At 41.1% G+C, this 120099-nt stretch overlaps 3 protein-coding genes across 4 annotated transcripts; 1 reads left to right on the top strand and 2 right to left on the bottom strand.

Annotated features, from left to right (window-relative positions):
* Positions 1-7574: 7574 nt before the first annotated feature.
* LLPH (LLP homolog, long-term synaptic facilitation factor) lies at positions 7575-15709 on the bottom strand. Of its 2 annotated transcripts, none has more exons than XM_060627860.3 (3): positions 15581-15709; positions 13273-13492; positions 7575-8199 (listed from the first exon to the last, which is right to left on the bottom strand). In XM_060627860.3, the coding sequence occupies exons 2-3, from the start codon at positions 13475-13477 to the stop codon at positions 8021-8023; spliced, it is 384 nt and encodes a 127-aa protein (XP_060483843.1). In that variant the 5' UTR covers positions 13478-13492; positions 15581-15709; the 3' UTR covers positions 7575-8020. The 2 variants fall into 2 exon arrangements, with proteins under 2 accessions (XP_060483843.1, XP_078305842.1); XM_078449716.2 differs by lacking the exon at positions 15581-15709 and adding an exon at positions 14565-14731.
* A 5504-nt stretch (positions 15710-21213) lies between these two features.
* On the bottom strand, positions 21214-40557 carry TMBIM4 (transmembrane BAX inhibitor motif containing 4). Its single transcript, XM_060657045.3, has 7 exons — positions 40382-40557; positions 36850-36958; positions 35346-35451; positions 31172-31205; positions 28133-28250; positions 22035-22080; positions 21214-21475 (listed from the first exon to the last, which is right to left on the bottom strand). The coding sequence occupies exons 1-7, from the start codon at positions 40476-40478 to the stop codon at positions 21269-21271; spliced, it is 717 nt and encodes a 238-aa protein (XP_060513028.2). The 5' UTR covers positions 40479-40557; the 3' UTR covers positions 21214-21268.
* A 13054-nt stretch (positions 40558-53611) lies between these two features.
* IRAK3 (interleukin 1 receptor associated kinase 3) lies at positions 53612-105512 on the top strand. Its single transcript, XM_078449715.1, has 12 exons — positions 53612-53854; positions 69975-70157; positions 75268-75326; positions 75951-76005; positions 77270-77421; positions 81517-81581; positions 88349-88463; positions 89277-89395; positions 102462-102660; positions 102929-102991; positions 103086-103250; positions 104784-105512. Exons 1-12 carry the CDS (start codon positions 53707-53709, stop codon positions 105297-105299), a joined length of 1839 nt encoding a protein of 612 aa, XP_078305841.1. The 5' UTR covers positions 53612-53706; the 3' UTR covers positions 105300-105512.
* The last annotated feature ends 14587 nt before the right edge of the window (positions 105513-120099 follow it).

Here is a 120099-nt window from a genome sequence, read left to right on the forward strand (position 1 = left end):
AAAGAAATGGCCAGCCTGTTTGCCCCTGTTGTAGAGCCTATTTTCTATTCATGCATCCAGTTAAGGTTAAGAGATGTGGGTGAAAAGGAAGAGGAGGAAAAACATAACGAGCAGGAAGATTGAGATAAAGGGGAAGAACCAAGTGTGGAGGGAGAAAGAGGATGCAAGAAGGGGGTGATTTGAGCCTGAAAAGGAAATTAAAATAATATCCACACAGAAGAAGAGGGCAGAATAGAAATAGGGAAAAAAATGTGGGGGGGCATACAGACGGAGAGAGAAAGACCAAGCGATGGAAAGAAACAGCACAGAAATAGGAAAATTTCTACTATCGTTACAGGGTCACAGAGAAAAACACCAGGGGTCATTTATAAACAAAGAGCACTTATAACTAAGCTTAGTAGCATTTTTTCCCCTAAAAGTTAAATAAAAACTGTTTGACTCACAGCTTTAAGCTTTTATTTAATAAAACAATTTAAAAAAAAAAAAGTAACACGCAAGAAAAACAGACTGAAGGAGAAAGACTAAAAGCAAAGGTATGTAAAGAAAAGGGAGGTGCAAAAGGGAACACCAAGTGGGGACACGGGTAGGGTGGTGACAGCCAGCAGGTAAGAAAAAAAAGGTCAATTTTCCCTGACCTTCGTCTCTTCTCTCCGGAATTCTAAGTGCCAAGTTAGATCTGAAACCCTCTGGTCTTGCTGGAGACTTCCCGGTAAAAACATCCACCTGGCATATGCCCTGCCGTGACGTGGTAGGCGTACCCACTCCCCAGGCGTCCAACCCATCCCAAGGTCAGTGGTCTCAGCCTATCACGCACTTGTCTTTCCGGAAATCGCTCAGTGTCAAATTCCTCCCCGGCACACCGTGAACTCAGTGTGTACACCAGTCTTTAATGACAAGGGTGGAAAATCAGCCATGGGTCACCTTCCTCATCCATTGGTCACACCTTAGCGTTTCTTTCTAATCAAGAATTGTACCAAAAGGACCTCCAGACCTAGGAATCCTCTGGCATTTTAGTTCTAATGACTAAAGTCTACCTTTCAGGTCTAACTTCAAACCTCATAACCTGAGATGTGAGTGAGAAGAGAATAAAGCCTTCATACCTACTGGGCAGAATTACATTTAAACCATCTCGATTAAGTGGGGATCTCCCACTCTCGGCCCCCTTCCATTTCTTTCTCTAGCATGTTCTCTCCTCCAGAGACAATTCAACAGCCTGTTTTCAAGCCATACTTGGCTTTAAATAACACTCACATTCAGGAAGTTCTTCTTTACATTTAACCCAAATCCCTTCTGCTACAGTTAAAACCCGTTTCGTCAGTGGAGATTTGGAACAGCTGGTTCCCATTCTCTTTATGGCAACTCTTCTTAAAGATTCATAGGCTTACACAGGACGTCCCTACCAACTTCACCTACGGCATACAGCTTCCTTTTCTCTAGCATTTTCCTAGAATATTTTCCTAAGCAGTTACTAATAATTGCCTAGTCTGTGGAGGGCTGACTCGTTGAGCAAATTTCTACAAAGAAAGACAATAGCGCCTATCTGATTACTCAAGGGATTACCTGAATTATTAAATACCTCTGCTTTTGCGAAGACACTGTTAGGTTGAAATTTGGGACAGAACAAAGACAAAAAGTAGGGCAGAATGCTTACGTCTGAGTAGGGAAGCATGTGGAACGACCAGTCTTTGGCCAACTGCCTACCGCTCTGCTCAAGAGTATCACTGCTTCAAGGCACTTCAGAATTTTGACAAATAGCACCCAACGTTGGTCTCTCACTTAAATTTGTAACTCTGCCCCCACCCCTGCCATCACATATCTCAAACTGTTTCTTCTCTAAAGCATTAAAAAAAAAAAGAAAAAAGAAAAGAAAACCTGGAGCAATACAAAAGATCTTCAGCTGACTCTTAGGAGCAAACAACATATGTTCTTGAACATCTGTGCTTTTCCCAAGCTATTTTTTTCCATTATTGTCAAGAGAAAAGAAGTTTAGTGGAATGTTTTTCCACAGAGGCACAAGTCTATAATACTCCCTGTTGATTACATATAAAAGACACAAAATATTAGTTTATTAAAAGCAGCTTCGACCATTGCTGTACAAAGCAGTTCTCCGATGGAACAGATTTATGAAGTAACAGCTGAAAGGTATGCAGATCACAGATACATGACAAATGTACTTTATTACACGGATCAGAAATACCATATGTACTAGCAGTTACTGTACAATGATACACAACGCCCAAGTCAGACCATGTAAAGGTTTTGCTGATATTGAAAACTATAAAGACACAATGTGAGAGTGAGAGAGTGTTTCATAAGATAGCATAATGCCAAGACAAGTCATTGCTTTAGGAAATTAAATCCACTCTGCATATTATAAACTTAGTGTATTAGAAAACTGTGCCATTCTTTAAATTAAAATGCGAAGAACTGTACCCCATTCATTGTTTAAAGCAGATGTTTGTAACCTTCGTCCATACTTTAAAGTGGAACTTACTGGAATAAATACCAGACTTAACGTACATTAACAAATTTAAGATTTTGGATTTTGTTATTTCCACCAAAAAGGATACTTAAGTCTGTAATTGTGCAGCACCAAAAGACTATCAAGGGTGAAATAAGCATACCACATTTCAGACAGGGCAACTTCCCACAAGGCATTTCTTAGCTAAAACGATGATAGCAGCTTTCAACCCAATTTCTAAGTACAGTGTTTGAATCCATTCTGCTGTGTTCCAACCAAGTGCCTGTCTACCCCTAGCGTGACAGAACAGTACTCCCAAGCCTGCCTGTTCCAACTTCCAACACTTTGGTCAGAAGGTTCTTCCTTGGATTGACTCAAAGTCCGTCTCTCTGAAGCGTCCCATCAGAGGCATTCATTCTACAGCCTGGGGCAGCCTTGCTCGCAACTGATTAGGTGCCTAACTGTGCGCAAATACACTGGCCTCTTCCAAGCTGTTCCCTCATCTGAAAACTGGGGTAAGAGTAGTGATCCCACAGCATCGTTTTAAGGATTAAATAATATAGGTAAAACACTTAACTCGGCATTCCCTAAACGTGGGTTGTTATCATGACTATTATTCTGCCAAAAGAGTCGTATGTGATATCACATTTTTCTCCTGCTCTAAAAATAGGTGAAGACCTCTGGCATTCAACGCTATCAAATTTAAGGTTTTGGGTAGGTAGGCACAAATCTCGCCCTGGCCCCCCTGCTGCCTGAGGGCTCTGGGAGCAGCAGAGGGGCCTTTGACCTGACATGAGTGCTTAACAGCTCTCCATCCACCTCCCTCCACACCCAACATTTCCTTGTAATATTCGTACATGTCTGCTACCATGGCATTTGCAGGGAAAAAGAATTCCATCTTGTGGCTAGCATGAATTTCAACTGCTCTGCCAGGTGGCATCAGAAGTTAGTCACTTAGCTAGTAAGCTTAGTCAACAGCCCAACATCTGCTTCTCAATTGCAGTATTTATAAATTTGGGAATTCCTTCATGTCTTTGGATTCCTCCCATTTACTTTGTGGCTAGCGTTCACTGATCTAAACTACACACCCCTAACCCTCAAGGTCACAAATAATCCATTTCAGATATTTAAACCAAGGCACTTATAGCCAGTTATTTTTCATTCTCCACCTCTCAAAACTCATATCCCAGATACGTAAATCTAAATTTTGAAAACACCCAAATTCCCTCATAAGCAAATATATTCTGCTGCATATTTATTCTCGGCAGTATGTGGACTAGTGGAGGAAAAAACTGTACCTACAATGAATGTGACACTAGAAAAAACAAAAACAAAAAAAAGATGTGCTGAAAACCACTACTTGAGCCTGCCTGTGAGCTTCAGCTACAGTTCACTTGACTGCCCTGAGAGCCTTGGTACCACAGACTGTGGGCCACACCTTTAGAACTGGGTCAGCCCATTCCACAGAAGCACTACCTAGAGAATTCCAGTCTGGGTTAGGCTGAGATTTGAGAAGGGGTCTATAAACCCTGAGCCTGCAAAATGGACTGAACCCAACATAGGTATTGCTAGGAGGATTAACTGAGTTAATACTTAGACTGGAGAGTTTAGGATTAAGTCATTTCGCCCAAGGTCTATTTGACCAATAACAAATAGATGAAAACAACTTTGATTCTCCTTATTTTAATTTCTTAGAAAACAAAAATAAAAGAGGCACCTGGGTGGCTCAGTTGGTTGGGCGTCTGACTTCAGCTCAGGTCATGATCTCATGGTTCGTGAGTTCGAGCCCCACGTCGGGCTGTGCCGACAGCTCAGAGCCGGGAGCCTGCTTTGGATTCTGTGCCTCCCTCTTGCTCTGCCTCTTCGCTACTTGCACTGTCTGTCTCTCTCTCTCTCTCTCAAAAATAAAACATTTTTAAGCATTAAAAAAACAACAAAAATAAAATGTTACATTCCGTTCCTACTGTGACTTAGCCCACGCTAATTCCAAAAATGACTTGATGTTTACCTTGAGCTCCATCTGGTGGTTTTACAGCAATTCTCTGGAAAACACGAGTTAAATAAATAACAGATTCTAAAAAAGATTAGCTAATCATCTAAAAGATTAAGGGACCGTGCTATACTTAACTGATGCTCTTTATGAATAAAGCAAGAAGTGACTGTACTCCTGCACTCGTTTTGGAACCTCGGTCTAAATTTCCCGCCACACTTTAGAGGTGGGAACAATGTTGCTGGAGGTGCAGCTCAGGATGCCTTAGAAGCCCCAGTCACACCTGAGTGCCAAACCCTTTCTAACAGCCACCTTTCACCGGTGGTGTTTTGGTTTCTTATCGTTAACTTTTAAGCTAAATTCTGAAGAGACAAATTTCATTGACTGGACAAACTGAAGTGAACATCCTGACATCGAGAGGCCCTGGATGAGAGCTCTAAGCTCCTACCACTGGAGTCAAATTAGAAGTCATCAGCTGCAGGGGCGCCTGGGTGGCTCAGTCGGTTAAGCGTCCGACTTCAGCTCAGGTCATGATCTCACGGTCTGTGGGTTCGAGCCCCGCATCGGGCTCTGGGCTGGTGGCTCAGAGCCTGGAGCCTGCTTCCGATTCTGTGTCTCCCTCTCTCTCTGCCCCTCCCCCGTTCATGCTCTGTCTCTCTCTGTCTCAAAAATAAATAAAACGTTAAAAAAAATTTTTTTTAAATAAATAAAAAAGAAGTCATCAGCCGCAGAAAACATGAACATATCCCTGACATTGGCCTCTGACCTCAACTTAAAGAAAACCCAGCTCTAAAATACTTGACCATGGTGTTAAATTTTATATAAGCACTAAGTGTGCAACATCAGTGATGCAGTCAATTGCTATGATGGAATGAAAGGTAAACAACTTGGGGCACCTGGCTGGCTCAGTCGCTGGAGTACACGGCTCTTGATCTTGGTGCTGTAAACTCAAGCCCCAAGTTGGGTGTAGAGATTACTTACAAAAAAAAAAAAAAAAAAAGGTAAATAGCTAGTGTATTTAGGCTGATATTGTCAGCGGCTTAATTGGAAAACATTAGCAACTTTTTATTTCAAGGATAAACATTTACGTATTTACTTATTCCTCGTAAACCATTTGTTGTTCCTAACTATACCAAAAGGCAAAAAGGAAGAGATTTGAATCTTTAAAATTTAATGACAGGAAAATCTTAAGGTGGTTTTATATACTAGACTTTTCTCAATTTACTCAGTGATTAATGGATAATTAACTGAAAGGTTAATGGATAATATTTAAATACTTAGAATACATTTTCTCAAAAGAAGCTAATAGAAAATAGTTGGAAAATAAAGTGTGCTCTTGGTTTTGGGGGTAGATTCCCGCAGTTCATTGCTTACTTGCAACACGCAATGCTCATCCCAACATAATAGATTTCAGTTTTTTTTTTTTATTTAAAAAAAAATTTTTTTTAACGTTTTATTTATTTTTGAGACAGAGAGAGACAGAGCATGAACGGGGGAGGGGCAGAGAGAGAGGGAGACACAGAATCGGAAGCAGGCTCCAGGCTCTGAGCTGTCAGCCCAGAGCCCGACGTGGGGCTCGAACTCACGAACCGCGAGACTGTGAACTGAGCCGAAGTCGGACGTTTAACCGACTGAGCCACCCAGGCGCCCCAATAGATTTCACTTTTAACTTGGGTGTTCCTCGGAAGCTAACAGCCTCTTTGGAGTAGAGGCTCATAAGGTCAAAACTTCCTAAGTCTCCCTCCCCGTGTCCCCAGCACCTGGAAAAGTTCCCAGCACATAGTAGGCACTCAAAAAATATTTGTTGTTCCAGTCAACATGTAAGGATGGTCAAGAGGGCTACTGTAAAATTCCAGAGGGAATACAAAGTTTAAATCGCTTAACTAGGGGCACCTGGGTGGCTCAGTCAGTTAAGCATCTGACTTCGGCTCAGGTCATATCTCACGATTCATGGGTTTGAGCCCCAAATTGAGCTCTGTGGTGACAGCTCAGAGCCTACAGCCTGCTTTGGATTCTGTTGTCTCCCTCTCCCTCTGCCCCTCCCCTGCTTGCACTCTCTCTCTCAAAAAATATATATAAACATTAAAAACAGTAAAAAATATAAACATTAAAAACAGTAATTAAAAAATGGCATCAATTGTCAGAGCAACCATCAATATAATGCAGTTTTTTTTTTTAAACTCAATATAGGGGCACCTGGGTGGCTCAGTCAGCTGAGTGTCCAACTTTGGCTCAGGTCACGATCTCACAGTTCCGTGGGTTCAAGCCTTCCACTGGGCTCTGTGCTGACAGCTCAGAGCCTGGAGCCTGCTTCGGATTCTGTCTTCCTCTCCCTCTGCCCCTCCCCTGCTTGTATTCTGTCTCTCTCAAAAATAAACATTAAAAAAAATAAATAAACTGCTTAACTAAAAGTAAACTTAAAAGAAGAGTGAAATTAGTAAACTGTATCAAAACAGACTTCACAAAAATGATTTCATTTACCAGGATTTCCAACAGTAGAGCCTTCAGAACAATAGTTTGAAAGAGTCAAAGTTAAATAGGTTTCTTTGTTAGATCTCTGCAAGACCATACTAAGCTAAACACTTTTTGTGAATGTCCAGGTATGTGGTAGTTCCCAAACTGATGTGACTATGAAATATATTTTTCACCACACATGTAGAAAAACTGATTTTTTTAAAAAATGTGTTAATGTTTATTTATTTTTGAGAGGGAGAAATGGAGTATGAGTGGGGGAGGGGCAGAGAGAGGGGGAGACACAGCCTCTGAAACAGGCTCCAGGGTCTGAGCTGTCAGCACAGAGTCCAACGCAGGGCTCAAACTCACAAACCGTGAGATCATGACCTGAGCCGAAGTCGGACACTTAACCGGCTGAGCCACCCAGGCACCCCCAGAAAAACTGATTCTAAGAAACATTGTGTGAGGAATGTTGTGTTGTATTAGGCTACATAATATAAAAACTGACATTAACTAGTTCCCAGGTTGTTCTATCTCCTAAAAAGATGGAGGCTATTAATTTGTAGATGTTAATATTCTACCTAAAAACCTAGAGATTTTTTAACAATTTAATTGAAGATGTTCTTCTCTCCTACTAGAAAACCTTAAGGACACATGAAAGAAAAGCACTTCAAGATCTAGACAAAATATCTTTTATTCTGAATTAAACAAAATCAAAACTCTAAACAAGTAGTGCTTATAAGATCCACTGACATATTTTTAGTTGTGTAAGTTTTCTTTAAACCTGAATTAGCTGAAATGTGTCAGTATAATATCTTCTTTTATCTTTATGGAGACCAAACAATTACAACCACAGTAACACTTAATAGAATTTTGAAGTCTGAGAACCCCTGCACATTGGACAGCATCCAATTAAAATACCAGTGTCGCTTTCATTTATCAAAGAAAATATTTTATCAAGCTCCCAAAACAAATTTGAGGAGTTAAGTTGGGTTTGAAGAGAAAGGCCAAGTTAAATCTGGAAACACAGTTTTCATTTGGTGAAAGCTGAAATCCACGTATACATTCTAATCGAAGACCTGTCCCATGTAGGATTTTTCAAATTTTTAAAGAGTCTACCAGGCCAAACCCTTTGCTGCCTTTACTGCTTTTGCTTTGCTTTTCCCCTTCCCTTTTTCTCGCTTTGCCTTCAGCCTTTTCCTTTGTCTCTGGTTCATCCATATGGGGTACTGTCCATGCTGGTCTAGAAGACTCTTTTTGTTTCTCTTAATATCAGTCTCCATCTTCATGTCATCTGAGTAAAAAACGAAAACTATTAACGCTCATGAATAAAGAAACAATCCTGTGAAAAAGCATGTTAATGCAATGAGAACATCAGAACTGAAAGTGGTCTGAGACTACAAAAGAAAAAAAAAATCCCTTTTTCTATGGAATGCTCTTTGACTAACACTGAAAACTCCTCACAGCGCATTCAATGGACTCAGACATGCTCTCATGGGTTCCTACAACCATGAAAGACATAAAAAGTACTGGTGAGGAATGAGACATGTCTTCTATTTAGTCACTAAGAGACTTTCTGAAGAATGTTGTCATGACTGTCCTTTGCATTAGTAAAAGTTAAACAGCAGTCATTTAGGATGTATGGGTTTGAGTTACTGCAAGAAGGGTAAGTATATGGCTGGGAGCAGAAGTGGGTTACAAGAACATTTCTCAGATTAAGTGCTTTCTTGAGCTAACTACGACAGTTGAGCCTATTAAGTGTACCCACACTTTTAATGGACAGGCCTTAAAAGTAAATGAGCTATGAAGAATGGCTGGCCACTTCTAATGAAGTGTACTCAGAAGAGGTGGAGTAGTAAGCAACAAGCTTGTGACGGGCAGATGACAAAGGAAAATCAGGATGGGGGCACCTGCCTGGCTCAGTCAGTAGAGCATGCAACTCTCAATCTCAGGCTCGTGTGAGTTCAAGCCCCGCGTTGGGTGTAGAGGTTACTTAAAGAAAGAAAGGGAAAAAAAAAAAAAAGAAAAGAAAAGAAAAACTTGGATATAAGGTTGCCTGGCTGGCTCAGTTGGTAATGCACACAGTTCTTGACCTTGGGGTCCTGAGTTTGAGCCCCACGTTGGGGGTAGAGTTTACTTAAGGAAAAAAAAGTGTATTAAAAGAAAAAAAAAAAAAGAAAGAAAAATGAAAGAAAGAAAAGCCTGGATGTACACTGGGGCTGACACTCTTATCCAGATAACACCCAGAGACCAGCAATCTCCCTGACACGAAGCTCAGTGCAACCATGCTGTGGTACATCTATCACCAACCTTATCTACTGTGAAGGACAGGCCCAGAATGTCCTCCCATGGGAACTTACCAGGGTATACAAGGTCGTGCATGATCACTACCACCTGACACTGTATTAATTCGTTTATCTGGCTTACTTTCAGTCTCCTCCAATACAATGTAAATCCCATCCGGATGGAAGCAATTTCTGGTATGCATCATTATTTCCTCAGTACCTAGAATAGTGCCTTCTGTATACCAGCCATTCAATAACTAGTTTTTGAATGATTGTTTTAGGTGCCGTTCTAGGTTCTGGGGATATGGCGGTCCAAATACACTCCTTGCTGTCATGGAGTTTACAATATTCTGTTGAAGGGAGAATAACAAAGCAAACCGCAGCCTGTGTTAAGTGGCTTTTTTAAGAGAAGCACCAGAACCACACTAAGTAAGACCCAGCAGGCTCTGATGAGCACACGGAAAGACAATGAGATGTTTTAACGATGTGAATGACAATAATTTGCCTTATTTATTCTAAAAAGATCATACTGGGGCGCCTGAGTGGCCCAGTCAGTTGAGCGTCTGACTTCGGCTCAGATCATGATCTCGCGGTTTGTGAGTTCAAGCCCCGTGTCGGGCTCTGTGCTGATGGCTCAGAGCCTGGAGCCTGCTTCAGATTCTGTGTCTCCCTCTCTCTCTGGCCTTCCCCCACTTGCACTCTGTGTGTGTGTCTCTCTTTCCATCTCAAAAAAAATAAACATTTAATCAATCAATCAATCATACTGTTTGATATGTCAGAAATGAATCAAAAGGGAGTGTCTGGGTGGCTCAGTCAGTTGAGCATCTGGCTCTTAATTTTGGCTCAGATCCTGATCCCAGGGTCCTGGGATCCAGTGCCACATCGGTATCCACAATGAACGTGGATCCTCCTTAAGATTCTCTCTCTCCCTCTGCCTGTCCTCCCTTGCATGTGCTCTCCTCTCTCAAATTGGAAAGAAAAAAAAAATCAAAAGGGAGCAAATGCTGAAGAGAGAAGTAAAACAGGCTACCATCTTGGTTCAGGCAAGAAACAATAGTCATTTTAAAGTGATAACATGAAAGGAGGAGGAAAATGGATAGATTCCTGCTATATTTTGGAGATATTCAAGATGCGCTAATGTTTTAGAGGTGAGAAATAAAGGAAAAAGGGATCAAGATGACTACTAGGTTTGTGGCTTAAGTTGAAGGAAACAAAGGGGAAACACAAACCTGAGGGCAGAGATGAGCAACCACACTGAAACCAGGCAGATTACTAAATGGAAAGACTCCCCCACTCTCAGTTCTATCCCCATTTAGTTCCTGAAATATTCCAAGGAGGATAGCTGGACACTGCTGCAAGCAGATGAGAGGATCCCTCTCTAAGAATGATGCGAGAAAAGACCTAGGTTCTGACATACATCCTCCACAACAGAACCTTCTAGGTTCAACCCAATCATACTCCAAGTCTAACAGCTGATAAGTCCTCCCCCACACCTTGTCCCCACCTCCCCTGCCAGCGTCCATTCATCATTTTAGTGCTTTACTTTTAAATATAAACAACCATTCATTACTAGGCTTTGGAGAAAGCCTTCATTGTGAAAGAGAAAGACGAAAAATAAAGGAATGCAGGGGGTGGAGGGAAAAAAGAATTCAAGAAAATAGACAATGCAGAGTAGATCAAAAATTTTCAAACTATAATGAAAATCCGCAATGAGATTAGAGAACATATATCCATTAAGAACCTCAGGCTATAACAAAGAAAGAGTAAAAGAGAAAAAAGAACTCAGAAATTAAAAATATAATAGCAAAACTAAACAACTCAAAATAAGAAATAAACAATAAAGTTATGAAAGTATAAGAGAAAAACAGAAAACAGGAGAGAAAACTACAGAATACATTAAACAGACTCAAAAGCAAACACTCAAAAAGCAAATAGGCATCTACCATCCAAAACATATAAGGAACACTTACAATTCAACAAAAGGACAATCCAATTTGAAAGAGTCCTGACTCTTGATTTCAGCTCAGGTCATGATCTCAGGGTCATGAGACATCAGCCCCAGCATGAAGCCTGCTTAAGATTCTCCTCCCTCTCCCTGTCCCTTACCGGCTTGCCAGGGTGAAAACAAAAATGAGCAAAGGACTTGAAAAGATCCTTCTGCAAAGATGATATGCAAATGGCCAACAAGCATATGAAAACATGTTCAACAGCATTAAATGACTGAAGAAATGCAAATCAAAACCACAATGCGACACCACTTCACACCCAGTAGGATGAGGCAATTCTAAAAAGAGAACGAAAAAGGGGAAAATGGCTGCCTGATACAGAAAACAGTAAACAGAATTATCAACCGACCCAGCCAATTCCATCCATAAGTACAAATCCAAAAGAAATGAAAACATGTATTCAAACAAAGATGTGTACACGAACGTTCACAGCAGCACTATTCACAACAGCCAGAAGGTGAAAGAAAGCAACCCAAAATGCCCATCAACCAACGAATGGATAAACAATGTGTGGTATGTACATAAAACGGTATATTCTTCAGCCTTGAAAAGGAAGTACTGATACATGCTACAACATGGATGGACCTTAAAAACATTAAGCTCAGTGAAAGAAGTCAGACACAAAAGGTCATATGTTACAGGATTTCAATTATATGAAATATCCAGAAGAGGTAATCCATAGATACAGAAAACACATCAGTGGTTGCCAGAGACTCGTGAAGGGAGGAAGAGGGAGACTGTTTTATGTGTATAAGGTTTCCTTTTACGGTGATGAAAACGTTTTGGAAAAAGAGGTGATGTTGGACAACGTACTAAATGATACTGAATTCCACACTTTAAGGTAGTTAATTTTATGTTATGTGAATTGTACCTTAAAGACAAAAAAAGAGCAAATGGGCAGAGGCAGTACATACGAGGAAAAAGAGACAGCAAGTGTTAAGAATTCTTGTTTCAAGGAGAGCTGAAATAAAACAGCGGATTGAGAGAAACGGGACATCGAGGGAAGGATTTTTCTTTGTTTCCTAGAACATATTTATGCTGTTGGAATGACCCGGTGAAGAAGACAGACTGATAAGCAGGATGCAGGCGTATAGCCCTTGAGAACGGAGAGGATTCAGAACACAAGCGGAGATACGGGCCTTTGAGAGAGTAATATTAGCAAGAGGGAAAACTTCTAGGACTGGAAGGCTGAGGATCACTGCTCTCTTCCTTGACCACTGGACACCACATAAATTCACTTCTATTTTAAGAGCCTGAGTATTACGAGTGCTTATTTCAGTTTGCTGCCAAACTGTTATATGAGGATGTGAAAACCAAGGAGTCCTTTCCTGTGCTGAAGCTAGTAATATACACAGCCTCTAACTTTAGACTGTGATTAAAACAGGTACCTAGAATCTGTCAAAATCAAATACAGGAAACTTTGATTTGTTTTAGGAAAATAATATAACGGCATATAACGATTCTTTGAACGGGAATAGATCTTACAAAGGATAAAATGGAAAACGATCTGCTATCTTGCCTAGTCCCTGACTGAATGATATACTCTTCCAACAAGGATGCGTCTACGTTGTTCGTCAACTCCTGTTATACTGTATTTCTGACACACTTAGGCTACTGTATAAGCCTAAATACCCTGAATAATCCAAAACATGCCTATTCACATGAAGCGCCTTTAAAATAGTTTAGCATAGAATCTCTAGCAGCACTATAAGCCTTCAAAGAATCAAATGGGCATGGCAGGAGGTTTGTAGGGAAGCATGTGCAGGAAAGAGTGGAGGACAGTCAAAAAGAGAAAAAGAGTCACAAGAGGAAACTGATAGAATTATTATTAATTTTTTTGTTTATTTATTTTGAGAGAGAGAGCGGAGGAGGGGCAGAGAGAGAGAAACAGAGAGACACAGAGAGACAGAGAGAGAGACAATCCCAAGCAGGCTCTGCCATGTCAGTGCAGAGCCCGATGCAGGGCTCGAACTCACAAACTGTAAGATCATGACCTGAGCCGAAGTCAGACGCTTAACCTAGTGAGCCACCCATGCGTCCCTATTATTATTTTTTAAACAAAGCACTTAAACTCACCTTTTTCATCTTGTACCACACATTCAGTTTTCTCTGGACAATGTTTAGGCACCACCACAGTTGCTATCTCTTGAACATCTTTCATTAAAACATCACTATCTATTTTAAGAATACTTTTAAGTCTGCTGAGTTCCTTTGGGGCATTCTTTTTTCTCTTTTCGGCACGCATCTTCCTTTTCCACTTACTCCGTAAGCTTTTAGCCATATTTTACCTGGAAAGCTGACAGAAATACATACACAAGCAAAAATTTATACTTTCAAAAAAAGAATGGCAAATCCTTGCAAAACCAGGTCAAAAGGTATCTCTACAAAACATGAACAAACGAAAGGTAACACACTTCACTCTGTTCATGATTTATGATGGCATAATGCACAAATTATGGGAGAATCAACATTGCATATACAGCCATTAAATAACAAGAGCACCAAATCAAACTCCCTGTGGTCACTGGCAAACTGTAAGTCAAGCCAATTCTGAAAGCTCCTGGAGTTTCCATACAAGATGCAGAAACTGAATTTCCCCCAAAATGCAAAGAGCATCATCACCTTACATTTATGTAACAACTTACAAATTACAAAATGTTTTTATAGGTATCTTTTAACTTGACTGCCTCTGAGCTTATAGGACACCTTACCCCAGTCTTCCTCATTATGCTCCCCTCAATTCAATCTACCTAATTTTTTTTTAACTGTTTGTTTATTTTTGAGAGAGAGTAAGCATGTGCATGGGAGGGGCAGAGAGAGGGAGACAGAGGATCCCTAATAGGCTCTGTGCTGACAGCAGAGAGCCTGATGCGGGGCTCAAACCCACAAACCGAGACTTCGTGACAGGAGCCAAAGGTGGATGCTTAACCGACTGAGCCACCCAAGTGCCCTTCAATTTAGCTATTTTAAACTTGTCCATATCCACTCTTGCTGTTCATCTGTTAGCCCCAGCCCTAAATCCTCCAAAAGGCAGTTAGTGTGAGCTTTTAAAAACTTAGAGCTTTCCATAGTCTTTCATGGAATTCTTTAATGATATCCCACCTCATATTCAAGATCTACAAGACTATTTGTGACTTTCAACTCTATTTCATCTCAGGCTCCAAGCTCCACCCCATCCCCAAGTACCAATTACATCGGAGAAAAAGCTCAATCAGTGACAACCCAGGCACAGTATGGGGAGGTGAGAGGGAATGGGAAGGAAGGAATTCTAGGTATTATAAAGGGTTTGGAGGAAGGCTTTTGAGAGTGATTTATAACACAATCTTGATTGCACTGATGGATGTTTGTATACATATATCAAAACTTACACTGGGATGCCTGGGTGGCTCAGTCAGTTGAACATCGACTCTTGATTTCGGTTCAGGTAATGACCTCATGGTTGGTGAGTTCCAGTCCCCCTCAACCTCCATGGGCTCTGGGCTAACAGCGAAAGCTTGCCTGGGATTCTGTCTCCCTCTCTCTCTGTCCTCCCCCTGCTCTCTCTCTTTCCCTCTCTCAAATAAATAGCCATTAAAAAAAAAAAACTTATATTACACACTATGAACATGTGCAATTTAACAGATTATACATCAATCAAGCAGTTAAATAAAACGTTAAGACATGATTTTGAAAAAAAAAAAAGAAAAAAGAAAAATTTTTCAAAGTCCAAACTATCTCCACTTTAGCACCTTTACAATTTGCTGCTTCCATGCCTGGGAATGACCTTCCCAAAGCTCGCTCCTTCATTTAAGTACCACAGAAAGGGTTTCTCTGACGACCTCTCCCCACCCCCCCCCCCCAACCCCGCCTCGTAAGCTTACCTCCTACTCTCCATCACACCATCCTTTTCTTTCCTTTTAAATACGTATTACATTCTGAAATTTAGTTTATTTTCTGTCATCCCGGGAGACTTCGGGGACCCCGAAGGCAGGCGCTAACTAAATGGGTCTCGTTCACCGCACGGCGCATTTGTTGAATGGATAACTAACAGTTTAACAGTTTGGGGACCACAACCAGCAACCACCAACTCACGGTCCCCCTGCCTACAACAATCCAAGCCTGCGAGGGGCAAGAACAGAGGAGTTGCGGTAAACAACTTTGAAAGCCCAGGTTAACCCGAGCGAGACTACCGACAAAGGAGGGCTCCACCTCGCACAGAGCACGGGGAAGCCCGAGGGCCACCACCACCACCACAGGAGACTCTCGTTCCTGACGGAGGGCTGCGTCTCGGGCCGGGCTCAACCTTGCCCAGAGAGGGACCGGGCTTGAGATGAGACTCTCTACGGGCGGCAGGTTAGACTCCCAAGTCCCAGGCCCCACTGGACCCGGAAAGCAGAGAACTCACCAGGCAAGTCAGAAACCCGCAGATGGCACGCAGACCACGCTGACCGGAAGCCTCCACACTTCCGCCTTCCTGCCGGCGCCTTCCACGCACTCCCAGGAGCTCCGGACAGGCGCGCTGCACGCCGGGAGCCACGATGCCCCCGGAAGGCCTCGAGGGGCGGGGCCTTCTGGAGTCTGGCGCTGACGCACTTCCTCCCTCTGATGGGAGTGTGGTTTTAGGAGCTTGGCTCCTCCCCTGTGGGTTCCCAAGAGGGATTTGGACAGTGCGGAAAATCCGGATGGCTGTTGGGGCGCCAGCTAGACCAGTTTCCCGATCGTGACCGGGTTATCTCCGACACGCTAACACAGTGATCCTGGCCCGGTGACCCTGCCTGCCCAGTAGTGAGCCCAGAGTCTCCCTTTACATCTCAGGTCCCACATCACCATTCACACGATACTCTTGGATTTCCTTAGACTGAATCGTTCAGACACGTGTTCTTCTAGAAGGGAAACTGAAATCTTTATTTGCAGCCCTTACGTTTTCCCATCACGGGTGATGATCTCACGTTTGTACACATTTGTCAAAACTTCCCTATTGTACACGTTAAATGTGTGATTTATTGTATGTCCGTTATACCTCAATTTTTTTTTAACCAAAAACCCTTTCCCATCCCAAAGACAAATTCAAAAGGTAAAATGATCAAACTGATTCAGTTCAACCAATTTTTACCTGGCTAACAATAATTTAATGTAAACCAGACATAAGTCTTAGGTGATGGTCACAAACACCAGTTTTTATTATTGTTATTATTATTATTATTATTATTATTATTATTATTATTATTTTACATATGCTACTAATAGCATAGGCTTTGGAACCAGACATGTCTTGTGTTGCATTTTTGGTTCCAACACTTCCTCGTGAGTAATAAAAGTAAGTATCTCAGAGCCCGGAATGCCTTATCCATAGACTCCAGCTAATACATACAACCCAGTTGATCCTAGGTAGGTGATATAGAGCTCAACAAATGGTAGCTTTTATAATTTTTACATAATCTCAAACATGCACAGTACCGTTTCTTGTTTATTTATTCTGAGAGCGAGCGAGTGAGAGGGGCAGAGAGGGAGGAGAATCCCAAGCAGGGTCCGGGCTTTCAGCACAGAGCCAGAAGCAGGGCTCAATCTCACAAACTGAAATCATGACCTGAGCCGAAATCAAGAATTGGTTGCTCAACCAACAGAGCCACCCAGGGGTCCCACAGTAGTTTCTAAACTGTTATTTTCCAGAGATTTATAACATATGCCAAAAAAAAAAAAAAAAAAAAAAAAAAACCCAGGAAATTGTCTTTAATGATGTCTAGTAAATTCCTATCTGGTTGCTAGAAAAGGAAAGTTCTGAGAAAATTTGTGTGTACCTTCTTTCTTTAAATTTGTGTCCCCGAAGAAACCCTGCAACATATGGAAAGTAGTACACTCAGAATACAGTAGGCTTTTTTAAGTGGCTGACAAACTCTTAACATGTGATATATAAAAAGGCAGCACACATTAGAAACCTGCTTTCTGGGGCGCCTGGGTGACTCAGTCGCTTCTGATTCTGTGTCTCCCTCTCTCTTTCTGCCCTTCCCCCACTCACACTGTCTCTCTCTCTCAAAAATAAATAAACATTAAAAAAGTTAAAAAAAAAAAAAACCAACCTGCTTTCTTTAAATAAGAGTAAGCCTTTACAAAGCAAGTGAATTTCTATTTTACAAGTTAACCATAGATCTTAGCTGCCTCTCCCAAAAATACACGTTCACATTGCATTTTAGAGAAAGCTCATGGACAGTCCTAATTAACTGCATCTCTCTTAATAAACCAGGCCCAAGGAGTGCCTGTGTGGCTCAGTAGGTTAAGCGTCTCCAACTTCAGCTCAGGTCATGATCTCGCAGTTTGTGAGTTTGAGCCCCCTGTCGGGCTCTGTGCTGACAGCTCAGAGCCTGGAGCCTGCATCAGATTCAGTGTCCCCCTAGCTCTGCGCCCCTCCCCCACTCATGCTGTGTCTCTTTCAAAAATGTGTAAATATACAAAAAAAAAAAAAGTTTTTAAATAACAAACCAGGCCAAGACTTGAAGACGCCTGGCACCAGAAGAGAGAAAAATTTACCTATTGTGAAAATGTCATGGGTGTTAAGTATGTGCCAAAATTCTGCAGTACTAATACTTTAAAAAAGCTGACTCGTGAACTGCGTTACTGGAAAAAAGAAAAAAACTTGTAAATTTATGTTCCTCACTGGTTTGTATGAAAGCAGTTCTAACAATAAATAAGTGGCCTTAGTATATTTAAAAATCTATAATTAATTCCCTCATTCATACATTTGAGTATGCACTCCGTGACAGGCTCTATGTTGGGTATATGAAGATGACTGAAACTAAACTACCAGCTTCAGGAAACTTTAGGCTCTGATGGAGGGACAAGGCTTACAGGTCGAACTGAACATTGCTTCAGCTCCCTCCCAGAGCCGGAAGGAGGCCCCTGGAATGGAGGTATGTGTGTAGCACTGAATACAGGCTAGGAAGTGGACCAGTTCTCCTTCTTAAAGGCATGCCAAACAAGCACCAGCCAGTAGGCCCTCTGCAGCCAGGCCTCTCCCATGGAACTCCCAGTCTGACCAATCACTCGGTGAGGACTGCAAAGCCTTCTGGGATTCAGACAGTGACGCCATGTTGCCCAGACCCCAGGTGATGGGGACTTCAAGGCAAAGCTCTACAAAGATGAACAGGCAAAAAGAGCCCGAGTTCCCAGCTGTTCCAAAAAGGCCCACAGCTGGCTGCTGATACCACTAGTCCCCAGAAGTGCATCAAGTGGATCAAAGCCTGGGGTGAGACCTGCAGAAAAAAAAAAATGTGGGCAGGCAGACAGGGCCCACCGCACCTTTCCCAAGAATACATTCAATAGAAACGGCTCTCAGATACTGCTCTCTCCCCATTTTCCTCCTGCCTCTGGCTGTACTTTGCACCTTGCGTGTGGAGTTGCTGGTCACTCTGTCCAAGTCCTGCTAATTCCATTTTTTAAAGTATTTCTGGAGTCTGCATATTTTCACCTTTGTTTGTTATGAAAAATTGGAAGTTGCATGCACCCTTTTATCCAGCAATTCCGCTTCTAAGTATATTTCCCTATCTTGGCAAACTCCTATCTATGCACCCTGGGAGATATACAGGGACACACGTAGCAGCACTGATTGTGCCAGTAAAAAAGAAGGAACCATATAAAAATGTTTGACAGAAGAATGTATGAATAACTATAGTTCATTTATGAAATATAGCCTACATCAGTGTTTTTCAAACTTCTTGGTCTTGTGATCTCTTCACACTCTTAGAAATTCAACATTTGTCATATCAGAAATTAAAACAATTTCTTACACTTATTTGTCATTTTTTTTTTAAATTTTTTTTTTTTTTTTTCAACGTTTATTTATTTTTGGGACAGAGAGAGACAGAGCATGAACGGGGGAGGGACAGAGAGAGAGGGAGACACAGAATCGGAAACAGGCTCCAGGCTCTGAGCCATCAGCCCAGAGCCTGACGCGGGGCTCGAACTCACGGACCGTGAGATCGTGACCTGGCTGAAGTCGGACGCTTAACCGACTGCGCCACCCAGGCGCCCCTCACTTATTTGTCATTTAAAAAAGATATATGAATTACATGTCTACATCATGTTTATTTAAAATAAACTACTGAAAAGAACAGCATTGTTTTCCATTTTTTTAAATGTCAAATCTGTTTTTGGTTATTTAGTATCTTTAGTTACAATTCAGTACATTCTGCCTTTGGATGGCCAATAATAATTAACAATAGTAGCTGACATTAACTAACACTTATATGATATATCCATCTCATTTAAACCTTGTAACAGCCCAATAAGGTAGATATTACTCCCATTAGAAAGATGAGACAAAGACCTAGATAAGAAAGGATAACTAACTTGTCAAAAATCACATAATCAGTTGGTTGCATAGCAAGGATTCCAATTTCAGTGCTCTTACCCCCTATACTATGTTAAACTTGAGTAGAGCACCATACAATTGGGTATTCAACAACTAACTGATAATGATGGAGTCAAATTTACACCGAAAACTCACCCGAAGCTAAATCTATATTGCTAATTTATTTCAACTTTAATAGCTGGGAAATGATGCTTCGTGAAGGTTATGGGCCAAGTTGTGTCCCCCAAAATTCGTATCTCCCTTAGTCTACCTGAGCTGCCATAACAAAATACTAGAGACTGGGTAGTTATAAACAACAGAAATTTATTTTTCACAGTCTGGAGGCTGGGAAGTCCCAGATCAAGGTGCTGGCAGATTCAGTATCTAGTTAAAGGCCCTCTCCCTGGTTCATTGATTGTGAAAACTGCTACCTCATGTGACAGAAAGGGTGAGGAATCTGTGTGGGATCACTTTTGTAAGAGTACTAATCCCCTTCATGAAAGCACCATTCTCATGACCTAAGCATGTCCCAGAAGCCCTACCTCCTCATATCATCACACTGGGCATTAAGTTTCAAACTGTGAATGGAGGGTGGGGAGGGCACAAACATTCTAAATTACTACAAGGTACTCACCCCTAGTACCTCAGAATGGGACCACATTTGGAGACAGGGTCTTTAAAGAGGTATTAAGGTAAAATGAGGTCAGTAGGGTGGGCCCTAATCCAATATTAACTGTGTCCTTGTAAGAAGAAGAAATTTGGACACAGACAAGTAGAGAGAGAGAAAACCATGTAAAAACACAAGGAGACGATGGCCATCTACCAGCCAAGAGAGAGACCCCAGAAGAAACCAATCCATGATCTCAGACTTCTAGCTTCCAGAACTGGGAGAAAATTATTTTCTTTTTAAGCCACCCAGTCTGTGGTACTTTGTTATGACACCCTAGCAAACTAGTACAGTGAAGGAACCTGCCAGAGTTTGCTTGGCCACTGGTACACTGCTGTAATTTTTAAATGAAACCTGTACTTAATGTCAAATTTTATGTCAAAAGTCTGACTTTCAAGAAGACATCTAACTTTTAGTATACTTTATAAATGAAATGTCATTAACACTTTAATATAATGTGGAATAATTCTGCAGAATTTATCTTTTTTGCTTTTTCCTTTCTAAGTCAGATTAAAATTTCCTAGTGAAAGGAAACTTATACTTTATAATGGTGAGGACACAAGTACTTTAAAATCAAAATCAATCCTAATGTTAATTAAGGAAAAATTCAGATAAAGTCACTAGAAGATCAATTGATACTCTTATCTACTCATGAAATTATTTTTGAATTGCAGATAAACAATCTATATATGGCAAGTTTAGGATTGAAAAAACTGAAAAAGAGAATTTTGGTATCTCTTTCCTAAGATTCTAAATCAAGGATTTAGAAATGAGATATCATAAAGAATAGTTAAGATTTATATTACTAGTAATTATATATTTATCATATATATGCATATAATTATAATTACTATTATAATTACTACTATATAACAGTAATACAGATTGCTATTATACTATAGTATAATACTGTACTATAATATTCTATACATATTATACTCTACTATAGTATAATATTATACTATATTATAGCAATGGCTCAGAAGTCCATAGCATATACATCAAGTCACAAAAGTCTTTACTAGTCAATTATATCTCAAACTTTATTACTTAATGAATCAGTTTCCAAACACTGCTCTCAATCACTTTTTATTAACTGCTTCCAAAAACCGCAACAGATGCAGGAATAGATTGATGACATCCAAGTAGAGGCTGATGGCAGCTAATACATACTCTTCAGGTGACAGCCTATGCATCAGGGAGTGTGTGTCATAGATGATGAATCCGCAGAAAAGAAGGGCTCCCACAGCAGCCAAGACCAACTCCACTGTTTCGTTATAGAAAAATAACTACAGGCAAGATATTAATAAGTTTGTATTTAAGAACGATATTAAGAATACTTGAGTTACTTGCTGTGAAGTTACACATGATATGTACATATTTAATAATGCTTTACAACTTTAAATACAAATGTTAAACATAGAAAAAGGCCAGGCAAGTCCATCGTCATCTCTGTTGGATGAAAGGATGAATGGATGAATCGATGGATATCCTCCCTTCTATTAAATTACCCACCTGACTTTGAACAGTAGCATTCCAAATATAAATCATTTAAAAGTAGATTTCTTTTTCAGAATTATACGTGTCACTTGGAGGTGAGCAATTACAAGTGAGGGCCTCTTTCTATGTAATTTAACTGATATGTTCATCTTTCTTTCAATCCATAATACTGATTAACATAAGACCCTAGTTTTTTAAAAGGTAATTTTTAAGTCATTCTACATACAAGTGTTCCAAAAAATTATAACCAAGTATCCTATCACAAGAGTACCTCTTACAGCTTTTCAAGATTATTTACATTGACATGGCCAGAAGTAAATTTCAAGTTACCATTTTAAAACAACTTACCTTCAAGATTCCAGACAAGCACAAAATCCACAAAACAGCAAACAGTCTATAAAAACAAAATATTAGTGATTTAGAATATTGTTCCCTACCAAAAAACTATGTAAATTGATGCAACATTTTCTGAAAAAAAAAAATACACCCATCCTGACATTTGCCAAAGAATAAGTGAACTATAAGAGTTCATAAACAGGGGCACCTGAGTGGCTCAGTTGGTTAAGCGTCCAACTCTTGATTTCAGCTCAGATCATGATCTCACAGTTTGTGCGATCGAGCCCCTCATCGGGTTCTGCACTAACAGCACAGATTCTGCTTGGGATTCTGTCTCTCTCTCCCCCCTAACTTGTGCCCTGGTGCACTCTCTCTCTCCCAAAATAAATAAACTTAAAAAAGAGTTCATAAACATACAATGAATACTGTAGAATACTCAGAAATCGAAAAACCAGCTATTGATTCAACATTTGTTTTTATGGTGAACAAAACTAGATTAAAGTACATTTTTAAGGTTTTCAACTGGAACACCAAAAAAACACTGATACAAGCAGAAATATCATTAGAAGCATTTTAAGCCAGAAATCGATAAAACTTTTAGAACAATGAACAAATGAAACATAACTATTTTTAAACCAAATAACAGTGTCAAATTAGTCTGTGAATATGCATATCTATCAAAGTTCCCAATGTACTATTTTATTCTAATGTATTATAGAACTTACTTTATGCACATAAATTTACCACTGCTATAATTTCATGAGTTACCACTCATACATATTATATATGATGTATACCACTCATACATATTATATATGATGTATCATATTATATATGATGCATAATCCTATTATATATGATTATAAAGTATAAACATACGACACAGGACATCTAAGCAGTCAGTCCATTGTTATCAGATATGCGATGTGAATACACATCTGCTGCTTTAGGTCACAAGGAAGTACTGGGGTCAAATGTACCCTTCTTCCTTAAGTAAAAAACACACAAAACATGAAATAACCGTTTTCAGTCCCTGAACAGCAAACAGCATGGCACAGTAGTTCCTGAGATAAGGGAAACAGAAGAGGTAAGCTCTATAAGTGACCCAGCTGGAAAAGAGTTTCCGGACCACAGTGTAGGGACAAGAACCCATATGAAGCCCTCTGGTCTCCCTGAATTGAGGAGGTAAGAATTCAGAAGTCAGAGAGGCCCACATGGCTAGAATTCGCAGAGCAAAGTTCCAGAAAGGAGAGAGCTATACAGAGAGCTAGATGGCTCTGGTGATATGCAGAGAGTCCCCTTTAAGTCTTTAGCTGAGCACAGATCAATGCATACTCGTGAGGAAGTGACAAAGGCTCGGGAAAGAGAAGCAGGCAGAACAATCCTCAGAGCCCAAACGGGAACAGGAATAAGTTCGCCCTAACCAAAGTGGAAAGACCTCCTAAGACGTGGGGTTTGAATAATTCTTAGAAAGATACTGTCTCAACAATGGGACCAAATTGGCCCTAACCTAAACACTGTTCTGGACCCACCTAACAGTGCTTAAAAACAAGCATCAAAAGGTTCAGGCAGTTTCCAAGGAACTTAACAGCTTAAGAGAAGAATAAAACCAAAGTATTTAAAGGAAAGAAAAAAATCAACACCCAACAATATAAAATTTACAATGACAAGCATCTAATAAAAAATTAAAAGGCATGCAAAAGAACCAGGAAATATGACCTATAACAATGAGAAAAATCAATCAATATAAATAAATTCAGAAAAGACACAATGACAGAATTAGTAAATGACATTAAAAAATATATTCCATATGTTCAAGGAGTTAGAGGAAAGCATCACCATGAGAAGATAAGGGGAAGATATATATTTTTAAGACACAAACTCAACTGAATTTCCATAAATGAAAAATATGTCAAAAGAAAAATATTCTGGTTGGAATTAACAGCAGATTAGACACTAAAGAAGAACACATTACCAAATTAAAAGTAGCAACAGAAATGAACCAAAATGAATCACAGAGAGAAAACCGAGGAGAAAAAATAAATAAATAAACCGAGTATCCATGAACTGTTGGACAACATCAAGAAGCCTAACGTATATGCTGATCTCAACAGAGAAGGCAAAACCTAAAAATGTTTCAAGTAACAGTTCCTGAAAATGTTCCAAACATGATGGAAATTTTAAACTGACAATCCAAGCAGAAGAAACATGAGAAAACTACACCAAGGAGTATCATAATCAAATTACTAAAAATGTTAATCAAATTACTGAGAAAATATTAAAGGTAGATGGAGGATAAAAGACATTATGTACAGAGGAACAAAGATAAGAAAGACAGAAGACTTCTTGTCAAGAACTACCTGAACCAAAATACTATGGAATGATATCTTATAAAATATGGAAAACAGGAAAAAAAAAAAAAAGTCACCCAAACCTAGAATCCTACACTCCATAAAAATAACATTTAAAAACAAAGGCGAAAAAATATTTTTTCAGACATGCAAAAGTTGAGATCAAGAGACCAGCACTGTAAGAAATATTAAAAAGAAAGCCCGCAGGCAGAAGGAAAATATAAGATGGAAATTTGGATCCACACAAAGAAATGAAGAACAGAAATGACAAATATGTGGGTGAACATAAAAGATTTCATATATTTTTAAGTCTCCTTAAAGGATAATTTAATGTTTTGAACAAAGATAATAGTATTTTACGAGGTGTGTAACATATGTGGAATTAAAAGTTACAGTAACAATAGCACGAAGGCAGGGGAGAGGACATGTAAGTTTGCTATACAGGAAATGGTATATGACTTAGAGGTAGATGAGGATGATTTAAAGATGTGTACTGTAGGGGGCTCTGACTGGCTCAGGGGGTAAAGCATGAGACTCTTGATCTTGGGGTTGTGAGTTCAAATCCCATGCTGGGTGTAGAGATTACTTAAATAAATTTTAAAAATGTGGAGTAAGAAGAAAACAAACAAATAAATAAACAGTAAAACCTAGAGCAAACCCTACTTAAAAGAGCTATAGCTAATAACTAATAAAGGAGATAAACAATCCGAAGGAAGGAAAAGAGGGAAAAAGGTACAAAGAACAGACAGGACAAACAGCAAGAAAACAAATGCTGAGATAGTAGGCTTAAATTCAATCAGATCAATAATCACATTAAATGTTAGTAGTCTACTCCAATTAATAGCAGAGATGGTCATATTGAATTTAGGAAAAAAAAAAAAGCAAGAGCCAACCATATGCTGCCTGTAAGAAAACTATTTTAACTATAAAGCCACAAATCAGCTAACAATTAAAGGATGGAAAATGGTTTACCATGCTAACATAATTAAAAGAAAGCTGAGGTATGGGGCGCCTGGGTGGTTCAGTCGGTTAAGCGTCCGACTTCGGCTCAGGTCATGATCTTGCGTTTCATGAGTTCAAGCCCCGCATCGGGCTCTGTGCTGACAGCTCAGAGCCTGGAGCTTGTTTCAGATTTTGTGTCTCCCCCTCTCTCTGCCCCTCCCCTGCTTGTGCTCTCTCTCTGTCTCTCAAAAAATGAATAAATGTTAAAAAAAAAAAAAAAAAGCAAGCAAGCAAGCAAGCAAGCAAGCAAGCTGAGGTAAGTGTATCAAAAAAGTACTTTAGGGCACAAATATTACCAGAGATAACTACTACAGAGTAATAAAAGGATCATCAAGAGGACATAACAATCCTAAATGTTTATGCAACTAAAAACAGAACTTCAAAGTAACATGCAGCAAAACTTACAGATATGATGAGAGAATCATACACTAATCCGTACTTGTAGTTGGAGATTTCACTACTACTTTGACATTAATTGATAGAATGAGCACACAGAAAAGATTGGTTAAGCACACAGAACACTTAAACAACACTATATCAATGAACCTGACTTAACTGACATTCATCAAACACTGATCCAACAGCAACAAAACATACATTCTCTTTTAGTGCACAAAGAACATTTACAAAGTATCGTAAAATGACTCTCAATAAATACCTAAGGACTGAAATCATGCAAAATATGTTATTTAACAACAAAATAAAATCAGAAATTAAGTATATAATAGTATCATAACCCAGTGTGGTGAATTGAGGGCATAGTGAGATTCCAGCTCTCAATTCCCTTGCTGGAATAGCCACAAAATTTCTGAGACATCTGGAAGACCGAAGTTAGAATGACGTATCATAACAACACATAGTATAGATCCTTCAGGACTGAAATGGACTCAGAACTTGCTTTTCCACACTTAAACCTTAGGAAAACTCCAAAGCTTCTGCATCAAGGAGTATGGGGAAGGTGGCATTAAGAAAGCATCTGAGGTTTTACTCTACTCACAAGCTAATAATGAGGTAGTCTGGCACAGTTTCATGGATGCCCGTAGAAAACATGAGACCCCTAGGTCTGATACAAAGGAGTTTATTACGGCAATAGCAGTTGTTAAAGAACAAGCACAGTAGATTGGTGTTGTCAGAGCAGAGAAATAAGAGAGCTAGTAGAAGGCTGAAGAAAGAAAGTGCGACACTGGCATTTAAGATTTCTTCAGTGGAACAATCCCTAGTGACCACAAAGTCCGCGGTGTAGCCATGGCAGGGAGATGAAAAGTTGCTGAAGAAGAGGGCCAGACACACTGAGAAGCTAAGGTGATAGATGGGCCTAACATGTGGTTCGATGCTAGAGTCTTTAAACAATGAGGAAAGCTTGGGGTGCCTGGCTGGCTCATGGTACAGCATGCGACTCTTGATCTCGGGGTTGTGAGTCCGAGCCCAATGCTGGGTGCAGCAATAACTTAAAATAATAAAAAAAATAAAAAGAACAAGGAAGGCCTGAACAAAGGGAATCACTGGCAATAATGAAGAAGATTAGGAAGTGTAGAGCCAGACAACATACACCTTAGAGCAATGGATTTCTAGCACACTAAAGAAATAACGAGAGTAGCACTAGGGGACGGAAGCAGTTGGCAATACTAACCCCTTACCCAAACTACATAGGGTGTGTGCGAATGAGCAGCTAGAGAACAATGTTCTCAAGGAGGAATCAAGTTTCAGCTGAAATAAGAATAATATATTATGAAGAGGCTGAAACATAAAGTAAGATTATTTACCAGAACTGGATTTCTAGAGACTATACTAGAATGGATGGGAGACAGGGAGCACATGGAGACTGGCATGAGAAGAAGCAGAGAGCAAATCTTTCTCCATATGTACCACATGAGTATGTATCCGCACCACAGCACTAAAAGCAGGAAATGGAAAAAATATTGCCTGTAAATCAAACTCCATTCTAATACAATGATTTAAGCATCTTGCACAATTGTCAGTGTTGGATGACTAGTTGTATCTTATCCCAACAGAGATTTCTGGTAACCTGGATTTCCAGGGGGAAAGAAGGGGATGAAAGAATGTTTTGCCACAGTAGACTTTTGTAAATTTTTAATGTTGTAACAGGAAAAAGGACAGATGATGCTCGGGTGATGATATGCCAACAGGAAGCCATTATGAGCTTAGGAAAGAATATATGCATTCTTACCAGCTGAGGGCAACACTGTACCATTATCCTATATAAAAAGTATCATTCCATATATTTATTAGTTTGAAGAAAGATACAGGTTAATCTAGATAGGTCAAAAAGGCTTTAAAGTTCATGCAGGTATCACCAACACCTGGGTTTCTCCCACAAAGAAGAGAGTGAATAGTCTTGGTAACAATGATGTTAAGAATAATTTAGTAAGTTCCTGAATAATTGCCTGAATAATAAATGCCTGAATAATTTAGTAAGTTCCATAGCATTCATAGAGTATACAAGCCTAGCCTCTCTAGAAAACTGGGTTTGTTTGTTTTTTGTTTTTGTTTTTTGTTTGTTTGTTTTTTGACATTCCCGTTCCTTTCAATATAGAGCGGAAGCAAATGACTCAAAGCCACTTTCCGTCTCCCTGTATGTTCTGTGAGTAGAGCCCGGCCTTAACACTCAGAGAGATGACCTCTCATCACCCTCCGTTTTAGAAGGCAGTATCCAAAGCTAACAATATAGCACTTATCTTAGGACAGCCTATAATGTTAAGGATATTTATCTATCATAGTCATGAATATATAACTTACCCTGCTCCAAATTTGCTGAAATCTCTCTTAGATTGTAGAGTATATGCAGTCAAACCAAGAAATACGGCAGTAGTCAGTATAAATGCTTGCAGAATAATATATATATCATAGAAAGAAACTGTAAAATTAAAAAACACTGATTAAAAATGCACTTAAACATACTCAATTTTAAACAGCGTTTTCCCCTGGCATTTAGCAGAAATGCTGCATTTTCTTCGGTACTACTTGCCAATAAAAATAGAAGACTCTTTATCCAGCCTTGGAAGGTAAAACCACACCCACACTGCAATAAACAGGCTCCAAAATACTCATTCATACAAAATAAAGGGGTCACGTCATTATGAAGTTAAAGAGATGACTGGAGAGATATGACACAGCCAGGTGGTTTAGGATTTAGGGGATACAGTGGGATGACTCCCACCATCTCTGTCCCAGCTGAGTTTTATGACGATCTGTGGTGACTGTCCTTTATGACTTAAGTATCAGTAAGGATGAATGGGGTCCTGTGGCTGACTGGGAATCACTGGGCAGTAACAGCAATTCTAGCAATCACCTGCTTCATTGCATAACCCAGTCCATCAGCCCAAATCAAAGAAACTAGGCAAGAAAAAATACTGCCACTGTCTGGGATTGTCTGCCATTCATCAACTCTGTAGACAATAGGAACCAGCCACTAACTGCGTTATATCCATACCTGCATCATCTTGGAATACAGAAATGGGGGTTTCCTGAATATATACCAAATTCCCTTCTGAAATTTTAGAATGAACATCTGAATTGACCATGGCTATTGTAATTATAACACACTACTTAACATTTTAACAAAATGCTAAATTGTAACCTCTTTAAAGGAGGTTAAGTACTTTCAACCAAAACCATTTAAGTAATTTTTAATTTTTCAGGGATTAATTTCTATTCTTAAATACTACATATAGAATTTCTCTATTTCTGGGGCGCCTGGGTGGCTCAGTTGGTTAAGTGTCCAACTTCGGCTCAGGTCATAATCTCACGGTCTATGAGTTCGAGCCCCACATCAGGCTCTGTGCTGACAGCTCAGGGCCTGGTGCCTGCTTCCGATTTGGTGTCTCCCTCTCTCTCTGCCCCTCCCCTGCTCATGCTCTGTCTCTCTCTGTCTCAAAATTAAATAAAAACATTTTTAAAAAATTTAAAAAAAAGAATTTCTCTATTTCTATCGTTATAGGATCAGGAAGGTGAATGCAGAGAAGGAAAAACATGAAGTTATCTTGTCAACAATTTTAGAATGAGATTAGGTGGAAAGGATATTATAATTAAGGAGGAAAATAGAGTTCTCAGATTATCCCATCTGTGTATGTCCACCCCTATTCCAATAACCCTGAAATAGCAAATCTTTCTCCTATATCCATTACACATGGTGAGAGCTAGGGAAGACAGAGATGGACTTGATAGTAACACGAATAGATAGTAACATTAATAATAATGTTAATAATAATAAATAATTGGGGCACCTAGGTGGCTCAATTAACTGTCCAAGTCTTGATTTCGGCTCAGGTCATATCTCACAGTCAGGAGACTCAGCCCCACCTCGGGCTCTGCGCTAAACAGGGAGCCTGTTTAAGGTCCTGTCTCCTCTCCCTCCACCCCACCCCTGCTCACTCATGTGTGTGTGTATGCACGCTCTCTCTCTCTCAAAATATAAAAAATTGAAAAATAATTTAGAAAAAGGAAAGGTTCTACCAAAAATAAATATTAAGCAAATGTTAATAATACTTCCTTTCTATGTTGAGAAATTTCAATCCTATTTATTTTAGTAGTTATTATTATTGACTTATATTGATTCCTTTATAAAAGAAAGAAGTGGTTACCAAACAATATGTAGATTCAATAAAACTGGCTTAGGTTAAAAGCAACAATGACAAAATAGGAAAAGACCAATATGTTAAACATAATGATTAACAATTAACTATTATTGTAATAGTTAATTCTAACTTTTTTGGTACCCTACGTTAATCGTTTTGAGACTTTCTGAATTTTTATTAATATTAAGTCATGGGGACGCCTGGGTGCGTTTGGACGCCCGACTTCGGCTCAGGTCATGATCTCACAGTTCATGGGTTCAAGCCCCACACCGGGCTCTGTGCTGACAGCTCAGAGCCTGGAGCCTGCTTCGGATTCTGTCTCCCTCTCTCTCTGCCGCTCCCCTGCTTGTGCTCTGTCTCTCTCAAAAATAAATAAACATTAAAAAAAATTTTTTAGGGGCGCCTGGGTGGCGCAGTCGGTTAAGCGGCCGACTTCAGCCAGGTCACGATCTCGCGGTCCGTGAGTTCGAGCCCCGCGTCAGGCTCTGGGCTGATGGCTCGGAGCCTGGAGCCTGTTTCCGATTCTGTGTCTCCCTCTCTCTCTGCCCCTCCCCCGTTCATGCTCTGTCTCTCTCTGTCCCAAAAATAAATAAAAAATGTTGAAAAAAAAAAAAAATTTTTTTAAAAAAACAGTGAGTCATGAAAATTTTTACTTGACGCATTACATATGATACATCAAATAATTATGACAATTCATTTCTTTTCTTTTTTTTTAAACAGACACTTCTTTCAAATACATATTTAACACCAAAAATAAAACAGAATTACCAAGTTTCTTATAGTGCCATTCAATAAAATATGATGTAATAATGAAGCACAGTTCAGTGTAGCAATTTGAGAGGCTCAGCTCATGTGATGAAAATGTATGGCTCAAAATATATTTTATCAGTTCCTTCAAGGCCCCTTTAAATCGGGAAAACATTAGCTGTCTTGTTTTTTATAAATGGATAAACACACATGAATACTATTCTCCATTCTGCTGTTTTCTTAACTCTTTTCCACTTCCTCTAAGCTTAGTTGAACTACATAAAGTATAAACATTTAATTTTGTTTATATTTTAGGAATTCTTCATCCTATGCTATATATTTGAAATATGACATTTCATGAAGTTAAGCTTTAGTCCCAAACACCTATTTACACAAAAGATTTATCCACATTAAAAAGTTAGTGTAACATAAGAGAAGCAGAATTACGGCTTACCAACAAAGGCCACAGTCAGAGCTTCGAATAGTGTCTAAAAAAAGAAACTAAAATTACACAGATGCACATAAAATTTACACTAAATCATGTACATATTCTAATTACTAAGAGTTCAATGTGATTCCATGTTTATGATCTCATTTTAGCTTCAGAGCAGCCTTTGAATTACACGGGACATTTGGTAAGCCCACCATAATGAAAATGAGACCTCAAGGGCACCTGGCTGGCTCAGCTGGAAGAACACATGACTCGTGATGTTGGGGTCGTGAATTCGAGCCCCACACTGGGGAGATTACTTAAATAAATAAAGCTTTACAAAAAAGCAAAAAGAAAATGAGACCTCAAAGTATTGAGTAGGAGTATTTAGATTCTAATAGTGATCCTTAAACTCTAACTAGAGTTTTCATATCTGTAACAGGAACAGAAATAGTATGGGAAATTCCATTTTTCATACTCTCTGTAAGTAAAAAGAAATTACAAATGATATGCCCATCCGTAAAAACTTCTAATGGCACACACACCTAAGAAGAATAAAATATTTAGGTAGCACTTTGGTGTGGCAGTCCTGAAACCGTCTCTCAGTATTCTCTCCTTCTTCCCTAGTAACAGAACTTTTACCTGGACACACAGCTGTTCAGGTTAAACATTACATTTCTCAGCTTCCCCTGCAGCTAGATCTGGTCATAGGACTTTATTGTAGCTAATAGAATGTGGGTGGAGAGGTGTACAACTACTAAAAACAAAGGGGCTTGCTCTTCCCTTTATCTTCTCATTTAAAAAAAATTTTTTTTAACGTTTATTCACTTTTGAGAGAGACAGAGCATGAGCGGGGAAGGGGCAGAGAGAGAGGGAGACACAGAATCTGAAGCGGGCTCCAGGCTCGGAGCTGTCAGCACAGAGCCCGACGCGGGGCTCGAACTCACGAACTGTGAGAACTGAGCCACCCAAGCGCCCCTCTCATTTTTTTTTTTTTTTTTTTTTTTTTAAATAACTGGATGGAATGTGGATATTGGCGGTGAGCTAACTTATGCCACACAATGCTTAAGGAGTACTTGAACTTCAGCAAGTGTCTGTGCCCCTGACAACTTCACTAAACAGTCATGCAGATTTTTACATGAACGAGAAGTAAGCCATCTTGCTTCCCCCATGTCACATGCAGCTGAACTCATATCTTAATACAAGATTTAGGGACATTGAGTCTTAATCCTCCAGCTTCTCTTTCTCCTTAACTATATGCCTTTGTTTCGTCTGACATGCTTACCCTAGTTAGATTTTACCAACTATCTGATTAGACCGTATCACAAAGCCAAGCCAGAAGTAACAAGCAGTGGCTGTATACTCATAGTCCTGGGAGAAGCCCTCCCTGTAACTCTCCCCACCTGAAATCAAGAAATCTAACAGAACTAGAGCAAAAATGGCATTAGAAATGGACACACACGTGGAGGCAATGAAGCCACCGCCCCATTTTGTCATAATGCTGTTGGCAGCATCAGGGAAGTGGTAGCAAAAGATGATAGAAAGATTTTTTTTTTCCGGGCAAATATGATCATACCACTTTCCTGATACTTGTGACATGACTTGAGGTAAGAAATCCTACCCCCTACTCAAGTATCCAAAGGAAACGGGACAGGATGAACAGGAGAAAAGATAAGACTAGGAAAACATACCACCACCCCAAAATAATGCCCTCTTTTAAGTATGTGAACACACACACACACACACACACACACACACACACACACCCTTCTAAAACAAGATAAGATCCACCTCCTTGCTTACTTTGGTAGAGCAGGACAAAGTAACCTCGTATCAGAGGTCTCTGAATAATCTGAAATGTATTTTACATGCTTCCTTAGTTGTTCACCCATTTTTAGCTATGGGTATAGGAATAAGAGATCACCTTGCCCACAAGCATTTGGCTAATGCTTTTCTAGTAGGTTCTCTCTCTGCTGGACAAAAGTCAGTCCATACCAGAGAGAAATCAACCACAGTCTTTTTGAAAGGAGGCTGGTATTATATAGAGTTGAAGAGGAACTCCATATGACAGTTTCTTTTTATGACCCCCTCTCTCTCCTAGGACAAAGATGACTGGGGCAGGAGTTGGTATCTAACCCTAGGACTAGCAACCCGTGTATTGGTTAACAACCTACAATGTGACCTGTGCCAATAATAAGCAGTGCCAATCAGATTCTTTCTCACTTGGGAATCTAAACTTAGAGAATGAAGTTATGGCAGCAGGAGCTAAAGCTAAAGGTTAACGAACCATATGAGGGCCCACAATGCACCATATAAAAACTACAGATAGCAGGGGTGCCTGGGTGGCTCAGTTGGTTAAGCGTCTGACTCTTGATCTCAGCTCAGGTCATGATCTCAGTGTGTGAGTTAGAGCCCCTCATCAGGCTCCGTGCTTACGGTGCAGCTGACAGTGCAGAGCCTGCTTGAGATCCTCTCTTTCTTCTCTCTCTCTCTGCCCTTACCCCACTTGCTCTCTCTCTTAAAAATAAATAAACTTAAAAAAAAAATAACTAAAGACAGCAAAGAGGAAAACTATGTGTAAGGACAACTGTAAGGTAGAAAAGAGATGTTACAGAAGGGGGAAGAGACTCCCAATTCTTGCTTCGGATTCCCTACAATAGCATCATTCCTGGAAGCTTCCTCTAGTGTTCCTTGTCTAGTTCTTAAGGCCCCTTCTTGGGGGGTTCCCAAGCTCTTATAAACTTCACATTACTTGAGATAACTTGGGTTAGGGTTCTGATACCTGGCAAACAAAAGAACCTAAGATTTAAATGAATAACCTGTCCTATAATTGAAATTTCTAAAGTCATGAGCTTTTGTTTCATCATATTAACATAAACTTGTTACCAGAATTCACAAACTTTCTTTAGTTTAAAGCATTTAATCTGGTAAATAGCATTTTCACTCTTATTTGACTATAAAATTGGCATTAGTTTGAAATGTTTTGAAGTAAATTTTTAGGTTAGAACCCAAAGTCATATTGGATATGAGAACAAGAAAAATAATTTAAAAGATATATAACTTGAGCCTTACAACTCATTCTGGTCATATTATAGGATTGGGTTTTAATAGGTAGTAGTTTGGGTTTTAATTTTCACAAACATCTAAACAAACATGACCTAAAGTTAAGTTCCCCAATTATGATTTTATTTATTTATTTATTTATTTATTTATTTATTTATTTATTTAGCAAGAGAGAGCACAAGCAGGGGAGGGGCAAAGAGAGTGTGAGAGAAAGAGAATCCCAAGCGGGCTCCATGAGCCCAATGCTGGGCTTGAACTCGTGAATCCATGAGATCATGACCTGAGCTGAAATCCAGAGTCAGACACTTAACAGACTAAGCCACCCAGGCTCCCCTCCCCAATGATGATTTTAAAACAAATTAGTAGAGCACATCAACTGAGCAAAATGGTCCTTTAAAAGAACAGAGTACTAACATAAAAATAACACTGAGGGGGTGTCTGAGTGGCTCAGTCGGTTGAGTGTCTGATTTTCGCTCAGGTCATGATTTCACAATTCATGCGTTTGAGCCCCACGCGTGGGGCTCTGTGCTGACAGCTTGGAGCCTGGAGCCTGCTTTGGATCCTGTGTCTCCTCCTCTGCCCTTCCCCAACTCACGCTTGCTCTTTTTCCTTCTCTCTCTCTCAAAAATAAACATTGGAAAGAAATTAAAAAATAAGTAACACTGAGGAGTTAATCATAAAGATTTGAATTTAAGGTCTATGAAATTAAGGCTATAATTTTTTTCTCAAGGAAATCACAGAATATTAGGGATACAAAGTATCACAGGGATAATCTACTCTAACATTTTCATTTTACATATGAGCTAACTAGGTACAGAAAGGCTAAACACCCTGCCAAATGTCACATAACCAGATGGTGGCAAAGCCAAGTCATGAGAGTCCAATTCATTATTCTTTTCCACTATGTCATAATATCGACAGAAAAAAAAAAAACAAAAAACTTTGAAACTGACAAAGGTTGATTTTAAAAGACTAGAAAGTTACAAGTAATTTCCTAAGATATTTGAATTTATTAAAAACTCATTACTTTTGTTTTGCTACTACTTATTACATATGTACTTGCACTCAATGAAATAAAGAAAGTTAAAACACAAGAATAAAACGTTAAAGTAACAGATACTGCCAAAATACTCACAAATCCAAAAAGCAGGTACAGGTTAAGGGGATGCTTATGTCTGTTTACAGTCAATGCTAAAATCAAACCCAAAGATCCAAGGGCAAACACCAAAATTAAGGCAGGACTAAAAGACATAAAATTAAAAGCATTTTTAAGCTTAAGAACAGTATAAATAGTATTAACCAATAGAATAAAATCAGTCTGTTGTATTTGTGTGTATTTGTGGTGTGGAAGGAACCACACCAAGCTGTCAAAAGAAACTATTTTTCCATTCAGGGAATTTGAGGAGTGTGAGCTGGGAAAGAGCAGCAGGACAAAGAAAAGAGCCCATAATAAATGGGGAGTACTTTTCCTTTTTACTTCAGGAACTTTTAGCATATTTGAATATTTTTGCAATTAGCATACTGCTTTTTAAAACTGACATAAAGAATAGCTATTAAATAATAAACAAATTTTATATACATCTACTATGTAGCTATCATTTAAATTAAAGGACTTTACCTCAAATAGCAAACTACTTTTTTTGTAGGGGAAGTGATGATAGAAATTGTCTACTTCCAAGAATATATTCATTCTTTCTTTTTCCTTTCTTAACGTTTGATTTATTTTAGAGAGAGACACAGTGTATGAGCAGGGGAGGGGCAAAGAGAGAGACACAGAACCCGAAGCAGGTTGCGAGCTGTCAGCACAGAGTTTGGTGCGGGGCTCGAACTCATGAACGGTGAGATCATGACCTGAGCTGAAGTTGGACGCTTAACCAACTGAGCCACGCAGGTGCCCATATTTTTCCTTTAATACAAAAAAATCTATATAACTTTTAGCTATGGAAATAATTATTTTGGAGGTCAAATCTTAAACAAATTAGGGATGAACCATATGAAGCTCCTTTGGAAATTTCTCAGTGAAATTATCCTAGTCATGAGCCAACACCAAGAAAAGTTAAACACACGGTTATTAGTGCTTATTCAAGCACTGTCTTAGGCTTTGAGGACTGGGCATAAGTATAATAAAAGCAAAAAAATTAAAATTCAAAACTGCATACAGTAGGGATGCCTGGGTAGCTGGGTCGGTTAAGCGACCAACTCTTGATTTTGGTTTAGGTCAAGATCTCATGGTTCATTGGTTCGAGCCCCGCATCAGGCTGTGCTGATGATAGTGTGGAGCCTACTTGGGATTCTCTCTCCCTCTCTCTTGCTGACCCTCCCCTGCTCATGCTCTCTCTCTTTCTCTCAAAATAAATAAATAAACTTAAAAAAACCTGCATATAGTAAAAATTCTTAATTTCATCAGAAGATGAAAATTTAACCCTACAAAACTGTCAGCTAAAAAGTTCAGAGGTAAGTACGATGTTGCAGAACCTTTTCTTTATCAGAACTAGTCTTACTCATAAGAGTTAATAATGAACTTTTTTTACATTCTAACCTCAGAAGTTAATAGAGGAAAAAGCGAACTTTGCTTATAATATGCCCTTTTGATCATAAGCAGCAGCAGAAAATGACTCAAAAGCATCTTATCACCTTACCTCTCATGTACAAATGTCCGTATAGACTCAAAGTATAAAAAAAAAGAAGATGTCACTGTAGTTAAGAGAACTTGCAGAGAAAGGATGCTGTAGACTTTTCTTAGAAAGCCTGAAAAAGAAAATAATTACACATGATAGTATTCTTAAGCACTTATCACAGAACATCAGGAACAAATATGTTCTTAGAAACATTAAATTTTTATATATAATCTGTAAATCTTAATGCAAATAATGTAGTCTGTAACTTAAACTAAAAACAAAAACACTTCCAAAGAAATCACAAACTGTAAATGATAACTATCCTTCAAGAAGCATGAGTCTAAAAAAAATTAATAGGCCAGAATAAAAATGTTTTCAACCATGGGTGGCCTGGTTGGTTCAGTAGGTAGAGTATGTGACTCTTGATCTCAGAGTTTTTTTTTTAAGTTCGATCCCCATGTTGGGCATAGACAGATAGAAAGGAAGGAAGGAAGAAAGAAAGAAAGAAAGAAAGAAAGAAAGAAAGAAAGGGAAAGAGAGAGAGAAAGAAAAAGGAAGGAAGGAAGGAAGAAAAGAAAATGTTTTCATCAAAAGGAAAAGAAAGTATAAAACACTGTTTGTACACAGCAGCATAAACAAAGCAAAAGATTACAAACAGAACATTTCCAAACAACAAATCTTGAAACTGAAAAGCTAGAATAGAAAGCATATGGTTAGATACAAATTTTAAAAAGAAACCTTAATTTCCAAGCCATGCACCACTCTTCCCTTCCTCACTGTGCTTTACCCACGCTAGCCACCTTTCTGTTCCCCAAGCATGCCAACTCCTTCCTATGTCTGGGCCTTTGCCCTTGCTATTTCCCCTGCCTGGAATGCCTTTATCCTTCTTTAGATGGAATGGTGGTTTAAAACAGCCACAATTTTTTGACACTCCGTTCAAGAGATTCACTTCTAACAACAAAAATAAGGCAGAAGTGACAATGTATGTTATGCCTAATGCTAAGTCATAAAAGGTAACTTTTTATACCTTAGTTAAAAAAAAAAGTAATACAGCCACCCACTTGCTCTTTCTTAGAGGACTCACTCTAGGGCACTGTTGCTCAACCTTCCTTTTTTCATTATTGTGAACCTAAGGAGCCTTCTGGACATTACTTTCCTAATAGTCTGCCGATAAAATTTTAATGCCGCATACATCTGTTTATGTACCACGGGTCTTTGGAAGGCTAAAATTATCGTAAAATTTGAGATTTTTTTGCCCTCCACCTCAAGAACAAATTTCCGCCCCCTTGGAGGCAATATTGTCCCACTGAGAGTGAATGCTACAGGAGCCAGACCTTCCAATATATCTCTTCATCTGGCTGTTTACCTATATCTTTTGGTAAACTGGTAAAAGTGTCTCCTTGAGTTCTGTGAGCTGCTCTGGCAAATTAATCAAACCCAAGGAGGGAGTCATGGGAACCTTCAACTTACAGCCAAGTCTAACAAGTTAAGGGTAACCTGGGGACCTATTACTTACAAGTGGCATCTGAAGTGGGGTGGGAGTATTCTTATGGGACTGAGCCCTTAACCTGGGGGATCTGTTACTATCTACTAGGAGACGGTGTCAGAATTGAGTTCAATTGTAGGACCCACAGTTGGCGTCATGGAGAATTGCTTGGTGTAGAAAAAAAAAATTTAAAAACCACACTTTGGTGACCAGAAGTGTCAGAACTGAAGTGTTCTGTGTGAGCAGCGAAGAGAAGCACAGGAGGACGAACTGGGTTTTTTCCCTACTCAAGGGGGAAAAGCAAGTTTGTCACTAAAACACATATGATCCAGCGATTCCACTTTGGGGTATGTACATAAAAGAACTCCAAGCAGGATCTCAAGGGGGTACTGTGCCACATGTTTATAACAGCATCATTCACAGCAGGTGGAAGCTACCCAAGCGTCTACCAACAGATAAAGGGATTAACAAAATGTAGTTTATTTGCACCATGGAAAATTATTCATCCTAAAAAAGTGCCGTCTGACACACGCTACAAAATGGATACACCGTGAACACCTGCTAACTGAAATAAGCCAGTCACAAAAAGACACATACTTCATGATTCACTTACAGGAGGTATCTAGAGTAGCCAAATTCATAAAACAGAAAGTAGAATGGTAGCTGCCAGGCTCTGGGGGAGGGGAAGATAGGGAGTCGCTTGATGGTATAGTTTCGATTGCAAGATTAAAAGGTCATGGAGATTGGTTGCACAACAAAGTGAATATACTTCACACTACTGAACTGAAAAATGGTGATGGTACATTTTTAATGGGCTGTGTTTCACCACATTAAAATCTTAATTTAAAGGGGCGCCTGGGTGGCTCAGTCGGTTAAGCGTCCGACTTCGGCTCAGGTCACGATCTCACAGTCCGGTCCGTGAGTTCGAGCCCCATGTCAGGCTCTGGGCTGATGGCTCAGAGCCTGGGGCCTGTTTCCGATTCTGTGTCTCCCTCTCTCTCTGCCCCTCCCCCGTTCATGCTCTGTCTTTCTCTGTCTCAAAAATAAATAAACATTAAAAAAAAAATTTTTTTTTCTAAATCTTAATTTAAAAAACTACGCTCATTGGCCAAAACCATTCCAAAATTCCATTCCAAGAATAAAGATGGTAGGGATCGAGATTCTTAATGCATCAGATCTTCATAATTCCTTTTGCGGAACAAATTCCAGCCACAGGGATAGTTCTGTATCTGGGGCAACTTCTGTAATCAATTGGCTGCACTAGAGCGGGCAATGAATTCCTCTTATATGAAGGTAAGCATTTTATTTTTTTAAAGCATTTTAAATTCAACATAATTTCTGCCCATTAAATACTGTATAATTCCTTAAAACGAATATTGCATTTTGATTGACCTCTAAAGCTTCCATTTCCAGCAACTGCGTCAGCGAATCCTCAAACTTAGGTTGCGTTCCAGGTGTTGCAGAGACTAGTGAACAAGAGATAATGGTCCCTGCCCTCACAGATCCTACAATCCAGTAAAGGAGGCAGACAAGTAAATAGAAACCTGAAACGCGATCACATCCCCTACACCAAAGACGTGCCGGCAAGTAACTGCATTCAGGCGGACGTCACCATGATCGCATAATAAACTTATTTTCACCTTAAAAAGTAACCTTTAGTTTCTTTTAATATAAAGACGCCAAATTAAGGCTGCTGAGGTTTTCATCTACCCTTTCTACGCGGAGGAGGGAAAGGATTAAAGTGGGACGGGCTGCTGTTCCGGTTCTCGGTCGCACAGCCAGGGGACCACCACACCTCCCTAGAGCCGTGCTCTCCCTGGGCGCCCTGGCGGAGCGGAAGCGACACTTCCCCCCAACTCCCAGGGGAGGGCGCTCTTCCTAGGAGCCCGGGGCCTGGGGGAGGCGAGCTGGAAGCAGGGCTTCCGCTCTGAACTCCTGGAGACCCGCGCTGGCCTGCCAGCCCTGCCCGGGAGGCGTTGTCCCCGGAGGCCGAAAGCCGCCCCCAGAGGCCGACGACAGCGCAGCAGCCCCACGCAGGGCGGCCCGAAGGGGCGGGGGGAGACGTACCCATTCGAATGTGCACACTGGCAGAGGCCACGCAGCTGCCATAGTTGAAGTCATCCTCGATCGAGGAGCAGGGGTACCGGGGGTCGGGGTCGGCCATGTCAGTAGCAGAACCCCAGCCACCCCGCCCAGCGAGGCCCAGTACTCGGGCTCAACGGCCTTCGACCCACTTCCGGGATGAAGCAATCCAGCCCCAACTAGCCGAGTCGCCGCGCCCATCGATGCGCAGCACACGCTCATCGATGCGCTCACCTCAGCGCTTCAGTTCGGCTGGGGGAAAAGGAGATTGCTTCAAGTTGGGGAGGGAGAAAAAACGAATGACGTTGTTCGCATCATCCGAAGTGAAACTTTTCTCAGAGTTTTCTCAACAAGGTGTTTTAGATCCTCTCGCCAGGAGAGTTGCTGAAAGCTATAGAACCGAGGCCCCATCCATCCATCCTTTCAACAAATCTCTCATTCACATATTCCGTCCATAGTCCACACGGGAGACACACTTTTAATTATATATTTTTTAATGTTAATAATAATCCCTAAATTTCTTGAGCACTTTCTCTAAAGGGTTTCTGAATGAGATGATGCTTAATCCTGGAAGACAAGAGCCAACCAGAGAAGAGTGGGCTGATGCAGGTAGGTAGGTTCTCAAGAGACCAGCATCTGCAAGGGGTGGGGAGATGGGGAACAAAGCTCAGTTAAGGTTAGATACAAATGACAAAGAATGAGACTAGATAGGGGCACCTGGGTGGCTCAGTTGGTTAAGCGTCCTACTTCGGTTCAGGTCATGATCCCAGGGTTCACCAACTTCAGCTCAGGTCATGATCTCAGGGCTCACCAACTTTGGCTCAGGTCATGATCTCAGGGTTCATGAGTTCAAGCCCCGTGTCCATTCAGTGCTGACAGCTCAGAGCCTGGAGCCTCCTTCAGATTCTGTGTCTCCTCCTCTCTGCCCCTTCTTCTTCTTCTTCTTCTTCTTCTTCTTCTTCTTCTTCTTCTTCTTCTTCTTCTCCTCCTTCTTCTCCTTCTCCTCCTTCTCCTCCTTCTCCTCCTTCTCCTCCTCCTTCTCCTTCTTCTCTCTCCCCCCTCTCAAAAATAAGCATTTAAAAATTAAAAAAAAAAAAATGAGACTAGATAGATAAATAAAGGCCAGCTCACTGTGTGCCAGGTGCAGAATACATTGGAGAGAGCCATGACCAAAGGCAGGAAAAAGGGAATATTGGTTTAATCTAAAACAAATGATGAAGGCAAATTCGATGGATCAGAGTGAATACTCATGGTATTGCTGTCATTCAAATGCAAATATGAGATGTAGGTATTCCCAGAGTAATACCATCCCAGGGGTCCTTGGAATTTTTTGAGGAGTTTGATTTGATCCACTCACATTCACCTAGTCTCCACTTTAACCGTAAACACTCAAAAGACTTAGTAAGTGGAGCTCAGAATAGCTGTGGAACTGTCTATTCTGAAACAAAATCCTTCAATTTGATGTTATTGGAAGCTTTTGTCAAAAGAACTAAACTCACTTCCAAAAAGATGAGCCAAAAACAAAACAAAACAAAACCTTACCTTTTATGATTTTCATTTTATAAGCATATTACTAATTTTTTTAAGTTTATTTTGAGAGAGAGTGTGCATGCACGTGCAAATGGGGAAGGACAGAGAAAGAGAGGGAGGGAGAGAATCCCAAGCACACTCCACACTCTCCGCGCAGTGGCCCACGCGGGGCTCGATTCCACTACTCATTAGATCATGACCTGAGCCAAGATCAAGAGTGGGAAGCTTAACCGACTGAGCCACCCAGGCACCCCCATATTACCCATTTTAATATAAAATCATAAAAGGAGTTGCTAAATGGGACAAACTGGAGTTGTGCTGCCAATCCATCTTTTTATTAACTAAAAGCAGCATTTGTAGAATTTAATCCCCTACCTCTTTCCAGTTGCAAAAAAAATAAATTCCAGATGGATTATGGATCTAAATGTGCAAGACAAAACAATAAAATTTTAAGAAGATAATTAGGAGAATATCTTTATGATTTGGAGAAAAGCAAAGATTTCTGAAACCAGATACAAACTAGCAGTTAACTTTGAAGGAAAATGTTGACAAACTATATTAAAATTTTAAGGGGTGCCTGCCTGGCTCAGTCAGTGGAGCGTGCAACTCTTGGTCTTAGGTTTTGGGTTGGAGCCCCCACATTGGGTGTAAAGATTATTTAAAAATAAAACCTTACGCAAAACAGATGAGCATAAGGGAAGGGAAGCAAAAATAATGTAAAAACAGGGAGGGGGACAAAACAGAAGAGACTCATAAATATGGAGACCAAACTGAGGGTTACCCGAGGGGTTGTGGGAGGGGGGATGGGCTAAATGGGTAAGGAGCACTAAGGAATCTACTCCTGAAATCTTTGTTGCACTATATGCTAACTAACTTGGATGTAAATTTTAAAAATAATTTAAATTAAAACAATTTAAAAAAATTTGAACTTCTAGTAATCAAAATATAAGAGAATGAAAACCAAGTCACAAAATGGGTGAAGATATTTGCTACACATGAAATCTACATAATGCTCCTTTCCAGAATATAAAAACAACTGTTACAAATCAAGAAGAAAAAAAGAGACAGGCAGCCAACAGAAAAATAGGCAAAGGCTCAAACAAGCACACCACACACTCTCTCTACCTCTCTCTCTCTCTCTCTCTCACACACACACATATGCCAAATGGCTAATAAAAAGATGCTTGCCATCATTAATGATCAGAGAAATGCAAATAAATGTCACAATATCTCCACACAGATGGCTAAAATTAAGAGGTGGACAATACCAAGTATTAAAAAGGTTGTGGATTAACTGGGACTCTTAAACTAGAGCCGGCTTCCTTGACATGCAACCTGTGCAACTGCACAAAGCCCTGCTCTCAGAAGGACCTTGCATTTGGCTTCATGCTCAGTTGTCACCATTTTGAAATACTTAATAATTTTGCCTTTGAACTTTTGTTGTATGAGTGGAAGCACAATGCAGCATGAGCATGAGCAGAAGAGGTACACACAATATATGAGTGTCCATTCTTTGCCAACCATTTGCATTTAGCATTCAAGATGCCCCGTGAGCACAGAATTCTATTGAAACTACAAAGAATGGAAGTTAGAGTAGATACAAAATCAGTACAAGGTAAGTGTATTATACATACAATTTAGTAAAGGGAAGGAAAAGGAGGGCACAGACTGTGCCAAGGGCTGTGAACTTACTGTGAATGCAGAAAGAAGGCAATGGTATTCTAAGAAGCATAAATGACCAAGGAATCCTATCACATCCTTTTTGACTTGTGTCAGTTCCCAGTATTAGCCAGCCACTAACACTAAAAATGAAGATGTTGTAGGAAAGGGTAAGAGGGACAACTATAGTTTCTTTTCCTTACATGTAAGCTGAAGGTAGAGAGAAGTGAAATAAAAATATATGAGTGGGGGTCCTGGGTGACTCAGTCGGTTAAGTGTCCCAACTCTTGATTTCGGTTCAGGTCATGATCTCATAGTTTGTGGGTTCGAGTCTTGCATCGACGGTGCAGAGCCTGCTTGGGATTCTCGCTCTCCCTGTCTCTCTGCCTCTCTCTCTCTCTCTCTTGCTCTCCCAAAAAGAAATAAATAAGCTTAAAAAATATATATGAATTAGTTTTATGCAGTTTTTTCACAGTTCTAGTAAGAATGAAATACATATGCATATATAGGCCATGAAATGCAAACTGTAATTTGGATGATCCACATAGGAGTTTGCATTTTAAATCAGTTATTGCACAAGGGTGCCTAGATGGCTCAGTCAGTCGGGCGCCAACTTCAGCTCAGGTCATGATCTGAAGGTTTGTGAGTTCCAGCCCCGCCTTGGGCTCTGTGCTGACAGCTCAGAGCCTGTAGCCTGCTTCGGATTCTGTGTCTCCCTATGTCTTCCCCTCCCATTTGGCTCTGTCTCTGTCTCTCAAAAATAAACAATAAACATTTAAAAAGTTTAAAAATAAATAAACATTAAAATATATGTATTAAAAAATAAACTGCTATTGCACAATATAAAGATCAATTATAAAGCTCATGCTAATAGTTTTAAGTGATATTTTTCCCTTTACTTAAAGGACATTAAATAGAAAGTTAAAAAAAAATCACGGCAAGTAAAGAAACTGCAAAAGAAATGAGAGCTCTGGGGGAGATTATAAGCGGTTTCACAGAGTGTTTTAGTTTACTAGGGCTGCTGTAAAACATTACCACAAACTAGTAGCTTAAAACAACAGACATTTCTTCATTCACGGTTCTGGAGGCCACCAGTCTGAAATTAGGTTGTCAGCAGGGTTAGTTTCTTACAGAGGCTCTCAGGGATAATCTGTTCCATGCTCTAGTGGCTTCTGGTGTTGGCAATCCTTGGATTTCCTCGGCTTGTGGCTGCATCACTCCAATCTCTGCCATCATCAGCACCAGGCCTTCTTTCCTCTGTTTCCATGTCCAAATTTCCCTCTTTTTATGGACACCAGTCCTAATCCACTATGGCCTCATCTTAACTTGATTACATCTGCGGAGACTTTCCAGGCATACCTTGTATTATTGTGCTTCACTTTACTGTGCTTTGAAGATACTGTGTTTTTTTTTTTACAAATTGAAGGTTTATAGGGGGCACCTTGGTGGCTCAGTCAGTTAAGCATCCAACTCTTGATTTTGGTTCAGGTCATGATCTAACAGGTAGTGGGATCCAGCCCTGTGCTGGGCTCTGTGCTGACAGGGTGGATCCTGCTTGGGATTCTCTCTCTCTGTCTCTCTCTCTCTCTCTCTCTCTTTCTCTCTCTCTCCCCCTCCCCTGCTTGCATGCGCTCTCTCTCTCAACATAAATAAATAAACACTAAAAAAAAAAACAAGTTTTATGGCATCGAGCCACTTGCTGCATTGAGCAAGTCTATTGGTATCATTTTTCCAGCAGCATTTTCTCACTTCATGTCTCTGTCACATTTTAGTAATTTCCACAATATTTCAAACTTTTTCATTATTATAATGTTTTTATGGTGATCTGATTAGTGATTATGACCCTCTGAAAGCTCAGATGATAGTTAGCATTTTTAGCAATATTTTAAAATTAAGGTGTATGCTTTTTTCCTAGACATAATGCTATTACACACTTAATACACTACAGTTTAGTGTAATACAGTGTAGTGTAAACTTTTATATGGAAACCAAAAATTAGTTTGACTCGCTTTATTGCGATATTTGCTTTATTGCAGCAGTCTAGAACCAAATCTGCAATATGTTCCATGTATGCCTACATTTCCAGTTGAGGTCACATTCAAAGATATCAGTGGTTAAGACTTACCTGTATTTTATGGGAGCCCACAAGTCAAACTACATCACAGAGGTGGTGACTTTTCAATAGCATCTTAAAAAATAATTAGGGGTTCATCAGGTAGGAGATACTTAAAAAAATCCAAATATGAAATAACTAGTACAAATTGGAAAAGACCCAGACACTTATGAGAGACATTACAGAAGAATAACATTTGGTGATTTATTGGATATAAGCACCACCAAGTGTAATGTCTGACATAGCAGGTGCTTAGTAAGTTCTTCTGACTATATCAGTTGATCAGTCAGTCAATCAAAATTACTAAGAGTTCTTTTGGCCCATGTGACCAGACACAAGAAAGCGGATTTTCTAGGAAATGATCAGTTTGGAGCATGCTGAATTGAGATGAAAGAAAGAAATCAAATGAAATTGTTCAGTAAACACTGGAGGTGGGGAGTAAGAAGGGAATCTATAGGACAGCTTAGGACTAAAGGCACAAATATGAGCATGGTCCACATAGAGGTAACAGATGAACAATGAGATTATATGAAATCTTCAAGACCTGGAATAAAATGATCACTAGAATTCCACCTGTGAGTGCATGGTATAAGCCAAAGGAAGAGTCAGTTCAGAAAACAGAAGAAACCATCAGGAGTATAGGAAAACACTGAGTATCGTCATAAAAGACAAGAAAAGGCAAAAATTCACAAAAGGTGGTGTGATGAGGGACCAATGCTATGGAACTGTCAGAGTAAGCCCTGAGGAAAGGCCATTTGATCTGAAATTACTAGTATTTTTAAATCCAAATATGCTGGATATTTTCATATACAGACTTGGTATTGCCTTCATTATCAACAGTGCCGGATTCAAAATCCAAGCCTTTATTTTTGTTTCAAAGGTTCAGAACAATGAAACAAAATCAGTAGGAACAAGAAGAACTATGATGGCCATGACAGGCCAGAAGATGTGGATAACTAAATTACCAAGTGTTTTTAGAATGCGTCCTCTGAAACCCAATGATGTGACATCATTTCTTGATGTGCAAAGGGCTTGTTATGGACTGAATGTTTGTGTGCCCCCCATTTGTATGTTGAAGCTCTAACTCCCATTGTTGCTGGATTTGGAGAAAGGGCTTGGAAGGAATTCATTAAGATTAAATGAGGTCATAAGAGTAGGGTCAGATCAGATAGGATCAGATCAGATAAGAGGAGATGAGACACTAGATAGGATCAGATTAGATAAGTGGAAACACACCAGAATGCTGGCCTGCGTGCTCCTGTGTTCTCTCTCTATCTATCTCTGAATGTATGTGCGCGTGTGCCTGTGTCTGTGTGCGTGTGCCCACATCCAGGAAAGGCCATCTACAGGCCAGAAGAGATTTTACCAGAAATTGAACCTTGTGGACACCTTGATCTTGGGATTTGTAGTCTCCAGAGCTGTGAAAAAAAAAATAAATTTCTCTTATTTAAACCACGCAGTCTGTGACATTTTCAATGCCAGCCTGAACAGACAGGATTTATTTTGGGGATTTACTAAATAACAAGGAAAGGAGGGCCAAATCCTTGAGATGGAAAATGCACAAGATTTGTGCTTATAACTTGACAAGGAAACTTTGGAAATCCTGAATGAGATTTTTTTTCATCTATTTTTCCAACAAACATTGCCTCCAGAGTTCTCCTAGCCAGCAGCAGTTTTGCCATCTGTGACGTGCAGAAGTTGGATTAGGATGTCTAAGCCATTTTCCATTATCAAATTGCAAACAGTCTGAGTAGATACTTGACTGCAAAAGAAAACATTCCGCCATAATCTCAGATTTATTTCACATGTTTGGGGTTCTTCTAGAAGTAAATAAATGTTTGCTTCAAAAATAGAGCTTTAGCTAATATTGAAAGCCCTTGACGGAAAACTATTCAATTATAAAAATCAGATTTTAGAAGGCAGTGCTGACTAGGCAAAAGTTATTATAGCCACACACTTCGAGGTGAGAAATACTAGGAAAATGATTTAAGAAGAAAATAGTGAAATGAGATGAAGCATGAAAATGTTGGAAGAAATTATTTTCTGTAGTTGAGGGTTTTCTAATAGACAATAGCTGTTGACTTTAGAAAGTTTGGAAGACACAGAGTAAGAAAATAAAATCACCAGTTATCCTTCCTTCAACCCTAAAAGGATAATTGCTAAAATTTTAATATAGATCATGTTGCAAAGTAATAGATTTTTAGAACACTGGTTTTGGTATCTTAAATGGGGAAGGGTTGAGTTATAAGACAATGCAAATCTAATCTTTAAAAATCCACACTGAACTGGAGGAATAATTATTGCATGTTATTACTATTAGGTCATTTTGATGAAGGCTTAAAACCACCCAACTTTTCCTTCATAGAATTACCAAGTAATATGCACCACAAATGTTCTCGCCCCATTACTGATCTTTACCTCACCCCTGAACTCCAATGTACCTAGGACCCTCTATGGCCTGGGGATGGGATAAGGCTCAAAGAGGGAATATGCTAGTGATCTTTGTTTTGAAAATTATTTCCCAAACCAGAAAATCTATGTTCCACAAGCTGGGTGTCCTTTGCACATTCATCCTTAGGGATGCTGGGTAAGTAACTGCCACCAAGAAAAGTTTTCCATGTATACAAAGAGCTGTTATCTGACTCCTCTAGTTTCCTCCTCACCTGATTTTTTATCTTAGGCTTTGATGCCTGTGCTTAGCTGGGACTTTACCACCGATAATACTGTGTATCTGTGCTATTGTGCCATCTGGGCCATAGCCTTTAGGGTTTCCTCGGCATCTCCATTTCGTAATCCGTGTAGTTCATTACTCTCTTACCTCCAGCTAGGAAGGAAGCTCTTCTTCTAGTATATGAAATATGGGGGCAGGGGGGTGGGGGGCAGAGTTGGGGAGGCGAAAGTTCCCGTGGCAAAAGATGAAGTCACACAGTGAGACAGTTTTAGGTTTAACCGCAGCCCTCTCTTTGCCAGAAGCACGTATGCTGGGAGTGGGTGGGCAGGGTGTAGTTCAGGGTCTGGGTTTGTGTGGATTTCAGTGTAGTGCCATATGCGTCTGGAACTTCATACTGCTTCTGTCTGTGCTGTCAGAACCGTTCTCTACCAACACTTACTTTCTCTCAGGGGCCCGGTTGTCTCCCTCTACCGTCCAGTTTCCATGCCCATCTGACATTTCACAGATATAGCTGTATACATTTGAACTCCAGTTTTGGACAGAGGTCAGTTTTCTTCCCACAGTTTTACAGGCCATCAACAAAATAGGAAGTATCACCAAATGTCTGTTCAGTGTATCAGGATGCATTTGGCTGCAAACACAAGATTCCTAGTTTATAAACCTACTTAGTAAGGAATTTATGTGATAGCATTTATAAGCCCATAAGCAGGACATTCTCCATGGAGAGAACAAAAGAGCTGCTTAATGACATTATGAAGGATCTGTTTTTTTCTCTCCCGAGACCATCCCCAAGGCTCACTTCATTCTAATATTTACCGCCATGTGGTTGCAAAACGGTTCCAGAAATGGCCAGAGCTGCCACATGTTCCTGTTCAGATCCAGAAGGGGAAATCTGAATGAGATCTGGTACCCCAAGCCATATATTATTGGCTGTTGTAGTCACACACCAGCCTGAGTCTGAGTGCAATTTCAAATACGGAGGGCAGGGTAGACTGCAGCAAGATGGGAAGAGCATAGTAGGCAAGGGGATAGCAAGTGCAAAGGTTCCGATGTGGGACTCTGCCTAGTGTGTTCACAGACCGACAAGAAGGCAGTGTGGTAGTGCAGAATGAACAAGGGAATAAGACCAGAGGTGACAGCAGAGTGGGAGGAGAGAGAGTGCAGATCATACAAAGAGTCTGACTTTTATTCTGACCCAAATTAGATGCCATTGTTGGCTTCTAAATAGATTTAGTTTACATAGTCAAATAATCAGATAGTCAGATTTGATTTAAAAGGATGAATCTGGCTGCAGTGTTGAGGACAGTCTATAGATTGTAACAGTGGAAGCTACTTTAGTTAGAAGACAACTGCAGTAAACCAAACAGGATATGATGATGGCTCAAACCAGGCTGGCAGTTGTGGAGGTGGAGAAAAGTGTGATTCTAAATATATTTTGAGTAGAGTCAACAGGGTTTGCTAGTGGGTTGAACATGGGCTGTGAAGAAATAGGGGAGTCAAGGATGACTCTCTAGCTTTTGGTTCAAGCAGCTGGAAGGATAGAGTGACCTGGATGGGGAAGAATGTTGAAGAACAGGTTCAGGAGACAGGATCAAGCATTCAATTTTGGACATGAGTCTTAGGTTTAAGGGAGAGGTCTGGGCTAACCATATACATTTGGCAGTCCTTGGTAGATAGATGGTATTTAAAGCCTCGAAACTGGTTGAGATCATCAAGGGAGTAGGTGTACATAGAGAGAACTATGAACTGAACCCTGGGGCACTCCAACATTAAGAGTTAAGGAAGAAGAGAAGGGACAACACAGGAAGCTGAAGAGTGACCAGTGAAGTAGGCTAAAAAGAGAATTTGGAAAACAAAGAAAGTGTCCAAGAAGGAGGGGAGGGATCACCTTTGTCAAAAACTACTGATAGGTTGGGGCACCTGGGTGGCTTAGTTGGTTAATCTGACTCTTGATTTTGGCTCAGGTTGTGATCTCACGGTTTGGTGAGATTGAGCCCCACATGTGGGGCTGCTTAGGATTCTCTCCCTCCCTCTTCCTCTGCCCCTCCCCTGCTTACGTGTTCACTCTTTCTCTCAAAATAAATGTAAAAAAAACAAAAACAGAAAAACTACTGATAGGTTGAGTAAGATGAGGCCTGAAAATTGACCGTTATATTTAGCAATGATGTGGACATAGATGACCCTGAGAGCCATTTCAGTGGAGTAAGGTAGGAGGAGTGGCTTAGGAGTTGGTTTAAGAGAAGATTAGAGGAGAAAAGTTGGAGATAGAAGATTCAACTCTTTACTACAAAAAGGAGTAAAGAAATGGGGGTAATTATGGCATCAAAGGGGGGAAATCATATCAAATTTTTTTGGTTTAAGATGGAAAAATAACATCATATTTGTACGCCGATGGAATTAATCCAGCAAAGAGTGAGAAATTGATGGTGTAGCTGAGAGTGAGAACGGCTGCCCTGACATCTTTGAATAGGAGACGGGAGATCAGATCGGATGCACTAGTGAAGGGATTAGACTTAGATAGGAGCCTACTAATTGACTAATGGAAAAGGAGGGAGGGCGTGTATGTCCCTACAGATGCTGGTGGGCAGATAAATGTGGTGCTGCTGATGGTGCTGAGAGTCTGTGGATGTTTTTTTTCTGATACTTCAGTACTTTCACTAAATACTCTCAAGATCATTGGCTGCGCAGAAGGGTGGAGGAGAAGGTAAACGGAGTTGGGAAAAGAGAAGGCATAGAATAGTTGTCAAGGGGACCCGAAGAGTAAGTGAACAAAGGGCACTTAGTGTGACAACCTGGAAGCATAAAGGACCCATTTGAAAGTCATGGCTTTGATTTTAAATTGGGTCCAATTAACAGGGTTTTTATTCCCCACTCCACCTCCAGCTACATTCTGGTGCACGGGAGGCAGAGCCAAACATTAGAAAATTGTATCTGATCAGGAGGGTAGATTTGCCAAGACAGCTCAACAAAGCCAAAGAGGAGCAAGAGAATGGAGAGCATATGTGAGAGGGATTAGAAAAATTGAGTGTGGATTTTATGGATAAAGAGAGAAGTAAGGACATTAAGAGGGTGGGGCCAGAGAAGAGGTGGCAAGATTTTGGATTTGGTAAACTACGGGGGTGTGAAGGTGGGGCGGGGGGAAGAATTGTTGGGGTCAGAGCACTAGAGGGAATGCACTGGAAGGACAGGAGATGTGGTCTGAGAGTGGATTCATGAAATAGAAATTACAGAAGGGGCACCGTCGATAATGACAAGTTCTAGGGAATGATCATGGGAGTGAGTGGCTGAAATAGGGTGGAGAATAAGATTACTGGAGGAGGATCGGTCAAAGAACTCACAGGACAGGGTATTGGAAAGATCATCATCTACTCTACATAGATTTCAAATCATCAAATAGGATAGGGCTAGTATTGGAGAGAATTGCAGTGAGCAGGAGGTATATAGTCTAAAAATGAGAGGGAAGAATTAAGGTGGGGGAGAGCAGTGGATGACAGCAATGGTGAAGACCAGTGAGCGATATAATCTGATGATATAAAATTCAGAAGTCAAAGGCAGTTTTAAGGAATACAGAGACAGCATGGTCTGGTACTAACTGCCAACATTAAACATACAAGAAATTTCACATAATCCATATACATTTCAAATACTTGGGGCGCCTGGGTGGCTCGGTCGGTTAAGCGTCTGACTTCGGCTCAGGCCATGATCTCAGGGTCTGTGAGTTCGAGCCCCGCGTCGGGCTCTGTGCTGACAGCTCAGAGCCTGGAGCCTGTTTCAGATTCTGTGTCTCCCTCTCTCTCTGACCCTCCCCCATTCATGCTCTGTCTCTCTCTGTCTCAAAAATAAATAAACGTTAAAAAAAAAAATCAAATACTATGGTATTCACATAAAATTCTTGCTTCCCTGTAAATCAGAAGATCTGGAAAAGCAGGCCTTGTTGACTGCTTCACTCAGCAACCGTGATTCCTGGATCCTCTGCGTAATTGAGTTTGGATCTCTCATCGTACTAATTCACCAATCCAATAGCTACCAAATACTTGTATCCTGCCTGTTGCTGTTTATTCAGGTAGTACCTTTGAAAGGTATAGAGTTTCTTAAGCGTGTACAGATAGACAAAATTTCAGCTATTTGAACAAAGGCATATAGAAACCTTTGCCCAACCGGTATTGGCTTCACCAATTTTCAAGTATATTTTGTGGCATACTTTAGCTGAGAACGACTTGGGATTCAGGTAGCGTCAGGGGTAATAAACAATGGTGTATCATCAACTGTTGGTCTCTAGGGGGCGCCATTGCCAAAGAGTACAGATCTGAAAGGTTTCAACAGGGTTGATACCGTTCGGTTGATGGCCATTGTCCACTCCAGTCATTAAGGCTGGGATTTTTCTCAGCACTTTCAAAGCATCTCCTCTTTTTTGTCAGTAGCATTCGTATCATGCTTGCGGTGGGTACAGCATACCGTGACAGAATATTTCAAAACAACAGCCAAGTTTACTTAAACTCCATGTTGAAAGCAAAACAGTCTGTGACACACTTTGAAGTAGGAAAAGTAGCGGAACAATGTTTTATCAAGAAAGCCCAGAGAGAAAAGAATGTAGAAAAACCAAGTAGCAACGTGGAGAATGGGCAGCGTCTGGAAGAAAACGAGCACAATTTTCTTCTGCTTTGTTCTCTCTTTTGCGCTCCTGTTGTTGGCATCTTCTTTGGTCTCTTCCAGCAATCACTTCGTATGTGCACATTTACCTGTTCGACTTCAGTAAAAGTTGGGAGGGAAATGCGCCAAACGTTTCGGATGGTTGTCTTCAGCTCAGTGACTATCTTCTCCTGTCAGTTTTTCTGGATTTCCCAAGAGTTCCTCGGGACACATGTATCGCTTTCTGGCAGGGTAAAACAAAACGCGTCTTTAAAAGAACTATTGACCGGTCTTCTGTCCATCCACGCCAGGAGACAGCCCATGCCAGGGCAGGCAGAGTGGGGTGTAGACTCTCCTCCATTAGTCCTGCCCTCCTGGTCTTCCCCCGGCTCTCGCTCTTTGCCTCTCCAGTCACGTCCCAAACCCGGAGGGACGAAAGGCCTGCTCAGAACGTAAAAGCCAGTGAGGAGGGCCACGCAGACGCAGGGGAGACCCCGCCGCCAGGCCGGGCGTCCCCAGGGGCATCTCTGCCGGGCAGCGCCTTGCGTCATGTGGGGCCCGCCCCCTGGTGGGGCTCGGCAAGTTCTGCAGCCTTGGCCGTCGTGGAAGCAGGATTTCCGCGGTTGTGTAATAGCACCTCGCGGGCGCGGAGAGGCCTGGGCTCCGCATCCCTCCTCGGACTGGCCCCTGGTCTCCGGCGGCCGAGCCATGGCCTGGACGGCGGCGGCGGCGAGCGGCGGGGCCCGCGGTACGCTCTCGGCGCACACGCTCCTGTTCGACCTCCCGCCGGCGCTGCTGGGCGAGCTGTGCGCGGTCCTGGACAGCTGCGACGGCGCGCTGGGCTGGCGCGGCCTCGGTGAGCGCGGCCCGCCGCTGTGGCGGTGCGGGCGGGGCGGGGGGCGGCGGGGACGCGGCGCGCATGCTCAGCCGGGCCCGCCGCCTTCGCGGCCGGGCTGCCCATGGTCCGGCCCGCAGGGGGCCGCGCGGCCTCCGGGGTCTTCCGACGGGGTGGCTGCCCTTTCCTCGCCCCGGGAAGGAGGCAAACACGCCCCGAGGCCCGAAGGAGAGCTCCCCGCTCTCTTTCAAAGACACTTGGGGTGTCTCTGCAAGGTTAAGTGAGCGGAGGCTTGGGAAAAGCGGCAACCCGCGTGAAACCATCTAATATTTATCAACTGTGCCTCCTTTGCTTGGTTCCGAGTATTTTCAATCAGAACGCCTATGTGATGTCCTCTTACTGCAAAATTACCCCAGAATATAATCTTCATATGAAAACATTTTTGTGCCTTTCAGTGTACCCTTTGGTGTTTTCAGCCCACTTCCAAATACCCCCACCTTCCTTAAATTTCAGGTGAAATGCTAAAGTAGAATACGATTTGTAATTAATGTGGCTCCCAGTTTTCCTCATTAAGTATTTCTGGCTTATTTACCCAATTTGTGGCATGAAAGTTTATGCTAGATGCTGGCTTTTTATTTTAATCTAGAAAATTGGCTTTTAAGACTCCCATTTTATGCAGCCATTGGGAAGTTGGGCAACCGACTGCTTTTGGCAAGTGTTGAGTGTCTTCACCAGAATTCGGACAAAAATCCTTTGTTTTGATAAGTACAGGTGTTTTTGTTAGATTTGAGCTTCCATGAGGCCACATTTAATATGATTGAAAATAAACACAGTCATGTCAAAATAACTTAGCCTTGATTCTCTGAAATTGTCTTATTTATTTTAAACAACAGCAGAAGACCTATGAGAAAAAAGTTTTGTGTTGATGAGCAATATGGTCACACATTCTGGAATGTGGCATTGGGCTTTGAGTTAATGTAAATTATATTATAAGCTCTGTCACTTTCAAAGTATGACCCTGATGTAAACATCTCAGAAAAGGGTGCTTGACTCTTTGGCTTCTGGAAAGCATAGAGAGTTCCAGTATGCGTTTGAGGGGTAAGATCCTTTCCACACCAGATCTTTTTGAAATGGATAATGACATGGGCAGTTTTAGCACCCATTGGTGTCCTGGAATTACTACGTTTGTGAAAGAAACTTTTTTAGTCCAACCCACAGGTAATGAATAGGGGAAGGCAGCTATCATAAATGAGTAAGGCAGGTTGAAGACTGGAAATGAAAAACATATGTCCCATCTGAAAGGGGCAGTTAGTCCTCAGTCCCAGGTCACTGCCACTTTTCAGGAAGTCCAGCCCAGAATTGCTGGACTCTCTCTCTCTCTCAGCACTGAAATACAGATATTCGTGCTTTACCTGGGCTGTCTCATATAACACTTCCAATTGCCCTTGGGAGGTAGGTGCGATTATCATCACAGTTTCAATAGGGGAGGAAATCATGGTACATATACATTAAGTTACTTGCCCAAATTGACACTGCTAAGGAGCAGCAGAGCCAGGATTCGAACCATGGCAGTTGGGATCCACTGCCTGTGCCCTTAACCTACAGCCACTCTACACTTCCCGACCCTGACTTCCTCAGGGTCGCAAGTCCTGACTTCTGTGCTCTTCTCCGCTGTATCTCACAGCCTCTCTAAAGTGTAGTCATTTCAGCCATGAAAGAACAATTCAGTGAGCCATTTCACACATGCAGCCCCATTTTCTAGTTGTGGAAATCAGACCACCCAAATGAGAACAAGCTCGGGCTGTTTATTCAAAGCAAGGGAGTCAGCCACCATCACTCGCATCTGACAGAGACCCAAAGGCAAGCTGAGGAGTGGAAAAGCTTTATGTTGGAAAAAAGGGGAAGGCTTCAGGTCTGTCCTTATTGGAGGCAGTTGACATGGAGAAGCTATGGACAAGCTAACTAGCAGGAGAGCATTCTATGTGATTGTTTAGGGAGCATATTTGACTTTTTCCAGATGGCCCTAAACTGGAAGCAGGGGCAAAAATTAGGAAAGCCGTCCCTTGTTGATCAAGTCCTGACTATTTGGGGCTGATTGCTATAGCGATTATTGTTTGGCTTCCTGGACTAGTTGCTACAGATGCTAATATAACTTCCCAGACTAGTCACCCTAGGTAGTAGATTGGCATCCTGGGCTGCTTGATGCATCTTGTGGGTCACAGTTCTATTTTTATATATAGTCTGGCCATTGTCCCTTTGTATATTCTTTCATAGGAGAAGAATCTAAAATGTCTAGCCCTTGATTCCCTAGCTATAATTTATTATGCACATAGCTGGACCACATAGCTCTGAAAGGAGATCTAGAACAGACCAGCTGCCTCATGCATTATTGGCTCAGCAAGAAAGGAAGCCTGGCTCAGTTCAGGGTGGTTGAGGGCAACTGCCCATGTTAAGTATGCCGTTTCCCTATTGGCACAGTGAAAGGAGAAAGAGGGGAAGAGGTGCAGGGAGGGAAAACTTGACCTTAGAGGGTAGAGGGAGGAGAGTGTTAGGGGACTGAATCAAGGAGACAGCCCTATTTATGCTCAGGACAGTGGAGAGCCTAAAGATACAGAGTGTCTAGATTCCATATGGAGAACAACCGTAATAGGTAAGACTGTCTCAAGCCGATTGTGTTTTTTCTTGATGATGGTGAACATCAGACTATATTTGCAAAGGCAGCTCCACCACAGATAGATCATATGGCAGCCTAGTCATTCACAAGCCGGAATCATCTGTGCAACCTTTTAAAGACAGATGGCTCAGAGCTGTCAATTCAGTAGGTCTGCTTTGAGGATCCTGCATCTTTCTGGTTTTTGCTGAGCCCTACAGGTGAGTCTGAAGCACAGCCTGGTTTGGGAGCCTTTGCTTAGGCCAAATTCTCTTCTTTAGTGGCATCTTAATAGATATTTTGGGGGCGCCTGGCTGGCTCTGTCAGTTGAGTGTCCATCCCTTGATTTCGGCTCAGGTCATGATCTCACGGTCATGAGCTCGATGCCTGCGTCCGGCTCTGTGCTGAGCACGGGGCCTGCTTGGGATTCTCTCCCTCTCTCCCTCTCTCCCTCTCTCTCTCTCTTCCCCTCCTCTCTCTCCCCCTCCCTTGCTTATGCAGGCACATGCACTCTCTCAAAATGAATAAATATTTAAAAAATATATACACATAACAGTTATTTTACCACACTCTTTCACTTCTCCACTTAATTTTCTTTTTTTTTCTCTTTTTTTGTTTATTTACTTTTGAGAGAGAGACAGAGCACGAGCAGGGGAGGGGCAGAGAGAGAGGGAGACACAGAATCTGAAGCAGGCTGTCTGCTTCTCAGAATCTTTGAGCTGTCAGCACAGAGCCCAACACAGGGCTTGGACTCACGAACGTGATATTTTGACCCGAGCCGAAGTTGGACGCTTAACCAACTGAGCCACCCAGGTGCTCCTCCACTTAATTTTCTTTATCTTTATTTTATTTTTTTTTATTTTATTATTATTTTTTTAATGTTTATTTTTGAGACAGAGACAGCGCATGAGTGGGGGAGGGGCAGAGAGAGAGGGAGACACAGAATCTGAAGCAGGCTCCAGGCTCTGAGCTGTCAGCACAGAGCCCGACGCGGGGCTCGAACTCACAAACCACGAGATCATGACCTGAGTCAAAGTCAGACGCTCAACTGACTGAGCCACCCAGGTGCCCCTTAATTTTCTTTATCTTTAAACGTATTCTACATATTATTCTTCAAGTCACTTTTATCATGTATTATTATTAAGAATAGTGTAATCACTAGGTTAACATTCTCTGGTTGGTGATGATTTTATGGCTTCGCAATGAAAGTAGGAGCCCAAATTGAAAATGTTATTTATTTTATACTATCTTACAGACATGGGAACATGTGTACTTGGTGGCAAGTCATTTCATTATTTTACGGTAGAGGGTTATTGAGTGTTATTCGAATTAAATTGAAACCTTTCAATGCTTATGATACATTGAGAAGGAGACCCTTTTACAGATAGTCTATAATGGTTGTATTTAGATTTCCTCTTCTTAAAAAAAAGAAATTATCAGAGCAATTATTATTCATCATTTTAATTTAATTCATCATTAAATTTAAAATTACATTAAATATGTATTTGAATATTAAAGACTTAAAATAATAGGAATAATAACGATAGTAGCTGCCATCTACTGTTTACTCTTTGCCAGATACTCTGTGCTAAGCACTTTATGGAGTGTGTCCTTTATCACAAAAATCCTGTGAGGTAGGCACTTTTCCTATTCCCATTTATAGGTAGGGAAACTGACTCTCGGAGAATATAAGCAAATTACCTCAAGTCATGGTCTTGTAAAGCACAGACTAGGTTTCTAATCAGATGGTCAGACTCCAGAGCCTATGTTCTTTTTAAAAAAATGTTTAGGGGTGCCTGGGGGGCTCAGTCGGTTAAGTGTCCGACTCTTGATTTTGGCTCATGTTATGATCTCCCAGTTCATTCGTGGGATCGAGCCCTGTGACAGAATCTACACTGACAGCACAGAGCCTGCTTGGGATTCTCTCCCTCTCCCTCTGCCTCTCCCCTGCTTGTGCACACATGCACACACACACTCACCCTCTCTCTGTGTCTCAAAATAGATTTAAAAAATTTTACAAATGTTTAAGTAGACTTTATTGTTTAGAACAGTTTTAAATTTACAGACAAGTTAAGAAGAATTCTCATATATTTAATGTCTTTCTCACATACTCTGCACTCAATTTCCCCATTATTAACATCTTACACTAATCTGGTGTTGTAGACTCTAAGCCTAAAGTTCTCTTTTGTCTAGCAAAAGAGCAGACGCAGGATTAAAACGAGAGATGGCTAATGTGGGGGGGGGGGGGGAGATAAGAACCTCGAATAAGGGTCCTTGCCTAGTATTTATTCAGATCAGAAGGCTTGCAAATGTGATGGGTGTGTACAAAGAGACAAAGAAACTCGGAACATTAACTTGTGGATGTGAGGGGGAAAAGGGAATTTTGAAGATATACAGTGTTTGGGGTTTGGGTCAATATAAAACAAAATCCAGGCACCGGGCAGATGGGTAGATGGTTGTTAACGGCAGACAGGAGGCACCGTGTCTATTTATCTTTGCCAGCCTAGGGGATGAGACAGACAGGGGGAATAACCTCAGGGTTAACAAGACACCTTTTCTTTTGTTAACCATCTCCACTCCGGCTGCTTTGCCTGCAGTGCAGAGGTCCAGAGTCCAATTCACCAATTTACCTAACCTGTCCCTATTCTCCTATGAAAGCAGCTTTCTGCTGTAGTACTAAACTTGGGGTGTTTTCACCCTGAATATCTAATCTTGTTATTCCTATGTATTGGGCACCTTTGTGCAGATTCTATTTCAGGCCTTTGCCTCTCTGTATGTATATCTAGGGGTTCAGCACCCCTTCCCTATTTTGGGGTGCCTTTGCACCTCCCTATTCTTGGCACCTTTGTGCCTCCCTATTCTTGCCACCTTTGTGCCTCCCTATCCTTAAAGTGCCAATCTGTTTACCCAAACTCGGGTGTGAGCATTTTATGACTTTGTGTTTCTTTATGCCCTGTTAACCCATTGGTGTAGGCCCTGGGGGATTCCTAAGCTTATCCCCCACAGTCTGGTAGATTTGTTACAATATCGATATGTTATTGTTAAAGTCCATATCTTATTGGGATTTCTTTCATTTTTACCTAACGCCCCTTCTCTCTTCCAGGATCCCATCCAGAGGTTAGTTAGCCATCTTGTATCCTTAGGCTCCTCTTTACCATGATTGTTTCTGACTTTTCTAGTGTTTGATGACCTTGACAGTTTTGAGGAGCACTGGTCTACAGTTTTGTAAAATGTCCCTTGACTAAGATTTGACTGATGTGTTACTCATGACTAGACTGAAGTTATGGATTTTTGAGAGGCAGAGGTAAAGTGCTATTTTCATTACATCATATCAAGGGTGCCCACTGTTTACATGACTTAGCGCTGTTGCTGTTAACCATAGCTGAGGTAGTGTCTGTCTGTTTTCTACACTGATACTTCTCCCTCTTGGCATACTCTTTGGAAGAAAGTCACCATGTGCAGCCCACACTTAAGGAAGAGAGAGTTATGCTTCCCCTCCCTGAAAGTGGAATAGAGCCTGTGTTCTCTTGACCACCATGTAATTTCTCTGATCTTGCAGTGTTCTCTCTAGATCTCACTTCTACTCTGAGTTACCACCCCATTTCTCTGTTCCCTTTAAGACAAAATTCTGTGTATTATATTCCAGGCCCTCCATTTTCCCTTGAACTTGCTCCAATCAGGGTTTCATGCCCCACTGCTCCATTAAAATTCCTCTCATCCAAGGTCACAGCAGCTAAACTCAATGGTCAGTTCTCAGTCTCTTTTTATTTGACATAGTTGATCACTCCTTCCTCCATGAAGCACTTTCTTTACTTCTAGAATTCACACTCTCTTCATTTTCTTGTCTTCTTACAGGTTCCTCTTTATCTCTCTGACCTCCTCGAATGCCCCTGGGATTAGTCCATGGCCCTCTTTTCTGTTTATCTACTTTACCCACTATCTTGTCAATTGCATCTGTATGGTAATAATGCCACATTTCTAGCCTAGGTCTCCCTCTTAACATCAGTAACATCTCTCTGTTTGCCTACTTGACAGATATTTCCAACTTAACAGCCCAGAAATGCTTCCCTCCCCCAAAGTTTTTCCCCATCTTGGCTAATGGCAACCCCATCCTTCATTTGTTCAAGCCGAAAATATTAGTCTTCTGTGACTTCTAGCTTTCTCTCACAAGCCACATCCTGTCTCTCAGTGTATACTGGTAACTCTGCCTTCAGGATCTATCTGATAATCTGATCACTTCTTACCACAGCCTCCACAGCCCTCCTGGTCCAAACCACCGTGAGATCCCACTGGCTAATTTCAGCGGCCTCCTAACTGGGCTCCCTGCTGCTACCAGCCTGGCCCTCCTCGAGTCTCTTTTCAGCACAGCCACCGACCGGTGAACTAAAGTATATATGCAGGGGATATTATATCATTGTCCTGTTCAGAACCCTTCAGTAGCTTCCCACCTCCCGGTAAACACCAAAGTCCTACATGCCTTTTCTCACTTCCTTCTTGTTTGCTCCACTCCAGCTCCATTGGCCTCCTCGGACAAGCAAGGAACATTTTCCTGCAGGTAGCCTTGAGGCTCATTTCCTTACCTCCTTTGTGTTTTTGATGAACTATTATCTCTCCTGATCACTCTTTTAAAATCAACCCCCCCCCCCCACCCCCCCCACCCAGGGCGCCTGGGTGGCCTAGTCAGTTGAGCTTCTGACTCTTGGTTTAGGCTCAGGTCGAGATCTCACAGTCTGTGAGTTGGAGCTCTGCAAGTTCAAGCCTCATTGTTGGGCTCTGCACTGCCCAACAGTGCTTGGGATTCTCTCTGCCTCTCTCTCTGCCCCTTTCCTGCTCACACTGTCTCTGTCTCTCAAAATAAAATAAAATAAAATAGACACTCTCCTCCTCCTTATGCCCCTTTCCTGCTTCCTTTTTCTCTCCATCATTTATCATCTTTCAAATATTTTGTAAATTTTTATTTGTTTTTTTGCCAATCTAGAAGTAAGCTTCAAGGGGACAGTATGAGAAGTAAGTGAGAGGAGTCATTTTTAGAAATACCAAATAAAGCTGTGCTGCCTAACGATAAGTTTGCAACCTATTGGGAATATGTATGAGCCCCTTCACCCCATAGTGGAGTCCCAAACCCTTAGACACTTCGCTTCCTGGTTCTTCCCCTCTCTCTTTCCTGTGCTTATTTTTGCGGGCTTTGCAATGAACATGCGCCAAAGAACAGAGGGAAAAGGGACTGAAGGTCTCTGTGTCACCTCAGGGAATGTACATTTGTGCCAATCAGACTACTTTTTGCCTTACATGGGGACAGGCAACATCCAGGTAAGCTGTCACTGCTATAGTACTCAGCCAATGAGGAACCAGGGGAGGGGCTTACATACTAGGAGATAAGTTGTCTGCTGTGACTTCCCCCAGTTTGCCTGTCCATTAGACACCCCGCTCTTGCAAGAACGTTGATTAAAGCTTCGCTTCACTGTGCTCTGAGTCTCAACATCCCTCCTTTGATTGGGTCAGTGGGCTTATTTCTCACAGGCAGGGAATTTTTTGTTTGCCTTATGTCCTGCTTACTCCTTTAGCATCTGAAAGTGTATGTAGTACAGTGTAGGCATTCAATAAATATCTGTGATTGAATGAATAATGAACAGATGTCTGTTAAATATCCAAAACCTTCTTGGGCAAAATATCAAACAAAGCGTTGTACCTGATACAAGTCATGGTCCCTGCTTTTAGGGATTTTCCAATTTAAGGTAGGCAACAGGCCTATGCACATTTTTTTTTTTACACATTTATTTATTTTTGAGAGACAGAGAGAAGCAGACTGCAAGTCGGGGAGGGGCAGAGAGAGAAGGAGACACACAATCCGAAGCAGGCTCCAGGCTCTGAGCTGTCAGCACAGAGCCCGACACGGGACTCGAACCCACAAACCATGAGATCATGACCTGAGCAGAAGTCGGACGCTTCACCGACTGAGCCACCCAGGTGCCCTGGCCTATACACATTTTATAAAGAAGTTTAACAAAGGAAGAAAACATGGGGAGATAGTATTGATCATAACCTGGGTAAGGAATTACACAGCTCTGCTTCAGACTGAAATGCTGGTGTTCAGGGTGAACTGTTGTAAAATTTTCTCCCAGAGATAGTTAATGTTAGGTCCTTAACTGAGTCTGGGATTGAGGAGGGAGTAGGGCAGAAGGATACGTGAAAAATCATGCATAGCCCTTCCATGGAATATGAGTCCTGCTCAGGTATGGGTAAAAAGTAAACATAAGCTTAAGTATGGATAAGAATTACTTCTTGTAAAATTTATTACCTAGTGGGTTTTTTTTTTTTAATTTTATTTAAATCAAGTTAGTTAGCATATAGTGTAATAATGATTTCAGGAGTAGAATTTAGTGATTCATCACTTATATATAACACCCAGTGCTCATCCCAACAAGTGTCCTCCTTAATGCCCATCCCTGTTTAGCCCATCCCCCCCACCACCACCTCCCCTCCAGCAACCCTCCGTTTGTTCTCTGTGTTTAAGAGTCTCTTATGGTTTGCCTCCCTCTCTCTTTTTATCTTATTTTTCCTTCCCTTCCCCTATGTTTATCTAGTGGGTGTTAATGCTATAGTCTGGTAAGAGGAGTTGAGCTAACTGACACATTTGACTTGTATTATTTCTTTTGGAATTAAAAATATCTTCAATCTTAAATGTTATTTTAAAAGAATGCCTAATTGCATTGTGTGCTTTGTAGGAAGAGAGACTTCTTTTCCTTTTCCCATTATATTGTCTCAAAACAAGCTTTGCAAGAGTGCAGTCTTAAGTTACTAGGGGTTTTGACTTGTGGTTATATGCAAATACAAAGATTCCAAACAAGGGTGTGTTGCATTAGTCTAAAAAACCCCTTCAGAGACATATTTGCATGTGGAGAGTGCTTTCTGCAGTTGAATTCCCCAGTGGTTAGCATTACCTAGATAGTGTTGCTCTCTCAAACAGAGCCCAAAAGGGCCTTTTGAGCGTCAAATGAGTATTAAGCAATCAGTATCTTCAGATAAACTAATCTGAACTGTTCAGGTGGACTTTTTGGCTTCTATTATGCCAAGATGCCTTTCAAAGAAAAGATTTGCCTTCCAAAAAAAAATTTTTTTAAACAATACTTAACTATAGCATATTTTTCTTAAAAAAATTTTTTTTAATGTTTATTTATTTTTGAGAGACAGAGAGACAGAGAGAACAGGGGAGGGACAGAGAGAGAGAGGGAGACACAGAATCTGAAACAGATTCCAAGCTCTGAGCTGTCAGTACAGAGCCCGATGCAGGCCTGGAACTCGGGAACGAGGAGATCATGACTTGAGCCGAAGTTGGACGCTCAACGGACTGAGCCTCCCAGAAGCCCCAACAGCGTATTTTTCTTAATTTATCTTTTCATTTAGAATGCTCTTAAGTTTAACAACACAATTAGTCATTGAGAACTTTACTCTTTATTTGTTTAGTGCCATGAATAAACAAAGATCTATGTTCTGGAAGAAAACAGGAAAGGATTAGAGAAAACTATGAATATGGAAGGATCTGACTAATAAACATGTCAAGAGTTTGCCTTCCTGTATCATCACATTGAAGCTCTTGTCTAGAATTTGACCTGAATGAATTATACACTTTATGGATGCTGATAATGCTCGTTAGTGGTGTTTCTGTGCAGAATGCATCATCATTGAAGAAAAGCTATTAAGGTTTGTACTATGAATCACCAGTTAGAGAAAGAGAAAATGTATTTCGTTTCTTATCCTGGAAGCAACCCATGCATGCGGTATCCATTTCAACTGAGCCTGGGTCAGTTTTACTCCATGAACTGTTGCTACTAGAAAAATGCCTCTGCTTTCCATAGACCTGGTGCAAACTGTGAACCCTTTGATCCTGGTCAGTGTTAGGGAAGTAAAACCTCAGCTCTTTTGGTATCTGTTGTGTCTCAAGTCACAAGGTGGGAGAGCACAGAATCATGGCCTGTTGCACTCTTAAAAGGGAAATTCAGAAACTGAACAGAGAAAAAGAAAACTGGGGACTAGAATGATGTGGGAAATCCGATATTCCCTGGGACTTGAAAAGTTAACTCTAGATCTCCTTTGGGGTTATAAACTATTCCTTTTTTAATGTTAAGTTTGTTTGTTTGTTTGTGTATTTATTTAGAGAGCATGAGCAGGGGAGAGGGCAGGGAGAGAGAGAGGGAGAGAGAGAATCCCAAGCAGGCTCTGCACTGTCAGCAAAGAGCCTGATGCGACGCAGGGCTTGAACTCACAAACTGTGAGATCATGACCTAAGCTGAAACCGAGAGTTGGATGCCACCCAGGTGCCCCTAAACTATTCCTTTTCTACTGTGAGAATTGTGAGCCCTAAAATGTTTTTACCTTTTTATGTGCAAATATGGTATATGAGACTCCTGGTACTCCTGCGGCCAGATGGATCCTCCCAAAACTAAAGCTTCCATCTTTGCACCGCCTTCTCAGAAATCTTTGGCCTTGTTTACTTTCAGAATAGAGTTTAAGTTTGTGTGCTAACACCCAGGGCCTCTGTCACTCAGCAAATACGTATTGAACATCTACTATGTGCCAAGTGCGTACCTACAAAGGTAACAGGGAGACCCCATGGGGCTTGTTCACCTTTTCTTTAACGTGAACCCTCTGCTCTAAGCATACTGGCCTCTTCTTTGCCCTCTCAGGCCCTTTCCTTCATTTCTGGAACAATTCCCCATCTGACAGGCTCTTCTGTTTTGTCCCAATTCAACCCTGTTGTAAAGTGAGCTGATGTCGTAACCGGACAAACATGAGTTGGTGCCTTGGTGAGTCAGAAACTGCACCAGGTTGCGTTTTCCCACAAAGAAAACTTTTGTATGCAGCAAATAAGATCATGGGGACTGGCTTCCAAAGCCATGACTGCCTGAGAGAGGGTGAATGGGTTCCTTTTGTTCAGTGTTAGGATGAATGTTTAGATTGGGAAGCCTTGTCTTCCTGTGTAGAGGTGAGCATAACATCACACATGCACCTTAAGGAAACATGACAATATGACATCGTGTGTTATGTAAATGACACTGAAGCTCCTCCTTGGGTGGAGATTTTAGTATTATAATGAGATAAAGATAATCATAAGTTATTCCACAGCTCACTCCATGGTCCAGCCGCACAAGCTCCAGGCTGGTTTAGCATAAATGATCTGGGTGGTCTGGGCCAGCAGGAGGTCTTGTCAAGGCAGTCGCCATCACCTGGGGTTGTTGGGGGGAGGGGGTGGTTTGGGGTTTCATTTGTCTGAGTTAAGGGAAAAGCCAGAAGGTAGAGCTTAGGGAAAAGTGTAAGACAAAAGTTAATGAGTGTAGCAGGTGGATAGTAAAGGCCAGGTCCTGGGGTCTAGCTGGTGCCAACATCACACCCTCATACTCCTCCCTGACTGGTAGCCCACAAGGCTGTCATCTCCCTTCATGTCTCATCCCAAAATCAGGTCATGTCTTATCCAGAGTTTTAAAGTAGAGAGGGAACTGTTTGCTTTTTTTTTAATTAATTAATTTTTTTAAGTAATCTCTACACCAGCGTGGGGCTTGACCTCATGACCCCAAGACCAAGAGTCACATGCTCTTCCAACTGAGCCAACCAGGCACCCTGAGACGGAGCTGTTTTATTTTATTTTTTTATAAAAGCTTGCCGTATGTTGTATAAGTATTATTAATTTATATGGTACATTATGCCTGATACTCTATAAATGTCAGCCAAGTAATCTACTAATAGAAAAAGTAGAAACCTAAACTTTCACTTTGCTGAGATTTGATATTTAGTGTTCCCCTGTTGGAATGTTAATCTGGAGACTGGGAAGTGTTCTAAAGACTGGAAGACGTATTTTAAGGTCAGTGCTCCTATAATCGGCAGACCAGAGAGGGGCAACCAAATTTAGTGTCTGTTTTGGGAGGGACTTCAAATGGACTCCAGAGGATGTTTACTGATGAGAAGTTTGAAATTGCTCAGTGACTTGCCTAGAGTTGCACCATAGGCGAATGGCAGAGCCACGAATAAACACACATTTTCATGCGTATACCCAGGGGGCCACAAGGGTCCTCTGTCTTGATGGAGACTTCCCTTTTGAAGACAATGTAGTCTACTTTTGGGGTTCACAGTTCATTCCTTTATTTTGTTTCCCAACTGAAATTCCCATGATTTTTTTTTCTCCCCAGTATAGTATATTAATTCCAATAATTCCTTGAGTATTGGCCTCTCTTTAGAAGTATGCATAATTTTAAACTTGGCTCAGGCTCCAGAAACCATTCCTCTAGGAAGCTTTCCATGATGCCCTTATCTTTTTGAGAGGGATAGAGAGGGATAGAGTCCCAAGCCGACTCTGTGCTGTTAGTGCAGAGCCCGATGCAGGGCTCCATCTCATGAAACGTGAGATCATGACCTGGGCGGCGAAATCAAGAGTGGGTCGCTCAACCGACTGAGCCACCCAGGTGCCCCCCCGCCTATTTTTAAAGATTTTATTTTTAAGTAATCTCTACACCCAACATGGGGCTTGAACCCACAACCCCAAGATCAAGAGTTGCACACTCCCCCGACTGGGCCAGCCAGGCACCTCCATGAGACCCCCATTTTTAGTTAGGGACCCCTCTTCTTGCTGCACATACACTTGACGTATGCTATTATTATACTACTAGCACAGTCAACAAATGTTTGAACTTGTTAAAAAGTGAAATTCAACCAAGTAAATCTGAAGATTTTAATTGGCTTTATTTAATAATTCACGAATCAGTCAGTATTCCGCTTAGCAAGTAGAAGGGAGTTCCGGGGAGTTGTACAAAATGGAAGGTTATTTTCCAGGAAAGACGGTGGGCAAGAAAATTATTAGCAAAAGAAAAGTATTGTTCTGCTTAGGTCATGACCTCACGGTTCATAGGTTTCAGCCCCAGTTCAGCAGAGAAACTGCTTGGGATTTTCTCTCCTTCACTCTCTGCCCCTCCCCCTCTCCCTCCCCTCAAAATAAATAAACAAAAACTTAAAGGGAAAAAAAAAAAAAAAAAAAGGATTGTTCCTGGCAAGATTCTTTCCCTTAGGGAGAAGAGCAGGGGGTCTTATCATGCAGATTACCTCATCTTCCTCTGGGGATACAGAGGGCCCATGTAACAGATTACTTCAAAGGAACTGATCAGAAAATTCCTGACTAACTGGGTAAGATTTATATTTCTGATGCAGGTTGAAACTACAGTAGTGGATTAGGTATTTAGCCCCGTTTGGTGACTTGGCCTAAGTGACGCCATTTTGGGCCTGTTGACAAATTGTACCGATTTGCACTATTTCCCCTAAGAGCTTTTAGAAATAGTTAAAGTGTTTATGAAAAGTGTGCCTCAACCAAATAGGTAGATCACATCATCAAAAGAAATACATTAAAAATTAAGTTACTGGGGTGCCAGCTGGCTTAGTCGGTTGAGCATCTGACTTCAGCTCAGGTCATGATCTTTCGGTCTGTGGGTTCGAGCCCCGCGTCGGGCTCTGTGCTGACAGCTCAGAGCCTGGAGCCTGCTTCAGATTCTGTCTCCCTCTCTCTCTCTCTCTCTCTGCTCCTCTCCCGCTCTCTCAAAAATAAACATTAAAGCAAACTTAATTTAAAAAAAATAGAGAGTTACTACGTCTTGATAAATATTTTTGCTTTGAAGGTCCCCTTCTATTTTGTAGTGTGAAGCTATCTAAAACATATATTGACAGTTGGATAGTCCTTGCCTCTTCATGAGACATCATCTCTTCCAAGAAATAGATAATAAAGATATTCTTGCCAGAACTTAAAATATGGAGGAAAGGCAAAAACAGTCCAACTTAATGATGTCAGATATGTTATTGTAGCTGTTTTTTCCTTTACAGCCTAAGCCTACATTCCACTTGAATGTCTCAACTTCATCATCCTTTACTGGAAATGCCACTTCCTTTCACTCTTTTCTGATACAAGATGTGACTGAAAGATGAAACTTTGTGGGTATTGACCAGGATAGACTAAGTTATATGCAGTAACAAGCACTGCCCAAATCACTGCCAGTGGTTAACATAACCGAAGTTTGCTTTCTGCTTGTGGGAACAGCACTGAGAGTCCAGAACAGCTGACCTCATGAGGTGGCCCTGCATTCCAGGTGGCTTTGATCTTGAAGCACCCCAGTATCAACATGTGCTTATACCTGGTGGCGAGCATGGGTGCCTGGTGAATTTCCCCCTGGCTCTTCAGTGTTCCTGGCTGAAAGGGACACATAGGCATAACTAACCCAGGGCAGGAAGATGTAATCCTCTCTGAAGGGGCAGAAGATTTGGAAATATTGGTGAGCACTGGTAATATCTACCGAGTCCACTTTTGGTCCACAGGAAGAGGGGGGCAGTTATGGTTGCATATTGTGATCTTTGTCAACTTGCAGGATGTACTTATACTCTCAGCAAAAACAGAAAGTTGAAGGAAACTGAATAGTCTAGCAAACCCTTGAAGGACTGAAAATGTGGGGAGAAGGGATGCCATATTAAATCAAAAGATGTTTGTCTTTCTGATGTCTTGATTCAAATACCGCAGCTATTGGGGTGCCTGGGTGGCTCAGTGGGTTAAGTGTCTGACTTCTGCTCAGGTCCTGATCACACGGTTCGTGAGTTCGAGCCCCACATCAGCCTCTGTGCTGACAGCTTGGAACCTGGAGCCTGCTTTGGATTCTGTGTCTCCCTCTCTCTGCCCCTCTCCCACTCGTGGGTGCGTGCTCTCTCTCTCTCAAAAATAAATAAATGTTAAAAAAAAATTCAAGTACTATAACTAGTGTAGTAGCTCCCTAAGAAATTTTTTAAAACTTTAGAGTCTTTTAGAGTCTGAAATAAACTGAAGAGAGATAGTTCTGTAGGGGGCTTATTATACTTCTCAGGTCTGAGCCCCTGTTCGTCTTTTAGAAGGACATCAACCTTTGGAGAGTATCACTGGGGGATAGGGGAGTCCTCCAATGAGGTTACCTTGGTTACTGCTGGAGAGAAGCTTCCAGATTTGTGTGTGGCAGAAGAAAAGGCTGATTTCCATAGCCAGTTATGGTGACGTGTTGAGGGTCTCCACGACCACACTCGGATGACAATTGGATTTTATCCATCCATGTGTATCTGGCTTTTTAAATTTTTTAGACTTTCCAGAAGATAAAGGTATGAGACAGGGTGTCTGGGTGACTCAGTCAGTTAAGTGACCAACTCTTGATTTCAGCTCAGGTCACGATCCCATGGCTCATGGGATTGAGTTCTGTGTCGACCCCCGTATCGGGCTCTGTGCTGACGGCTAGAACACTGCTTGGGATTTTCTCTCTTCCTCTCTCTCTGCCCCTGCCCTGCTTGTGCTCACATTTTCTCTCTCTCAAAATAAATAAACATTAAAAAAAATAATTAAAAAAATAAAAATTATAAATAATGTGAACTAAAACATATAAAGTATCCCTACACATGTATTCCAATAAAAGTAAACTATTTGGGTTCTTCCTGTTGCGATTTCTACAGCGGAGCGACTTTCAAACAGCTGGCTGGATGTTCGTCACATCGAAAAATATGTTGACCAAGGTAAAAGTGGAACAAGAGAACTACTCTGGTCCTGGGCACAGAAAAACAAGACCATCGGTGACTTGTTACAGATCCTCCAGGAGATGGGGCATCATCGAGCTATCCATTTAATTGTGAATCATGGTAAACATTTATGATTCTTATGATGTGGCTCTCCGTCTATTTTATAGAGTTTGCAATTTATAAATGTAAATATTGCATTTTGTTCAAGACCATGACTGGTTATACTATATGTCAAGGATTCCTTACCTGAGGCTTTATCTGAAGGCTTTTATCACTTCTTTTGGGCGACACTTTCTTTTCTTATTGCCTGTGTTATACAACACAGTCCTTTCTACCACTTGTTTAGGTTTTTAAAATTTTTTACTTGTAAACTACACATTAAAATTTTTTAAAAAATATTTATTTTTGAGATAGAGACAGAGACAGAGTATGAGCAGGGGAGGGGCAGAAAGCAAGGGAGACGCAGAATCCGAAGCAGGCTCCAGACTTTGCTGGAGCTGTCAGCACAGAGCCCCACGCAGGGCTCGAACTCACAAGCGGTGAGATCATGACCGGAGCCGAAATCAGATGCTTAACTGACTGAGCCACCCAGGTACCTCTAAATTACATTTTTTTAAACGTTTCATTCTTAGCTAAGAGAATCAGTTTTCCATCCAAAACTCTGACACTATTTGAATCGTAAACAGAATCACAGTGTTTGAGTAAAACATAAGTACTTTTATAATTAGCTTTGTCATATAAGTCAAAATATAATTGGATTCTCTCTTTCCCCGCCCTTGTATTTTAGTGCAAATGATGTCTGGGGCTTATCTTTTATCTTCAGTGGTGTTTTTATGCCAGGGCCTCTAACTCTGCCTTATTTCACAGTGGCCTAATACCTCCCTCTATTTGTCTTATATGTTTCTGATGCTGTGTCATGACTTACACTTAAAAGCAACCTGATAAGGAAAGCTCATGAAACTTTTTCTGTTCATTCTTTATCAATAAAATAAGTTCCTAATGTCCCCTGTTCTGTTTACTCCACTTTAGATTTATTCACTTCAACAAGAATGATCCTGAGTGATCTTGGGTCTTACGTTACAGACTCAGGGCTCTTAGGCTGAAAATTCTTTTGAATCAGCATCCTTGTTCTTTTGGCTCTTTTGTCCAGAGGTATTTTTAGTTCCGTATATTTGCATGCAAATATACCTCTACCTTATCACCCCTACCTAGAAAAAATCCTGCGAAATTTGTACCAGAACACTGTACCTTCAGATTGACTTTTATATGCTTTTTACGTTTAATGGGATATTAGACAGTTCCCAATAGGCTCCCACTACGGTATTTCCCGTAAAACGTGGCTCATCTCTTTTGTCACTGTTTCCTCACTTGGTTTAGTCCCATGGAATGCTTCACTACGAAGCTGACTGATCAAGTAAAGTACAGTGACTCCCTGGACACTGTAAATGCACTGCCTTTTCATTCTCTGAGCCTTTTCCAGCTGCTGAAACCACCCACACAACTTATCGTTCACAATATAAACTCACACCAATCTGATAGGACGCAGGGTTATGTTTTACATTTACAGATTCCGGAATAGATTTCAGGATACCTTTTCACTCTCTGTGTTGTTTATTTACACAGCAGAGAATGGTGTGGACTGTGAGTAGACGAAAATTTCACATCCTTGCTTGACTCCTGTTGCACGTGCAAAATTGATTTCATTTTTAAACGTAGGAGATTCGCTGATTGGTGGAAAGACAATTATTTACTGCCCTAGTATCAGGAGATAGGTAAATCTGAGATGAAGAGGAGGATAGCATTTTGGTCTGAGTCCTTTGCTGAGAAAATAGCATTATTTAATTGCAACTTGTTGAGTGGATGCTTTGAAACTAAATCTTTAAAATGTTAGTTGTTTAGCTTGTTCAAAGAAGCAGCGTGATGATTCATGGAAACCGTTAAGTGAGCCTAATGAACACGTGTCTCCTATGAGACACTATTCAATGAATTAGAAATTAGAGTTCCTAACTGAAAGTGCATAAAAAGATTTAGTCGTTGGGGCGCCTGGGTGGCGCAGTCGGTTAAGCGTCCGACTTCAGCCAGGTCACGATCTCGCGGTCCGTGAGTTCGAGCCCCACGTCAGGCTCTGGGCTGATGGCTCGGAGCCTGGAGCCTGTTTCCAATTCTGTGTCTCCCTCTCTCTCTGCCCCTCCCCCGTTCATGCTCTGTCTCTCTCTGTCCCAAAAATAAAAATAAAATAAAAAAAAAAAAAGTTGAAAAAAAAAAAAAAGATTTAGTCGTTGTTTGTTGCTCCCATGGACAGACTTACCAGTTATCCAAATAATCCATTATTTGCTCAAATATCCGTTTTTGCCTCCCTTCCCTTGAAATTGTCAGTTTGGTGGGATGGTTTTCATTTTAGAGGAGAGATCACTTTGTGGATTTGGAATTTCTTACAAGCCCTCCTGAGAAAAGTCTTGTATTTCCTCCCAGTCACTATTCCTGCGATTCAGGTGGCTGCCATTAGGTGTTTTCACATCCATAAAGCATTCCCTCATATCTCAGGACATAGCCTAGCTGTTCAAGAAACGAGAATCCTTACCTGCTTTCGTTATATTTCTGGTATGCCTGCTCTTACATATCACATTCTGCATTTATATTTCAATGGTCATAATTGTTTTCTACTTTTGACATAAAATCCACAGTTTTCTGCAGGCTTCTTAGGAGAGCCATTTTGAATCTTCAATTTTATATGACAATGAATATTGCCTTCCTTTTTATGGGCAACAAAAGGACAATGACTTTTAGTGCCCTTAGTTCAAATTTTATTCTACACGATACTTCCCCATGATGTTTATTTCTTTTTCTTGCCTAATTGCCCTGGCTAGAACCTCTGGTATAAGGTTGAATAGAAGTGGCAAGATCAGACATTTTTTTCTTGTTCCTGATGTAAAGGGGAAAGCATTCAGTTTTTCATAATGATGTATGACATTATTTGTGGGCTTTTCACAGATACCCTTTATTAAATTGAGGGAATTCTCTTCTATTCCTTGGGTTTTTACGATAGGTTAGTGGATTTCATGGGTTTAGTTCTTCATTCTATTAATGTGGTGTATTACATTGGTTGATTTTCATATTGTAAGCCAATCTTGGATTCTCAAATGAATCCCACTTGATCATGGCATATAATCTTACATGTTTCTGGATTTACTTTGCTAATATTTCATTGAGGACTTGTTGTTGTTGAAGACTTCTGCATCTATGTTCATAAGAGATATTGGACTATCGTTTTCCTGTGAAGTTTTACCTGGCATTGGTATTAGGATAATGTTGGGTCTCATAGAATGATTTGGGAATTGTTTCCTCCTCTTCTATTTTGGAAAAATTTGTAAAGAACTGATGTTAAATTTTGTTTAAATATTTGATAGAATTCACCTGTGAATCCATTCAGGCCTGGGGTTTTGTGTGTAGGAAATCTTAAATTATTAATTCAGTCTCTTTCCTTGCAATAGGTCCATTCAGATTGTTTATTTCTTCTTGAGTTAGTTATGGCAGTTTGTGTCTTTCTAGGAATCTGTCTGTGCCATTTCAGTTATCTAATTTTTTTTTTAAGTTTATTTATTTATTTTGAGAGAGCACGCAAGTGGGGAAGGAGCAGAGAGAGGGAGAGAGAAAGCATCCCAAGCAGGCTCTGCACCTGCACAGAGCTGGATGCAGGGCTCAAACCCACGAACCTCAAGATCATGACCTGAGCTGAAATCAAGAGTCACTTAACTGACTGAGTCACATAGGTGCCCCTTAGTTATCTAATTTTTTACATGCAATGTTCATCATATTCTCTTACAATTCGTTTTATTTCTATAGGGTTGGTAGTGTGTCTCCTCTTTGTTTTTGGTTTTAGTAATTTGAGTCTCCTCTCTTTCTTGGTTAGTCTAGCTAAATCAGTTTTGTGATTATTCCAAAGAACCCCTTTGGTTTCATTGATTTTCTCTTTTGTTTTTATATTATCTATTTCATTTATTTCCACTGTAATCTTAATTCTTTCCTTCCTTTGCTTCCTTCAGTTTAGCACTTTCTTTTCTAGTTCCTTCGGTGAAAATTCAGGTTATTGATTTAAGATCCTTTTTCTTTTTTAAGGTAGGCATTTACAGCTATAAATTTCCTTTTAAGTGCTCCTTTTGCTACATCCCATAAGTTTTGGTATGTTGTGTTTTCACTTTCATTCATCTGAAAGTAGTTTATAATTTCCCTTGTGATTTCTTCTTGGATTCAGTGGTTATTTATGGACTTGTTCAATTTTCATGTATTTGTGAATTTCCCAAATTTCCTTCCATTACTGATTTCTATTTTAATTGCATTGTGGTCAGAGAATATGCTTTGTATGATTTCAGTCCTTCCAAATTTATTGAGGCTTATTTTATTGCTCAAGATATGGTCTATCCTGGAGACTGTTCAACATGCTCTTGTGAAGTTTTTGTATATTCTTTTGTTTTTGGATGGAATATTCTAGAGAATGTCTGCTAGATCTAGGCTTGTAGTTTGCTCAAGGAGGTCTGTTATTAATTGGTTATGCTTTGTTGCCAGTCCTCTAAGCAAAGTAGTTTTTTAAAACATTAGAATACAGTCAAAGAAAAACTAGAAGATGAAATAAAATTTTTCTGAAGTCTGAATCAAAATGTCAGATGTGACAGCAAGATACTTCAGGGTTTTCATCTTTTTCAGGAAGCTACATAGACTACCTCAATTCAAATAGAACATACAGAAGTTATGGTGTATATTTGGGGAGGGGTGATAGGTGTTTGTGGCTGATCACACACACACACACACACACACACACACACACCCCTCTAATATCTTACGGCACAAGAGGGGATAAAAAATAAACTAACCTAAGGAGATATAATCCCATAATTATACAACTTTAAAATATATGGGCAAAAAGCTGATTCAATGTTGCTTTTTTCCTTTCAATTTTCTACTTTCTACTTTAATATTTTTAATGATGTCTATCAATAATGTAAGGTAGGTATTATACGTTAGGTAAACAAAAACATGTTTGAATAATATTTGATCATTACAAAGCTATTTACAGATGTTAATTTGTAACCATTCAAAGGGAATGCAACTGAACTTTAGAAATTAACACTACTAGCAAGGTGTTTATTTTCACAGTCTAAGAAAGGAAAAAAAAAACATGCTTATTAGAGACATAAAATTTTATCTGTATCTACCTCCCTTTCTTTCTTTTCAGGAGCACCCTTGAAGAGTCAGAGTCATCATGGAGATAGATTTCCAAACATGTTACCCAAGGTAGAGTGTATGTGCAGAGATAATGAACCTTGAACTCTGTTGCATATATAATTGAGCATGGGGGACGAAATTATCAGACAGAAAAATGATGGTTTGCAAGTACTTTTTTAAAACCAGTAAAGCTTTAGCTTTCTCGTTGCTTTGTTTAGTTGGGGATTCAGGAAACTAGAGATTTGTGGGAAAAGAGTGAAGAGCTTTCTCCTCTCAGTGATCTGTCATAGATAAGGCTTAGAACTGGTAAGAGTGCTGTGAGTTACGCATTTGTCTTAATTCAGCTTTTAATTTTCCTGTTCTACTTGGCATTTTGCATGTTGCTATTGGTTTTTATGGGAACAAATAAATTGGCAGCGATCATTTTTTATAGCATTAGAAGTCATTTAAAATTGACTGTAACTATGACATTGATACTTGAGTTTTTGTAGTTAGTATGGAAGCTTTAAATGCATAAGGCAATGAATACTGTTGAATTAAATAAAGTAACTTCGCTTTCTACTAGCTTTCTTCTAAATTAGATTCTGCTCTATTGCACTGTATAGTCCAGGGGGAGCTTTGGATTTCTGTTAAGGTTCTGTTCTTTCTAGGCTTATGAAATGGAATTACTTCAGTATGTATTTCCTCTCTTAGGAAATAGCCAATGTCACAGTGGATAATGTTCTTATTCCTGAACATAATGAAAAAGGTAAAAAAAAATTTTTTTTTTTTTACTTTAAATCATGCCTTGCTTTAAGTTAACTTACAGAGACAAATATCCAATGAACACATTAACTCTTCATTAATATGCAGGTTTAGGGTAAAATTTTCATGGATGTTGAAATACTTGCAGCTTTGACTGACACTAAGTTCTGATGGATGATATATTATTGTTATATTAAAAATCCACTGGCCAATGGAGAACATAATTGTGTTCTCTTCCCTGGGGGGGTTTTCATACTTTCTGTTAGTGAAATTTGCATTTTTATGTGTCATAGGAAAACATTTAAAAATTACATTGGGTTTTATATAGTGTTAGAAATTGTGATAGCCCTTGCAGAGATCTTTAGAGACGTTTGTAGAGCAATGCCGAAGGTCACTATGAAAGTCTCATTATTTCCATATCACTTTTATTACTTTATTAGCAGGGAGAATAATTTAATTCTACCTGGGAATCCTTCTGATCAACGTTAATGGCTAGTTAAGGCTGCTTTGCCTCGTCTTTACCACCAGATCTGTACCTTCCTTGGTTCAAAAGAGAATTAGAGAAGTTGGATAAAATTTTGGTCCTTTAAGATTTAACAATAAGATGTAAATCAAACAGCAAATGTGGAAATATAGCCAAAATTGGGCTCTGAAGGATTTAGTTAAGCTTTTCCCCTTGGATATGTATTTGATTACCTTCTAAATGTTTTCTCCCAATCTCTGCTTTAGATGATTTTTTAAAAAGCTGAAGCATCTTCCTAATTTACTCTGAGGAAGTAAGTTAGAGATTTAGAGGATTTGGCTCATGAAAAATGATTCTATCAGTCATACTTGGAGAATATTGTTTAGTCATAACAAAGTTTCTACTTCCATAGGTTTTTTTTATTTTTAATGATTTTAGGTTCATAGTGAGTCAAAAGCAATCCATTGATCTAATGACAAAGAAGTGGAGTCCTGGAAAACTCTCCTCAACTGAGTTCTTTGGCTGACCTCTTTGGAAGGGTGATAGAATCACAGAACTATTATTCAGATATCTAAAAAGGCATTTGTTCTGTGGAATGGTGGGAGCCAGACCCAAGTAAATGTGCGGAGATGGGCTTCAGTTTTGGTTCCTGGGCCTTCTGCTCCTGGCTCTCTGCTGGGCTCTGAAGTATTTCTAATATGGAACTTATGGTTCTTTTTAATGATGATGTTGATTCTTAAAAAAAAAAAAAAAGAAAGAAAGAAATGAAAAAGTAACTTATCTTCTCCCTACTTTCTGTCCTAAGGAATATTGTTTAAATCCTCCATCAGCTTTCAAAACATCAGAGATAGAACCAAAAATTTCCACAAAGACTTCCTAATTGGAGAAGGGGAGATTTTTGAGGTATACAGAGTGGAGATCCAAAACCGAACATATGCCATTAAATTATTTAAACAGGTATGGAAAGAATTACTATCACAGGATATCAGTTCCATTTATTTGCTCATATTTCATGCTAGAATGTGTCATTTTTCATCAACATTGGAAGGAGATATACTCGAAAATAAAATTTAATAAATGGAAATAAGATATATGACCTCAGGTGACTGGAGAAAAGACCATGAAATGAATGCCTGACTCGCAGGAATGTGGAAGTGAAATTCTTCCCATCCCCAGATGTGTCGAAGGAGAAAGGCTTTTCTGAAGAGCTGTGTAGGAGCTTGGCACTTTGCCTGTGCTGGTCTGCTCCAGTTTTCTTGTGTTGTTTTGTTTTTTTTTTTGGTTTTGTTTTTAGGATGGGCCGTGTCTCCTCCAGGCAGCTTCACAGGCTAAGCCCCAGATTGGTCTTTGGTGCTACTTTATAAATTATCGTTTATCACAGTTCAAGAGGGTGGGAAAGGGGAGGCTTCAAATAGAAGGAGCGAGGCAATGATCAGAGTTGGAGTTTAGGAGAAAGCTGAGTGACTGCAGCCAGTAAAGCAGAAAGGGTGTTGGGGTATCACACCCAGGAGTCAGGAAGAGATAGGTAGGCACACATACACCCAGAAGAACTGCTCTGCTGTTCTTCATCGTTAGTCAGCAGTCAATAAACATTCATTCAACTCTCTCTGTGAAATGGGTGCTGGGCAAGGATGAGTAAGGCATCATTCCATCCTCCGGGAGCTCAGTCCTGTGGGGCAAATGGTCAGGTAAAGAAAGAAAAGATTAAGCTACGGGGTGAGAAGTAGTTGAGCCCAGATTTGCACAAGAGGTCATGGCAGCACAGAAAAGACAGCCAGGGCAGGGGCAGATCCAGCACCCAGAAGAGAGCCTGGCACAGAGGAAGTACTTGATAAACATTTCTGCAATAGACAAATGGGAAAAGCGAACAAAAGGAAGTGACCTCTCAGCTGGATTTTGAAAGCCCAGTAGAATTTTGGCGGGGAGCGAGGCATGGGAAGTGCTCTCTGGGTGGAAGAAATAGCAGGTGTAACAGCCTGGAGGTGCGTGTGTGCAAACATATGCCTTACTAATAACAGATCATTGGGTGGAGGGAACGTAGAGCAGGGGGTGGGAAGGTAATGGCAGATGACACGGGAAAGATGGCTCAAGTCGGTGGGTGGGTTTTAAGTGGGAGAGTGAAAGGATTAGGTTTGTGTTTTTGAGATGTAACTCTGAGCACAGGTTAGGTCATGGGCTGGAAGTCGGCAGAGGCATTAGAGCAGAGATGGCAAGGACTAGGCTGGAGGTGGATAGAGGGGGTTTTAGATGGGTAGGGAAGAGATGGATGGGACTTAAACCCATGTCCTCAAGCCTAACATTAGAGTCACCTCAGGAGCTTTTTTGAAATGATCCCTCAGCATCAGGTTAGGTCAGCATAGTGGTGGCAGGCATCCGTATTTTTTCAAAGCTCCCCACGTGGTTCGGATGTGTAGCCAGCGTTGAGAAGCCCCGCTCTGAGCTAGGGCAGAGGCAAGGAGAAGGTATGTCTAAGCCAGGAGATGAAATGGACCAAATCTCACGATCGGTGAGATAGGGCTGGGCAAATGGGGGAGAGGATGGATCTCGGGCGATTCCTCCTCTGCAGCTTAGATTATGGGGCCCTTTTTTTTCTTTAATTATTAACCTGATTTCTCCAGTCCTTACATAGCATTCTATACCCACTGATTTTATACGGACGTCTCAAGATTCCTGAGGAGACAAACGGTCTAATAAAGAAATGAAACACCATTCAACAAAGAGAATGTGGTTATCTAGAGGTGGCCTAACTGAAGCCTGTTTCCTAGGGCCAGTGTGTCCCAGTCCCATTTGTAGGTTCTCTTGGGGTTGAGCCCCACGGCCACCTCCCCAAAAGGTTCCAGCCCTCTCTCTACTTTCCTCTTCTCTCCATGGCTGCCACCAACTCACACTGGGAGTTTTTGTGAGGTTTTTGGAAGGTTTGGGGAGGTTTGGGGTTTTTTGTTTATTTATTTTTTATTCCAGGAGTCTGGCTTCAGAATGGAATGTCATTGCCTTTAGATCTCCTTTCCCTCCTGTCCCAGGGACAATGATCATTTCCTTGATTGCCTCCAACCCTTCTGGTATAGTTTTGGTGACCCTCCAATGTGCAGCCACAGCACCATAGCAATACCTCCTAATACTGGTTTCTTCATGCACCTCTCCCAATGGACTAGATGATGGTTTTTAAAGATCTTATTTATCTTTGTATCCCGGAGCCTTATTACAGAGCCTGGCCCATGGAAGTTGCTCAGTAAATGTTCGTTAGGTGAATTGAATGAAGCATGTGTGTATGTCCTTTTCGTGAATTTAGTTGCTGATCTCTAGGAGTAAAAGGACAGGAAGTAACAAAGTTACCAAAGGCCTAGACACCATACAAAGTCCTAAGTGTGTGCCTGTGTGTATGTGTGCGCGTGCAGACACACACACACACACACACACACCGGGGAAAGATGGGAAATTTAATGAAGCCTTAGCCATAGAGCATTTGTTTCTAAAGAAACATGGTTTTGTAAAATTGGAACATTAACTTCAGTAACCTTTCCTGGAGGGACTGAAGTGGGAAAGTGTACAAGATGCCTTAGATGGGTGTGACCAGATCGCCTGGAGACCTTACAATACAGATTCTGGTTGAGCACACCTGGGCAGGGACCTGAGAGTCAGCATTTCTTACCAGCTCCCCGTGAAGCTGATGTTCCTTGTGCACAGACCCAAACTTTGAGAGTTAAGCTAGGTTAGCATGAACACAAAAACTAACCCCTTCATTTTTCAGATTAAGAAAACAACGATCTCAGGGAGATTAAGTGACAAAAAGTCACAAATATTGCGTGTTAGAAATAAGACTGAGACCAAATCCACCTGGCTCCCAGGACAATGGTATTTTAAAATGTAAATTCTCATAAAGTGGTCCGCGAAAATGATTTGTTAGCCTCGTTTATTGTTTCTGACTTCCTGGATTAACTTGGAAAATAGCTTCCAGAATTCCTGTTGGATTTCTCTCCCTTTCTTCCTGAGAACAGAGCTCTAAAAACCCTGCCCTGTCTTGCAATTTACAAATGATAGAAACTTACAGCTGATGGAGCCTAACAATGTACTTAACTCTTTCGTGGTGGAAGTTAGGATCTTGAGATACAGAGACGCGCAGCGACATAAGGTTTATAAACTAAAGCCATCACGAACAATACCAGGGACAGAGTAGGCGCTCATACAATATTACTGAATTCATTAATGTATTCAATAAATATTCCTGTGTCAGGCACTGGGCTAGCTTCTGAAGATTCTTTGAAGTAAGGAGTTACGTTTTTCAATTTCTTAGTAAGTCCACCATTTCAAAATTAATATAAAGGTAAACCTGAATCGACATATCCAAATGACCCAAATCATAAATACCAAATTGGAGAAATCCCCTTCTAACCAGAATACAGCTATCACAAACTGGATCCTTTGTGAGACCAAGTAGGGCATTTCTGTCATGGGATTTTCTTTGAATACATATAATATTTTTAAATGTATGTAAATGTGTACAAAATATGGTAAAAGGGTTCGAATATAAAATATGGCAACATAATACAGTGCAGGAAAAACTTCTAACTCAAGAGCAGTGGTTAGAAATCTGTTTGGGAGTTAATGGATTTTTGAAAATCTGATGAAAGCTAAGGATCCTCTCCCCGGTAAAAGAATTATATTCATTTACATCAAAAAGGTCAGCTGAAAAATGTTGAAAAAAAAAAAAAAAAAATTTAAAGGGGCGCCTGGGTGGCGCAGTCGGTTAAGCGTCCGACTTCAGCCAGGTCACGATCTCGCGGTCCGTGAGTTCGAGCCCCGCGTCAGGCTCTGGGCTGATGGCTCGGAGCCTGGAGCCTGTTTCCGATTCTGTGTCTCCCTCTCTCTCTGCCCCTCCCCCGTTCATGCTCTGTCTCTCTCTGTCCCAAAAATAAATAAAAAATGTTGGAAAAAAAAAAAAAAAAAAAAAAAGGTCAGCTGGTCTCAGGAAGACTGTAGACCCTGGTTTACAAATCCCAGAAACAGAGATCCTTTCCTTAATTTTGTTTTCTTATTTTTCTCCATGATATTTAGGAGAAAAAAATGCAGTGTAAGAAACAATGGAAGCAGTTTTTATCTGAGCTTGAAGTTTTACTACTGTGAGTATATTTGGTCTGGAATTTCTGCCTCTGTGCCTGGTTTTCATCTTTGTGCATCTTTGATTCTATAACACAGTGCTTGGCATGGTGGGCATGTAATAAAGGTGGGTTGGATATTAGGACTTTGGGTAAATTTTTGACATCTGCTTTAGTATATTCTTCAGAACACATTTTAAAATAGACCATTCACATAATTCACTTGAATATATTTTAACAAGGAACTGTCACAAGGAAGTGGATTAAATCATGTGTGACTAACATGGCTGAATGTAAAATAACTCCTCGAACGTTAGAATTGTATCTATTTTACCATTCCCCCCTTCCTTAGAGACACTTTAGTCAAGAAACTTCTGTCAGTATAACCGTCTTCGGGAAGAGCTTTTAGACAGAGAAATCAAGTGCTTTTGATGTGCGTATTGTTTTCTGGGATTTCATTCATGAGCCCAGGAGTCCTCAGAGACAAGCTAAAATGACTTCATTTTCATATATATTCATAACTGCAGCTGTGCGGCTGTCCACCCGGCTCATCGGAGGTCCTTAACCCTACAGACTTCACTCGGCACCCTTTGTGAAAAGAAATGTTCTTTTCAGATGTTTTCTAAACCAATATGTGAAATGGTGGTGGAAGAGGAGTCATTGTGCTAAATCCTGCTTTTGTACCCTGGGCCAGCAATCAAAACATTAGAGTTCTAATCAGAAAAACTTAATGCATACCATTTAGTCAACAAGAAACTAAAGCCAACATTGTAATCGTAGATTTCTACGTTTAAGCTGTATTTATTTGCTAATGAACAAGTAACAAATTGAAATATTTCAGAATTCCAAAAGTGCCAAAGGGTAAACCAAGAAAAGGAGTTTTCCACTATTGTCTTTAACCACCCAGCTGATTGTCCCGAGGCAGTAGTCATCAGTTTTTTGTAGATCTTCCCAGAGATCTAAAACATGGCAACATAATACAGTGCACGAGAAACTTCTAACTCAAGAGCGGTGGTTAGAAATCTGTTTGGGAGTTAACGGGTTTTTGAAAATCTGATGAAAGCTTAAGATCCTCTTCCCGGAAAAAGGTTTATATGCATTTACATCAAATAAGTATATATGTATTTTTTTCTCTCCTTTTTTTTTATTTCTTTTGAGAGAGAGAGAGCATGGGAGCACATGCATGTGCGTGTGCAGGAGCAGGGGAGGGGCAGAGAGAGAGAGGGAGAGAGAGAATTCCAAGAAGGCTCTGCGCTGTCAGTACAGAGCCCAGTGCAAGGCTCAAACGTGAGATATGACCTGAGCCAAAATCAAGACTCGGACATTTAACTGACTGAGCTGCCCAGGTGCCTCTGTATTTTGTTTTCTTATTTTCCCATCAGAGGTAGCATAAATATACTGTTCACGTTGCTTATTTTAGTATTCTGTTGTGTTCCTGTACTGTAATTTGAATAACCATTCTTATATTAACAGAGTTTTAGATTTTTTTCTAATCTTTTAATGTTAGAAAATAATGCTGCAGGGGCACCTGGGTGGCTCAGTCGGTTAAGTATCTGACTTCGGCTCAGGTCACGATCTCACGGTTCATGAGTTCGAGCCCCACGTCAGGCTCTGTGCTAACCGCTCAGAGCCTGGAGCCTGCTTCAAATTCTGTGTCTCCCTCTCTCTCTGCCCCTCCCCTGCTAGCGCTCTGTCTCTGTCTCTGTCTCTGTCTTCTCTCAAAAATAAATAAACATTAAAAAAAAAAAGAAAAGAATGCTGCAACATGAAAAGCTTATTTTTTTTAATTTATTTTTTAAATATTTAATTTATTTTTTAAGGCTCCACACCCACTGTGCGGCATCACGACTCCAAGATCAAGAGTCACATGTTCTACTGACTAAGCCAGCCAGGCGCCCCAGGAAAGCTTGTATATATGTTATTTTGTAACTGTTTGAGTAGATCTAAGTTCCCATAAATAAAATTACAGGGTCAAATGGTTACACGCATTACATAATACCAAATTGTCCTCCAAAAGAAGTTATAAAAATTTATACCTACACTAGGCATATATGAATGCCTCATTCACCATATTTTTGCCAACATAGTATTTTTTTTAATGTTATTTTTGAGAGAGAGGGTGAGTGGGGAAGGGGCAGAGAGAGAAGGAGACACAGGATCTGAAGCAGGCCCTGCACTGACTGTAGAGAGCCCGATGTGAGGCTCAAACCCGCAAACCGCAAGATCATGATCTGAGCCTAAGTTGGACACTCAACTCACTGAGCCACCCAGGCGCCCTACAAAGCGTTTATTCTTAACTTTTAATTTTTGCCAATGTGCTAGGTGAAAATGGTTTCTTAATGTGCTTTAAATTTCTTTTTTTTATTATGAGTGAATCTTTTCACATGTTAAGAGACAGATTTCCTTTTCTATGAAATACCTGATGCTATTCTTTGTCCATTTTTTTTAATTTTTTTTTTTCAACGTTTTTTTTTTTATTTATTTTTGGGACAGAGAGAGACAGAGCATGAACGGGGGAGGGGCAGAGAGAGAGGGAGACACAGAATCGGAAACAGGCTCCAGGCTCCGAGCCATCAGCCCAGAGCCTGATGCGGGGCTCGAACTCACAGACCGCGAGATCGTGACCTGGCTGAAGTCGGACGCTTAACCGACTGCGCCACCCAGGCGCCCCTGTCCATTTTTTTAACAGTTAGGCTGTTATTTTTCTTCATGACTTGTAGAAGCATTTTATATATTAGAGAAAATTAGCCTTAGTCTTATGTTATGAAATACAAATTTTTTACCAGATTGACATTTGCTTTGCCTATTCTAGTCTTTGCTATGTGGAAATGGTTTTAATGTAGTTGAATTTAATCTGTTGTTTCTTTTATGGATTCTGGGTTTTATATCACAGTTTCTAAGACCTTCCCCAGTGAAAGGTTATAAAATAATTCTACCATGGTTTTGCCAAGTACTTTTATGATTTCATTTTTTACATTTATATCTCTTAGCCATTTGGATTTATTCTGGTGAGGTGTTTATATATGACTTTTAAGAGAATTAACAGCTCCATGATGTTGAATATTCTTGGTGTGATATTTTTATTCTTTATACTGCTAATATTTATTTAGTTTTAGGCTTAATACCAAATACATTACACGTATTAATTCTGCAGTCCTCACAGCAATCCTGTGAGGTAAATACTGCCATTATCCCCATCGTACAGATGGGGAAACTGAGGTAGATCCTACCTTTTGGAGAAGGCCCAACTCATTTCCTAAATCACTTTCAATCTTCTCCTTCTCAGATATGTATTAATGAATAAATCAGATGTAGCCCTCTCCTCTCAGAACATGCTGGCTGAAGTGGGATTAGGAGGGACGCACATAAGTAAACAGGCAATTTCAGTAAACTAAGTGATAGGATGGGCAAGTACAGAGCACTGAGGGTGGAGAAAATGGTAGCCCGGGGTGGGGGGAGGGGGGGCAGCAGTATAGCCTTCTCGGAAAAAGTAACATCTAGGCTGAGACCTGAGGGTGAGTTTTTTAAGTTCAATAGTAAGGAAGTGTGTAACCCCTGTCCCTTAAACAGAATTGTGAAGTCCTTGGGATGTGGCTTCTGATTCCTTTTTTCCCTCCTTTCCCAAGGGGAGGGAAGGGAGCTAATAATTTTTCAGGACCTAACACCTGGCTAAACAGTTAACTTTTCGTTTAATTTTCATGAGGACCTTGGGAAGTGACATTTTAATTATTGTGTAGAGTTGAAGAATATTAGTCTGCTGGGGCTTCTGTCACAAAAGAGACAGGGTGACTTACACAAAAGAAATTTATTTCTCACAGTTCTGGAGGCTGAGAAATCCAAGATCAAGGCAGATTTGGTTCTTGATGAGGGCGCTCTTCCTCGCATGTAGACAACTGCCTTCTAATTCTGTCCTGACATGGTGGAGAGGGAGGGAGCTGACTCTCCAGTGTTTCTTCTAATAAGGGCACTCATCCCATCATCCCATCATGAGGGATCCAACCCTAACCCCGACTACCTCCCGCAGGCCTCATCTCCAAGCACCTTTACATTTGAAGTTAGGGCTTTAACAGATGAACTGGGTCAGGGGGTAGCGAGTTGGGGGAGAGACACAATTCAGACCGTAGCAAAGAAAGAGTCTCACAGAGATTAAATGACTTGCCCAAGTTCACACAGCTGATAAAAAGAAGACCAGAGATTCAAACCCAGGTTTGTCTGTCGTTCAAGTCTGTCCAGTCTGCCACATGGTGGTGCCTCACACTGTGTTTATCTGACACTCACAAATGCTGATTGAATTGATTTTCAAGGTGTTGTATCAGGGGCACCTGGGTGGCTCAGTTGGTTAAGCATCTGACTTTGGCTCAGGTCATGATCTCACTGGTCCTGAGTTTGAGTCCCGTGTTGGGTCTGTGCTGACAGTTCAGAGCCTAGAGCTTGTTTCAGATTCTGTGTGTGTGTCCCCCCTGCTCCCCCAAATACATAAACATTTACAAAAAGGTATTGTATCTGCTGACCTTCAGACCTATATAATCTAAAATCCCACTGACTTAAAAATTTGTAGCGAAAGGTGGATGAGAAGGGTCTATAGATGCAAAACCAGCAGTGTTTATGGCTGTGCCATGTTCCATACCTCACAAACTTATACAGTGTCCATTTTACTGCTAGATTGGCAATATCTAAAAATAAGCAAATGGTCATTTCTGCCCTGTGAGCGAGAGAGCAGAGAACCAGGGCCATGACTGTGTCTGTACGAGGTCTGCTAGCTGCTTTCCAAAAGATTTTTTATCTCTTTAAATTATTTTAAGGTTACCAGGTAGTGGTATAGATGAGTTTTTTAGGCAGCCAAATACACCAGCTCCGTTCCTTTTCAGTCCATTGTGTTGCATTTTATAGATATGGTCTGAATTGTAATAGGGGTAGGGATCTTGTACACACACATACACACAAAACTTCCTTCTTTATGATAGGAGGAATAAAAGAAATCTGAAGCCATGTGTGAGAGAGTGTGTGTGTGTGTGTGTGTGTGTGTGTGTGTGTGTGTGTGTTTTATAGGAAGGTTTTGCTATTGAAGAAACTAAATAAGAGGCCTTTGTAAATAGAATCTTACAAAAAACCAACCTTATTTTTTTTTTAATTTAATGTTTACTTATTTTTGAGACAGAGAGAGACACAGCATGAATGGGGGAGGGTCAGAGAGAGAGGGAGACACAGAATCCGAAACAGGCTCCAGGCTCTGAGCTGGCAGCACAGAGCCCGACGTGGGGCTTGAACTCACGGATCGCGAGATCATGACCTGAGCCGAAGTCGGCCGCTCAACCGACTGAGCCACCCAGGCACCCCAACCAACCTTATTTTAATATCCCCAAGCATGCCTAGAACATAGTAGGTAGTCAATAAATAATTGAACTGAGATCACAGGTGAATTTCACATTTTATGTTTCATGTTTGTTACCTGAGTTCCATTGGTTTTCACAGTGATGATACAGGCATTCGAGAAACAGGGTTTTAAAGGAAAAGAGGCTGAAAATGTAGGCTACACTGACATAGAACTCTGTCATTTAAAATCTTTTTTTTAATGTTTATTGTTGAGAGAGAGAGAGAGACAGAGTGCAAGTGGGGGAAGAGCCGAGAGACAGGAAGACACAGAATCTGAAGCAGGCTCCAGGCTCTGAGCTGTCAGCACAGAGCCCGATATGGGGCTCGAACCCATGACCCAAACTGAAGTTGGATGCTTAAACAACGGAGCCACCCAGGCGCCCCAGAACTCTGTCATTTAAAAATCAGTGATATATTTGGGGCACCTGGCTGGCCCAGTTGGTGGAGCATGTGACTCTTGATCTTGGGATTGTGAGTTCAAGCCCCACGTTTGATGTAGAGATTACTTAAAAATAAACTCGTTAGGGGCTCCTGGATGGCTCAATCTGTTGGGCGTCTGACTCTTGATTGCAGCTCAGGTCATGCATGATCTCAAGGTAAGTGGGGTGGAGCCACATGGTGGGCTCTGTGCTGACAGTGCAGAGCCTGCTTGGGACACTCCCTCCCCTCTCTCTCTGTCCCTCCTCCACTCATGTGTGCACACACTCTCTCTCAAAATGAATAAACATTTTAAGAAATCTTCAATAATGAATAAATGCATGCATACAATAAAAATCAGTGATATATTCTTCAACATCAGACTTTACTAACCACATGGATTTTAGGTAACTATAAAGCTTTATGAAGATCCTGGATGTCGTCTCTACTTGTGTGACTGGTGCCTAGCACAGAATCTGACATAGTAATACTCACTAAATGAACGAACTAAATGAATGAAAAATAGTCTCCTGTACTCTTCTATTTTGGTGATTTAGACAGTATACTTCAAGCAATGAAATGAATAGTCTCAGTTGTATTATCTTTATTTAATAAATAAGTTACATCGGCGTTCGTATTGATAAACATAGTTTATTATATTAGAGAGTATTGTCTATTTCTTCTAAAGTTCCCAAGACTCCCAAATCTTAAGGAATCGTCACTTTCTTAACTTTTCTGTCTTATAGTTGGATATTTTATTTATAGTTGCATGATCACAACTAATCAAAGAATGTCTAGTATTTGTCAGAACGCTTTAGACCAATTTGGAAAACAGATCTGTGTCATGTCATGTGTCCAGTGAGATTACTTTTCCCTTGGCCAAGTTTATATTTTGCTTTAGACCTATTCCCCATTCCCACCTTATCACCCCCAAACCACAGCACTGTTCATTTCCTATTTGAATGAACAATTTGATGGATTTAAAAATCTTTTGTTTCAAGGTTCCATCATCCAAACATACTGGAGTTGACTGCGTATTTTACAGAGAGTGAGAAGTTCTGCCTTGTTTATCCATATATGAGAAATGGATCACTTTTTGACAGATTGCAGTGTGTAGTAAGTCGGACCTATTGCTCTCCCCAACTCTCTGACCCCCTGAAACCCTGAGGGAGCTGCTGAAATCTCCTGAGATCCAGGAGCCAACATGTGTTCACAGGAGGGGATAGCCAACAATGGGTTTCCCAAGGAAGTAGAGGACTTTTCCATGAATTACTATTTTACTCTTAAAAACAACTGCATAAATACCTGAGTTATTGTGTGTTGTGCAACATGGTGGCCAAAAGATTTGCCGGATCCTTACTTCTTATTGATTCCATATCTTCAATGAGTTTACATGAACTACTCTTGTTTCTTACATAATTTTTATTTGCATAACTTTACACAAAATACCATTCAATACGTAGGGTAAACATAAAGGCAATGCAGACTCCTTAAAGAGAAGAAGGTTGAATTAATGCCTTGATTCCCCGTATTTGTGAAAGATAAGTTTAACAAGTCATTCTGAACAGGTGACGTTTCAGTTAGGGTCAGAATAAAAACAGATTGTTTTCCGTTACCCACACTATTATGCCACAAATACTTTTAAAATCTTACTTAATGAACTTACAAACATAGTTACCTTCCTAACCGTATTTTGACTAAGCTAAGGTTCAAATTATTGGGTATTTCCATTACCAATGGAAAGCTGTAAAGAGGACTAGAATCACTGGTAGAGGAAAACCCATCTTGAATCACAAATAGGTTATGGGAAACCAAAAGGTTCATTCACCCACCTTACCCCGCCTCACCATCTGCCTCTCTTCTGGCATACTTCTATGTAATGTGCACCCGTGTGTTTTGCTCCCAGACCAACTACCGTTGTCTTTTTAGGGTAACACTGCCCCACTGTCTTGGCACATTCGGATCAGTGTTTTAATAGGAACCTCCAGAGCCATTCAGTATTTGCACAACACGGAGCCGTGCTCAGTCATCTGTGGCAGTGTATCCAGGTAAGTTGTCTCAGAGCTTGGCTTGCACCTGACAGCCCTTTCAGCATCACAGGGGAGTCATGCCTCACACTCTTTTCTACCTGCAGTTTCCCTGATATGTACGTGTGTTTAAGGATTAAGAGTGCTCACCTGGGGCGCCTGGGTGGCTCAGTCCGTTAAGCGTCCGACTTCGGCTCAGGTCATGATCTCGCGGTTTGTGGGTTTGAGCCCCGCGTCGGGCTCTGTGCTGACAGCTCGGAGCCTGGAGCCTGCTTCCGACTCTGTGTCTCCTTCTCTCTGCCCCTGCCCCACTTGTGCTCTGTCTCTATCAAAAATAAATAAGTGTAAAATAAAATTAAAAAAAGAGTGCTCATCTAAGTATTTAAAAATCTTTTTAAAATATAATTTTATTATTTTTATTTTGAGAGAGAGAGAGAGAGAGAGCAAGGGAAGGGCAGAGAGAGAAGGAGAGAGAGAGAAATTCCCAAGCAGGCTCTGCAATGCTAGTGCAGAGCCCGAGGCAGGGCTTGAACTCACGAACCATGAAATCATGACCTGAGCCAAAATCGAGAGTCAGACACTTAACCAACTGAGCCACCCGGTGCCCCCCAAATCTTACTTTTTTAGTGCAGTATAACTGACACACAATATTCAATTCGTTTCAGGTGTACCTTCTAGTGATTTTATTTATTTATTTTTTATTAATGAAAATGTGTCTACCCAATTTAAGAAGCTACATTTATATTGCCAAAGGGAGAGTTTATATTATCTTTGGGAATTACTAACGAACAACGTAGGGTAGACAGTTTTGCGTAGTTGATACTAAACTTTGAGGCGAACCTGTATTAATCTCACTTTTTTCTTCTCGAGTGAAGTTTAAGGAAAGGTTAAGTGACCTGTACGGAGATTCCCAGCAAGATAACCGCAGTAGACAGTAGATGGTGATTAAAATTCTTTGTCCCCGAGTCCCCGGTGTCTTGCTGATTCTAGCAAGCAGCCTGCAGCCTCCTAGCTTTACATCAGTGACAAGCCAAGCAGTAACTCCGGTGTGCATTTTTGAGACAGGAGGAAATGAGAGGCAGCATCTTCCGTCTTTCTTTTTCTTCAGTAGACCTAAAGAATCTTTCAGAGAGTAGGTACGCTGTAACAAAATCCCCCTGGTGAATTTTTCCTGTGTGCCCTTCATCTTGAATCTGTTCAACAGTGGGTAAACACACCTTTGTTGAGTAGCAGGGATGACTGAAATTAAAAGGCTGCTGCCTTTTCTGAACCATCTCCTGGTATCTTGAAAAAGCTTCTGATGTGCTTTCGAGCTGAGCAAAAGAGGAGCCGATTGCTTGCTGACTTCCTTGTTTTTCTGGTGAAATGAACTCCATATAACAAGACTAGATTTTTACTTAGCCCTGGGGCTCATAGGGGAACCACCCATAGATATCTGCTCCTGTGGCAGTGTGGTAATGGTAATTCATCAACTCTAGTGGCCCCATAGAATCAGCACAAAGTGGGTGCTCCCTCACGGGACCTGGGACAAAGATATACACAGCGAAGGTGTCAGGAGTCTGTTTCGAAGAGCTGAAGTGGCCACCCCCAACCCGAAGGAATCCTTCTTCCCCCTACCTTACCACCAGCTCAGCACAGTAGGTGCTCAAAGATATTTTATCTGAGGAAATAAATAAATATCTGGAATTTTGCTGTATATATTCTTCCTTTGGTGTAAAGTCAACACGAGTATCGCTTGTTTTCTGTCCCAAGCAGTAGTAATACATCAATGTTATTAATTTCCCTTTTGTGTGACTGAGTCCGTCAAATCCTTTCCTGGAAGCAGAACTTGATTAGGAGAAAGCAGTGAGAAGCAAGAGACTCTCAAGGTTCTGTTACTTGATGGGCCTGGGGGACAAGGGAAGACCACCAACTGGGAGCATGGTGGGGGGCGATGGGTGGTAGTGGTGGAGGGATACAGATCCAGCCTCTGCCTTGTGTCCAAGGTTTTCCTCAGCTTTGGATGTGCCCTGCCAGCATCTGTCTCCAGGGATCTGGTTAGATAGAGCTCAGGCTGTGGTCCTGATAACCCGCTTTCTCGTTCTGGATAGGTGTCTTCAAGGCAGGGTCCTAGGAAATAGGCTCAGGGGAGAGATTTGCCTGCAGCAGGTTTTTTAGAGTGCTGTCAGGAACAACAGAAGTAAGGGAGGGAAGGAGGAAGGCAGAATCGGGCAATTGGAGAAGTTGAGCTGGGATATCGTAGTAGAGGCCCTTCCGATGCCACGGGGAGCACTGGTTTTGGGGTGGCCCTTTGAAAATATCCTGACGGCAAGGCAGCCCCCTCCCACCAACAGCATCAACAGCTGTGGGCTATCCACAGCCACCCCTCCCCTGGCTGGGGAACCACCATTGTGTCCCTGGGTCCTCCTGTAGGAGGGATCTGGACCACACCACGGTGGCCACCACAGTTCCGGAGGGGGATCTGACTGGCTAACGCTCTGCAAAATGTGACCAAATGATTTTTCTTCTTCATACTTTCCTCTCCACCTTCTTCCCATCCTTTCCTCTCAGCTCACTTCCCCTAATGTGTCAGACATCTGATTTAAGAAGCCGGCGATGTTCTTCTTAACATGGGATTCTGAGCAAATTGCTTAGTTTCTGTAAGCCTCAGTTTTTCCCTCTGCAAAATGCTAACAAAAGAATAATAGCATCTATCTCTTAGGATTAAATGACATAAAATATATATGGTGCTTGGCAGAGAGTATGTTATAATTGGTGAAAACGTGGCAGGAATAGCAGGGGCAGAGGCTAAGAGATGATGATGGCCAGCCAGTCTTTTAACTTACTTACTGTCTTAGTCCATTCAGGATAAATAACCATAACTAAAAGACTAGAAAGTGGGTGGCTTATAAACAACACATTTATTTCTCACGGTTCTGAAGGCTGGAAGTCCAAGACCATGGCACCAGCTGATTCTGTGTCTAGTGAGGGCCCACTTTCCGACTCATTGATGCCCATCTTTTCTCTGTGTCCTCACAGGGTAGAAGGGGATCTCTCTGGGGCTTCTTTTACAGGGGTACTAATCCCAGTCACGAGGGCTCTGCCTTCTTGACCTAATCACCTCCCAAATGTTTCACCTCCACATACCATCTCATTGGGGGGGGGGGGTAGGATTTCAGTACGTGAATTTGGAGGGGGACCCAAACATTGTGTCCACAGCACTTACTTCTATCATCAATTTATTGTGTTCGAAAAGTAGACCTCCAAACTAAGCTCTGTTTTAAGACAGATCACTTCTGTGTTAACATATGGTTATTGCACATTTGGAAAATCATGTTTATTTGAGTTAATAAATATTTATGGAACACCTGTTGTATGCAGAGCATTGTATTAGACCACGTGGGGTAGATGTGGGTGATCATAGTCTTGTCCTTGAAGGTTCAACCTGCTGATCAGAGGGATAACACAAACCCAGAAGATATATGGTGCAACACTAAAGATGTTCAGTGGTTGCCTGCTCTGAGGAGGCTCGCTCTAATTACAGAGTTCCAAGCCCAGTCTTTGAGGAGATGGGTCATGGCAGTGGATTGGTTGAAAGAAGGGGAGAGAATAGTCCTAATGGAGGCAATAATTTGTTCAAGGGAAAGAGTCAAGTAAACATTTACCAAGTGTATAATGAAAGCAAGACAAATGGGTTAGCTGGAGAGGAAGGAACAAGACTGGAGAAGAAGGAAAGGGCTCCTGGGAAGAGTGAGGAACGTAGTGGGCAGGGGTGCAATGGGCTTGCATGCCAACCAGCCTGAGGACCTGGGTAGGATAAATGAGGCTCTTACGAGGGACTCTGAGGCTTTTCTGGGGACATAGGTGGGAACAGAAAGGTTCTGGAGTCTCTTAGGAGGTCTCACACTCGGAAGGAGGCCATTTCTTCCAGGCCAGTATCTTAGGTACTTGTCTGGATGGGGCCAACTATAAAATCATTTCAGCAACACTGCGAGACAGAGTGCCCAACAGTATTACAGATAAAGAGCTCCAAGAGAGATCTGGTCAGAGATGGAGAATTTCACGGAAGAGGCAGGATTTAAACTGGAAATGTGCTAACAATGTATTAATTTTTTTAGTTGGTGACGGGGCTGCTGCTGATTGTTGCCTTTTTGGCTTTTCCAAAGAGTTCGAGGACTCAAACATAACCATCTGTAGACTATACTTGCCCGGGCACGAGTCAGGGTGTAGAGTTCCAGGGCTGTGGGCATTTCTTTGAGATTGTGGTTTCATAGGGCTCATCAGTGTGTCCCTGCCTGTTCCAGAGCATATCAGCCCTTCTACAGCCAGTGAACTCTTGGCCTTTTTGCTGAGCCTGCCAGCAAAGATGTTAATTAGTACCAGCTATAACAGTAGATTCCTCCCCTTTCCTTTGGTGATGTGTGCACCTGTTCTCTAGAAACTGGAATGAAACCAACTCATTTCATTCAGGGCACTGAACATCTGATGGTAATGACATTCAGCCTCCAGCAGGCTTGACCAAATGTGAATTGGCTGACCCAGGTCACCCTCCCAAATCTTTTAAATGAATTCTTCACTTTGCTCTAAACTTGGGCCTCCCTGATTCTTGGTTCCTGTTTGCACAGCCTAGTGCTTTCAGGAAGGTCTGAGATTCCTGTTCTTCTGCCTGCATCATATTAATTTTCCATTCTCTGTAAGGCAGCTTTTAGGGGAAGTGTCACTTTATTTCTTGGCCCTGATAATTGGCTCAAAAAAGGACATTTCAAAATATGTTCAATAGCGACCTTTTCTTTTTTTTTTAAAAAATTTTTTTTAACGTTTATTTATTTTTGAGACAGAGAGAGACAGAGCATGAACGGGGGAGGGTCAGAGAGAGGGAGACACAGAATTGAAACAGGCTCCGGGCTCTGAGCTGTCACGATGCGGGGCTCGAACTCACAGACCGCGAGATCGTGACCTGAGCCGAAGTCGGCGCTCAACCGACTGAGCCACCCAGGGGCCCCAATATCGACCTTTTCTGTGACTGAGTCAGGGCTCTGTTTTTGATGGAATAAGAAATGGAAGATATTGTTACCTTTATTTTCTTTTCTGGACCTCAGACTGATGAATCACAGGAGAGTTTGTCATACATCATTTGACACTATTAAATAATGTTTTTAATAGTATGAAATAATATGGAACAATGTATATAAAGTGAGATTAAAAGGAAAAGGCCAAATTGAGGGCACCTGGGTGGCTCAGTCAGTTAAGGGTCCGACTGGCTCAGGTCATGATCTCATGGCTTGTGGGTTCGAGCCCCACATCGGGCTCTGTGCTGACAGCTCAGAGCCTGGAGCCTACTTCGGATTCTGTGTCTCCCTCTCTCTCTGCCCCTCCCCTGCTCGCACTCTGTCTCTCTCAAAAATAAATAAACATTAAAACAATTTTTTTAAAAAGGCCAAATTGAACTAGTATATGGTACAGTTATAACTTTTAGAACTACAAATTCATGAATTAAAAAAAAAGATTAAAACATACCAAAATATCAATGAGGCTTCATTTAGATGGAGACTATAGCTTTTTATTTAATGTTTTCTTTTTATTTCTATATCATGCTTCAAAAATTTTTATTTAAGGATTATGTTCTACTCTTAAGAGAAAAGTCCTTGTCTGGAACCAGGCAGGTGACTACTGAATCTTCTCCTAGGGCTGTGGACATGAAGTGAGATAACGTATGTAAAGCACAGCCCAAGACTTGGAAATAAGCTGTAATTCATCCCACCTCATGGGGACTCTTCCTTCTGCCTCCAAGTGTCTCATCCAGCCTGTCCTCGGACCCTTGCACAGCGTGTTGTTAGCACTCCATTTGGGTGAAGCTCTAACGATTAGAATGTCATTTATTTTGAGCTAAAATCTGGCTTCCTGTGACTCACCCGTTAACCATCATTGTGCCCCTACAATTATCTCTACGTACCTGAAGAAGAGAGAAACTCCATTTTACTTCTGCTTTGTCATCAACAGTTTCTTAATCTTTTATGAGTAGCTGAATAAAAAGATGTTTCTTTTGGTTAACTGTAGTAAATTGAAAGAGTAGCAAACTGAAAAAGGAGGGTTAGACTGTAGTCCTGACTCTGCCATTAACAAGCTGTTTTGCAAAAAGACAAGTCATTACAACCATGCGGGGCTCATTTACCTCATCTGAAAAGGAAGTGATTGTACTATAGCACCGAGGGCAAATCAGTTACAGCTCACATTCCATCGTTGATTGATTGGTAATGACTTCCCACCTGCAGTGTTGAAAGAGAACCTGGGGTGGGTGCGTTCTGAACTCAATTAGTGATGTCTGCCAAGAAAATGGGAAGCTGCTTTGGCAGCATTTGGGCCGTATATTTGCCATATGCAGAGTGGTCTGGGTCCACTTATGGTTTCAAATTCTCTTAATTAACACGTTGATTATATCAACAAATGTTTGCTTGATATCTTCTATAGACTCAACATTATGCTTATGTAAACAACACAAGCTGGTCTCTCTGAGGAAGTACCAAATGGTATGGTGCGGGCTGCACAGTGGGAACGTGGAGAAGGGAGTGAGTATCACTGGAATTCAGAGCAGTGGGGTGAAAACTTCATGGAGGGAGTGAATCTTAGGCTGCACTGAGGGTTGAAATGAAAATAAGGGAGGGAGGAGTACTTTGCAGGTCAGGGGAACAGTATAAACAAAGTCCCAAAACACTAATAAGCGTCATCTATCCGCACAGCGCTGGTAAGTGCTAGTGCATTCGGGGAAGCTGAGGCTGCGGACAGACTGAGGAGTTCTGTGATAGCCAGCCTGACTTAAGACCTGACTCCAAAGCCCAATGAATAACTTACTCCTCCCAGCAGCCCTGAGTTTGTGTATCATTGGTCTTACCTCAGTGCGGCAGAGGAGAAAGCTAACTTACTAAAGTTTGTGATCTGCCTCTGTCCATGTCTGTAGATGGGGAAGGTGGTGGGGTTCCATGTTTGTGTGGGTCCAACAATCATGGTCTTATCAGGCAATTGAGGGTTCCTAGCCTGGATTCCTGGGAGCATTGTTGGTTTCATGGGCAAAGACGGAGAAATTGGGCAGGAGAAGAGAACATAACTAACTAGTATGTGCAAATTGGGAAATGTTGACATTGGACCCTTAGTGAAAATAGGCAGTAGGCAGCAGACTCTGAGGGGAGATTAGGCCTGGAGGTCTGCATTGGGAATCTTGGTCTTGTTCAAGCAGTGAGAATAAAGAGTCTTCTAAGGAGACACTGTCAAGGACGCAGCTGCAGAATACCCAAGGAGGAAGCCAAGCCCACATTTCAAAGGTATTTTCAAGAAGTCTGGTGGTTTAGTTAACCCAAATATGTCTTAGTAATTTGAACTCTTCAAAGAGAATATTAGAAAAACAAAATTCATTTCCAGATGGTGGAATTTAAGGAGGAAAAGGATTTAAAGAAAAGAATCTTGAAGAGTTGAAGTCTCTGTTCTTGGCAAAAGACCCTCACATTTTTATTTGGGAAACGAAGATGTTTTTGAGTTACAGGATCACATAAAAGCATCTGAAAGCAGTAAACTTTCTTGTTATTTCCATCCTATCCCTTAGCCAGCTTAATTGTTTTCACATTTATGAACGATTTTACATTGAAGTGCATTTTATCCTCAGCATTTTTCATCCCAGGCATTCATTCCTGTTAATGTTTCCAAAGCCGAGATAATCTCAGTGAACATTTCTAATGTTTCCTATAAGATCATGTTCTCTCATCGGTATTGCCATGTGTCTCCTGCCAAGTGAAACAGATTTTCATACAAGGGAGGTGGTCTAGGAAGGAAAGGAAGGAAAAAGCCATATGCTTAAAAATGAATTTTTAGAAGAGGGAAATTGATCAGAGATGGTGGTAGTTGAGTGCGTGGAGAATTTCGTTTGTGAGGGACTAGAAACACTGAGTGGTTTGGAGGGAGGCTAGGAAGCCACTGATCAGGCCCTTCCTCCCACCGTAACACCCTTGCCTGAGGACCCAAGCTCCACCTTCCTTTACCCCGCCTCCCCCCCCACCAGACCTGCTGTGTGTGGCTAGGACTCCCGCTTAGCATTTAGTAGGGATGCAGAGCCTGAAGGGAATGCAAAGTCTGTTTGTTTGACTGGTTGGTTGGTTAATTAACAAGTCTCCTCTCTACCCAACCCCCAACCCCCTCCCCGTAAAAACCTACTTTTCTTTTCAGAAGTATTTCAGATGTAAATAATTCTTTTCCCCCAGATTTTCCTCTCCCCGCAGCCATGTCTCCCTTCTTCTAAAATTTCCAAATAAGTTCATCATTTCTAAGGGATGCTGGCACAATTAAATGTTGCATAAATTAAAATTTCTCCTATTAATTTTACCATCACAGTCTCTAAACCCCAACATTCATTTATTTATACACATGGGTACCTACATGCATGCACATATATATACCAAACAATTCTTTTTCTCTCTCTATGATTTTAGAGTATCTGGAAATGTTACCTTACTCAGGCTTTTCCAGAACTTCTCTGGAACTATTTTGAAACTCAACGGATGCCCTGAAAATGATTAACCCGATGATCCTCAGATCTCCAGGGTCATCCTGCAACTTCCTGTACCTTTGTTCCTTCAGATTGGTGCCTTGAACTTCTAGACATACCCACCCAAATTTCTTGGGATTTTAAGGTGGGTATAGGATGGACAAAGGCCAGCCTACATCCTTCAGAGTATATTTCGAGGCCCTCCCTGTGTATCCGGCACTCTGATTACATTTTCTCATTTAATCCTTGTAACGACCCTAAGAGGTAAGCATTCTCATTTCCTCTTACCCGCAAGGAAACTGAGCCTTAGGGAAGTTGTGCTAGTTTGGTTAGAGATGAAATTTCACATTTAAAGCACGAATACTCCTTATTGGCTGGGCCTTTGACACAGAGAGCCTAAGACTCACAAGTCATCAATAAAGCAGTAACAAGCTTTAATACTGTCTCTGGGTCCTGCCTGGGTTCAGTGGAAAAGAAAGAGAAGGCTGTACAGTCTGAGGCGGAATAAAGGGCCTCAACTTCGTCAGATGTACTGCATGTTGAAGTGGGGGGAGGGGTCGTGTGTGCCCTTTTCCAGTAACCTGTAGGTTCCCTGAGAAGCTGCATCTTGCCTCATCTGGTGAGGGGTATCTTGGTGTTGCAACAGTAGTGACACAGACAGTGAGATGTCCTGTTGCCTCAGGCTGTCAGGAAGAGGCCAGCGGTCGTCTTTATCTCTGGAGCCAATTGGTTGGAGTCTGGACTTTCTCAGAGAACTGCCAGGTACTCCAGACTGGGTTACTAGACACCAATAATACTCTCCCTAAAATCCTTTAAAAATAGGTATTTTTAAAAACCAATCGTATGCTTACACGTCAGACGTTTATTTTTACTTAAATCCAAATTCTGCATTATAGTCTAGGTGTGTCCTTGCACTCTCTGTTTATATTTTAGGCCCAAGGGCTTTGGCTAAATCAGGAAAAAAAACTGGTGGGCAGAGAAAGCAATCCTTGTAGCCTTTGGGAGGAGGTTCAGGCCCCAAAAAGAATTGTCCTGGAGATCGCTGGCACAAAAAGAGAGAGAGCATGTTACTCCCCAGAGTCAGGATACAAATTGACCGCCTTGTGTAGTAGGATTTTCGCCATCTCCTCAGTGTACCTCCACTGATCCTGCTACTAAAAGAATTATCTAGAGAGGTGATGGTCTGTGTTACAGTAAGTAGCTCTGTGGGAAAGAACAGAAGAAATGGCTTGTAGAAGCACGAAGCTGAAGGTGTGGGCCGTGACAGGTTTCTTGTCTGTCTCTTTGGTAAGCGCCATGGTTAGCAAGCTGCCCTTTTGTTTCACTATATTGGTATCTGATTGTAGTTCTTTTATGTTCTCTTTATTTTATTAGCTTGGTTTTACCCCCCTAAGATAAACATACTCCCTTGACCTGCATGATAGTTGAAGGCAGTGTATGAACATTCTATTGAAGGCTGTAGCAGGGGAAAGAACTAGGGTGGAACTCATTGTTCAGGGGGCTTTTGCAGTTACTGTTTTATTAAAATAGAACATTCTTCTTCCTCAGCTATTATTAACTTATTTAGAACAGAGTAAGTAAATCACTGGACGTAAAATTCATGCTAGTAAAATTCATGCTAGTGTGCGGGTAAACAACTTGTCTCTTCACCAGATTATCATCATGAAAAGTGTCAATGCAGTGCCCTGGGGCAATTTCACGTTCTCACTGATGGCCTCTCGCTGACCCAAAGTCCTCTGTGGGATTTATTGTGTCACACATTGTGGTTACTTGCTCTCCCTAAGTCTTTCAGAAGCATGAGTCACCAATTGCTGAAAGCTTGCCACTAGTTTTGCTGAGGCTCAAATAAAGGCATTAGAGTATGGGTTTGGTTTTTGTTGCTCCTTATTTTTTCTTCTTTTGTGCTTAGAAAAGACCCATTCTTCAGGAAATCTAAGTGTTTTGCAAATTCAGCTTTTTGCATCCTCATGGGTATAGCATTTAACATGTTTTTAATGTTTATTTATTTTTGAGAGAGAGAGAGAGCAAGCGCGAGCAGGAGAGGGTCAGAGGGTGAGGGCAGAGGATCTGAAGTGGGCTCTGTGCCACACCGACAGAAGCAAGCTCAGTGCGGGGCTCGAACTCACAAACTGCTAGATCGTGATCTGACCCCAAGTCAAAGTCAGACGCACAACTGCTCCACCGACTGACCCACCCAGGTGCCCCAGGTCTGACGTTTTAAGTTATGATTTGATACTGTCTTCAGAGCTGAGTTGAGGAAGGAGAGGGCTAGACGTGTGCCATTGAAACTCTGGCATTCAGAGCTCTTGCGCCCCCCTTGGCTGAAATAAAGGGTGTGCGTGTGGGGGTTGGGGGTGTATGCAGAAGACAGCTAGGCTGTCGGTGCAACAGGAGCTGGAGGGGCAGGAGTTTGGGGCCTGGTAACGGGACCTAACGAACCTCTCTGCCCATCTCACCTCCTGGCACACGTCGCAAACTCCTGCGCTAAATACCCGGCACTCCAAAATGATCAGGGGATCCACCTGTGGAAGAAGTAATTACAAACCAAGTTGTCTGTTCTCACCTAGAGCTGGGGAGAAGGTACGATCTGGCTCTAGGGGATTCCTCGTCTTCAGAGGCTTGTCAGGGTGGTCAGCACTGTGTTCCAAGTGAGACAGATGATGAGTGACACAGATGTGTGAGCCCCGGGCCGGCCTTAGAAGCGGCCTTAGAAGCTCCATTGAAATCAATGGAGAGAAAAGACAAGGCAAGGAGAAAAATGAGAACCGTGATCGTTGATTCAAGTGTGGAGGGCTAGGCCTTCTCTGAGTTTCTCCTCGAAAGTGCAAGGATCACACCACGGGGAATGGCCCTAGGACGGATAACATGAGGCAGCGGGCTCTTTGGATTTTGCAATTCTCCTGCCACCCTTAAAGGATAGAGGGTGACGTAAGGTATAGGACATGTTCTTCTCTACCCTTAAAGGGCCCCGGAGAATCTCTTCATTCTGTCTGTTGTCAGCTTAGTTCTAGACAGAGTCTGGGTTAGAATTCTTAAAGGCCTCAGCTCTGAATCCTCGAAACAGAACTAGGAGTCTGAATACTCTGAATTATTACAACATCTGCAATTCAGACCCATGAAACTAGGGTCTGCCTGTCGGCCCACTCGTACAGGGACAGCAAGGACTTCTGGAACTTTTGTAAGATTCAATATTTGTTGAGGATTAAGAATTTCTTATTTTTCTCCTCTGGCTATTACCACTTACTTTTTTTTTTTTTTTTTTTTTTTTTAATTTTTGAGAGAGAGAGCAAGCACACAAGCACGGGAAGGGCAGAGAGAGAGGGAGACACAGAATCTAAAGCAGGCTCTAGGCTCTGAGCCATCGGCACAGAGCCCGGCATGGGACTCGAACTCACGAACTGTGAGATCATGACCTGAGCCAAAGTTGGATACTCAACTGACTGAGTCACCCAGGTGCCCCTATTACCACTTTTAATAACAATGTGTAGTACTTCAAATATACCACTTGGCATTTTGGAAGCTTTGGTTTCAGGGGACAAAGAGCAAGCTCTGAATAGCCCGGAGCAAAACTGAGAAATAGGTTACTTTTTCTTGGCCCACCCACCTCTTTTATCAATATCCTTCTGCTCTCTTATGATTAATTAGTAATTTTCATCTTACCTACCATTTATCGACCGTTCCTGTGTGCCAGATAGTAGGCTATTTCTATTCTCCTTATCAGTTCTATGAATTCTGTTGTTTGCCTCATTTCGCATGTGAGGAAAACGACATTGGGACTTATGGGGTGAAGTAACCCATCAACAGTCACAGAGCCAGGGAAAGGCAGAGCTGGGACTCACCCCAGGTGTGGGCCATGTGAAATGCATGGGCTTAGCCTTTTCCATCCCTGCTGTGACAGCCTTTTGAAGGTAAATGTAAGCTGAGGCTTACTGTCAGACAAGATGTTAAGTGATTATTTAGGATTTTATGCGACAAGTAGCTAAAATTGACTCTAAGCACTTTGTCTTTACCTCAGCAGATATCTATATTTTAAATAAGGCTCAAAGACATTTTTGTCTTCAGTCCATAGAAAGTCATAGAGATGGGACAATAGAGAAGGACTATCCTTAAGGCAGGGGCTACCAAAGATCCTTCACATCGCTGCAGGTTAGTGGCTCTCTGCTGAGAAGCCGGGCATTCCGCAGCACAGCTCTGTACATAACAGGTACTTGATTGTTAGCTGACTAAAACCCAGTTAGTGTGCTCACCGCATATCAGAAGAGCATAAGGAAAGCTGCTTTGGTTCATTTTAGTTCCTCCTATTGGCAAATCATCAGCTTTATCTACCAACTCCCTCTATGTATCTATAAATTGGAGAAGCCCACTGTCCCTAGGCCAGGTTTTCATCTTTGAGTTTTATATAATCCTTGTATTTATATTTTAAGAAAAATGGGAAAATACCCTCACGGAAAATTCTGCACGCGTTTGTGTTGTCATTGTTTGGAATTAACCAGATATGAGGGTACGCTTGCCATTTTGTTTTTCGCTGGAATGCCTTTATGATGTTTTGGTCTCGTTTGTCCTTGGCTACAATTTCAGTGCGAACATACTTTTGGATGATCGGTTTGAACCCAAACTGACGGACTTTGGCATGGCGCACTTCCGACCCCACCCGGAACATCAGAGCTCTACCATAAGCATGGCTAGCAGCAGCACTAAACATCTGTGGTATATGCCTGAAGAGTATATCAGACAGGGCAAACTGTCCATTAAAACGGACGTCTATAGCTTTGGAATTGTAAGTACCAAGTACCAGTCAACAAAGAAGGAGAGTTTATCACCAGGAATGTTCTAGATTCTAAGAATTTTTTTAAGGGCTTTAACTTTTAGACCTACTGACTTCCTGTTACCCAATGTCTTATACATTAATCTCATGCAATCTGTCAAATAATAAAATATACAGTCATTGATTAGAATGAACTATATCCATTGTCAAGGTTAACTGTTGACCTAATTATATGTATATATTTAACATATGTAGCTGACTTTCTCTATATTCCCTATAGGTAATCATGGAAGTTCTGACAGGTTGTAAAGTGGTGTTAGATGATCCAAAGCATATCCAGCTGGTAAGAATTGTCTTCATCTCTGCACCCATTTCTTGGTCATTTTTTTGGATAGAGTTCTAAAAGACAAAGATACCTTATCTTCTTCTCTTCCTAGAGGGATCTCCTTATGGAGTTGATGGAGAAGAGAGGACTCGATTCATGCCTTTCGTTTCTAGATAAGAAAGTGCATCCCTGTCCTCGGAATTTTTCTGCCAAGCTATTCTCTTTGGCGGGCCAGTGTGCTACCACGCGGGCAAAGTTAAGACCATCAATGGATGAAGTACGTACACATGGTTTTATTCAAAACCAAGCCCACGGAACCATGGAAAATCTAAACTGGATACATTGTGTGTCTAAGTAAATTCTTTATCAATGAGGCAAATCCAGCCCCTAACACAGAATTCTAACCTAATAGATAGTTTTTCCAAGTCACCAAGTCACATTCTTTGGTACTCTGGTAGAGGTCATTATTGGGTGGGATCAGGGCACCACAAAAAATTTAGTGAAATGACATAAGTGAGTAGTTTGGAGAGAATTGTATTCAGCCTTCATTAAGAGATCTGGTCCATTAAGAATGTAGCACTTGTTTCCCCTACTGATTTTTTAATTTAGTCATCAGTTTAATCATCCAGTCAGTTATTTGTTTATTTGTTCAACAAATATTTAGCTAGCGCTTACTTTGCATGTGCCGGACTTTGTACTGGGTGCTGAGGGCACAACAGTAATCAAGATACGGTTGCTGCCCTCAGGCTCACAGTCCAGAGTGAGTCAGATCAGTAAACATGGCATCAGGGTGGGTAGAAGCCCAGGTCAGTATGGGAGCGTAGGCTCAGAATACACACCAGCCTATGCAAGTCAAGGAAGCTTCTTGATGGAAGTGACGGCTGTGCTATGGTTGGCAGAATAGGGTGAATTGAGGCAACAGTAAGAATAGGAGGACACTTCAGTCAGCGAGAATCTATACATGCAAAGCTCAGAGGTGATGGATTCCATGGCACTAATACTGCAGGTAGTTCAGAGAAGTGGGATGTCATAAGGGAAAAGCTGGAGTGCTCAAAATAATAGGAAGTTCTAGATGATGGACGGACATGAATCCATTGTGGTAGTCTGGGTTTAATCCTGAGTCTATTGTAGAAGCAGGAGGGGATTTTAAACAAGAGGTCAACATAATCAGAATATAAAGAACACTGGCCTGGGAGTCAGCAGAGGTATATTCGAGGCCTGACACCACCAGTAAGAGCTATATGACCTGAAATCTTGGGCCCAAAAGGAGCTATGAGAGGTACCGTGGAAGAATAATGGGACTGGGAGCCAGATCTGAGGTCAAGCAACAGATCTGTTCCTTACTGGCTAGTGATATTTATTCCCTTTTCGAGCCTCAGCTTTATTATCTGTAAAATGAGAATAATAATATTGTTTGTACAGATTAAAAGGGGGAATGGGTGTGAAAACACTTTGTAAATAGTAAAACTCTCTAAGTACATTTTTAAAAAGTACGTGTGTGTGTGTGTGTGTGTGTAAAGATATGTTACATGCTCTTTTAAATCAGGTCAACAGCTCTCAATGTGGGCTGCATATCTGGATCAACTGGGAAGCTTTTAAAATACAGATTCCTGGGCCCCTATCTTTTATACTTTGGTTCAAGTCTGTGAAAGAAAGGGTCTAGCTAATCTTTAATAGCTTCTCATTCAAAACTCTATTGTTGAACTTATTTCATGAAAACAAGAGGCTGTTCCTTAATAAGTAGGCAGAAAAAAAGGTGAAAGGAGAGGTTATTCAAACTTAACTCAATGTTTGTTTCTTGGTTACCTAGGTCCTAACTACTCTTGAAAGTACTCAAGCCTGCTTATATTTTGCTGAGGACCCTCCCACTTCACTAAAGTCCTTCAGGTGTCCTTCTCCTCTATTCTTGGATAATGTACCAAGTATTCCAGTGGAAGATGATGAAAACCAGAATAATCGTTCACACCCTCATGATCAAGGTTTGAGAAAAGATGGAGTGACTCCGAAAGTTCCATTTGAATGCAGCCAGTCTGAGGTTACGTTTCTGGGCTTTCACAGAAAGACAGGGGGTGAGAGAAAAGAGGATGCATGCAACATGCCCAGTTCTTCTTGTAAAGAAAGTTGGTCTGCAAAGCATTCAGCTCTATCGCAGGACTCAGGGGCCTGTGGTGCAGATCTGGACCCTTCTGCAGAAGCTCCAGACCCTTCTTACAGGAGCAGGCCAGTGGAGACTAGCTGTTCTTCTGAATCTTCCTGGAACGAATGTGAGCAGTACAAAAAGGAATCAATTTCACCAGAAGATAAAGAAGAAAGCAAGTATTGCTAAGGCCTCTGAGTACAGGTATCATCTTGGGAAAACATTGTTACCATAAGTAATGGGAAAAGGACTATGGATGGTGAGTTTGGGTGATGCGGATCTACTCTGGACAATTCTACTCCTTCCTTCCCAACTCTGAAAACAGAGTGGCTCAAACCTAGGCTATATGAGAGCCATCCAAAATTACTTAAGATCATGAGCTGTGGCTTTAGACAAACAAAACCTACCAAAGAGGGACTAGATTCTACGGTCTTCTCCATCATCATCAACATGAGCCCTTGTGCCACCAGTCTGCTAAGTACATTCAGTTCAGTTAGATTGCATTATTCAGTTTGGCTTGCTTGTGAAGGTTGTAAGAAGTGTCTAATTTGTAAATGTTAACAGGTGCCTTTTTAAAGAATTACCTTTGTGTTTATCTTAATTAACCTTTAGTATTTTTCTGTTCCTCCCTGTCAAGCCTGTCTGTTTGAAAATGAGCCAGATTTACCCTTGGCTATTGACATGTTCTGTGTAGAGAGGGGATTCTTGCCCAAGATCTGTATTTCTGTATTTAAACCCTTAGGATAGTTTATCACATATCATACAGTTTTGGCTATTATTGCATTTTTTTTTTTTTTTTTTTTTTTTTTTTTACAAACCTAGAGACCATTATATCCTGAGTAGAATGTGTGAAATTTTAATCAAGTAGTTTTTGTTTCTGAGAAAATGGCTGGTCACAAGGGCTTATGTTACCTTTTTCTTTGATCCTGTACCTTCCAACTCTGTGCCTTTACTCTTGCTGTTTACTGGGTCTCCCCCTGTTGAAATCCTACCCAGGCCTTCAAGGCCCAGCAGAACTACCTCTTCCAGGAAGCTTCCTTAATCTGTCCAGCCAGAAGTACTCACTTCCTTAGCATTTCTATAGCACTGTTTTTGTGTTTGTTTCATACTTGTTATTTTCTCAATTGTACCGATGTTGCCTGTGCCATCTTTTCTCTCTTACTAGATTGTAAACTACCTGTATTAATTTCCTATTGTTGCTAGAACAAATTATAAGGCACTTTGTGGGTTAAAACAATGTAAGTTGGGGTGCCTGTCTGGCTCAGTCAGTAGAGCATCCAGCTCCCGATCTCAGGGTCATGAGTTCAAGTCCCATTTGGGTGTAGAAATTACTTAAAAAAAAAAATAAGTTAATTATTTTACAATTCTGGAGGTCAGAAGTCCTTGGCATTCTTTCTGGAGGCCCTAGGGGAGAATTCATTCCCCTGCCTTTTCTAGCTTCTAGAGACTGCCTGCATTCTTTGACTCATGGCCTCTTCCCCTCCATCCTCAAAGCCAGCATTGTGGCATTTTTGAATCTAGATTTCTCTTTCTTTTTCTCTTTGGACTTTTCTTCATCACCTCTTTCTCTTCCTTTGCCCTCCTGCCTCCTACGGATCCTCGTTATTGCATTGGGCCCACTCAGATAATCCAAGGATATCTATGCATCGCAAGACCCGTAACTCATTCACAGAAGTAATTCACAGACTTCTGGAATTAGGACATGGATGTCCTTGGGGAACTGGGGGCCTTACTCTATCACATTCCCTGAGTGTGCAGGGGCCATCTCTTCAAGGCCTAGCATGTTATCCTATACAGAGCTGTTTCCTTACAAGTTAAGTTGAATTAAGTTCTAAGAACCCACATAATAAAAAGATTGCTGAGTAAAGTGGGGATTAGGACTGTCTTTCTGATGATGGATAGAAACACTCCAAGAAAACCATTTCCACAAGATTAATGGAATTTCCCTCTCTAGAACATGTATGATGAAAGGGTAGACCTCTAGCCTGCTCTGCATCCAAGGAATAGGCTCTTGCTTTTTTTTGTGTGTGTGTGAGTTAATATGTTTGGGTTAATTGGTCAGATTGGAGTCTAGATTTAAGAACAAATTATTTAAAAAAGGAAGTCATCTTAAAAAATTTTTTTTAGGGGCGCCTGGGTGGCTCAGTTGGTTAAGCGTCCGACTTCAGCTCAGGTCACGATCTCGCGGTCTGTGAGTTCGAGCCCCGCATTGGGCTCTGGGCTAATGGCTCAGAGCCTGGAGCCTGCTTCCGATTCTGTGTTTCCCTCTCTCTCTGCCCCTCCCCCGTTCATGCTCTGTCTCTCTCTGTCTCAAAAATAAATAAACGTTAAAAAAAATTAAAAAAAAATTTTTTTTTAATGTTTTTGTTTATTTTTGAGAGAGCAGAGACAGAGTGTGAGCTGGGGAGGGGCAGAGAGAGAGGGAGACACAGAATCCGAAGCAGGATCCAGACTGAGCTGTCAGTACAGAGCCTGACATGGGGCTCTAACTCAGGAACCGGGAGATCATGACCTGAGTCTAAGTCGGAAGTTTAACCGACTGAGCCACCAGGGAGTGCCCCAGGGAATCATCTTTAAAAAAAAAAAAAAAGGTTGGGAGGTGCGCCTGCGTGGCTCAGTCAGTTAAGCGTCTGATTCTTGATTTCAACTCAAGTCATGATCTCGTGGTTCATGAGATTGAGCCTCGCGTCAGGCTCCACACTGTGCAGGGCCTGCTTGGGGTTATTTCTCTATCCCTCGCCCTCTGTCTCTCCCCTGCTCGTGCTCTCTCTCTCTCTCTCTCTCTCTCTCTCAAAATAAATAAACTTAAAAAAAAAAAAAAAAAGAAGACGGAAGTCATCAGGAATCAGGGTCAGGTTAACAGACCAAGGCCAGGAACATGAAGCTACAATTCTGGGAAAAATGGTCTCATGGTGAGGTTCAGAACACAATAAGCCTTAGTCTGATTGACAGGCCACATAAAGGCCCAGGTAAGCAGTTGGGAGAGGTCATGCTCAGGCTGGTCCTCAGGGGCCAGCCATCTTACCCATCTGTTCTTTGCATGTGTTATTAAGCACCTGCCAGAATCAAGGCACTGTATTGGCTCCAATAGGACACTGAGTGAGGAAGAAAAGGCAACCACCCCAGTGAAGAGTTGGGTGACATCTGGTATTTGAACCACAAACCAGTGGAACTGAAAGTAAAAGTGGGAGGAGGAGGAGGCAGAGATTACTATGCATTTTCTAGAGGGGAAGGAAGGCTTTTTGGAGAAACTTGTTGGAGAGAGAGAAGGGAGGAAGAGAAATAGAAAAGGAGTCCCAGGATGGACATCCAGGGATTTGGGGGCCCAGAGCTCTACCAGAGCTCTGCAGAACCCCAGCTCTGGGGCTGGAAGGATGGGTGAGGGCAAAGGGAGCTCGGTCCAAAGCATTTCATGCTTTTTCCTGTTAAGCCTTCACAGCCACACTGAAGGTACAAATCCCATTTTATGATGAGAAAACTGACTTAGAGAGGTTAAATAACGAGCCTGGGGTTTTCGCAGAACTGGAAGAGCCAGGATTTTAAAGCACAGCTGTCTGATATCAAAGCCCACACTCTTTCTTGTATTCCACATTGCATACAGAAGCCCCCACAGATTCAAGCTTTTATAGAAAGGGATAGAGGTGAGAGCTCATTTGTTGATTCCAACAGGTTTTCAGTAAACACACAAGGCTTGCCATGTCTTCTGCCTTTTTTCACTATCCTGTTCCTCTGTTAACAGTTACCCACCTCTTTAGTCATTAGATGTAAGTTAAATGAATTCATTGATCTAACCATTCATTCACTGAACAAATATTTATCAACAGCCTCCTTTATGTCAGGCATTGTTCTGGGAGCTGGGGACACAGTGAAGATCACACCCAACTGAGGGCGCCTGGGTGGCTCAGCTGGTTAAGCGTCCGACTTCAGCTCAGGTCATGATCTTGAGAAGTTCGTGGGTTTGGGCCCTGTGTGGGGGTCTGTGCGGACAGCTCAGTGCCTGGAGCCTGCTTTGGATTCTGTGTCTCCCTCTCTGTCCACCCCTCCTGCTCTCTATCTCTCTCAAAAGTAAATAAGCATTAAGAATTATTTTTTTTTAAAAAATCACACCCAACAAAGATCTCTGCCCTCATGGAGCTTATGTTCTAGTCAGTAAATGAGCGGATGGATGAAAGGAAACAACATGGGAAAGTTGTAATCTCGATTCTAATGCTAACTGGTGGCTCTCCAGGAGACCAGCCTCACTGAGCCATCTCTGAGTGTTGTCTGGACTTAGACTCCAGCTTCTCTGCCAGCCCTTCCGTAGGGATTCACAGAGGTTTCCCCTCACCCTATGGTACAGCTGATGTCTCCATGTTAACTGGTTGCTTTGCTATTAGTGTGCACCAGGCAGTCTGTGATATATGGCAATCATGACAGGTCCGATTCTTCCATTGACCTATGATTTGTCCAGGACATTCATATAGCTACCAAAGACACCTTCAACTGGCTGCTCCTAAGGACTCTGAAGCACCTACACATGCCTCACTTCCCTATCACTCCACAATGTAATTGTTGACTTCTCTCTTCTCCACAAAACTGAAACTTCTTGAGGATGGGGACTATATCCTGCTCATTTTTGTGTCTGTAACAATGAGTATGGTACCTGGTACATAATATGGCCTGATCAATATTTATAAAATGAATGAACCAAATAGTCATTTAGAATATCTTCAAAATCATTGGTATCTAGTATATCACGACTGTCATCTACATTGCACCCAAAGCGCATCTTTCTTTTCTCTCTCTCTTTTTTTGTTTAACGTTTATTCATTTTTGAGAGACAGAGAGAGACAGAGCATGAGCAGGGGAAGGGCAGAGAGAGAGGGAGACGCAGAATCCGAGGCAGGCTGCAGGCTCTGAGCCATCAGCACAGAGCCTGACGCGGGGCTCGAACTCACAGACCGCGAGATCGTGACCTGAGCAGAAGTCGGTCGCTCAACTGCCTGAGCCACCCAGGCACCCTTCTTTTCTCTTTTTTAAAGTTTTATTTATTTCAGTAATCTCTACACCCAACATGGGGCTTCAACTTGTGACCCTGAGATCAAGAGTTGCATGTTCTTCATGGGACGCCTGGGTGGCTCAGTTGGTTGAGCAACGACCAGCTTTGGCTCAGGTCATGATCTTGTAGTTTGTGAATTCTAGCCCCACATTGGGCTCTCTGCTGACAACACAGAGCTCACTCCAGATCCTAAGTCTCTGTCCCTCTCTCTCTTACCCTCCCCCACTCACACTCTTTCAAAAATAAGTAACATTAAAAAAAAAAAATCACATGCTCTTTTGACTGAGCCAGCCAGACGCCCCTAAAGTGCATCTTTCTAATACCCATACTACCATTATTCATTTGCTTAGATGGTTCCATCCCACTATTCTCAGAGAAAAGTTATTAATGTTAAGTATTAAATCTGAGATATCTTTGAAAGGAGGAATTAGACATTGTGTATACATTGTTTATAGATATGATTCATGGTAGAAAATATTCCCAAACCATTTCTAAGCAATGATAAACCAACATTTGATAGGGGATAAACTGATACTTGTGGTATTTTGTTTCCATATTTCTGTCAAATTATTTGTATATATTTGATGGTCCATTGAACTTGACATGCAAGTATTTTCTTGGAAGGCATTTTTATTCCAAAGATCTACACTGCTTACCAAGCCTTCACTTTAGAGCCTTCTTATTAATGTCATCTGTCTTGTTGAAAACTTTGTGGCAATCTCTATAAATAGCAAGTGAATATTTCCAAAGTTTTGTATTGGCTCCTTAATTTTAAAATTTCTTACAGACCAACATTGATTGCAATGGAGAGTAAGCAGGTAGAAAGAACTTACGTGCAGGAGATTCAGACTCAGTTAACACTGAGGTGTCTAATAGTGTGATAAGTGCTTTCATTACCTACACTCTGAATGCCAACTGAGCTGGGTTCTGTTACTATAATAGCAAGGAAAATGATATCAAGAAAGTTGGCTCTTATCCCAAGTCACGCTGATAGTGAAGTATGGACACAAACTGAAAACTCTTTATTCAAATCCAGGAAATATTTGGTCTGAAAATGGATAACTTAAAAATTAGGTATTCCTGGGGAACCTAGGTGGCTCAGTCAGTAAAGTGTCTGACTCTTGATTTTGGCTCAGGTCATGATCTCATGGTTGCGGGGTTTGATGCCCACATTGGGCTCTGCCCTGACAGAGCCTATTTGGGATTCTCTCTCTCCCTCTCTCTCTGCCTCTTCCCTGCTTGTGCACATGTGCCACATGCACTCTCTCTCTCCCTCAAAAATAAAAAAGTAAACTTTAAAAAATTAAAGGCATACCCTATTTGAAAATAAAAACAGTAATAACATATGTGTTTATCTTATTTGTATTAATTGTATTCTCCAAGATTGGCAAATATCAAAGTAATTGACAAAATATGAACAAAGGGACATTCTTGTTCACTGTTGGCAGGGGTGAAGACTGGTACAACTTTTCTAGAGACAGTATGTATCAAATTTGGCAATATATACCAAACATTTAAATGATACACTTTTACCCAGCAATTTGTTTACAATTTGTCCTAAAGAATAAAAACTACACAAGTATGTAAACATGAGGGCAAAGATGTACTTTATGATATTCATGATATTAAAACTTTGGAAATGGCCTAAATATCCTTCAACAGAAAATGGGTTACATAAATTCTAGCACATATATACTATTGAGTCATATACAACTGTCATTAAATATTATTTAGATTGCATTTATTGCTATGGAAATCTGTCCCTGAAATATTATGGAGTGAAAAAGCAAGATATAGAATAATATGTTTAATATGGGCCCATTTCTAACACTGGATATTTTAAAATAATATATGTTTCATACAGAGATCTTTGCCAAAAATGATGTCTTTCTCTGGGCTATGGGATTTGGGTGATCTTTACTTTCTTTTGACTTTTATGTATTTAAAACTTATATAATGAGCATGTATCATTTTTATTACCAGAAAATAATAAAGGTATTTTTATGTTGGAAAAAAATATTCTATACATGTCGATATTTACCTCTTTGCTTAGCTGTGCCCTTGATAACAACTATCAACCACCAATAATATTTCTGTTCCATTGCCCTTATTTCTATCGTACAGCCTCAGCGACTGAAGCTCCCACATAGATCTATCTTGTATCTCCTGAATAACAAGTTTTGAGAGGACTTATAAAAAGGCAATCCAATGGGTGCCTGGCTAGCTCAGTGGGTGAACTGTGCAATTCTTTTTTTTTTTAATTTTTTTTAACGTTTATTTATTTTTGAGACAGGGAGAGACAGCACGAATGGGGGAGGGTCAGAGAGAGAGGGAGACACAGAATCTGAAACAGGCTCCAGGCTCTGAGCTGTCAGCACACAGCCTGACGCGGGGCTCGAACTCACGGGCCGCGAGATCATGACCTGAGCTGGAGTCAGATGCTTAACCAACTGAGCCACCCAGGCGCCCCTGAACTGTGCAATCTTGATCTCAGGGTCATGAGTTCAAGCCCCATATTGGGTGTGGAGCCTAATTAAAATTAAAAAAGGTAACAAATTAAAAAAGCAAGCCAAGATGCAAAAACCAGACCAGCTAAAATACAGAAGAGTGGAGAACAGATCACAGTGCACAAAGCTTTGTAATTACAGTTGATTTTGGTAAAATATTTAAAAATTACCCTTAAGCTCTATCCTTACAAATTAGCACTGCAAGGAATAGCCTACGGTTTAAAAAAAAAAAAAATTAAAAGATCTTTGGAGAGAGAAATTTTTAACCATAAATTATCCCTTCCTCAGACTTAGGTCCCATTATCCCTTTTTAACCTACATACGACTTTTAACCTGCTGAATTTAGTAGACTCGGGGCTGTAGTTATGAGTTGAAGATAAAACTTGCCACAGTGCAGAGAAAGTGTGACAGAATACAGTGTTTTTCTCTAGCAGGTAGAGATGGAGCCTATGTAACAATGCTAATGGGGCCCACGATACATTAATTATAACGGGAAATAGCAAAGTGTACTCCAGGGTAAAATACCAATTCTAATGAGCTCTATCCTGGAGGGACTGTTTTGTGGGCGTAAGTTACAGGGGACAATAAATATGATAAAAACACAGGCAAATCCAGCTAAAAGATAAATTCGTGCTGGCTTTTTAGGAGCATGACCCTGCCACAAATTTTGTTCTCTTGATACCAAATTGACGTGTTGGTGCTATTTTTGTGTTTCCTGGAAGAGAAATGCCGGGTAATATTAACTGTATCATCACTGCAGAGATTTCAGCAAAAGAGAGGTTAAGGAATCTAGTACGCAAATAGAGTGTAAAATGAAGTCACTCTGACAGCACATTGGGGTGAAGTATGCATAACTTCCGGTAGTCTTCTTAATCCCATTATTCACTAACGATAATTTCATGTCATTCTGAAAGCATATTAGCTAATTACAGTGCACTTGCTGGACCATTAAACATTGGATCTTCTGATATATCTTTTTATTTTATGTTTGTAACACGGGATTTTTCTTTCAGGATTTTTTTTTTTTTTTTTTTTAAGAAAAGAGCTGCAGTGATCTCAGCCAAGGGCAAATATAAATCTGTGACTTTTATTATTTTTATTTTATGTGCCCTGGAGGAAAATGTGAGATTCCAGTATGCTTACAAAGCCAAGTGTGCATGTTTGTATTAAGTCACTGCCAGTAGCTCTAAGGCTTGAGACAAGAGGCAGAGCAATCATTATGCATTTGTTTAGCAGTTTGAAGAGGGGGAAATCATTCATATGATTTCTAATATTCTGTCTTGGCCATTAAAATGTATTTCTCTAAAAAAAAATTATTACCGTATTTTAGAAGACATAATCTAACATGTTCTCATCTTTCTCCCTATGTCATAATCCCAGCATCGTTTGTCCTTGTTTCAATGGCCATTTGAGTGACCCAAGTAGCATCGCTGCATCACAGATCTCATCAATCACAGTGAAGCTACACCTCTCCTTTACTTCAGCCACTATTTCCAAGGCCACACCCTCTGGACTCCATTCTTACCTGAAACTGCTACACATCAGAAATCACAATATGCTATCCTGGACTTTATAAAGACATCCTGTTATCTGATCTCCCCATTTTTTTTTTCCTGGCCTGTCAATGACCATCCTTTTCCTCCCCATCTACTCCATGGTTTCTTTGCAGAGGTTGGGCCATGGGTTCATCTGTATCAGTATTTGTCCTTACGGAAAACTAGAACCCCTGCTAGTTATTTCAAACAGATGGAATTTAGTATTGGGAGTTGGTTATCAAAGACTTGGAAAGGCCAGAAGAGGAAAAAAAAAAAAAAAAAAAAGAAAAGGAAAATGTGTAGCTATCCAGAGATTAAGAACTACAGGAAGCCACTTTCACTGTTGTGCATGAAGGAGAAAAAGAGAAGAGGTGTACCTAAGAGCCATGACCACCGTTCTGCTGAGGCCACAGAGAGCTTGCTCCTGATGCGTGCAATGCTGATGCATTTCCATGGAGGAAAGTGGGAACGTGGACCGACCACCACCTGTGCAGCTCCTATGTTACTGCCAGGGGCCCAATAAGAAGCAGAGAAAGAAAAAGCTCCTCTAGTTCTTCCGGGTTCTATAATGAGGAGTCAGCTGTCAAGGGCATCTAGGAGATGCAGTTTTCTTTAAACTACAAAGGAAAGCACAGAAGGGCAAGAACAGACAAATCCTACCCTGTGGCTATTCAGCATTTATTCTCGCCTTTCTACCTTCTGTTTCAATTTCCGGTAACAATAACAATATCATGCAAATATTCGTCAAATAATCGAAGGTGCTGTCACTCTTTCAAAAGATGTACAGGCTCTTATCAGTCATTATATCTGTCTCCAGGTGATTTTAATATATCTTCTGCCTAAATTTTCTAAAAATAGAGGTAATCATCTCCAACAATTCTTATACAATATAGGAGAAAAGAGAGGGAAAGTAAGTAAGTGGTGAATAGACACAAATACATACAAAACAAAGGAAGCCTGCGCGGCTGCTATTGTCTTTGTTTCTGTGATTTGTCACCAGGATGCAATTTCACTCTCCTTCCATGCTCCCTTGGCCTCGGCTACCACTTTGAGTCTCTCGGTTTCCTTCCCTGATGGTGTGCGCCAAACCTTCACTGCTAAAGGGTGTGAGCCCTCAGTGGTCTTTATTGGTGCTGGAATTGACATTAACTTTCATCGCTGGAGATGGAACTGTTAGTATGCGGAGTTTCCCGGATTTCAGTCTTAAAGCCTTCCTGTCCTCCTTGTGCTCCCCAGTCTCATTTCCCCCTTGACAGAGGCAATCAATACCCAGAACCTGTGTCATAAGCTACATCTTTCTCCTTGGTTCAGTGGCTTGAAGAGCCCAAAATGACAGCCTCCACTTCCCAGTCTGTAAAACCATGCTTGTGTCCGCATGGGATCGTTTCTCACTTGAGATCTAAGAGCTCTACACTAGCAGAGCTCACGGGGCACCTGGTGGGCTTAGTCGGGGGAGCACGCCACTCTTGATCTCAGGGTTGTGAGTCTGAACACCTTGTTGGGCGTACAGTGAGTAAATATATACATACGTAAATATGTAAATAAGCAGAGCTCCGAAATGATGGGAAGCTGAGAAAAATATGTATGAGTGGATGTGTTTACTTTTCTCAGCATCCTTGTCATTGAATAATGGGAAACATTTTAAATCAACAGCTCTCTTAAAATTTATCATACCAAATCAAATGTAATACTTTAAATATTGTATGTAAAAAGAGTATTAGTTTATTCTGTTACTTAACTGGGCTATGTTTCTGTGAATCTAGTCTGAGTTTGTGTTAAGTGTCAGTATGTGTGTCTGTCAAAGCCATCATTTCATACGAGCTCCTACTAGCCTGGGGATCTACCACGGCCTTGAGATCTTTTTCACATAAACAGCCGATAGCATAGATCTCCTTCATCTTTTCCTTGTGTAATTGATTTTCACAAAATAAAACCCAGAGCTTATTATACATTTATCGCCTTAACACCATCCAACTAGTTCTGAATGACTTAATGCACATTGTGGTTCACTGCTATCTTGTTTATTTGGAATCACTGATCCAACATTTTGAGGCAGCCCCTCACTCCATTTCTTACCACTCTCATCTCTTATCATGCTCCCCATCATAAGTCAGTTGCAGCCACTCTAGCCTTCTTGCATGCCAACCTTGTTTCCATCTCAGGACTTTGCACTTGCTGTTCCCCTGCCTGGAACTCTCTTCCTCCAGAATTTCTCTCTCTGCTCTTACTCCCTATCCTCTTTTACAATGTACCAGTTTCCTTCAATTCATGTGTCAGTGCATGACGCTGTATTATATACCTATCTATTTGTTTATCATCAGTCTTCTTCCCTAGAATACAAACTCTATGAAGCCAAGGACTTTGACATGGTCATGACTGGATCCCCAGCACTTAGAAAATTTCCTGAGACATAATAGATGCTCAATAAACATTTTTAGAAGAGTCTTTCAAAATTTTTTAATTAATTTATTTTTCAATTTACATCCAAGTTAGCATATAGTGCAACAATGATTTAAGGAGTAGATTCCTTAATGCCCCTTACCCATTTAGCCCATCCCCCCTCCCACAACCCCTCTGCTTGTTCTCCATATTTAAGAGTCTCTTATGTTTTGTCCTCCTCCCTGTTTTTATATTATTTTTGCTTCCCTTCCCTTATGTTCATCTGTTTTGTATCTTAAAGTCCTCATATGAGTGAAATTATAGGATATTTGTCTCTCTCTGACTAATTTCACTTAGCATAATACCCTCAAGTTCCCTCTATGTAGTTGCAAATGGCAAGATTTCATTCTTTTTGATTGCCGAGTAATACTCCATTGTGTGTGTGTGTGTGTGTGTGTGTGTGTGTGTGTGTGTGTGTGTGTGTGTATACACCACATCTTCTTCATCCATTCACCCTTTGGTGGACATTTGGGCTCTTTCCATACTTTGGCTATTGTTGATAGTGTAGTCTTTCAAATTTTTAATTCAATCATTCAACATTTTAGCATTTTTTTTCCAGGCTTGCATGATTGGACAGTTTGATGAAGTTACTTTCTCTATCCACAAAATTGTTGATAAAAAGTATTCTACAGGATAGAGTCAACTTCAGAACCATGTGGCACTTCACCAAGTATCCTCCTTCAGGTTAATGTCTTTCCAGTAATTAAAAAATCTTTAGGAAAAAATCCAGTCAACTCTGACTTTATCTCACTTTTGCAACATGTTTCTCTATCTTGACTACAAGATATGATCCAAGCTCCTTTAAATAGCATAAAATGACCTTCATAAGCTGGTCCCAAACTATCTTTCTAGGATTAAATCCCATCACTACCTCTTTCTTGTTCCTTTCCATAGATTTTGTATTTTTTGTTCTAGTCCCACTAAATTTGTTATGATTCCTAAAGCACACCATGTCCCTTCTCATTTCCATGCCTTAGCACATGCTGTTCCAACTATCTGGAATGCTTGCCTCTCCTCACCCCACCTTCAGCTAGGTATATCCTTATACACCATTCGTGAGCTATCATAAATATTACTTCCTCCATGAATCCTTCTCAAACTTCCCTGATATAATCATCTCCTCTGTTCTCTCTCAGTAATTTAGATTTATAAACTTTTGCATTTTGCTTATTGTTTGTAATCATTATCATATTGTTTATGTCTCTTTTCGGAGTTAAGACTGTGACCTCCTCCAGGGTATGAAATTACTCACTGATGTCTATTAAACAAATGAAACACTTAACAAAATATTTTATCCATTACTTTTTGGAGTTTAAAGAAAGCAATTCACACCCAATAGGAGTGACTGATACCCCAGATCGGCTTCCACCAGAGTGGCACTGACCTTGGTGAATATTGGGGAATCCATCTTAGCCCTGCCATCTCAGAGGCTAGAATTCTTCAGTCTCCTTGGAATGGACTTATCTCTCAATGGCAGATCTGAAGTGATCAAGTTCATAGAGGTTGATAAAAATCAGCATACTGATTTTCTACTTTATAATGAAAAGCCTAACTGTCCAGAGAATTGAATTCTCACGTCAACATATTAGTGTATTATCTCCTTATAGGCAAGCTATATATGAAGCAGTATGATATGGTACAGGGGGACTGATTGATTGTAAGTATTTCTTGGTGAAGGAAGCTTGAGACCATCTCATGCACTAGGGAAACAGTGCCTTCAAGGTCACTATGATGTTTGAGGTTGCCTAGCCAAGGCTGCCACTCCCTGGGCAGGTCCTGGGGGATCACCTTCAGCTTGGCAGCTCGCCATCCGTTTCTTGTGTAGCTACGGTCAACCAACATGTCTTTGCCCAAACAGGACCTAAAGAAATGTCACTGAATGCCTGGTGACTAAGTTACATTTGTATTTGAGTTCCCATTCTTCCCATTTATATATTCATGGATATTCTCCTGGTTTGTTCCTGTTCATATTTACTGTGTGTGGATCTAACTAATTTAACTTCAAGCACAACTGTATTGTTGACTCATTGTCAACTCTAATGACAACAAGACCTAAAAGGGTTGAGTAATGAATCAAGGTCTTGCAGTTTGTCAATGGACAAGGCAAAAATTCAACCTTGATCTTATTGCTTTAATCTGGTATGCTTTTCACTATACTTCTCTAAGTGGAAATACCTAATAATTGTACAAGCAGATGAGTTCTTAACCTTTTCTTCCTGATTAAAGGTATTTTTCTTTAAAAGGCTTAAAAACATGCATATACTTTGAGACTTTTTTCTTAAGTTTTTTTTTAAATTTCTTTTTAATGTTTATTTTTGAGAGAGAGAGAGAGGGAGAATGTCAGCAGGGGAGGGGGAGAGAGAGAGGGAGACACAGAATCCGAAGCAGACTCCAGGCTCTGAGCTGTCAGCACAGAGCCCGATGCGGAGCTTGAACTCACAGACCATGAGATCATGACCTGAGCCAAAGTCCGAAGCTTAACCGACTGAGCCACCCAGGCGCCCCCTTAAGTTTTTGTTTAAGTTCCAGTTAGTTAACATACAGCATATGTTAGTTTCAGGTGTACAATTTTTTAAATGTTTATTTATTTATTTTGAGAGAGAGAGAGAGAGAGAGTGAGAGCAGGGGAAGAGGCCCAGAGAGAGTCGGGGCTCGATTCCATAAACCGTGAGATCTTGACCTGAGCCAAAATTCAGAGTCAGATGCTTAACCGACTGAGCCACTGAGGAGCCCTGAGGAGTCCAATTAATTTAGTGATTCAACACCTACATATAATACCTGGTGCTAATGACAAGTACACTATTTAGTCCCCATCCCCCCACCCACCTCCCCTCCGGCAACCATCGGTTTGTTCTATATAGTTAAATGTCTTGTTTCTTGGTTTACCTCTCTTTTTTCCCCTATGATCATTTGTTTTGTTTTTTAAATTCCACATGAGTAAAATCATGTTATTTGTCTTTCTTTGACTTATTTCACTTAGCACACTCTAAGCTCACTCTACCTCCACCCAAATCATTGCAAAAATGGCAAGATTTCATTCTTTTTTATGACTGAGTAATATTCTATTGTATAAATATACCACATCTTCTTTATCCATTCATCCATTGATGGACATTTGAGCTCTTTCCATAATGGCTATTGTAGATAATGCTGCTATAAACATCAGGGTTCATGCATCCCTTCGAATTAGTATTTTTGAGTTATTTTTGTATTATTATTTAGTATTTGTATTTTATAAATTCCTAGTAGTGCGGGAGGGCTCAGTCAGTGGGGCATGTGACCCCTGATCCTGGGGTTGTAATTTCGAGCTCCAAGTTGGGTGTAGAGATTACTTAAAAATAAAATCTTACAAAATCTAGTAGTGCAATTGCTGAATCATAAGGTAGTTTTATTTTTAACTTTTTTTTTTTTTTTTTAATTTTTTTTTTTAATGTTTATTTATTTTTGAAGGAGAGAGAGAGACAGAGTGT

Source organism: Panthera onca, chromosome B4, assembly GCF_046562875.1.
Source record: "Panthera onca isolate mPanOnc1 chromosome B4, mPanOnc1 haplotype 2, whole genome shotgun sequence".
Taxonomy (NCBI): domain Eukaryota; kingdom Metazoa; phylum Chordata; class Mammalia; order Carnivora; family Felidae; genus Panthera; species Panthera onca.

Excerpts from the sequence above, each read along its gene's own strand:
- LLPH (XM_060627860.3), bottom strand. The coding sequence starts at position 13,477 with ATGGCTAAAAGCTTACGGAGTAAGTGGAAAAGGAAGATGCGTGCCGAA. Across the intron at positions 8,200-13,272 it reads TGTGGTACAAGATGAAAAAG|ATGACATGAAGATGGAGACT; the intron begins GTGAGTTTAAGT and ends TTTTTTACTCAG.
- TMBIM4 (XM_060657045.3), bottom strand. The coding sequence starts at position 40,478 with ATGGCCGACCCCGACCCCCGGTACCCCTGCTCCTCGATCGAGGATGAC. Across the intron at positions 36,959-40,381 it reads CAGTGTGCACATTCGAATGG|GCTTTCTAAGAAAAGTCTAC; the intron begins GTACGTCTCCCC and ends TTTCTTTTTCAG. Across the intron at positions 22,081-28,132 it reads TTCAGCAAATTTGGAGCAGG|ACTGTTTGCTGTTTTGTGGA; the intron begins GTAAGTTATATA and ends TTGTTTTTATAG.
- IRAK3 (XM_078449715.1), top strand. The coding sequence starts at position 53,707 with ATGGCCTGGACGGCGGCGGCGGCGAGCGGCGGGGCCCGCGGTACGCTC. Across the intron at positions 75,327-75,950 it reads TTCCAAACATGTTACCCAAG|GAAATAGCCAATGTCACAGT; the intron begins GTAGAGTGTATG and ends TTCCTCTCTTAG. Across the intron at positions 89,396-102,461 it reads ATCTGTGGCAGTGTATCCAG|TGCGAACATACTTTTGGATG; the intron begins GTAAGTTGTCTC and ends CTACAATTTCAG.